This window comes from Pongo abelii, chromosome 16 (assembly GCF_028885655.2).
Source record: "Pongo abelii isolate AG06213 chromosome 16, NHGRI_mPonAbe1-v2.0_pri, whole genome shotgun sequence".
Taxonomy (NCBI): domain Eukaryota; kingdom Metazoa; phylum Chordata; class Mammalia; order Primates; family Hominidae; genus Pongo; species Pongo abelii.
The window spans coordinates 21,319,368-21,458,806 of NC_072001.2; the positions used below are offsets into that span (position 1 = coordinate 21,319,368).

Consider the following 139,439-nt stretch of genomic DNA (forward strand, 5'->3'; position numbering starts at 1 on the left):
TAAATAAATACTAACAGTAATATTTCGATAGACAATTCTTTACACCCAATCTACTTTTATTTGGAAATGGCTTGGAAAAACTACTTTTGGAACTCCTTATCAGCAGCAAAAAGAAGTGTTTGAAATATCTTGTGTGTGTCTGTGTATTTTACTACTCCCTAAGGTTAACCATTTTAAGTATTAAGTAATCTGCCTTGACTGTTCATCGAAAGTCGTGTAGGCTGTTAAGCAGTAGTTGATCATGGATACTTAAACTGAAATGTTATTGCCCCTTCCTAATTTTTCTTTTTCTTTTTAAACAGGTATTGAGTGTTGGTAGATATGAGAGTCCAGTGTTTAGAACTGTGTTGTGTGGCCGGGCGCAGTGGCTCACGCCTGTAATCCCAGCAGTTTGGGAGGCCGAGGTGGGTGGATCCCCTGAGGTCAGGAGTTGGAGACCAGCCTGACCAACATGGTGAGACCCCATCTCTACTAAAAATACAAAATTAGCCAGGGGTGGTGGTGTATGCCTGTAATCCCAGCTACTCGGGAGGCTGAGGCAGGAGAATCGCTTGAACCCAGGAGGCGGAGGTTGCAGTGAGTCAAGATCATGCCATTGCACTCCAGCCTGGGCAATGAGAGCAAAACTGTTTCAAAAAAAAAAGCTGTCGTGGATGATGGGATTGTTATTCATAGTGTAATGTTACATAAGACAGAGCACAGAGAATTGGGTCAAGAATTGGTGTAGTTACTCTTTGGGTTTGTTTCTCTTTAAACATTTCCTTTGATTTAGCTATAATGGTCTGTTTTTGTCATTTTAAGTGGATGGGAGAGGTGAGAGATGAGTACTTTCATATTTCTGAAATCCTGAGATTCAGGCAAAGTTGTTTTAATGATTGTTTTTATATTAGTGTTTATGTATTTAGAGAAACTTTTTGGAGTAAAGGACTTTACCTAATGAAGTTTTTTTCTTAATAATTGTAATTTAATAACTGCTAAACATGAGTTCTAGTGTCTTGATCTAAAACCAGTTTAATGCTGAATTGAGTTCCTGTGATGGGTTAGGCGGATAAACATACAGTGAAGCACCATTTATGTCTTAGAGGGCCTGTTGTTTTGATTTATTAAGTTTAATACACAGTACTTGGCCCTTGTTACACATTTACAATATGATTAGAAAGTCTTTTTTTTTTTTTTTTGAGACACAGTCTTGCTCTGTCGCCCAGGCTGGAGTGCAGTGGCATGGTCTCGGCTCACTGCAAGCTCCGCCTCCCGGGTTCACACCATTCTCCTGCCTCAGCCTCCGGAGTAGCTGGGACTACAGGCGCCTGCCACCATGCCTGGCTAATTTTTTGTGTTTTTAGTAGAGATGGGGTTTCACCGTGTTATCCAGGACGGTCTCGATCTCCCGACCTTGTGATCTGCCTGCCTCGGCCTCCCAAAGTACTGGGGACAGGCGTTAGCCACTGGGTCTGGCCTCTGCTTACCTTATCAAATAAAACAGTTTACAGTAACCTTACAATCAAAACACAGCATCATAGATGGAGACGCAAAGCCCGACGTTGTTATTACTGTTTTTTTATCAGCCGGTACAAGTATTCTAGTGATGGTACTGTGCTGCGTAGCTACCCTGAACACACTACTTTCTCACTGTGTTAAGGGTATGTCATATTTTTACTGTTAAGTACTTATGTGTCAATAAGTGTAAGGAAATGTTTGCCTATCAGTAGCATATAAATTCAGAGGCAGGAATGATGGTAATGCCAAACAACCACAGATATTCCACGTGGGTGGCTGAGATAATGACACTTTTGCTTTCTTACGGTTCACTGTACACAAACTTTGTGTAATGTAGAAAATAAATGTTTTGTAAAATTACCTTCAGGCTATGTGTATAAAAGATGTATATAATACGTAAATGAGTTTGCTGTTTCAACTTGGGTCCCATCCCCAAGATAACTTATTATGCAGATGCAAATATTCCAAAATATGAAAAATTCTGAATCACTTCTGATCCCAAGCATTTCAGATAAGGCATACTTAACCTGTAACTCAAGATGTATTTTACCCGTTTACCTGATCTAGATGCTATATTTTTGTTAGGTATATATTAGCTTTATATGTACAGGTGTCAGTGACTATAAGACCTGGCTTTAAATTTAACCTTTTCCTTAATATTGGATGGGCCACATATATTCTGTTGTATGTGTATATAAGGTAACACAAGTCCTTTTGTCTCCCCCAGTTCCTTTTGCATATGAGAAAACATAAGCCATTTTGTGCCTCTTGCATCTTAAGCCATAGTCTATTTTACTATGTGGTTTCCTATCTGGTTACTTTTGGGAGTACCAGATGGTCTCATAAAAACAGTGGGTTTTCCTGAAACTTTTGGATTAATATTGAACTTGTTTATCATCTTTTAGCTGTGCGGTCAGAGAAGAAACGCCTTAGGAAGCCAAGCAAGTGGCTTTTGGAATATACAGAAGAATATGATCCAATATTTACTCCTAAGAAAAAACAAAAGAAGGTACAGGAGCAGGTGCACAAGGTGTGTTGCAAAATTTCGGCAAACTTTCACTGGTCCTTAGGAAACTGCAATTTTATCTTCAGTGTCATACTTCAGCTTCATGAAACAGTAATTTCCTTAACTGGGATCTTGTTTTTTATTCTCAGCTTCTAGCACAGTACTTAGGATTTAGTGGTTATTCAGGAAATATATAAATGAGTCTACATATTATATTTCTTTATGTATATATTTTTCCCTCTTTGCTTTCAAAGAGTATTTAATGACTTAGGAATATTGTTATGATTTAATCTTAAGTAAAAATATGGGATATAAAGTGAAATATATATAATCTGACCCTAATTTCAAAAATAAATACATCTTATTTGTCTTATTTTTTAATTCAGTTGTTTTAAAATGAAGTGTTTAAAGTAGAGACATTTTGACATTCTACGCCTACATAGGTTAATATGTAGTTAAAAAATGGAACATTTTCCTTTATAATCAATTTAACAGACTTACATCTTATATAAGATCTGTTTATCTGACATCAACTGCCTTTCAGATTTCACCAGTTATCCCCTAACCTTTACCTTTGGATTATTCATACCAGGTCTCAGTCTAGGACTACTCATTGTAACTGGTTGTTATGGTTCTCAAATCCCTTTGAATTCAGAGCAATCTCTTTTTCCTGATCAAGATCATGTCTTTAAGAGAGTGACATGTAAAGTTATCTACTTCTCTATATTTGTGTAATTGCTTCCCCATAGGTGTCACTTAGATTTTCTCTATCTCCTGTTCTCTGTGAAGTGGAAGATAGAACCTATCAGTTTGATAGATTGAAGTTGAACATTTTTAGCTAGACTATACCAGAGATGATAATGTGTAACATATTGCATATGGAGGGTTAAAAAAAGGAATATTTTATTCCCATCAGCCATTCCCTGACAGTTTGTTTTTTCTTTTTTTAAAATGGAGACAGGGTCTTGCCCAAGCTGGAGTGCAGAGATACATGAACACGGTTCACTGCAGCCTTGACCTCCTGGGTTTAAGCAATCCTTCCATCTCAGCCTCCTGAGTAGTTGGGACCGCAGGTGCACACTACCACACCTGGCTAATTTTTAACAACAAGTTTTTTGTAGTGGCAATGTCCCACTGTGTTGCCCTGGCTGGTCTGGAATTCCTGGGCTCCAGTGATCTTTCTTCCTCAGCCTCCCAGAGTGTTGGGGTTACAGGTGTGAGCCACCACGCCCAGCTTCCCTGATGGTTTCTTGAAAATGCCAGTTGAAGATCTTTACCTATATTAATAATTTTATTAGAGGTTACAAAATGCAGACTTTCAGGTTTTATTATTTTCTCTATTTTTATTAAGTGATAGTCTCTTTCATTAACTGGACTCTATTATTGTCCTGAAATACTTGAAAGGCAGAATAAGTGCTTCTTTCTTTCCCATTAATTACCAATTGTAACATTAAGGAGTTCATTAGTAGTTGTTTTAATTGGAGACATTAGAGCAGTCTTTTCCCCTGCCTTTGAATTACTGTTGTGGACTTATCAATATTATAGCTTCAGTGTATCTCAGTCAACTTCATTGTTTTCTTTATTTAATTTTGGTTAAAATATATATATTTATATGTTATATATATGTTATATGTATATGTTATATATATTTATATATGTTATATGTATATGTTATATATATTTATATATGTTATATGTATATGTTATATATATTTGCATGTTATATATGTTATATATATAGATATGTTATATATATTTATATATGTTATATATAGTTATATATATTTGTATATATATGTTATATATATGCTATATATATATATAAATATATATATATAACATTTTATTATTTTATCCCTTTTTTTTTTTTTTTGGAGAGAGAGTCTCGCTCTGTTGCCCAGGCTGCAGTGCAGTGGCATGATCTCGGCTCACTGCAAGCTCCGTCTCCTGGGTTCACACTGTTCTCCTGCCTCAGCCTCCCAAGTAGCTGGGACTACAGGTGCCCACCACCATGCCTGGCTAATTTTTTGCATTTTTAGTAGAGATGGGGTCTCACCATGTTAGCCAGGATAGTCTCCATCTCCTGACCTCGTGATCCGCCCGCCTTGGCCTCCCATAGTGCTCGGATTATAGGCGTGAGCCACAGCGCTGGGCCTGTTTTATCCATTTTTAAGTGTACAGTTCAGTGGCATGAAGCACAGTTACATTGTTGTGCAACCATCTCCACCATCCATCTCAATAATTTTTTTCATCTTTCCAAACTAAAAGTCAATACCCATTAACCAATAACTCCCTTTTCTGCTCAGCCCCTGGCAATTGCCATTCTATGTTCTATCTTAAGAATTTTCTTATTCTGGATACCTCATATACTTGAAATCATATGATATTTGTTCTTTGTGTCTAAGTAATTTCCTTTAGCATACATAATGTCTTCAAGGTTCATCCACTTTTTGTAGCCTTTGTCAGAATTTCATTCCTTTTAAAGGGCGTTATTCTTTTTGACACTTAAATTGCAACAGTTTTGGCCTGTGGACTCTATTTTTATTTTTTGTTCTTAGGTAAGTTCCCGCTGTGAAGAGGAAAGCCTTCTAGCCTGAGGTCGATCTAGTGCTCAGAACAAGCAGGTGGACGAGAATTCTTTGATTTCAACCAAGGAAGAGCCTCCGGTTCTTGAAAGGGAGGTTCCGTTGGCCAAGCATGGTGGCTCAAGCTGGTAATCCCAGCACTTTGGGAGGCTGAGGCAGGTGGATCACGAGGTGAGGAGATTGAGACCATCCTGGCTAACATGGTGAAACCCCGTCTCTACTAAAAATACAAAAAATTAGCCGGGCGTGTTGGCGGGTGCCTGTAGTCCCAACTACCCGGGAGGCTGAGGCAGGAGAATGGCATGAACCTAGGAGACAGAGGTTGCAGTGAGCCGAGATCCTGCGACTGCACTCCAGCCTGGGTGACAGAGCGAGACTCCATCTCAAAAAAAAAAAGGAAGTTCCGTTTTTGGAAGGCCCCTTGGCTCAGTCAGAACTTGGAGGTGGACATGCTGAGTTGCCGCAGCTGACCTTGTCTGTACCTGTGGCTCCGGAAGTCTCTCCACGGCCTGCCCTTGAGTCTGAGGAATTGCTGGTTAAAATGCCAGGTAAGGTGGGGTTGGGGTCTCAGTATTTGAGCAGGTATGATTAGAGGAAGCAGGAGATTTTAGTATGTTTTGATGTAAAGCCAACATAGTATCTATATACAATAAACTACTCCCTTTTGTCCTGGGAAATACTTACAATGATGGCTAATTAGATATAGTTACTAACTATGAATTGTGGCACGCTATCAAGAAGACATATTTTTGATAACTATGCTCCTTGCTCCAGTGTTGCTCTTCATGATTGTTGATCAGCCACTGTGTAAATTACAACCAGGATAACAGGGCTTCAAGAGGGGCACCGCACATTAGTGGAATAAGCACTATGCTTCAAGTGCTGGCTCCACCAGTCCTTGTGTTACTTGGGAAGTTGTTTAGTCTCTGAACTTGTTTCCTCATCTATAAAATGGAGATCATAATGTATTAATGTATGATGTTGTATACCTGACCACATAGTAATTACCAGTTCATTCGAAGTTAATTACCAGTTACTTCTCACTTGATCATTCTTTATATATCACATGGGGAGAGTTGAATCTAAACACATTGTCTCTAATTCACCTTGTAACTATTGAATATTATAGGCAGTCAAGGAATGGGAAGAATCCTCTTTTCTGTACCCCTTTAAATTTTGGATGTAACTTTTTTACATTATCAACAGGAGCTTTTGATGTTGTTCCTTAAAGAAATGATTCCAATTGTGCTTAAACTAGTTGGGTATAATAAAAAAGATTTTTGAAAGAATAGTAAAGATAGTTGTTGTTTCAGTACCTATTATGTGCCAAACTCGATTTATTAAGTCAGCTCTTTTATATAATTCTTGAGTCATCCTATGAATTATCTTTTACCTATTGAATTTTATTTACTTAGGGGCAGAGCAGAAAGTGTAAGTTTGGTCCATTTATGACCATTATTCAAGCTCTTTTTCACTCCTTTTCTCCTTATTTTGTCCTCCCAAAAATCAGTTGTTATAAAGATAGTTCTGTCCCTTTGATTTCTCCCTTAGTTATTTTGTTATTTAAAGTCAACACACACATCCCTCACATTAGTTTGTGCTTGCATTGAGAACTATTTACTTGTTTTGTTTACTAATATTTTATAATCAAATTACCTTCCTGCCTCTTCCCATAAGATGATGGAGAAAACATCAAAAACATTGACATTCATTTTGTGTGGTATACAGATTTTTAAAAAATTAACTTGTGCCCAGTTTCTAAATCATTTAATGTAAAGATACATGCATTTCAGGACTTTATGAAAGTAAATGTCAAAGAAAACCAACTAAGAAACTTCTTGAATCCAAAGATTTAGACCCTGGATTTATGCCCAAGAAGGGGGACCTTGGCCTTTCTAAAAAGGTATGTTATTTTTGTAAGTTCTAAAAGAAATAAACTCAGGAAATGAGGAATTTTAAAAATGACATTTTGAGTAGTAGTTATAACATTGATGTACATACATATAGAAATTAGTGTGTGTGTCAGCAGGCATACATGATCTGAGATTTCCTACAGGAAAGGCTGTTTTGCAGTTGTGTGACCATGTATGTGTATAAACTGGTTTCAGGTGTCCTTTCCAAGTGAAAAAAATGTTTCAATGCTTTTAAGATTAAGTTTGTGTTTGTTATAATTTCTTTTCTGGGTTCAAATCCTCTTACCTGTTTTCTGCTAAACTACTCTCTCAAACATCACTAGTCTATTCTATCCTATTGCCATGTTGTCGTAGCCCTTTTTTTTTTTTTTTTTGAGACAGGGTCTGATTCTGTCACCCAGGCTGGAGTGCGATGGCATAATTTTGGCTCACTGTAATCTCTGCCTCCCAGGCTCCCCAGAGAATTTTTTGTATTTTTTTGGTAGAGACGGGGTATCAATTTTTTTGTGTGATTCATACTTTTTGTGTTTTATTCAAGAAATCTAGTGTGATGGCTCAAGCCTATCATCCCAGGACTCAGGGAACCTGAGGCGGTAGGATTGCTTAAGCTCAGGAGTTTGAGACAAGCCTGGGCAATAAAGGAGACGTTGTCTCTACACAACAAAAAAGAATGCCAAAAAACTCCAGGAAACGGGTGTGGTGTTGTGTGTCTGGTCCCAGCTACTCAGAAGGCTGAAGTGGTAGGATGTCTTGAGCCCTGGAGGTCAAGGCTGCAGTGAGCTATGAGTGCGCTATTGCACTCCACCCTGGGTGACAGAGCAAGACCCTGTCTCGATCAATCGATCAGTTAATGAAATCTCTGTGTACCCCATGGACACAAAGATGTTCTTCCTGTGTTTTCTTTTAGGAGCTTTTTGGTTCTGATTTCACATATAGATGTTTGTTCCATTTTGAATTTTTGAGACGGAGTTTTGTTCTCCCCCATGTTGATGTCCAGTTGTTTTACCACCATTTACCAAAAAATTCCTGATATTGGCTGGGCGCGGTGGTTCACACCTGTAAATCCCAACACTTTGGGAGGCCGAGTCAGGCAGATCACTTGAGGTCAGGAGTTGGAGACTAGCCTGGCCAACATGGTGAACCCCATCTCTACTAATAATACAAAAAATATATATATAGCTAGGTGTCGTGGTGTCTGCCTGTAATCTCAGCTACTCGGGAGGCTGAGACAGGAGAATTGCTGGAACCTGGGAGGCAGAGGTTGTAGTGAGCCGAGGTCACGCCGCTGCACTCCAGCCTAGGTGACAGAGCCAGACTCTCTCTCAAAAAAAAAAAAAAATTCCCTGATATTTATCCTCACCATCTCTCAGACTCCTAATCTCTTTTAAGTATTAATTATGCTTAATAACTCTTTGTCACTGTTGAATTTTTACTTTGGGGGAGAGGGGATTGCCATTAAATTTGGGATCAGAGCAAGAGAAAATCAGAATTATTGGTTATGGCTAGCACCAAACTCTGGAGAAAAGTGCCTTCTTGTCTGTTTGGGAGTCTGTCTTGCCATCTGACCTGGTCTACTTCATTGTTGAAGTCCTGGTTACCCTGAGGTATATTTTGTCATAAGGCTAAAGCCATGATTCAGTTCCATTTTAGTTTACCAGGCACACCACCACCCTGTCTGCAGGTGGATTAATCAGTAACAGAATGAGAGATGATCTGTTCTGGTAGTGCTTTAAGGGTACTCTGGCTGAATGTATATCCACACTAGACTATATATACACAGTAAGTCACTGGCATCTTAGTCACATCCTCTAAGAAGTTCTTTGGTCTTTTTCATTCTAAACAGAACAGTTTGATTTTTATTCATATGGTATGATTCTTGTGTGTGTGCATGGGTGTGGGTGTGTGTGTGTGTGTGTGCTGTTAATTTTTATTTTAATTTATAAAATTGATCAGAATAGAAATGAGAATATTTCCTGCATTATTCTCTGACTGTAGTTTGGGGAGCATTGTAATTATTTTGTTCCACAGTTTTTGGGTAACTGTTAAACAGTGAACTAATTTGTTATCTAAATAAAATGATTGGTATTTAAAAAAAAATACGGAAATGTATTTTGTGGATTTGTCTAGGAGTCTCGTTTTGTTGAATTGGATACCTAACATTTGCCCATTCATTTTACTTCACGTGGTTAGACTTCTGATATATACTGAACATGAGGAGAATTGCAGTCTTATGATTTATTAATATGATAAAATGAGCATTGAGAAATTCACAGCTGTATTTTATTTTGTTTTAGTCCCAAACATTAGGAGCTCTACAGCAAGAATGGCCTTTATTTTTTATTTATTGATTTATTTGAAATGGAGTTTTGCTCTTGTTGCCCAGGCTGGATGCAATGGCGCGATCTTGGCTCACCACAACCTCCGCCTCCCAGGTTCAAGCGATTCTCCTACCCCAGCCTCCCGAGTAGCTGGGATTACAGGGATGTGCCACCATGCCCGGCTAATTTTTTGTATTTTTAGTAAAGATGGGGTTTCTCCATGGTAGTCAGGCTGGTCTCGAACTCCCGACCTCAGGTGATCCACCCGCCTCACCCTCCCAACATGCTGGGATTACAGTCGTGAGCCACCATGCCCGGACAGAAGGGCCTTTATTGTATTGACTTTTTGTGACCACTAAATGTTGTTTTATAGTTATGATGAGGAATATTATCATTCTTGTAGGAAAAGACATTTGCTTGGGTTGAACTAATTCATACAAGTACAAGTATTAGTAGTGGGTGAATCAAATGTTTGGCCCTTGATTAGACTCCTGATGTTGAGTATTTGTTTTGAGTTTTAATGTTGCTTTAATTTGGATTAATCTGAAGTCATTTTAAGTTGGAATGCCATTCAGTATTTCAGAACTGTTTAATGTACAGTTCACCAAGTATACAGGTCTGTGTCAAATCTAATAGCTGTGAATACAATTGTAGGAAGATGGATTATTTTTCTTTTTTTTTTTTTTTTTTTTTTTTTTTTGAGACTTGCTCTGTCTCCCAGGCTGGAGCACAGTGGCGCAATCTTGGCTCAACGCAACCTCCGCTTCCTGGGTTCAAACAATTCTGCCTCAGCCTCCCGAGTAGCTGGGATTACAGGCGTGTGCCACTGCACTTAGCTAGTTTTTGTATTTTTAGTAGAAACGAGGTTTCACCATGTTGGCCATGGTTGGCCAAGCTGGATTCAAACTCCTGACCTCAGATGATCTGCCCCCTCTTGGCCTCCCAAAGTGCTGAGATTACAGGCATGAGCCACCATGCCTGGCCAGGAAGTTGGATTTTAAGTACAGGGTGGAGTGCAATAACATTGAACCTGTGGGTCTCTGGGTACATATCCCTTCTCTTTCTCTACTTCAGTCACAGAAAGCATTGTGTATCTGGTCTATATAGTCTATATGTTGGAAATCTCTGGCCAGTCTTTATTGTGGTGTTCACAGGTCTGTTGGAGTTTTTTTTTGTTGTTGTTGTTTTTTGTTTTTTTGAGATGGAGTCTCTCTCGTTGCCCAGGCTGGAGTGCAATGGTGTGATCTCGGCTCACTGCAACCTCCTCCCTCCGGGTTCAAGCAATTCTCCTGCCTCAGTCTCCCAAGTAGCTGGGATTACAGGCATGTGCCATCATTCCCAGTTAACTTTGTATTTTTAGTAGTGACGGGGTTTCTCCATGTTGGTCAGGCTGGTCTTGAACTCCCAACCTCAGGTGATCCACCCGCCTCAGCCTCCCAAAGTGCTAGGATTACAGATGTGAGCCACTGTGCCTGGTCTGTTGGAGCATTTTTAAATCTGCTTCCTTTTCCCCCTGAAGTTTCTGTTCAACCCCTTACTGTGGTCATGTTGATTTTTTTAATTGCTAAAAGAAGTCAAAAGTGTATATCCATGGCGGCTGATGATTCAGACTTTGGCATATAAGGTAACGGGTTTATTTTTTTCATTCCTCTGTAAATGGTGTTGTTTTCACTTATTTGTAGTGCTTATGAAGCTGGTCACCTGGAGAATGGACTAACTGAATCTTGTGCCACATCTTATTAAAAGATTTTGGTGAAGGTGAGTATTTTTGAGATTTAAAAAATGTAATACAGTAGTGAGTTTGAAGCACTTTGTCCGTTAACCACAAAAATTGTTTCATGTGTAAGCCAGACCAGTGAGGTACAAGTTTTCAAACTGGTTTGCCCAAAATCTGCTTCCTGAAACAGATAAAACATTCATAAATTGAACATCTACTCTACTAGGACTTTTAGTAGGAATGCTACCTGTAATCTCTTGAAAGCATTACAGAGAGTTCGGTTATTATCTATAGTATTCCTGTTTTTTAGAAGAAATGTGAAGATGAACAAGGTAGCAAGATCAGGGAACTAAATCCACATCTGACCAATTTCATGGTCATATTCCTGTCTTCTTATCCACCCCAGGTTTTCTCCATGCCACTCCTGTCTTCCACTCTTCATTTGTCTGCCAATGCCATTTATTGATTAGTGTCATTTTTGAAATATTATTCCAAATTTGAGCACACTGCAGCAGACATGGTGTGCTAGCAAAGAGTATCATGGGAAGATGATATTTCATATGACCTATGATTATTAAATTTTCTAACAAGTAAATCTAGCAATATGTTAGCTTATTTAGCCGTGTGGCAATTGTAATCCCATAGGTTGGTCAATTTGCTTGTAAGATTTAAAAATAGGCAGCTTTCAAAATAATATCAGGTCGATCGATCATGGTGGCCCACAACTGCAATGCCAGCGCTTTGGGAGGCTGAGATAAGAGGATTACTTGAGGCCAGGTGTTCTATCCAGAACAGGCTTGGCACTTAGTGAGACCCTGTCTCTATCTACAATTTAAAAAACATTAGCTAGGGATGGTGGTGTATGTCTGTAGTCACAGATGCTTGTTAAGCTGATGTGGGAGTATCCCTTGGGCCGGAGAGGTTGAGGCTACAGTGAGCTGTTGCTCACACCGGGCACTGTAGCCTGGGCAACAGTAAGAGGCAATGTCTCTTAAGATAATAGTAGTAATAATAATAACATCAGCTCTTTTCCTGTATTTTTATATTTCGTTTTTAAAATAAAACCTACAACATGAACTTTATCCATTATAAATTTTGTGGAAGTGTTCCAGCTTATGAGAATTTCAAACCTTTCTGTTGTGCTCATATTAAGTTGTCTTATAGTGTTAGGCTGTGAGCAGTTTTGATGGCAGAGCTTCTCCAACTCAATCAGGCAGTCAAAAAAAGAGCTCACTGAGGCAGTCTTCAAAACTCCAGCTTTCATATTGTTAACTAGCAGAAATATCCTAGAATGTTTAATGAAATATCTCTTAGATTCCTCTTTGTGTTTCTATAACACAGTTGAAATGTGTTTAATGGAAAGTGCGGGAGGGACTAGAAGAATTTCTTTTTTTTTTTTGGTTTGAGACAGAGTCTGGCTCTGTCGACCAGGCTGCAGTACAGTGGCGTGATCTTGGCTCACTGCAGCCTCCGCCTCCCGGGTTCAAGCGATTCTCCTGCCTCAGCATCCTGAGTAGCTGGGACTACTGGTGTACTCCACCACACCCGCCTAATTTGTTTTGTATTTTTAGTAGAGACAGGGTTTCACCATGTTGGCCAGGATGGTCTCGATCTCCTGACCTCGTGATCCGTCTGCCTCAGCCTCCCAAAGTGATGGGATTACAGGCGTGAGCCACTGTGCCTGGCCTGGTGTTTTAAAGAACTAACTTTTAACTTTGGTTCTTGGAAAAGACTAGTAATACTAGTTTTTTTTTTTTTTTTTTTTTTTTAAGGAAAAGGGTTTAGTCATAGGACTTTGATGACAATTCCTTTTTTTTTTGAGACAGAGTCTCACTCTGTTGCCCAGGTTAGAGTACAGTGGCACTATCTCAGCGCACTGCAACCTCCACCTCCCAGGTTCAAGCCATTCTTGTGCCTCAGCCTCCTAAGTGGTTGGAATTACAGGCGTGCACCACCACACCCAGATAATTTTTTATATTTTTAGTAGAGACAGGGTTTCACCATGTTGCCCAGGCTGGTCTTGAACTCCTGAGCTCGGGCAGTCCACCCACCTTGGCCTCCCAGAGTGCTGGGATTACAGCAGTGAGCCACTGAGCCCAGCAGATGACAATTCTTTATGAAGAAGAAATTGAGTAACCTGTTTAAGACACTCAAGAAAAGAAAATGTGAGTAAAGCATTTTTTGTTCTAGCAAAACCAACTTTTCAGATGAAAAACATGTAAACTTCTCAATGAGCTGTAACTTTGGAAGTATTGTTCTCATGAGCCCTTCCTTAGGAATGGAGTGGAGAAAGATCTTTGGACAACTGGATGACTGTAGATCAACCTGCAACTGATGATGGGCGTGAAACAGTTATTTGTTAAACCTAGACTGCATGAGTGTTAAGGGAGAGAGCATGGCATAGCTATGTGCTTAGATATTGTAGATTATGGTTATAACTGTTATGCAGTGTTTCTTCTGTTAATATCCTCCATCACAATTTTCACTTTTGTATTTTCATTTCTAGAGATTCCATTTGAGTCCTTTTTATATCTTCTGTTTCACTCTTTATAACATTCATGCTTTCCTTCTGTTAGCATAGGGAGCATTTCTGTAAGAGAGGTTTTAATGTCCTTGTCTGTGAATTCCTTAATCTCTGATCACTTCTAGATCCATCTCTGTTGATTGATTCTGTCATTTCTATTGATTGATTGCCCTAGTTATGGGAGCGTGGTTGTATGCCTGCTAATTTTTGATTGAATGCTAGACGTTAATTTTATGTTCTGTGCAGGATTTTGTTTTATTTTTTTAAAGAGCCTTAGTTTTGTTCTGCCATACATGAAAGTTACATGGGGTCAGTTTGATGTTTTCAAAGCTTGATTCTGAGGTTTGTTAGGGCTGATCCACACAGCCTTTACCCTTGGGCTCATTTATCCATATTACGAAGGCAATACTCTTCTCAGGACTCCACCTGATGCTTGGTGTATGAGAAGATCTTTCTGTCCTTCTTTGTGGAAACACAGGCTTTTCCAAGACTGTGCATCATGGTGATGCTGCTTATTACTTTCTAGTGCTTCTTTCCCCAGTATTCTGTAGTTTTCTTAACCTATGCTCAGAGCAGTACTCAGACAGATACTCAAGGGGCCCCTCGACTCATCTCTGGAGCTTGCTGTATTCTTGTCATTTGGCCTACGTATAGCTGATCTGTCTCCTGAGCTCAGCAAGTTCTTTGGGCTCTATTTGGATTCCCCTTTCCTGTGCTGCAGCCTGGAAGCTGCTTCTGGGCAGTGTTTTGCTTCTCTGAGGGATCCCAGCTCTGGGCTTTCTGTTGTCCAGTTTTTGGTAACAGCTTTTTGGTATATTCTGTCCCGTTTTCTAGTTGATTATAGCAAGGAAGTAATTTCTACAAAATTAATCCTTTATAGGTGGAGGAAGCACAGGCCTTCCCAATCTGTTTTTAATCAAATCCATTGAGTTTTAAATTTTATTATTGTATTTTTCTATTCCAGAATTTCCATTTTTAAAAAATATCAACTTTATTGAGGTATAATTATATTAAACACATCCCTTTAAAATGTTTAGTTTGAAATGTTTGACAGTTTCTTTAACTGCCACTTTAGGTACTTTTTTCTAGTTGAAACTTCTGTGTTGGAATTGTTAATATGATCTTTTTTTTTTTTTTTTTTTGAGAAGGAGTCTTGCTCTGTTGCTCAGGCTGAAGTGCAGTGGCACAATCTTGGCTCACTGCAACCTCCACCTCCTGGGTTCAAGTAATTCTCCTGCCTCAGCCTCCTGAGTAGCTGAGACTGCAGGTGCCTGCTACCACACCTGGCTATTTTTTGTATTTTTAGTAGAGATGGGGTTTCACCAGATTGGCCAGGCTGGTCTTGAACTCCTGACCTCATGATTCGCCTGCCTTGGCCTCCCAAAGTGCTGGGATTGCAAGCGTGAACCGTGCCTGGCTGTTAATAGGATCTTTTAATTGCTTGACCCTATTAAAGGTAGTTATTTTAAAAGTGTATTTATAAACCTCGTCCAACCCCATAGATTCCTTAGCTGCCTCTCTGTGTCCCTCTTGGTTGACTCATGCCTGTGAGCTGCCCTTCGGCTCCAGTCTCCGCTGTGATGTCACACAAGAGAGTTGGAGTATGGCTTCCTGACTGCCTACAAGGAGTCAGTGACACAGCCTGGAAGGTGTGGCGAGTGTGGGTGTGAATTCCCTGTGGTATGAACATTCACCACTTTACAAGGAGACATGAGGGAACTGAGTGTTTTTATTCCTCCCTTTTTCTTTCCTCCTTGGACTATTTTATGGTGTAGTTTCTTCTTGCAAACCTTCTGGAAAAGCTACATATGCCTAGTGAATGTGCTGGCTGAACAGTTGGTTGTATTTGCAGCTCATTGAGAAGAGGGGGCACTAACATAGGGGTCAGCACATTTTTTCTGTAAAGCACCAGCTAGTAAATGTTTATGTGGACCATACGTGCTCTTTTATAACAACTCACCTTGGCCATTGTCCTGTGAGAAGCCGCCAAACGTGTGTGTGGCTATATTCCAGGAAAACTTTGTGGATTCCAGAATTTGAATGTCATATAATTTTCATGTGTTGACATATGATTTTTTTTTTTTTCCTGAGAGGGAGTCTTGCTCTGTTGCCAAGGCTGGAGTGCAGTGGCGCGATCTTGGCTCACTGCAACCTCCACCTCCTGGGTTTAAGCAATTCTCCTGCCTCAGACTCCGGAGTAGCTGGGATTACAGGCATGTATCCATGTCCGGCTAATTTTTTTTTTGTATTTTTAGTAGAGACGGGGTTTCACCATGTTGGCTGGGCTGGTCTTGAACTCCTGACCTCATGATCCAGCCATCTCGGCCTCCCAAAGTCTGAGATTACAAGTGTGAGCCACTGTGCTTGGCTGACATACGATTCTTTTGAGTATGTTTCAACCATTGAAAAATATAAAATCACTCTTTTTTAATATATATTTTTCTTTTTTTAGGAAATTAAAGGAAATAAGAATGGCTCCTACATAGAGTAGGCTAAAATCACGCTTAGCTGACTGTGAAGTCATATACCACATACCATTGCTTCATTGATCTTGTCTTGCTTTCCCACTTCCCTCACCCCATTGCCCCGAGCTGGCATCTGCTGAGCAGAGTGTCAACACTTCAGTTCATTCCTCAGGCTATTCTTGCGTGACAGAAGTCTTTATATTTCTGTTTTCAGGATCCACTTTTGGTCTGTCCTATTGACTTCTATTTTTTTTCGTTTTACAATGATGCGGTCTTGTATCTTTGTCATTATTATTTTTGCCTGACTTCCAGATATTGTATATGCAATATTGTAGCAATAAATCGAGGAGCAATATCTTCCTCCAGAGAGGATGTTCTAGGCAATCCTAGGTCACTGCAGTCCTGCTGGAAATTGAGAGAATGCGGAACTGGGCTGGTTTTCTGTGAAGGCTGGTCTACTTCTAACTCGCCCATATTTCTGGTGTGTGGCCCTTTGAGGTTCCAGCTCAGAGCATGGGGTCTTCCAGGCCTCTTTCTCTTGTATGAGGGCCCTGGGAGTCTCTCAGAAGCTCCGTTTTGCTTCTCAGTCTCATCCCTGCTTGCTTAGGTTGTCTGGGCCTCTTTCTTCCTCTCGTGGGTCTTAGGCTATAGGAAGACGTCACTCCCTTGCTGCTTCTCAGATGTCTTCAAATCGACGTACTTAATGTTCCTGTCTGACCTTTCTAATTGTTCCAGGAATCTGTTCTTAACATTTTTTCATATGTTGTCCTGTGTTCAGTAGGTGTTTAGTATTTTTCTGTAGATTTCAGAAAAAAAGCCATATACCTCTACTCATCTGCAAATATTTGAAGATATTACTTTTCTGTCAAATTGTAAGGACATGAAAAAGAAACATTTTCTAACCTATACATTAATCAGATATTCATTTGTTATATTATTCAGTTTTGGATTTTACTGCCTGACTCTATTGTTCTGAAGGCACTTTAATAAATGCCTTAACGGGCCGGATGCGGTGGCTTACGCCTGTAATCCCAGCACTTTGGGAGGCCAAGGCGGGCAGATCACGAGATCAAGAGATCAAGACCATCCTGGCTAACACGGTGAAACCCCAACTCTACTAAAAATACACAAAAAATTAGCCAGGCCTGGTGGCGGGTGCCTGTAGTCCCAGCTACTTGGGAGGCTGAGGCAGGAGAATGGCATGAACCCAGGAGGTGGAGCTTGCAGTGAGCCAAGATGGCACCACTGCACTCCAGCCTGGGCGACAGAGCGAGACTCCGTCTCAAAAAAAAAAAAAAAAAAAAAAATGCCTTAACGGTTTGCTTGCCTAGTCCTGATTGGTATTAAAGTATTGGTGGCCTACATATGGGAGCATGAAGGCTTGCCCTGGCTGCCGTGCTGCAGGTGTGGGTGCGTGTTATGGTGTTGGTAGGAAGCGAATAAGCCTTGGAGTTGGGCCTCTTCCCAAATCCCACCTCTCACAGCCTCAGTGTTGTGTGGCCTTTGGTCAAGTCATTGAACCTCTGAGCTTCAGTTTACTAACTTACAAAAAGTGAGCCTGTTACTGCCTCTTTTGCTGGGGTCTTTTGATGATGAAAGTGCCTTTACTTGGCATGTCATTTCAGAGGTGTGAGATAGGAATGTGAGATTGGAAAAAATTGGAAAAGAGTTCTCAGCCCAAATAACCTAATTAGAAGCATCTGGGATCTGAACCAAAAAAGTCAAAAGTTGAAAACCTACTGGGCACGTTTAGGTAAGTCAGCTACTAATAAAAAGCTAATTGGAGACAGTTGTAGAAATAAATACTCTCATTTTACAAATGGAAAGTCTCATTCTTTTTTTTCTTTTTCTTTCTTTCTTTCTTTTTTTTTTTTTTTTAATGAATAGGGTCTCTGTCACCCAGGTTGGAGTGCTGTGGTGTGATCAGAGTCAAACACCTGGGTGCAGGTGACCCTCCTGCTGTAGACTCCCCAGTAGCTGGGATTATAGGCGTGTGCCATGTACTTGGCTAATTTTTATATTTCTGTAGAGACACGGTCTTACCATGTTGCCCAGGCTGCTCTTGAACTCTTGGACTCAAGCAGTTCTTCTGCCTTGGCCTCCCAAATCTCTGGGATTACGGCGTGAGCCACCACACCCTGCCTGTAGTCCCTGTTCTTATCAGTGCCATGGCTGTCTTCCAGTTGTTCCCAGGCTGCTGCTTCCTCAGTCAGGATCCTGTACTGTGTGTCATCTGGAGAGCTCTTCTCCTGGGCTTCACTTTTGCTTGTTCACAGTCTAACTCTCTGGAGACTTCCTCCAGTGAGGCTTGCTTTATTGCCTTAGTAATGTTCCACCTTTAAGGTGCCCAAATTGTTTTTTGAATGGTGCTTACCATTTATTTTGGTCATCAGTTCCTAGGAGGCTTCCATAGTGCTTGTCCCTCCAGGAGTCCAGTCTCCACCTTCCAAAAAAGAATTCCTTGTCACTCAGAAGGACAAGGTCTGGCCTATCCTCTTCCTTCCCAGGTAATAATTGAAAGGTGGTGGTAATTATTCTTGTTTCCATGTAAACTGGGCTTCCTCCTTGGCTTAGTCTTTAAATGTTTCATCTTTTGGCTTTTTTTTTTTAAATGGTACCTCTGTAACACCAATGTTTCTCAATCTAGGCTGTACCGCAGAACACTGGTGTGTGGATCCCAGCCAGTCTGGGGCGATCTCAGAGTGCTTTCAGGGCTGGGCAGGGGTCTCCCCTCTCTGCTTGGGTGTTGGCATCTTCTCCAGGACATCACCTACAGTCCATTTGTTGACTACTCCCAGATTTGAGTCTCTAGCCCTGAACACTCTGCTAAGATCTGGATCTATATTTACTGAGGGTTGGTGGAGTGGGGAGGAGCTCCATGTTTATGTTCAGTAGTTAGTGCAAATCTTAGTGGTTAAAACAGAACTAATTCTCATTCCTCTTCTGTTCCCTCCCTTATTTTCCCTTTCACATTTGATTTAACTGATGTGATTTGAAATAGTTTCTTTTTAAGTCAGGGTCTCACTCTGTTGCCCAGGCTGGAATGCAGTGGCACCATCACGGCTCACTGCAGCCTTAACCTCCCCAGGCTCAGGTGATCCTCCCACCTCAGTCCCCTGAGTAGTGAGACTACAGGTGCATACCACCACGCCTGGTTAATTTTTGTATTTTTTGTAGAGACTGGGTTTCACCATGTTGCTCCGGCTGGTCTCGAACTCTGGGGCTCAAGCAGTCTGCCCACCTTGGCCTCCCAAAGTGCTGGGATTACAGATGTGAGCCACCGTGCCCTGCCTGAAATAATCTTAAAGACTGTACCTCCCTGTCTTGACTTCGACTCTCATCCTTTCTTTTTTGGACCCTTGGTAATAGCCTTTTTTGTTTTGTTTGAGATGCTGTCTCACTGTGTCACCCAGGCTGGAGTGCAGTGATGGGATCTCTGCTCACTGCAATGTCCGCCTCCCAAGTTCAAGCAATTCCCTTGCCTCAGCCTCCCACGTAGCTGGGACTATAGGCGCATGCCACCACACTCAGCTAATTTTTTGTATTTTTAGTAGAGATGGGGTTTTGTCGTGTTAGCTAGGATGGTCTTGATCTCCTGACCTCATGATCCGTCCGCTTCGGACTCCCAAAGTGCTGGGATTACAGGTGTCAGCCACCGCGCCCAGCCAGTAATAGCTTCTTAATTCATCTTCTCTGTTTCTGTTTTCTGAAACACTTTAAGACGCAGATCAAGTGTCATATTCCCTTGAGTGCCTAAAGATAGTCTGTAACTCCTGCAGCACGGCCCACATGGGGCTGTGAGTTCTGGCCACTGTTAGCCTCTTATCATGTGCACTGTGGTAGGGTTTGGACTGAACCCCAGTGCACGTATTCACTGCCCTCCTCTGAATGAGTAGAAGAGTCAAACCTTTCCATTCACTGGTTAAACTTCAGGGGCCCTGAATGCTTTCGGCTTCCTTTTTAATTTTATTTTTTATATTATTTTTATTTTTTAAATTTAAATTAAAAAATTTTTTTGATAGGGTCTTGCTCTATTGCCCAGGCTGGAGTACAGTGGAGTGATCTCAACTCATTGCAGCCTCTACCTCCTGATCTCAAGCAATTCTCCCACCTCAGCCTTCCAAGTAGCTGGGAGTACACGTGCGCCACCACCCCTGGCTAATTTTTTGTATTTTTGGTAGAGATGGGGTTTTGCCATGTTGCCAGGGCTGGTCTTGTACTCCTGAGCTCAAACAGTTCACCTGCCTTGGCCTCCCAAGTGCTGGGATTACAGGTGTGAGCCACCATGCCCAGCCTTCTGGCTAATTTTACAATTTTTTTGTAGAGACAGGGTCTTGCTATGTTGCCTAGATTGGTTTTGAACTCCTGGGCACAAGTGATTCTCTTGCCTCAGTCTTCCAAGGTGCTGGGATTAGAGATGTGAGTCACTATACCTGGCCAGGGCTCACTTTTTAGGAAGGAGTTTACCTCTCCCCCACCAGCTGATATTTTTACCAAAAGTCATATGTTTTGGTTTCAAGTATGTTTATGGCAGTTATCCTGTTAGTGATGTGAACAGAAAAAATAAGAGTGCTGAGAGAAAGCTGTTCTTTCTACAAAAACTGAAGGATGCTGGCTTGCTTGCTGTCGCTACAGAACAAGTTACCAACCACAAATTTGGCAGCTTGTAACAACAAGCATTTACACTCTCACAGTTTCTGTGGGTCAGGAGTCTGGCCATAGCTTAGTTCTGTCCTCTACTTCAGGTTTCACAGACTGTAGTCAAGATGTTGGCTAGGGCACACTGTCACCTGGAGCTCAGGTCCTCGTTGGTAGAATTGGATCCATTGTGGTTGTGGGACTGAAACCCTGGGCCCTTGGAGGCTGCCCCTCCCTACAGGCAGTTCATTGGCTGCATGCTTCTTCAAATTGGAGACCACCTCTTCAGGACGGTGCAGGGGGATGGAAAAAGGGAGAGGCAAATGGAAATCAAAGAAAAGCATAGTGGTTATATCAGACCAAATAGATTTCAAGACCAAAACTATAAAAGGAGACCAAAAAAGTCATTATGTAATGATAAAGGGGCCAATTCAGCAAGAGGCTGTAACTATTATAAATATATGTGTATATGCACTCAACACTAGATCACCCAGATACATAAAACAAATATTACAGCTAAAGAGAGAGATAGGCCTTAATACATTAATAGACGGAGGCTTCAACACTCCACTTTCAGCATTGGACAGATCATCCAGACAAAATTAACAAAGAAACATCAAACTTAATCTGCACTGTAGACCAAATGGATTTAATAGATATTTCTAGAACGTTTCATCTGATGGCTGCAGAATGTACATTGTTCTCTTTAGCACATGGATCATCCTCGAGGTTAGACCATATGTTAGGCCACAAAATAAGTCATTAAAAATTCAAACCTTGATACTAAAAGCAGACAAAGACACATCAAAGAAAGAATACTACAGGCCAGTGTCTCTGATGAATATTGATGTAAATATCCTCAACAAAATACTAGCAAACCAAATTCAGCAATACATTAGAAAGATCATTTATCGTGACCAAGTGGGGTTTATCCCTGGGGTACAAGGATGGTTCAGCATATGCAAATTAATCGGTGTGATACATCGTGTCAACAGAAGGATAAAAACCATGTGATTATTTCAATTGATGCTGAAAAGGCATTTGATAAAATTCAGCATCCTTTCATGATAAAACCTCTTAAAACTGGTTATGGAAGAAACATATCTCAACATAATAAAAGCCATATATGACAGACGCACAGCTAGTATCATACTGAATGGTGAAAAACTGAAAGCCTTTCCTCTAAGATCTGGAACATGACAAGGATGCTCAGTGTGGCCACCGTTATTCAACATAGTACTGGAAGTTCTTGCTAGAGCAGTCAGACAAGAGAAAGAAATAAAAGGCCTTCACATTGGAAAGGAGGAAGTCAAATTATCCTTGTTTGCAGATGATATGATCTTATATTTGGAAAAACCTAAAGACTCCAGAAGAAAATGATTAGATCTGATAAATTCAGTACAGTTGCAGTATACAAAATCAACATAAAAAATCAGTAGCATTTCTATGTGCCAACAGTAAACAATATGAAAAAGAAATTAGAAAAGTAATCCCATTTACGGTAGCCACACATGAAATTAAATGCCTAGGAAGTAACCAAAGAAGATCATTACAAAGATCTCTGTAATGAAAACTCTAAAACGCTGATGAAAGACATTAAAGAGGACACAAAAAATGGAAAAATATTTCATCTTCATGGATTGGAAGAACCAATATTGTTAAAATGTCCATACTACCCAAAGCAATCTACCAATTCAGTGCAATCCCTAGTGAAATACCAATGACATTCTTCACAGAAACAGAAAAAAAAAAATCCTAAAATTCATGTTGAACCACAAAAAACCCATAATAGCCGAAGCTCTCTTAATTAAAAAGAAACAAACTGGAGGAATCAGATTACCTTAATTCAAATTATACTACAGAGCTATAGTAACCAAAACAGCATAGTACTAGCATAAAAACAAACACATAGACCAACGGAACAGAATAGAGAATCCAGAAACAAATCCGCACACCTACGGTGAACTCATTTTTAACAAAGGTACCAAGAACATACACTGGGGAAAAGACAGACTCTTCAATAAATGGTGCTGGGAAAACTTGATATTCATATGCAGAAGAATGAAGGTAGATTCCTGTCTTTTGCCATATATAAGTTAAAAAAATTATGTTAAGTATCTTCTCTGATCACAATGGACTATAACTAAAAATCAATAGCAAGGAATTTTGGAAACTCCACCAACACATGGGAATTAAACAATATGCTCCTGAATGACCAACAGGTCAGTGAAGAAATTAAGAATGAAATTAAACAATTTCTTGAAACAAATGGCAATGGCAATACAGCATACGAAACCTGTAGGATATAGTGAAAGCAGTACTAAGAGGAAAATGAAAAAAGTAGAAAAACTTCAAATAAATAACCTAATGATACATCTTAAAGAACTAGAAAAGAAGGAGCTAACCAAACCCATAATTAGAAGGACAGAAATAATAAAGATCAGAGCAGAAATAAAATGGAGTTGAAATGAAGAAAATAATACAAAAGATCAGTGAAATGAAAAGTTGGTTTTTCTAAAAGATAAATGAAATTGACAAGCCTTCAGGCAGGCTAAGAGAAAAAGAAGACCCAAATAAATCAGAGGTGAAAAAGTAGGTATTACAACTGATATTGCAGAAATTCAAAGGGTCATTAGAGGCTGTGAACAGCTATATGTCAATAACTTGGAAAACCTGGAAGAAATGCATAAGTTTGCAGGCTGGGCGCGGTGGCTCATGCCTGTAATCACAGCACTTTGGGAGGCTGCGGCGGGTGGATCACTTGAGGTCAGGAGTTCGAGACCAGTCTGGCCGACATGGTGAAACTCCATCTCTACTAAAAATACAAAAATTAACCAGGCATGGTGTTGCATGCCTGTAATTCCAGCCACTTGGAAGGCTGAGGCACGAGAATCACTTGAGCCTGAGAGATGGAGTTTGCAGTGAGCTGAGATCATGTTACTGCACTCCAGCCTGGGTGACAGAGTGAGACTGTGTCTAAAAAAAAAAAAAAAGAAAAAAAGAAATGGATAATTTCACAGGCACATCCAGCCTTCCAAGTTTGAACCATGAAGAAATCCAGAACCTGAACGTAACAGTAACAGGTAGTGAGATTGAAACTGTAATAATAAAGTCTTCCAGCAAAGAAAAGCCCGGGACCCAATAACTTCACTGCTGAATTTTACCAAACATTGAAAGAAGAACTATTACCAATCCTAGTGAAACTATTCTGAAAAATAGAGGAGGAGGGAATACTTCCAAACGTATTCTAAAAGGCCAGTATTACCCTGATATCAAAACCAGACAAAAACATAATCAAAAAAAAGAAAACAGGCCAGTATCCCAGATGAACATTGATGCAGAAATACCCAAGAAAATACCTGCAAACCGAATTCAACAACACATTAAAAGATCATTCATCATGACCAAAGTGGGGTTTATCCCAGGGATGCCAGGATGTTTCACCATATCCAAATCAATCAGTTTGATACATCATATCAGTAGAATGAAGGATAAAAAACCATATGATCATTTAAATTCATGCTGAAAAGGCATTTGATAAAATTCAACATCCTTTCATGATAAAAACTCGAAAAAAACTGGTTATAGAAGGAACACACCTCAACGCAATAAAAGTCATATACAACTGACGCACAGCTAGTATCATACTGAAAGGTGAAAAACTGAAAGCCTTTCCTCTAAGATCCATAACAAGACAAGGATGCCCACTGTCACCACTATTATTCAGTATAATACTGGAAGCCCTTGCTAGAGGAGTCAGATAAGAGACAGAAAGGCCGGGTGCAGTGGCTCACACCTGTAATCCCAGCCCTTTGGGAGGCTGAGGTGAGTGAATCACTTGAGGTCAGGAGTTTGAGACCAGACTGGCCAACATGGTGATATGCTATCTCTACTAAAAATATAAAAATTAGCTAGGCGTGGTGGCGGGTGTCTGTTGTCCCAGCTACTTGGGAGGCTGAGGCAGGGAAATCACTTGAACCCCGGAGGTGGAGATTGCAGTGAGCTGAGATTGTGCCGCTATATTCCAGACTGGGCTACAGAGCAAGACTCCATCTCAGAAAAAAAAAAAAAAAAAAAAAAAAAAGAAGAAATAAAGGGCATCCAAATTGGAAATGAACAAGCCAAGTTATTCTTGTTTGCAGATGATTGTTATAATTGGAAAAACCTAAAAACTCCACTAAAAAATGATTAGAACTGATAAATTCAGTAAAATTGCAGGATACTAAATTAACATACTAAAATCAGTAGCATTTCTCTCTCTCTCTTTTTTTTTTTTTTTGAGATGGAGTCTCACTCTGTGGCCCAGGCTGGAAAGCAATGGCGCAGTCTCGGCTCACTGCAACCTCTGCCTCTTGGGTTCAAGCGATCCTCCTGCCTTAGCCGCCTGAGTAGCTGGGATTACAGGCGCCTGCCATCAGGCCTGGCTAATTTTTGTATTTTTAGTAGAGACGGTTTCACCACATTGGCCAGGCTGCTCTTGAACTCCTGACCTCAGGTGATCTGCCTGCCTCGGCCTCCCAAAGTGCTGGGATTACAGGTATGAGCCACTCTGCCTGGCCAAATCAGTAGCATTTCTATATGTCGACAGTGAACAATATGAAAAATAAATCAAGAAAAATCATTCCATTTATAATAGGTACAAATAAAGGAAAATATGTAGGAATAATCCTAACCCAAGAAGTGAAAAGATCTCTACCACGAAAACTGTAAAACATTGATGCAGAAAATTGAAGGAGACACACAAAAAAGGAAAAGATACTCCGTGTTCATGGATTGGAAGAATCAATATTGTTAAAATGTCTGTACTACCCAAAGCAATCTACACGTTCAATGTAATCCCTTTCAAAATACCAATGACATTCTTCACAGAAATAGAAAAAAAAATCCTGAAATTTACATGGAATCACAAAAGAGACAGAATAGCCAAAGCCATCCTGAGCAAAAAACAAAACTGGAGAAATTGTATTACCTGACTTAAAATTATACTACAATCACTTCCTAGTCTTTTTTGGCTTAGATCAAGTGCAAAGTTTGCTAGAAAGGTATACCAAAACAGCATGGTACTGGTATAAAAACAGACACGTAGACCAATGGAACAGAATAGAGAACCCAGAGACAGATCCATACATCTACAGTGAACTCACCTTTGACAGAGGTGCCCGGAGGATATATGAGGGAAAGGATAGCCTCATTGATAAAGGGTGCTGGGAAAATGGGACACCCATATGCAGAAAAATGAAACTGGACCGCTATCTCTCACCATATACAGAAATCACATCAAAATGGAGTAAAGACTTAAACCTAAGACTTCAGACTATGAAAGTGCTAAAAGAAAACATTGGGGAGGCTCTCCAGGACATTGCACTGGGTAATGATTTCTTGAGCAATACTTCGTAAACACAGGCAACCAGAGCTAAAATGGACAAGTGGGATCACATCGAGTTAAAAAGCTGCACAGCAAAGGAAACAATCAACAAAATGAAGAGACAACCCACAGAATGGGAGAAAATGTTTGCAAACTATCCATCTGACAAGGGATTAATAACCAGAATATATAATTAGCTCAAGCAAGTCTGTAGGAAAAAAATCTAATAATCCAATGAAAATGGGCAAAATATTTGAACAGACATTTCTCAAAAGAAGATATACAAATGACAAACAGGCAATATGAACAGGTGCTGAACATGGTTGATCGTTAGAGAAATGCAAATCAAAACTACAACGAGATATTGTCTCTCCCTAATTAAAATGACTTATATCCAAAAGACAAGAACAAATGCTGGCAAGAATATAGAGAAAAGGGAACCCTTGTGCACAGTTGGTGGGAATGTAAATTAGCACAGCCATTATGGAGATTAGCTTGGAGGTTCCTCAAAAAACTAAAAATAGGACTATCATATGATTCAGCAATCCCACTGCTGGTAGGTATATACCCAGAGGAAAGAATATCAGTATGTTGAAGAAATATGTACACTCTCATGTTTACTGCAGCGCTATTCTCAATAGCCAACATTTGGAAGCAACCTAAGTGTTCCCAGCAGATGAATGGATGAAGAAAATGTGGCATATATACTCAATGGAGTACTATTTAGCCATAAAAAAGAATGGGATACTGTCATTTGCAACAACATGGATAGAACTGGAGGTCATTATGCTAAGTCAGGAACAGAATGTCATGAGCCAGACCCAGAAAAACAAACTTTGCATGTTCTCACTTATTTGTAGGAGCTAAGCAAATGAAAGTAATTGAACTCATGGAGATAGAGTAGAATGATGGTTATCAGAGACTGGGAAGGATAAAGTGGGGGTGAAGTGCAGATGGTTAATGGGTATAAAAATGGAGTTAGATAGGGCTGGGCACAGTGGTTTACACCTGTGATCCCAGCTCTTTGGGAGGCCGAGGCAGGTGGATCATGAGGTCAGGAGACCCAGACCATCCTGGCCAACATGGTGAACCCCATCTCTACCAAAAATACAAAAATTAGCTGGGTGTGGTGGTGTGAGCCTGTAGTCCCAGCTACTCGGGAGGCTGAGGCAGGAGAATCCCTTGAACCCAGAAGGCAAAGGTTGCAGTGAGCCAAGATCGTGCCACTGCACTCCAGCCTAGTGCCAGAACGAGATCCGTCTCAAAAAAAAAAAAAGAGTTAGATAGAATATATAAAATCTAGTACTTGACAGCATTACACGGTGACTACAGTCAATTTATTGTCCATTTAAAAATAACAGTATAATTGGATTATTTGTAATGCAACGGATAAATGCTTTAGGTATTGAGTACTCCATTTACGGTGATGTGATTATTACGCATAGTATGCCTGTGTGAAAATAGCTCATGTAACCCATTTGTATATATACATACAACTAGTGTGTATCCACAGAAGTTAAAAAAAAAAAAAAAAGATGGGCAAACATCTGTGCCTCTTTTGATTAAAAATGGCTTTTTTTTTTTTTTGCCAGACAAGGGAGCTTCTGTCACATACGCAGTTTTCAGAATGGATGCCTTCCCCCAGTGTCTGAAATGCTCCCTTTTCCTGTTGTGGGAAGCCTTTTCTGACTCACAGATGTTAGCAAGCAAAGGCGTTTTTGATTTTGATGCTCACAGATATTATAATTATTATAAATTTAGCCAGGAGTCCCTATCAGTCTTTGAGCAGCTGCTTTTTTTTTTTTTTTTTTGAGATAAAGTCTTGCTCTGTCACCCAGGCTGGAGTGCAGTGGCATAGACTCGGCTCACTGCAACCTCCACCTCCTGGGTTCAGGCTCTTCTCCTGCCTCAGCCTCCTGAGTAGCTGGGATTATGGGCACCTGCCACCATGCCCAACTACTTTTTGTATTTTTAGAAGAGGCAGGGTTTCACCATGTTGGCTAGGTTGGTCTCGAACTCCTGACCTCAAGTGATCTGCCCACCTCAGCCTCCCAAAGTGCTAGGATTATAGGCATGAGCAACCGCACCTGGACATTAACAGCTTTTTCTTTGAGGAAACAAGATATTCCAGGCTCATCTTTGTCTGCCCTAGCCCTTGAATCTATTTATTTTCCCAAGAGCCCTAGCATCTTTTATTGGGAAATGGTTCTGAGAAACCAAAATCTGGGTGCGTGCTGTCCGATTGCCTTTGATTCTAGTCCTTTCAAAAACAGAGTAAGCAAATATATTCAAAAATAAAGTTCATAGCTTTCCAATTTAACTTGTTTTTCAAAATTTCTATGATTTTTTTCCTCTTTTCCACTGGAAACCTTAATTTTTTTTTTTTTGAGATGGAGTCTCACTCTGTTTACCCCGGCTGGAGTGCAGTGACATAATCTCGGCTCACTGAAACCTCTGCCTCCTGGGTTCATGCTAGTCTTCTGCTTCAGCCTCCTGAGTGACTGGGATTACAGGCATGCACCAGCACACCTGGCTAATTTTTTATACTTTTAGTAGAGATGGGGTTTCACCGTGTTGGCCTGGCTGGTCATGAACTCCTGACCTCAAGTAATTTACCTGCCTTGGCCTCCCAAATGCTGGGATTACGGGTGTGAGCCACCATGGCCAGCCTAAAGTCTTAATTTCTAATAACATTTAATACTTTATCATAAACATGTTTTGTTGTATTTACATTGCTTTATTGTGCAACATGAAGTAGTTCTAAAATTGTGACAATATTATCAATACCAATAAATAAAAGATTTTATTTTTCATTATAGTATATTCTATTAATGATATATAGTTCAAAAGTCCCTTGACCTACTTTTCTTTGTATATGCATGGGTTAATTTGCTTGTTGCCAGTTGTAGGTTTTGCTTTTTTATGATTTAATTTTAATTTTTGAGGATGAAAGTCATGTATGTTTCAGAAGTAAAGACTTATAAAGTATACTCACAATGTTGTTGCTTTTTCTGGTCCTGCTGCCTTTGTCCATGTCCCCTCCCCATTTCCCCAAAGGTAGTCATTGGTACTTGCTTTTGGTTTATCTTTTCAGAGCACATGCACGTGTGTGTGTTTGTGTGTCTGTCTTTTTTTTCTTTTTTCTTTTTTTTTTTTGAGACCGAGTCTCGCTCTTGTCACTCAGGCTGATTGCAGTGGCGCGATCTCAGCTCACTGCAACCTATGCCTCCTGGGTTCAAGCGATTCTCTTGCCTCAACTTCCTGAGTAGCTGGGATTACAGGCACCCGCCACCACGCCTAGCTAATTTTTTTATATTTTTAGTTGGGACGGGGTTTCACCATGTTGGCCAGGCTGGTCTCAAATTCCTGATCCCAGGTGATGTGCCCTGTTCAGCCTCCCAAAGTGCTGGGACTACAAGCATAAGCCACCTCGCCCGACCATGTGTCTTTTTTCTTGTATGTTACATAAGAGGTAGCATAGTATTTACACTATTATGCACCTTTTCATTTATATTTCTTGAATGACTTCCATGAAATGTAAAATGATTAAGTCACTAATTCAGTAAATCATTGATTTTATTACCGAATGATTGAATACATAAGGGGGATTGAGATTTTTTTTCCATATCATTCTTTAAAAATTGCAATGTGAGTGTGAGCACTCTGTAAGCTTATCTCGTTTATCATTGCCAGCTTGTATTCTCAAGAAATGGGCTGTGTGGTCTGTGGAATGAAATGGTTAAAGATGGAGAAATTGTATACACTGGAACTGAATCAACCCAGAATGGAGAGCTCCCTCCTAGAAAAGGTAAGGGACTTTAACTAGTGTTTTTTATTTTGTAAAGACCGTTATAAAATGCATTTTATAGAAATTTTGTAATGTGCTATAGGAACAAGAGCTTTGAGCTTAACTCTTTGAAGTTTTGCTTTTTACTTTGGAGATTGTTGTCTAAAATGGTAGTTAATACAAGCTGCCTGGATTTTATTGTTTTATGTGATTTGAAGGCATTTTTATTGCAAAACCATCTTGCTGCATTTGTGGTGTTCTTTGGGGGTGTATTAAACACTTTTTGGAAGCCTTTGGCCTGCAAGGAAATGCCATTGAACGATGTTATTTAGCATTGTAATTTTGAATGCTCAATAATACTATCATTAGGTTGTTCATAACAGTGGCTGTGTTTCAGAGTCCCCATTGAGGTTTAAAAGAAATGGGTGCTTGTATACACCCTAAACTTGTTGAATCTGAAAAGATCCTTGGTTGAGAACCATTGTTGAAGTTTGTTGGTCCCCCTACTTGAGAGTCATCAATGTGGATAAAGCTACCAGTTTAGAAAGTATTTATTCTAAGTTGAAATAGCTCAGTTGGGAGAGCGTTAGACTGAAGAAAGTATTTCTTCTTCTTTTTTTTTTTTTTTGAGATGGAGTCTTGCTCTGTCACCCAGGCTGGAGTGCAGTGGCACGATTTCGGCTCACTTCAAGTTCCGCCTCCCAGGTTCACGCCATTCTCCTGCCTCAGCCTCCTGAGTAGCTGGAACTACAGGCGCCCGCCACCACGCCCGGCTAATTTTTTGTGTATTTTAGTAGAGATGGGGTTTCACTGTATTAGCCAGGATGGTCTCGATCTCCTGACCTCGTGATCCACCCGCCTCAGCCTCCCAAAGTGCTGGGATTACAGGCATGATCCACCGCACCCAGCAAGTATTTCTTCTTCTTTTGTGGAATGAATTGGAATGGTGTCCACTTGAAAATACATGGGGACCAGGTGCGGTGGATCATGCCTGTAATTCTAGCACTTTGGGAAGGCTGAGGTGGGCAGATCATTTGAGGTTGGGAGTTTGAGACAAGCCTGGCCAACATGGTGAAACCCCATCTCTACTACAAAATACAAAAATTAGCCAGGCATAGTGGTGGGCGCCTGTAATCCCAGCTACTTGGGAGGGCAAGGCAGGAGAATTGCTTGAAGCCAGGAGGTGGAGGTTGCAGTGAGCAGAGATTGTGCTACTGCACTCCAGGCTGGGCGACAGAGTGACACTCCATCTCAAAAAAACAAAAACAAAAAACACAAAACAAACCATGGGAAAAAGTATTAGTCTCCCTTTTCAGTTTCAGTGTCAAGCAGAGTTACCCGTGTTTTTTTTTAATTTATTTTTTATATTTGTTTGAAAACATTCATACACACACACACAATAACTGACGTGTACAGTGAGTGGCTGCAGACCCACCTCCATGTTCTGCCACTGTATTTGGCTCCACATCCTGCTGTCTGTCCATCTACTGTTTGTCTCACCTAGCTCCTTAGACACTCATGTATGTAATTGATTCTAGTTCAACTTTGTTTTTGACTTTCAGGTAAAATTTATATATAATGAAACGCATCTATTTTGAGTTTACCATTTCACAAGTTTTGACAAATGTAACCTGTGTAACCCACATCTTTATCATGACTCTTGCTCAGAAAGTTCTCTGGTGTCCTGCCCCTTCTTCCCAGAGGCAATAGCTGCCCTGATGTTTCTCCAGCACTGACAAATTGTGCCTGTTCTAGAACTCCATAAATGGAATCATGTAGTCAGGTTCTTCTGTGTCTGGCTTCTTTCACTCTGCGTAGTGCTTTTGATTTTCATCTTTTTTTTTTTAAACAACATATTGGGTTTATATTTAATATAGCACTTCTCATCAGGAGGTGTTACTCAGTTAATATAAAGTTTTTTTTTTAACATTAAATCTCTTTTCTATGTCAATGTCTGTAGTGTTTTTTTTTCCCTTTAACATTAAGTCTTTTCTCCATTTCAGTGTTAGATACACTGAATACATTTTTCTAAATGATTTTTTTTCTTCCCAGAGATAAATGTTTCCCTTTTTGGCTGACTATTGGATATCTAAATACAGTATTAACTTGGGAGATGACAAAAGTCTAATAAAATACAGAGAACAGACTCAGTGATTTAGGAGGCGGTGATTACAACTGAACAGTGGTGATTTCCTAGGATTCTGGGCAAAATCCATTTATGTACCAATTTGTTCCCATTTCATGGAAACAACTCAGAAAGTAAAACTCTCCTACTTACTAATTCTTGGAAACTTTCAGACACCAAAGCTTACATTTAGTTTCAGTAGCACAAAGGTTTTCGGAGTGAGGTTTCATTCATTAGGCCCTTCAAAGTCACATCTGTTCAGTTTTTTCTTTTGTGCGTATACCCGCAAGCAAGTACAAATGCCTGTAATACTGAGAACCACACCTTTTAACGAGAGAGCAGTTGCATCACTGGCTTCCACTGCCTTGATAACAAGCAGCACCAAAAGCAGTGACATGAGGACTAAGGACAGTTGTGTTGAAACTGAGGTCATGATGTTGGGATCTTGAGGGCTGAATGTTCCAAATAAATGGTATATATATAGAGAATTCTCTCTGACTTGAAATTTTCCCTTTCTGGACCTGTGGATGCTGAGGCTAAGAGTGTCCATATGACAGTGTCTTCCAAGACAGGAATCAGCAACCTTTTTTTTTTTTTATTGTATCAGTAATTCATTCTGTATATTTTTAAAAGTTTTAACCTCTTCTTCCTAGCCCTCCAGTATTTGTTTATAAATTAAAACATTTCCCAAAGTGTTTTCTGTGAAACAATAGTTCTAAAAGGTGCTCTAAGAAAAAAAGCTAAGTACATGGCAAAATCCAAAGTATATGTTTTATTCATTATATTTGATGAATTTTTTTGTTTTTTCCTCTTCAGAGGGAGTCTTGCTCTGTCGCTCAGGCTGGAGTGCAGTGGCATGATTTTGGCTCACTGCAACCACTGCCTCCTGGGTTCAAGCAGTTCTCTGCCTCAGCCTCCTGAGTAGCTAGGATTATAGGCACCCTCCACCATGCCCAGCTAATTGTTGTATTTTTAATAAAGACAGAGTTTCACCATCTTGGTCAGGCTGGTCTTGAACTCCTGACCTCATGATCTGCCCACCTTGGCCTCCCAAAGCGCTGGGATTACAGGCATGAGCCACCATGGATGGCTCACATTTCATGAATTTTTTTGTCCTTTGTTCTTTTAAAAATCATGGTTAGAAAGCAGAGCGTAATTGTTCTTTATGTAGATCCCAACTGATTCGGGGTGTTAGGGAGATGTTTTGACATTCAATAAATGTTTTTGTTTTCCATTATTAAGACTATGAATATTTTATCTTATTTTCTGAGACAGGGTCTCAGAATTTGTCAAATGTGTAAAATTTATAGCCAGATGTAGGGTAGGGGTGGCCTACTTTCTCTAAAGGGCCAGATAGTAAATATTTTAAGGCCTCAATGGACCCTATGGTCTCTGTCATAGCCATGGGACCTTGCAGCTGTAGTGCCAAAGTAGCCACAGACAATACTGCGTCAGCGGGCAGGGGACGTTCATTCTGTAAAGTTTATTTATGGACACAAAAGATGAAGTCCTCAGAATGTTTGCAAGTCACAAAACACTGTTTTCCTTTTGATTGTTTTTCAATTATTAAAAAATATAAAATACGGTGGCCGGGCATGGTGGCTCACACCTGTAATCCCAGCACTTTTAGAGGCCGAGGCAGGTGGATCACCTGAGGTCAGGAGTTCGAGACCAGCCTGGCCAGCATGGTGAAACCCCATCTCTACTAAAAACAAAAAATTAGCCGGGCATGGTGATGCATGCCTGTAATCCCAGCTCCTCGGAGGCTGAGGCACGAGAATCACTTGAACCTGGGAGAATCGCTTGAACCTGGGAGGCAGAGGTTGTGGTGAGCCAAGACTCTGTCTCAAAACAACAACAAAAGTAAAATACTTTCTCTGCTTTCAGACCATACACAAAGAGGCTGTGGGCTGGGTTTGGCCAGTGGGCTGTGGTTAGTGACCACACACACACACACATAGGGCAGAGTGTGGCATTTAGAGCCAGCACCTGTGTTCTCACCTGAGCTGTGTTCCTGGCTGGGTTCTACTCTGTATTCTGTGACATGAGGTGTCTACCTTGGTAAACTGGACGCTGTTTTAGCTTGCATTCCCACTGGCAATCTGTCACGTTTCTGTTGCTCTGTGTCTTTGTTAGCACTTGATGTTATCAGTGTTTTTCAATTGAGCCATTCTAACAAGTCTAGTGGGATCTCATTGCGGTTTTAATTGCACTTCCGTAATGGCTAAGGATGCTGAATATCATGTTCTTTTTTGCCACTCTTGTATCCTCTGTGAAGTTCCTGTTCAGATCTTTTGCACAGAAAAAGCTGTATCATGGAACCAGTAAAATAACCAAGGAGAGGTTGATTAAAGTTCTGTTTATAACCCTAGAAGATTCCTGCCCTAGGGATATGGGATGGCTGAACATAGGACACCGACATTGCACAGATGAAATAGCGGTTTATTAGTCACACATGCTCACAGCCCTGGGGGTGGGGGACACCGCATGCCACATGGGGGCTGCACTTGGGAACAGAGTGAACCACCAGGGGCTGTGGGAGACATATTTTGTAGTAACAGGAGGGTGAGGTGACCTTGCTTCCCATGGGAAGATGTGATTGGCTTGTTTGAATATCTCTGGGCCGGCAGGGATGAGCAGGCTGGGGTCGGGTCTCCATGATAAGGAGGTTGTTTGGCTTTGGGATCTTATACCTGAGAGCAGAGCTCCAGGGAGACCTTGTGGTTAGGCTATTGAGGCCTTCTTGATTTTACCGATCTCAAGGCAGCACATAATATTTGGTCTTAATTTCAGGCCACACAAGACATTCTTCTATATCTACTTTCTGTGGCACTTTTCAAAAGGTTTTGTCCTTAGTGTTTAGCAGCTGATCATGATGTGCCTCGTCATGGCTTCCTTTAGGATATCTTGTGTGGGCTTTGCACAGATTCTTCAATCTGCCTAGGTTTATGTCATTTGCCGAACCTAGGAAGTTTTCAGCCATTAGTTCTTTGGATATTTTTTTCAGCATTCACCTTTTCTCTGCTGTTATTAACGTGTGGGGTCTGTGCTAATTCTAGGTAGTTAGTTTCAAAATTGAATTGCACTGTGGGACACACAGCTGGGTGTCGCAGAGAACTGGAGAATTGCTTGGTGCAAAATTCCATACATTTGGTGTCAGAAATGTTGTAAACAGAGGAACTGTTTCCTTAGAGATTTTTAGATACTCATTATTTGTAATCTGGATGGGATATCATGTTTTTCACCGACTGAGATACATTTTTCTAATTATGTTGTTTAGATGTTTAGTCACAGCCTTCTGTGATGGAAGGTGTTTAGACTTCAAGGTTCAGGTTATTTCTCTCTTCTCTTCGCTTACTATGTAAGGAGTTTTATGACAGTTGTTTTTGACTGAAACTTTACATTCAGTGGCCTAAAGTCATTTTTCTCAGCTTTTCCTTTTTGTCCCAGTGCTCTTGAATTATGCTATCAGTGACAGTGCCCCTGCATAGCAGTGCTTCCCGGTTGGCAGTGGAGTAGGGCCTTGTAAAGAGTTAAAAGATTTTTGAATTGTACTCCTTTTCTACACCCTCCATTTTCCCATGGGTACGCAAGCACTGGGACTCACTGGATAAAAGCAATTGGTGTGAAATTGAAGTAGGTAAATATCAAAAACTAAGTTTCTCAGTTGTGAAATCTACTAGGAAGTTAATGAAATATCATTTTGGAAGACACACTTTAAATAATTTGATATATTGGTTTCTTTTTTTTTTTTTTTTTTTTTTCCAGATGGAGTCTTGCTCTGTTTCCCAGGCTGGAGTGCAGTGGTGCCATCTCAGCTCACTGCAAGCTCTGCCTCCCAGGTTCACGCCATGGTCCTGCCTCAGCCTCCCGTGTAGCTGGAACTATAGGCGTCCACCATCATACCTGGCCATTTTTTTGTATTTTTAGTAGAGACAGGGTTTCATCGTGTTAACCAACATGGTCTCCATCTTCTGACCTCGTGATCCACCCACCTCGGCCTCTTAGAGTGCTGGGATCACAGGCGTAAGCCACCACTCCTGGCCGATATATTGGTTTGTTTATGAAAATTATACTGGATCTGTTACAGGTATGATTGATGTATTTTATTTTTAAGTTGTCAAACATTCAGTTAATGATGTGTGTTGTAACTTTTCGGGGAGGGACATTTGCAGAGACTAATGGTATGGCATTCTGAAAAGCGATTACAGATTAAAAAAATTTTAATTCTGCAGATGATAGTGTCGAATCAAGTGGAACAAAGAAAGAAGATCTGGATGACAAAGAGAAAAAAGATGAAACTCCTGCACCTGTATATAGGGCCAAGTCAATTCTGGAGAGCTGGGTATGGAGTAAGCAACCAGGTAATCTTTGATCAGAGATAGAAATTAGTATAGACATTTTGCCTCCAGATCCTCAGGTGGTTTTAGAAATTGGTTCTCTAATTCTGTAGGAGGAGGTTGATACTGGTATAGTCTTACACATCATTGAAACTGGAAAAGATAGCTATTCTTCTGCTTATGTTTTGGATAATGAGATAAATTATTTCATGCTTCACACACTTGGAGTATGTCATCTACTGTAATATAGTATCTGAATGAACACTTTAAATAAAATACATTTCTGTAAGTTAATTGTATACTTTAAAAATCTCTGAAAAATTTGAGTAGCAAGTCTCAGAAACTTGATTCTAAATATTAAAAATATATCCTTCCTTGGGAGGGAGCGTGTAGTAAACATGTTAAGTGTGATTGTAAGCATACTGTCTTTCTGGAGGTCGCTTTGTTCCTGCATCCACTGCTTTCATTTCAGGGATGTTCATGGAACACCAGGCACGAAAGGGCCAGAAGCATCCCCCTGCAGGACCAGCACTTGGCCCTGGCCATCCTGCTGGAGCTGGCTGTGCAGAGAGGCACGTTGAGGTGAGGGCTGCCGCAGACTGGAAATGCTTTGGGGAAGCACCTCTGTGTCCAAATACCTGTTGCGTTGTGTGCATTTCACTAAATCGTGTGTGACTGCAGCAGATGTGGTGCTCTGTAACCAGAGAACCATGTCCCAGAGCTCGCTCTCTCTTTACCTTTTCTTCTCTTCCTCTTTTATGCTCAGTTTTCTAGCCTGGGAACTGTTCTTTTTTTTTTCTTTCAGTTTTTCTCATTTAATTATTTTTATTCCATGAATTTAAGATCCTAGAAGTTCCATGTAAACGTGCTCTTTGAGCTTCTTAACTGGTCTTTCCTATCAGCAGAAGGCAATGTCTTATGCTAAAGTCTCGGTGTCAATTCAGTGATTTAATTACCACGGCTTTACTTTCATTTCCTTTAATATCCCAAGTATTGCTTCACTTCTATCTAGCTGTTTGCTTTTATTTTTGATCAACCATGAAGAAAAGAAGTTAATCTGTTTTTACAAGGAATAAATATGTTTTCTCCTTTAGCCAAATGTTGTCTGCCATCCTGTTGTTGCTTCAGCTGTGGGACAGCGGGGCACAGGAGACTGACAATGAGCGTTCTGCCCAGGGCACCAGTGCCCCACTTTTGCCCTTGCTGCAAAGGTTCCAGAGCATCATTTGCAGGAAGGATATGCCTCACTCCAACGGCGACATGTACGTGAGTGTCATGATGGAACTTTGTGTGTAGGTGGCACTTGAGTCTACTTATTTTTCACGCAAGACCAGCGTGTGTGTCCGCGGCAGTGTTTTTCTCTGGCATGTGTGTGTTTGGTGGTAACAGCAGCGAGTCAGATTAGACAGGTATAGGAGGTCACTTGTTTGTGGAGAAGACTCGGATCAGTGAGCACCGACTTCCTTGTCAGCACAGAACCAAGCTTGAAACACGCACTTTTAAATCAATACCAGAAAAGAATGACGAAAAGAGCGGCCTGCTTTGTTGGTCCTTCCTATGTACTGGGCTCTGTGAAGGGCATATCACTTGAGCTGTCACTCTGTTTAGTACCAGCTCCCCCCTTAACAGGTGTGGATGCCGAGCTGGGGGAGGAGCAGGCGTGTGGGGCCCTGGGCCTAAACCTCCAGGACTGCTGGTCTTTACAGGTCAAGTACAAGTTGGATTTTGCATCTTTTTGGGAAAGTCTTAGGCATTTCAATATCATGCTTTGGTTTAATTTTTCTATTATTTGGCAGTCTTTAAGCTAATGATAATAGGACTCTTCTGCCTTTAGAAGAATTAGAACTATGATTTAATTTGCAAATGAAAGTCGGCGTTCTCCAGAGTGGGCAATGTTTAGATTAAAATAAAGGTTTTGGTTTTAGATTTCAAGGCCAGCTTGATATGCTGTGCTGGGTTCCCACAGAGGTGCTTCTGCCTTTCTCCAGGGCTCCTAGGCCTGTAGGGTGGTTTGCTCATGTTAGTAATCTGTGTGGATTCAACTTACCTGTGGTATCATAAATGTATACACGCACAGTCAATGTTGTGTACATGTATACCGCAAATTTAGACATTTACACAGTTTATATGCTGCACAAATACATAGCTGTATAGTATAACTGTATCATCAGCATTGTCATTTGATGGGTCAAATGAGTCAATACCAACATATAAAGAGTGGGTAAAGGCTAACTGTGTTACTTTAATTTTTCCCACCATTTCTGAATGTTTGTTTACTTTTCCTTTCTAGCTTTTGTCTGGCCCTCTGAGCCCCAGTGAGAGTTTCCTGAGGTACCTCACCCTTCCACAAGACAACGAGCTTGCCATTGATCTGCAACAAATGGCGGTTTTTGTCACAGCCCTTTTAGACCGTCTGGCTACACCCTGTAGATGCCTTTGCCGTATAGCTCTCCAACATCTCATAAGGTGTGTGTGCAAGAACCCTGTTCTCCATGTGTTTTGTAGCTAGTACCACTTGTAGGTTCTCATCCTGGGCCTGTGTGGAGACTTGCTTTTTCTGATATTGGTAGGGGGAGCTGGCCTGTGGTTTTTAAACATGTTTGCAGTTGAAGGTGTTATCCGTGTTGAGAGTGAATGATGAGCAAGCTGAGGCACACAGGCCTGGGGACCCAACCTGGGGGCCCAGGTTCCAGGTTCAGGTGGCACAGTCCCAAAGAGCTCCCCTTTATCCACAGTCCCAGGCCCTCCCACCTTCTGCAGGGGGTTCCACAGCCTTCTTTATACTCTGAACGTGGGCTGTGTTAGTATGTAATGCTGGTTATAGCAGTGACAGTATAATTATATATTATATCTGTTATGTAATAGTAATGGTAATAGTAGTGATTTGCACGTGTGGAGCACCTGTAGGGTGCAGGCCTGCTGAGGACCTCATGCACGCTGTTGTATCTCATTATGTCAATGAGAAAACTGCTTTTGCTAATGGTAGTGAACTTTGTCAGTGTAGAACAGTAATCCTAGTTTTGAATGCAGATTTTGCTAACATTTTATTTCTAGTATGAAGAGCATTTATTTTGTTTTACAGTCATTAAAAAAAAAAGGAATACAGTCACATGGTTTAAAAATCAAACCTAGGCAGAGACACACTGTCGCTTCCCCGCCCACGCCTTCCACCCATTTCCCACCTGCTGCCTCTGACTTTTCAGTCTCCTCTGTAACCTCCTTGATCTCTGGAATGAGTACGCTAGTGGTAGCATGTTGCATTACTTCTGTTGCTTGTTTTTTTTTTTACTAACCATATATACTGGAGTATTTTATCAGAGTGTCGCTCTTTGTGTTTATAAAGCAGCTTAGTCTTCAGTGTGTGGATGTGTCTTTTATGTATCTTTCTTTAGTGAGTCTCTTATTGGTGGACACTTGGGCTTATTGCCACAGTGTTGCTATACAAATAGTGCTGAGGGTCGGGTGTGGTGGCTCATGCCTGTAATCCCAGCACTTTGGGAGGCCAAGGTGGGTGGATCACCTGAGGTTGGGAGTTTGAGATCAGCCGGGCCAACTTGGAGAAACCCCGTCTCTACTAAAAAATACAAAAGTTAGCGGGTCATGGTGGCACATGCCTGTAATCCCAGCTACTCAGGAGGGTGAGGCAGGAGAATCGCTTGAACCTGGGAGGCAGAGGTTGCAGTGAGCCGAGATCGTGCCACTGCACTCCAGGCTGGGCAACAAGAGTGAAACTCCATCTCAAACAACAACAACAACAACAATAACAAAAAACACAAATAGTTCTGCAAGGCCTGACCTGGAACATGTGTCCTCCATGTGTGCACGCATGTGTGCCTGTGCACATGCACAGGTGGGGATGCATCTAGTGTGGGCTGGTTGTCACCAGATTGCTCCTGTACGTCTTGATTTCTCTCACCACCAATAGGGCTGCTGGCCTCCCAGCCTTGTGTGTGGGCTTTTGGGATTTTGCCTGCTAAGGCAGAAAGTGGTGACTTCGATATAGTTTGAGCGTTTTAAAATATATTAGTATTTAAGGGCCATTTATACTACTTTTTAGTGGGCTCTGTTGAAATGCAATGGAAATGGAAAAATAGCCTGTTCAGTTGCTTCATCATATCTGTTAAATGAGGTAATACGGCGTGGTACGAGATGGGGTTTCACTGTGTTAGCCAGGATGGTCTCGATCTCCTAACTTCATGATCTGCCCGCCTCGGCCTCCCAAAGTGCTGGGATTACAGGTGTGAGCCACCGCACCTGCCTGATTGGATTATTTTAAAGCATAACTCTGTCTTTAAAATATTTTGAGGCATTTTACCTCTTAATGATAAGGATTTAAAAAAAAAAACCCTACAATATCATTATCCTGTTTTATAAGATTAACAGTGATTCCTTAATCTAACATGCAGTCCATGTTACATTTTCCTGGACTATCTCAAAAATGCCTTTTTTAGGTGGTAATTTTGAATTACGACCTGAGCACGTTCTCTGTGTTGGCATTGCTTGACATATGCTTCTAGTCTCTTTCTCCAAACAGCATGGCTCCAGGCCCTCCTCTCCCTGTCTCTGATCATACCGTTTTCTTTTTCAAAGAAGCAGGTTGGTTATTTTGGAGAACTTCACATTTTCTGAATTTGGTTGATTGCTTTCTCTTATTCTAGACCAACATGTTCTTCTGTTAGTTCCATTAATCTGCTGGTTAGATCTAGAGGTTTGGTTGGATTTGAATTCAGGCTCATTAGGGTGGTGTTATGTCTGGAGTCATGCTGCGTGCTTTCTGTTGGCTCAGGAGGCCTGTAGTGCTTGGTGGCTCCCGCTTTAGTTCTGTGAAGCTAGACCAGGGAATTCATGTGTTGCGTGTCCCCTATAAAATCCCCACCAACCTTGCCCTCTGCTGTCTGGTTAGCAGGAGGTACAATCTGTACAGGAAGGACATAGTCTAAGCTTGACTTCTTGAACTGCCACCTCCCTTTAACTATTTTTTGTAATATTGAGTTGGTATCCTAGCACTTGCATAGGTGACCACCACTCAGGTTTTCTTTTTTTGAGTATTTTTATGAACTAATAGACTTTTATTGATTTGGTGTTTCTTTTCTTTTTTAGCTTTTTCCCTCTAATATACACATTTAAAGGCATAAATGCCTTCAAGCATGCATTTAGTTGTATGTCACCAATTTTGATCTGCAGTATTTTGATTATTAATTGAACACATTTTCTAATTTTCATAGTCATTTTTTCTTAGAATTTTGGGTTACTTATGAGTGTATTTTATAATTTTCAAATATGTGGATGAATATTTTTATTTTCTGTATATACAGTCATTTTTATTTTATTTTGAATGAATTTTTGAAAACCTATTTCTAATTTAACTGCATTGTAGTCAGCACACATGCTCTGTAACTTTATTTCTTTGAAATCTGTTGAGATTTGCTCTGTGGCCTGGCATGGCCCGATTTGATACTCATGCTGCCTAGATTTTTTTTTAAAGCATTCTATATTTAATAGAATTTGTATGTGTGGTATTAGTTTCAGAGCTAGATATGTATTTCTCCCATTGTGATTGTGGATTTTTTTATTTCTGCTGTAGTTCTTTCACACAGTTCTTTTCATTTTACCTATTGATTGATCGATGGACTGATTCTGGTTTCTGTATATACAGAGTCATTTTTTACAGGTCAGAACTGTAGAAATAATGAGGAAGTGACACTTATACGCAAAGCTGATTTGGAGAACCATAATAAAGATGGAGGCTTCTGGACTGTGATTGATGGGAAAGTGTATGATATAAAGGACTTCCAGACACAGTCGTTAACAGGAAATAGTATTCTTGGTAAGATTACACTTCTTATTTCCTGGTTAAAAGTTACAGCCTGTATCATTCTAAGCAGAGTATTTGGCTTATAAATGATTTCTTTAGTTTTGTGCCAGCCCCTGCATACTTTAATGTATCGGTGGCTTTGGTGTCTGTCTTATCAACAAATTGAGCACATTTGAAGAATTTCCTTTCATTATGCATTTTTGTTTTAATACTTGGAACTCATTTCAAGTTCTGAGTCGGCCCAGGCAACCCTGGGAGACAGTGGGAGGTCATTATACTCTGGTAACCCTCACTTTTGAGTTAAGCACCTAACTTATTTCCTACTCACTATTTCTCCTATAGCTCTCCAGGCAAGCTGAATTGAACTCATGTTGCTTTTTCCCTTTTTGTTTCAGCTCAGTTTGCAGGGGAAGACCCAGTGGTAGCTTTGGAAGCTGCTTTGCAGTTTGAAGACACCCGGGAATCCATGCACGTGTTTTGTGTTGGCCAATATTTGGAGGTGAGGCTGTATGCCTTGAGTGATGCAGAGGATAGCAGGGGATACCCTCTGTGTGTTTGTGATAGGAATATTTGGATCTAGAAGTACTGATATCTGAGTCTTTTGGGGGGCATTAGAGATAAATATAAAGATCCTTTAGAAGTTTTGTCATAAATGAATTTACATTTATTCTTGTTGAGATCTGTGATGTACTGGTCTTGAAAGATTGTTTTTTAAATGATCAATTGTGAGAAATACAGACAGTGTTCCACAAGAAAAGAGGTTAAACTTTGGTCTTATGTAGAAATTTGGAATGGCTTATTATCTTGAGGTACGTATTTTTTGGGAAGAACTATGTACAAGTGTAATTCTTTACAATAGAAATTTGTCCTTACTATGTATTCACGAACACATAGAATTTATATATTGGGATTAGCTTTCTAGGTATCCACAAGTAATAAAATGTATTAAATGCCATTAGGGCAGGGCTTAAAGCATTTTATGAAGGGGAGAATTAACTTTGCTGTAAATATCTTCTGTGACTGGAAAAGTTGAACTCTTGCTTTTTTCAGATTTTTGTTAGAATAAATTTCATTTCCTCTACATGTGTGGTCACAGTCCGCTAATACTTGTCATCGAATACTTGTCATAGTTTTGTTGCCCAGTGTGTTCTTTGTGCATGTAACAATTCATTATACTTTCTGAAGCGTGGTGTACAGTCACTTTGGAAACTGATTCCTAAGGAATATTGTAGCCAAATCACGTATCTGTGCTTTAGTTTTTCTGCAGTAGGGCTGTGCGGTTGCTGCCTGCTTTATTGGGCATGTGGGTTTATGTGGTATCTGCTGTTACTTGGGCACAGCAGCATCAACTCATTACACTATGGAGAGGCAGAATGCCCAGAGCACCCCTGGGCTTACATGGAGGTACAGCTGCAGGACAGAGCTGTCCTTTTGGTTTTATGTTTTTAATTAATTCTGTTTCCTCAGATTGATGATGGAATTTATTTTTCCAGCCTCACCAAGAAGTTGTCACCATACCAGATCTGGGGAGTCTCTCTTCACCTCTGATACACACAGAGAGGAATGTGGGCCTGCTTCTCGGATTACATGCTTCCTGTTTAGCAATGAGCACACCGCTGTCTCCTGTCAAGATTGAATGTGCCAGTAAGAAAATCTTTGCTTTTTGCTGATCAGCAGATTATTTTTTTTGAACTGTAAGTGCCATTAAGAATGGGAGAGGGCTAGGCACAGTGGTTCATGCCTGTAATCCCAGCACTTTGGGAGGCTGAGGCATGTGGATTGCTTGAGGTCAAGAGTTTGCGACCAGCCTGGCCAATGTGGTGAAACCCCATGTCTACTAAAAATGCAAAAATTAGCTGGGCGTGGTGACAGGTGCCTGTAATCCCAGTTACTCGGGAGGCTGAGGTAGGAGAATTGCTTGAACCCAGGAGACGGAGGTTGCAGTGAGCCGAGATCGCGCCATTGCACTCCAGCCTGGGTGACAAGAGCGAGACTCCATCTCAATAAAAAAAAAAGAGAGGAGGATTCAACACGGTTGATGATGATAAAAATAATAATAATAAGGATAGTGAGACTGAATCAGGTAGAAACAGCTGTGAGTGGCTGTCATTTGCCCTCATGGTCTGTTGCTGCAGAGGAAGCTAAAAAGTGTGCAGGAATGTCTACCCGTCTACCCTGTGGTGTTCTCATGTATTGCAGCCTCTGCCTGATGGGCTCAGCATGGCTTTTTTCTGCCTGCATGCCCAGAAATTGCACAGAATGTGGATCAGCTGTCCTCTCAGGGAACAGCATTCTACTTGAGGACTGCGTTTTTACCAGACCAGGCTCAAGTCAGTTATAGTTCAGGATGGCAGCCTTTGTAACCACCTAAAATAATAAGCTTCTTCCTGTCTCCTAAGATGGGTTTACATTTTCCTTCATGTAGTTGTGCATTTCCCGTCTGTCTGTCTGTCCGTCCGTGTGAGCAGCTTCTGTTGAGCAGTTGCCTGGTGCCGTTGCCATGCGAAGTGTACAGGATGCAGTGATGGATAGGACATGCCTCTGCTTTCTGGTGCCGTTACCATGCGAGGTGTTCAGGATGCAATGATGGATAGGACACGCCTCTGCTTTCTGGTGCCGTTACCATGCGAGGTGTTCAGGATGCAGTGATGGATAGGACATGCCTCTGCCTTCAGCTGCTGCTTGTTGATGAGCCAGCATTCTAAGCAGGTCACGTTACAAGGTGGTGAATGGTGAAATGGAGACGTTCATACATGATTCTGGGAGAAGAAAGGCTTCGCATTGGCAGCAGTCCTGAAATTGTGTGAGGGAGCATTCTGGGCAGAAAACACAGGAGTGTCAAGGGCACTGCTGAGAGGAGCAGGGCTTTCCTGCTGCTTGCGAGAGTGGGTGTGGCAGAGGCTTTCGGGGAAGGAGGATCTTGGTGTCCACACAGCCCCCCTGTTGGGTGGACCTTTGTGCAGTGCTGGGTGCTGGGCTGCCTGTGGTGTCCTGTGAGGTGTCTGCTTCCCTCCCTCCTCCTCAAGGCTCATTGCTTGCCAGAAGATGGGCTTTGTTTAAATTGGCAAGGAGGGCAGGGCTGGCGAGCTCCAGGGCAGAGGGTGCCATGGGCCCTGGCAGGTGGGTCCGATCCACAGGAGGCTCAGAGGCTTATCTTGCAACAGTAAGGAGGGGCTGTCCTGTGCTTAAAGAGAGAGGGCCAGAGAGAGTCGGCATTGGATTAGTGTTTCAGAAGAACGAATGTGGTGGGTTGGGGAATGCTCCTGAGTGCTCTAAAATCTAAATGTCCAGTAAAAGAACACTAAGTGCATGCCCGCTTTGATTGCTTGGATTTGGAGCAGTATTTGATAACACAGATCGTTACTAGAGATCTATAGTGGTGCACTCCCTGAAGTTGCCATAAGCAGTTGTAATTAACATTCTCACTGGCCGATCCCGTGCCTTGCACCACGCACAGGTCTCCTTTCCAGTTCATCGGCCCTCCCATCTCCAAGGATCTATCCTTCATTAAAGATTGTGTGTTTGTTAAATATTTTCTCCTTTTTGTTCCTTTATAAGGGCTCTAGGAATACGTAGCTTACCCTGAGGATGTAATTCTTTGTAGAGACCCTTCAGAGGTGCTGTTCCCTGCCTGGATACTCAGCGTCTAGGTCTTATTCCTCATCTTAGCTCAGTTGTTGCTTCCACAAGTCCCTTACTGACCCTCAGAATAGCGGTGGTCTGTCTTCCAGTCTCCCTGGTACCCCCATAGTCATCCGTTGCACATAGTTTCAGACTCGAAATCCTGTGATTAATTGTGTCAGCAGTGCCCTTTGCTGCCCTCCCTGTTAGAATGTGCAACTCAGTCTTCACGCGGTATATGTGGAACCAGGCAGTTGCAGGCAGAGCACAGGTATCCAGAGAATGTTGGACTGGAACTATGATCCTGAGTTCTGATGCCATGCCTGAGGTGTGTGGAATCACCAGAAAGTGTGTTCACGTAGATAGAGGAATTATAAGTCAAGCTGTGTAAACATGTTAGGTGGAGCTCTTTCATATGAATGATGCTGAATTTCACCTTCTAAATTGAGTGTTTAGTTGAGCATCTTTTTTTTTTTTTTTTAGCATTTATTTTGAGTTGTGCACTTGAGTTTCTGTTTCATGTTTGCATGTGCATTTTCTAGAATGGCTTCAGTCATCCATCTTCTCTGGAGGCCTGCAGACCAGCCAGATCCACTACAGCTACAACGAGGAGAAAGATGAGGACCACTGCAGCTCCCAGTGGGCACACCTGCCAGCAAATCTCGACCCTGCTCCCACAGACGGGCCCTGGGGGACCATTCGCAGGCATTTCTGCCAGCCATTGCAGACAATAACATTCAGGATCACAACGTGAAGGTGAGCTAGGCCTGCCCCCACTGCCACCTCAGTGCTTTTGTTTATCTGGGGACTTTGACATGGGAATACTTATGTGCTCTTTGGTTAACATAGCACAGACTTTGTTTCATGTATTATTTGGAGGGTTTTGAGGTGAGAACCTGATTGTGTTAACATGCTAGCGAGGCTTCAGAAGCATTACTGATTGCAAGTGCACCAGAAGCTTTGGCATGTTTAAAATTTGTGAAGACTCACTGGGTGGCCCTGAAGTTACCTCCAGCTGTTTCTGTTGCAGGACTTTTTGTGTCAAATAGAAAGGTACTGTAGGCAGTGCCATTTGACCACACTGATCATGTTTCCCCCCGAGCATCCCGTGGAAGAGGTCGGTCGCTTGCTGTTATGTTGCCTCTCGAAACATGAAGATTTAGGTAAGGAGCTCAATATCTGTGTACTTTAGCTACACTGCAGATCCCTCGACTAACCTGCAGTACATATTCATTCCTTCCCTGCCCTTCTTTTAAATGTCTTTTTGCAGGTCATGTGGCATTATCTTTAGTTCATGCAGGTGCACTTGGTATTGAGCAAGTAAAGCACAGAACGTTGCCTAAGTCAGTGGTGGATGTTTGTAGAGTTGTCTGCCAAGCAAAATGTTCGCTCATTAAGGTGATAGATTTTAATTCTTTTTATTCTGTGCTTTGCAGACAGTTACTGAAATATTTGTTGTTAAAGTTGTCTTTTCCTGGTTAACTTTGCAGACTCATCAAGAACAGGGCCGTTCTTACAAGGAGGTCTGTGCTCCTGTCATGGAACGTTTGAGATTCCCCTTTAATGAACTGAGACCTGGTGTTTGTAATGACCTCTCTATAATGTCTAAGTTTAAATCGTTAAGTTCTTTGCCCCGTTGGAGGAGGATAGCTCAGAAGATAATTCGAGAATGAAGGAAAAAGAGAGGTAAGAATGTAAAAGGACAGAAGATACTATTAAAGCATGTGCTTCACCCTGCTGCGCTGGACCTGTGATTTCAGAGTGAAGTTTCTCTACTGTTAATTCCATGTGACATTTCTACCTGCTGCCATCATTTTTATGTATAGTTATGATTAAATACAGAAATCTCGCTTATTTTTCCAAGAGGCAGTTTAGGAATTGAGTGTGGTATGATTTGATTACTAGTAAATTGATGTTGAAAATGTAAGTAATCTTTACTAAATTGATGGGAACAAGGAAGTGTTTTTATTTTATTAGTTATCCTGGTAATGAGATATAATGGGAACATTTAAACTTATTGCCATTCTTCTAAAGAAATGTTTTTTGTTTGGAAATATTGAGTATTCTGATACATGGAGAATTATAAAGGGAAGCTAAAAGAGTTACTGACATTTTCCTGGAAGTAGCTGTGTAAGGGTACAGAAAAATCTTTTTGCATTAAATCCAAATTTGAATAAAAATGCTTAGAATTTAGTCACTTGTGATTATAAATAAACTACAGAAATTTCTGATTATATCCTTTTTTTTTTTCTTTGAGACGGAGTCTTGCTCTATCGCCAGGCTGAAGTGCAGTGGAGCGATCTCAGCTCACTGCAACCTCTGCCTCACGGGTTCAAACGATTCCCCTGCCTCAGCCTTCCAAGTAGCTGGGATTACAGGCACGTGCCACCATGCCTGGCTAATTTTTGTATTTTAGTAGAGACGGGGTTTCACCATGTTGGCCAAGATGGTCTTGATCTCCTGACCTCGTGATCTGCCTGCCTTGGCCTCCCAAAGTGCTGGGATTACAGGCGTGAGCCACCGCGCCTGGCCTCTGATCATATTCTTAAGACTTATACTGATTTACTCACAAACCTGCTTATTGAACAGTATTAATTACTGAGTTTCTGATGGGTGTTTTGAACAATAAGCTTATGAAAGACTAAAGTGTTTTAGAAGCCATCCTAATTTGATTGTTCCTGAACAAACCCTACACCATAACAGCCTGTCTGAATCCGAGGGGTGCTCTGGATCAGGAAGTCACAGCAGTCACACTTCTGTGATTCCTTTAACCCAGGCACGCAGGAACTCAGCCCGGGCCCAGGAGACAGGCTGTCTCAGCATGAGGGAGAGAGACTCCACCATTTGCCATCTCATATCCGTGGGTGCTGAGCCCACACTGTCACTCTTAGAGTTTCTTGTGGGTTTATAGATTTATTGTGTGCTGTTTCAAGCTGGTTTTCTTTTTTTTGGAAATTAAGTAACTTGAAAAGATTAAGTGATTAATATTCCTGTTGCTGTGTCAGGGATCCCCGAGCCTTCTCTCAGGCTTGATGATTCACTAAAAGGACCCAGAAGAGCTGTTAAACTCACAGCTGTGTTTTGTTTTTTTTTTTACCGCAAGAATGGTACAGATTAAAATTAGCAAAGGGAAGGGTGAATGGAGGGAAGTCCAGAGGAAACTAGGCCCAAGCTTTGGTGTCTCTCCCCAGTGGCGTCACGTGGATGTGCTTAGCTCTCCCAGCAAGTGTGTCACATCATGTGTGAAGAAATGTTAACCGGGCCAGCGCACCTGAGCCTCGAGTCTAGAGTTTTTGTTGGGGGCCAGTCACATATGCAGGCAGTGCCCATGTGACTGACCTCAATTACTCAGACTCCAGTGCCCCGGTGCAAAAACAAGTGGTCCCTCGCAAGTCACGTCATTAGCATAAACTACCTGGCCAGACCACTGCCACAAGGTCCTGGGTGTCAGGTATACCAAAAAACTTATCAGGCAGGGTGTTCCAAGGGCTCAGAGCTCAGCTCCTAGAAGAAGGACCAATCCTGAAGGGACAGACCTTCCTTGGGAATTTGCAGGGTCTGAGCAACCCCGGCCTGCTATGTTAGCTCTTTACTGCCCAGGTGTATTATCATGTTGCTTATTTTTTATATTATATGCTGAGGAGATTTAGACCAAAAATTTTAAAAGATAAAATATAGGGAGGAAATTCCACATATCACAGTGAATTCAATTGATTCAGTTACACACTAACAGAACCACTGAACTGGACCAGGGTGGACAAGCCAGGAACTGTGGGCCAAATTCCACCTCTTGCTTGCTTTGTGTTGCCCATGGACTAAGACCTTTTTTTTTTTTTCCAGTTTGAAATTGTTTTTTAACAATTAAAAGAAGTATATTATTTTTGACACATGAAAACTACATGAAGCTAAAATTGTAGCACCATAAATAGAGTTTTACGGGAGCACGGCCACACCTATTGCTTTATCTGTGGTTACTTTTTGTGCTGCAGCAGCAGAGTTGAGTATTTGCAACAGACTGCATGGCCTGAAAGACTCAAATGTTCACTCTCTGGCACTTGAGGAAGAGCTTGCTGGCTGCCGGGCTTCCCCTGCTTCGGGGCTTCTCCCCTTGTTGCACTCTCACTTTGTCTTTTTGTTCTGCCAGGGTGATCATTTCACTCTTGTTGTTGAGCATTGCAATTTATAATGTTGTTCAGATGTTTATTTGAATGAAATATTTGTCCTTCATGTACATCTAAGTATTTCTTAATTTAAAATTAATATTTAAGTATATGATTTTTATAGTGAATGATGTTTTAAAACACAGTTCCTAAGAAGCCAGAATCTATAGATGATGAAGAAAAAATTGGAAATGGAGTGATTTAGAAGAAGCTTGCATTTTGCCTCACAGTCCAATAAATGTGGACAAGAGACCCATTGCAATTAAATCACCCAAGGTGCAGTATTTTCTGTGATTCTGAGGTTGGCTGAATAGAATCATAGCACATAGCAAAGGAATCCACAGTCTCGTACCTCTGTACCTGAGCATCCAGAGGGAGGGATGGGCGATTGTTAGAAATATGGCCCCAGTGATGCTTCATGAACTTGACTTATGATGTCTTGGTCAGAGCTGTAGCTGGAGAAGGGTTTCCTTTTATTTTTGGTACTAGATTGTATCATTAATTATTCACCATTCGTTCCTTAAATATATTCTTTGTTCCAGAAACAGTGCTGGGCCCTGTGGCCATTAAAATGAACCATAACTTAACTTTGTATGCCAAGCTAGCCTGTTCCAACATATATTAGTATAGAGATTATAAATTCACTTATATTTATAGCATAGTTTTAAAACCATGTATTAATGACTAAATTTAACATTTTAACCAATTTAAACCTATGAGCATTATTTATATTTTACTTGAATAACTTTTAGAGCACAGTTTAATATTAAATAGGGTAGACAAATGATGAAAATGGTTTTCCTTTGTTAGGACAAATGGCAGCTGCTGTTGAGTACTGTTACAGGTGTTCACAAATACAAGTGGTTGAAGCAGAATGTGCAGGGTCTTTATCCGCAGTCTCCACTCCTCAGTACAATTGCTGAATTTGCCCTTAAGGCGGAACCGGTGGATGTGGAAAAAATGAGAAAGTGTCTACTAAAACAGGTAACATTTGATGAGAAATGCATCTCTGCATTGGGTAATATACATAACACTTAACTGTATGCATTGATATTTTGCAGTTGGAGAGAGCAGAGATTCGCCTGGAAGGGATAGATACAATTTTAAAACTGGTGAGCAAGAATTTCTTACTTCCATCTGTGCAGTATGCGATGTTTTGTGGATGGCAAAGACTTATTCCTGAGGGGATCGATATAGGGTAAAACGTTAGCATATTTTTCTTAATTAAGGAAGCTGCGGCAACAAAATGTTGTTCTGTAACAGTTAGAAGTCTGGCAGTGTCCCGAGTCAAATTCTTTATCTTTATTTGAAAGGGAACCTCTTACTGATTGTTTAAAGGATGTTGATTTGATCCCACCTTTTAATCGGATGCTGCTGGAAGTCACCTTTGGCAAGCTGTATGCTTGGGCTGTTCAGAACATTCGAAATGTTTTGATGGATGCCAGTGCCAAATTTAAAGAGTTTGGTGAGTCAGCAGTTGCATCAATGTTATTTTATAGTTTGCCTTTAATTATATGTTGTGGAAACTTGCAAATGCCAATTTTTGCTTTTGAGAAGACTGTGTTTGTACTTTGTACTTGTATAATCTATGCTGCTGTCAGCTTTCTCAGATTTTAAACAAAACTTTAAAATTTAGCAGGAGACACAATGTTGAAGTACTCTAGTATAACATTTTTACATTTTTACATTTTTATGTGTATCACCACATATCCTAAAGTGTCTGTGTCCTATATTAATATTTATTTCCTGTATAGTTTGAGCATCTACAGAGAGTTGATTGGATTGGTTTTGTGGAGGAAAAGTGAGGCATAACTTTTATATTTGAAATGGAAGGAATGGAATAGGGCACCAGGGTATTCAGAGAGCACCATGCTAAGTCCTATAGACAGATGGAACGACCTGTGCACAGAATACAGGGGGTAGACCCATCGTGCAGCATGACAGAGCTGCCCACTCTGTGGAAACCACTGAAAAATAGTCAGAAGTTTAGAGTAATCACCCGTGCTTTCTGCATTATGTTTATTCTTGTATCCACGCACAAGAAATGTCAGTGGGTGTCAATGCTTATTAGTCAGATGTTTAAAGTAATAGCCCGTGCTTTCTGCGTTACGTTTATTCTTGTATCCATCACAAGAAATGTCAGTGGGTGTCAATGCTTATTAGGTATCCAGCCGGTTCCCCTGCAAACCATCACCAATGAGAACGTGTCAGGACCGAGCCTGGGGACCATCCCGCAAGCCCGCTTCCTCCTGGTGATGCTCAGCATGCTCACCCTGCAGCACGGCACAAACAATGTCGACCTCCTGCTCAATTCCAGCACGCTGGCCCTCGCTCAGACGGCACTGCGCCTGATTGGTAGGTCTGCACCGGCTTGAGAGCCTTTGGGAAAACGTCAAGATTTTGCTTTGATTTCTTTTTTTTTTTTTTTTAAGCTTTTTGTAAATTATGGTAAGACACAAATAGCAGAATGTGTAGCATTTTAACATCGCAATTCAGCGGTATTAAATATATTCACAATTTTCTAGAGTCATCACCACTGTCTAGTTGTAGAACTTTTTCATCACTATAAATGCACCCCATTTAGCCATCAGTCCTGACTCACCCTGCTCTCCAGCCCCTGATAGTCACAAATCTGCTTTCTCTGTCTATAGATTTGCATATCCTGGATATTTCATATAAATGGAATCATACAGTTTGTGGCCTTTGTGTCTGGGTTATTTCATTTGGTATATATCAGTACTTTATTTTTATGGCTGAAAAAGATTTCATTGTATGAATATGTAATAACATTTTGTTTATTCATTTATCTGTTGATGGACATTTGGGTTGGTTTTGCCTTTTGACTTTTGTGAATAGTGCTGCTAGGAACATTTATATACAAATACTTGTTTGAACACTTGTTTCTAGTTCTTTTGATTATACACCTAGGACTGGAATTACAGGGTCATATGGTACAACTGTGTGTAACTTACTAAGAAACTACCAAACTTTTCCACAGTGCCGTATCATTTTTACATTCCCACCACCAGTGGGCAGGATTGCAGGATTCCAGTTTCTCTACTTCACTGCCAACACTATTTTTTGTGGTTTTCTTTTTTTTTTTTTTTGGATTAAGGCCATCCTAGTGGGTGTGAAGTGGTATCTCATTGTGATTTTGATTTGCATTTCACTAATGACGAATGACATTGAGCTTCTTTACATGTTTGTGCTTGTTGGCCATTTGTATATCTTCTTTGGAGAAATGTCTATTCAAGTCCCTTTCTCTATTTTTTATTTTATTTTTTTGAGACGGAGTCTCACTCTGTCGCCCAGGCTGAAGGGCAGTGGCACGATCTCGGCTCACTGCAACCTCTGCCTCCTGGGTTCAAGCGCTTCTCGTGCCTCAGCCTCCCAAGTAGCTGGGATTACAGTCACACACCGCCACACCGGGCTAATTTTCGTATTTTTGGTAGAGATGGGGTTTCGGCTCACTGCAACCTCTGCCTCCTGGGTTCAAGCGCTTCTCCTGCCTCAGCCTCCCAAGTAGCTGGGATTACAGTCACACACCACCACACCGGGCTAATTTTTGTATTTTTGGTAGAGATGGGGTTTCGCCATGTTGGCCGGGCTGGTCTGGAACTCCTGACCTCAGGTGATCTGCCTGCCTTGGCCTCCCAAAGTGCTGGGATAACAGGTGTGAGCCACTGCACCCAGCCCCTTTCTCCTTTTTAAATAGGGTTATTTGTCGTCATCTTCTTGTTGTACCAATAAATGCACTATATAAGTGTGCCAAATATTTAAAGAAGAATTAACACCAGTCCTCAGACTCTTTAAAAATTTCGTGTATACTAGACCTTCACAGATCTGTAGACCTTTATCAGATATATAATTTGAGGGTATTTTCTCCTGTTCTCTGGATTGTATTTCCTTTGATAGAGAAGTTTTTTATTTTGATGAAGTTCAATTTATCTGTTTCTCTTTTGTCGTCTATGCTTTTGATAGATGGAAAAAGCCATTTCCAAATACAAGGTTGATGAAGATTATCCTCATCTCATGTTTTTTTCTGTAAGTTTTATAGTTTTAGCTCTTATATTTAGATCTTTGGTCCATTTTTAGGTAATTTCTTTTACACAGTGTAAGATAAGAGTCCAGCCTTTTTCTTTGGATGATCTGATTGTTTCAATACCACTTGTTGAGGACTGTTCTTTCCCTGAAGTTCTCGGTACCCTTGGCAAAAATCAGTTGGCTGTAGATATTTAGGTTTATTTCTGGACTCTCAATTACATTATCAAATTCTATATGTTGATAATTATGCAGGTACCAGACTGTTTTAAACATTGTAGTTTTGTACTGTTTTAAAATTGAGAAGTGTGTTTTCTTTCTCAAGATTATTTTGGCTACTTTGGGTCCCTTGCATTTTCATATGGACTTCAAGGCTGGCTTTTCCATATCTGCAAAAAAGACCATTGGGATTTTTGCTAGGGATTGAATCTGTAGATTGTTTTGGAGAATAGTGCCATCTTAACAATGTTAACATCCATTCTCTGAATGTGGAATGTCTTTCCATTTATTTCTGTCCTCTTTAATTTCTTTCAGCAATATTTTATTGTTTTACAGTTAGGGTAATAATGGCCTCATGGAATGAACTAGGTAGTGTTCCCATATATTCTATTTTTAGAAGAGTTTGAGGATTGGTGTCAATTCTGCTTTAAATGTTTGGTAGAGTTGACCAGCTAAGCTTTTCTTTGTTGAAAGGTTTGTTGTTGTTTTTTTTTTTTTTTGAGACAGAGTCTCACACTGTTGCTCAGGCTGGACTGCAGTGGTGCGATCTCAGCTCACTGCAAGCTCCGCCTCCCAGGTTCACGCCATTCTCCTGCCTCAGCCTCCCGAGTAGCTGGGACTACAGGCGCCCGCCACAACGCCCAGCTAATTTTTTGTATTTTTAGTAGAGATGGGGTTTCACCGTGTTAGCCAGGATGGTCTTGATCTCCTGACCTCGTGATCCACCTGCCTCGGCCTCCCAAAGTGCTGGGATTACAGGCTTGAGCCACCGTGCCTGGCCTGAAAGATTTTTAATTACCGATTGAGTCTCTTTACTTGTTACAGGTCTATTCAGATTTTCTATTTCTTCTTGAGTCAGTTTGGGTAATGTATGTTTCTAGGAATGTGACCATTTTATCTAGGCTATTTTATTTGTTGGCGTACAGTTGTTCACAGTGTTCTTTTATACTCTTTTTTATTTTTATGTTGGTAGTAGTGTCTCCACTTACATTTCTGATGTTATTTGCATCTTTTCTCTTTTTTTCTTTTTTTTTTTTGAGACGGAGTCTCGCTCTGTTGCCAGGCTGGAGTGCAGTGGCACAGTCTCAGCTCACTGCAACCTCCGCCTCCCGGGTTCAAGTGATTCTCCTGCCTCAGCCTCCCAAGTAGCTGGGATTACAGGTGCCTGCCACCATGCCCGGCTAATTTTTTTGTATTTTTAGTGGAGACGGGGTTTCACCATGTTGACCAGGATGGTCTCGATCTCTTGACCTCGTTATCCGCCCACCTCAGCTTCCTAAAGTTCTGGGATTACAGGTGTGAGCCACCTTGCCTGGCCTCTTTTTTTCTTAATTTACCAAAAGTTTGTCAGATTTTTTGTTCTTGCCAGAAACCAAACTTTTGGTTTTGTAGATTATTTTTCTATTCTCTATTTAATTTTTGGCTGTTCTAATCTCTATCATTTCCTTCTTTCTGCTTTGTATTTTTTTGTTTTTGTTTTTGTCTTTGTTTTGAGACAGGGTCTTACTTTGTCCCTGAGGCTGAAGTACAGTGGCGCAGTCATGGCTCACTGCAGCCTCAACCTCCTGGGCTCAAGTTATCCACCTGCCTCAGCCTCCCAAAAATGCTGGGATTATAGGTGTGAGGCACCACACCTGGCCTAACTTTGGTTTTTATTGTGTTCTTATTGTTCTTCCAGATGTAGAATTATTGATTTGAGATCATCTTTTGTAAATTCAGACTTTTATAGTATAATTGCCCCTTTTAGCCCTGCTTTTGGCGCAGCACAGAAGTTTTGGTATGTTGTGTTTTCATTCATCTCATAGTATTTTCTAATTTCCCTTGTGATTTCTTCTTTGACCCACTGATTGTTTACCGTGTGTTGTTTAATTTTCATATACTTGTGAATTTTCCACTTTTCCTTTTGTTATTAATTTCTCATCATTTCCTTTTGGTTGGAGAGGTAATTTGTATGATTTTAGTCTGTTTAAATTTGAGACTTTGTGGCCTAACATATGGTCTGTTCAGTCTAAGAGAGTGTTCTGTGGTATATTTGAGAAGACTGTGTATTCTGCTCTTTTTGGTGAGATGTTCTGTATATGTCTGTTAGATCTGATTGGTTTATGGTGGTGTTCTTTGGCTAAAACTGAGATGCTGCAGGGCCAGTTGTCAAAGTCACAGTGAAAAAGCAAGGTTTTCCCAAGCTCTTTTAATCACATCAGTCTTAGAGTTCACATTAATCCATTCAAAAATATGTATCAGGCCAGGCTGTAATCCTAGCACTTTGGGAGGCTGAGGTGGGTGGATTGCTTGAGCTCAGGAGTTTGAGACCAACTTGGGCAACATAGCGAAACCCTGTCTCTACAAAAAATATGAAAATTAGCTGGGCATAGTGGTGTGTGCCTATGGTCCCAGCTACCTGGGAGGCTGAGGTGGGAGGATTGCTTGAGCCAGGGAGGCAGAGGTTGCAGTGAGCGGAGATCAAGCCACTGCACTCCAGCCTGGGCTCTAGCCTGGGCGACGGAGTGAAATCCTGTCTTGGGGGCAGGGGGAATCTTTCTATCTGTCTGTCTGTCAGTCTGTCTGTCTCTCTCTCTCTCTGTGTGTGTGTATATATATATATAATTATTTTTTAATTTATATATTTATATGTTGTGTTAAATATATATTTTAATATGTGTATTACAGCTGAAAAGAATCATCTAGTAAGAGTTACATCTCATTTCTTGAGGCCTCATTAACAACGAAAAGTTGCATTTAAAAATTACAAAAGCATATCTCCATCGAGAAATGGCCTTTTTATGTTGTCTTCTTTTTCCCCAGAGGTTCCAATAATGAAAATCACAGCACAAATCATTAAGTATGGGGACTTGTTCTGTTGATAGTATTCATGTGTTTAAATTTCATCTGGCCCACTAGCTGCAAAAAGCAAGGAGGTTGTGTCTCATGAATATCTGTCTATATTTGCAGCTTGCCCTGATCAGGGTATCCTTCTTATCATTTAAGAAATTATAAGCATATAATATTTTATACCAGCGTAATGTATACATCCACATGTAACAGCCACAAAACATAAAGCTATGTAAAATAAAAAATTCCCCCCAGTTTTGGCTGCAAATGTATTCAAGCCCTTAGCAATAAATTCAGTCTTTACAGAGTTAACAGTATAGCTGCCCAGGGGATACTGGGAGATCCACCTGGAATGCAACTCCTGTCCCTTCCTTGGGGCCCCTTCCTGGGGGCCCTAAAGTAGCGGCTAGGCTAAAGGAAAGGCTATTTCCTCCACTAGTTTATCTAAAGTTTTGCTCCAGCCCTGGGAACTGAATATCCTTTTTTTGCTCTCTTGGAAGAGAGAGAAACACAAACTTTTTACATTTTTTGGTCCACCCAAGCCCACCTTTGGGACTGTTTGGATCTTCTCCCCTCCCACCTGGAGGAGAAACTAAAATCAAGGGAGTTAGCAGAACCGCACTCCCACCCCCTCTCAGTTTAGCAAGTGGGAAAAGGGGGGTTAAAAATCTAGCCTACTCTCCTAGGGTTAGCCTCCTATTTTCAAATCCATTGGTAAGTTTTACTTCTCTCAAGTGACAGCAGCTCAGCTTCTGTTTCATGCTATGGATGACTCTGTAGCCACCCAGGGCACCAACTGTCAGGGGTCTCCAGGTTTGATGGTTGGCCAGGAGGACTCACAAGACTCAGCATGTAGTTGTACCCAGGGCTATAGTTTATTACAGTGAAGGGACACAGAGCAAAATCATGAAAAAGGACATGGGTAAAGTCCAGAGGAAAGCAGGTACAAGCTTCCACAGGATCCACACAGGACGAGCTTAACTGCCCTGGCACTGAGCCGTGTCAAGTGCTGTCTGCCGGGAAGCTGGGTAGAGACTCCAGGCCCAGGGTTTCCATCGGGGCTGATCACACAGGTACCCCCTGCCTGGCACGTACCAAGTTCCAGTACAAGGAAAACAGGTTTCAGCACAGAACACATTGTTTGTACAGACAGTTCAGGCACAGCAAACCACACCTCCCACCTAGGGAGTTGGGGAGTCCTCCTGAGATCCAGACTCCAGCCGAGGGCTAGCCTGCAGCAATCCTGTCTGAGGTTGTATCTCGGGCCAGCTGTTAGCTGTCTTCTGCACAGAACCATGATTAAAGTTTGTTAGTTTCCCACTGTTAGATATTTAGGTAGTTATCTTTGTTTTTCTATTAGTAAAAAATGTGATGAGTATCTTTCTAACTCAGTTATTTTGCTTTTTCAGGGGAGTAACTCCTAGAAGTAGAGAAAGTAGCTTTACTGAGCATTTTAATATCTTTTATATTTTCTTAGCCTATTTATGTATTTCGTTCTTCAGTTTGTCTTCTTTTTATCCTACATCAGTAAAATATTGATAGTATTATATTAATTGATAAAGCATATAGTATGGATTCTTCAAAATTATGATCTTCATTAGTACTTTTTAAATGTTTTGTGTGTATTCAGGGGACATTGCAGCTACTTGTTGGCTCAGCTATTGTTTTTGACGCTCTGTCAGGCCCCAGTTGTGACAATGTTGAGGAAGATATGAATGCTTCTGCTCAAGGTGCTTCTGCCACAGTTTTGGAAGAAACAAGGAAGGAAACGGCTCCTGTGCAGCTCCCTGTTTCAGGGCCAGAACTGGCTGCCATGATGAAGATTGGAACGAGGGTCATGAGAGATGTGGACTGGAAATGGGGTGATCAGGTACTCAGAGATTTGATGGGAACACATTAGCCACACATTAGTTATCTTCTGCACAGGTGTGTATGATATTGGTGGGTGGAAATTGGAATAATCCAGGATGTGTCGGTTGATCGACACAGGTGTTGGTTCCCAAGCAGCTGAAGGGAGTGAACACAAGTAGGGAATCATAAGTAGGGCATCTGAGCAGAATCAAGTCTGGAAAGAGAGGCAGCTCTTTTCAGGAAACTCACTGGCATGAGGCTCAGTTTGATGGGTCACTGGAACAAGAGTGAGAGTGAGCAAGAGAGTAAATCTCATCCTGAAAGTTGGTGTAGTGAAGGCTCTGCGGCAGGAAGCCCAGGTGCTGCCCCTGTGAGCTGATGGCCATGTGCTGCGAAGTGCCCTGAACCCAGTAGTTAGGGATATACTTCATGGGCCTGTGGCCTTGTCTCCATTTTCCCTCATCGCAGGCCTCTTCTAAATCTCTGCCAGGTGCCCCCAGGTGGAAGTCACTTACCACAGCCCTAGCTAAGTTAGGGCAGTGTTCACCTTCCCGTGGTCTGTCTAGCTTTTCTCAGCCATGCTGGTAAGCCCCGGCTTTGTCACAGTCATCTTAGAAATAGCAGTGTCTGGAGACAGCAGCATCCATTCTAGAAACAGCTTTCTCCTGCAGAAGTGAGAGGCAGAGCTTCCCCCTGGAGCCCGGGGGAAACTGAAGCAAAGAGAATGTGGAGGTGCTGGTGCTTGTTTCAGGTTTGTGCTCTTGCAAGGCCTGTGAGGGACTGAGGGGTCAGGACTTGCTGCAAAGCCCTGTCTCTGCATTGACTTAGAGGATCCTCATTGAGATGAGATTTCCCTGACTTCCTTGGTAAAGCAGCATGATCACGTTATTTTATGCCATTTAATTTAAAATGATGCAAGCACACATTTTGTAGGAGAGGTGAAATCTGTTTCTGGGGACAGCCCCTGACAGACAGGGTGGCATATGGCGAAATCTGTGTGGCAGGTCTGCTGGGAGCCATGGAAGGACCAGGGCGGGGCACGCACCCTCCTAACTGATCTCTCCTTTGGCTTTCTCAGGATGGGCCTCCTCCAGGCCTAGGCCGAGTGATTGGTGAGCTGGGAGAGGATGGGTGGATAAGAATCCAGTGGGACACGGACAGCACCAACTCCTACAGGATGGGGAAAGAAGGAAAATATGACCTCAAGGTGGCAGAGCTGCCAGTCGCTGCACAGCCCTCAGCAGAGGACTCGGACACAGAGGACGACTCTGGTGGGTGACTCAGGAAGGCATTTAGTCCAAGGCAGCCCACAAACTGTGCAGGTGCTGGCTGCCACCACTGCCATCTGGGCCTTAGAATGGGATGTCAGGACGCACCTGCAGCTGGCGTTCTGTCCTCGGAGCCTGCAATTTAAGTAAGCTCCCAAGCACCTCCGATGCAGGTGTGTGGAGTGGCTGTGGGATCCAACAATCTGGCTAGAACTGACTTTCTGCATTTTCCTCTCATGTGTGCACCCACCCCTCTTTGAGAATGTGGTGGCCAGGTGGGGGCAGCTGCACCACCAGTGAGTCTCATGTGGTTGGTGCTGAGCCTGCATCTGAGCGAGTGAGCCGAGGCCTGGTGGAATTGCCCTGCAGTCTCGGTCCATCACCTCCTCCTCCAGTGAGAGCCCCCGCCGGAGCACACCCCACCTTCTACCTGCCTTTACCTTTTCTCTGCGGTCCCTGACTCTGAACTCTTCATGTAATGTGGAGTTAGTCAGCACTTTATCACTTCTAGGGAAGCAGAGGTGAGAATTTAGGGGTGCACCAAGAAAGTTAGATCCTATCTGTGGAGATCCAGGTTGTGGGAGGAGGTTTCGTGACATTTCTTAGCTGTTCCTAAAAGACATGTGAAGCTTCACATGGCTGGGCTTGGTAAGACCATCCAAGAGGCTGGGGCTCCCAATATCATTTGTTATTTTGATTTTTTTTTTAGAAGCCGAACAAACTGAAAGGAACATTCACCCCACTGCAATGATGTTTACCAGCACTGTTAACTTACTGCAGTCTCTTTGTCTGTCTGCTGGAGTTCATGCTGAGATCATGCAGAGCGAAGCTGCCAAGACTTTATGTGGACTGCTGCAAATGTTAGTGGAAAGCGGAACGACAGACATGTATGGAATGAGAGATCGAGGGCCCAGGGAGTCTGCGCTAGGGACCGCAAGCTTGTCGTGTCTGGGTGTGCGTGTGGGTGGGTGGGTGTGGATGTGTGTGGATTCATTTCCTGTCACTGCTGTTATAAAGTACTACAAACTTGGGGGCTTACACAGTAGAAATTCTCATGGTTCTGGTGGCTGGAAGGCTGAGATCAAGGGTGGTTCCTTCTGGGGCTGTGAGGGAGAAGCTGCTTCAGGGCTCTGCCCCAGCTTCTGGTGTTTGCTGGTCTCTTTACTGTTCCTTGGCTTGTAGAGGTGACACCCCGATCTCTGCCGTCATCTTCACATGGCATTCTCCGTGTGTGTGAGTCGCCTCCAAATCTCCCCTTTTCATAAGGACGTCATTCAGCCTCATCAAACTGATTACATCTGCAGTGACCTTATTTCCAAACAAGGTCACCTGCCAAGGTATGGTAGGGGTTAAGGCTTCAACATACGAATTTTGCAATTCTGAATTCAACGCCTAACACTGGCTTCAAACAACAAATTTGTTCTCTCAGAGTTCTGGAGACCAGAAGTCCCAAATTCAGGTGCGGGCAGGGCCATGCTCCCTCCACAGGCTCTAGGGGAAGGTCCTTCTTTACTTCGTCCAGCTTCTGGGAGCTCCAGGCTTCCTCGGTGTGGGGACGCATTGTGCCAGTCTCTGCCTGCGTCTTCACATGGCCTCTGCCCCTGTGTTCTGCATGTCCTTTTCTGTCTCTGAAAGGACTCTTTCATTGAGTTTCTTTTGATGTCACCTAAATTCTTACTTTAATGACATCTACAAAGACCTCATTAAATAAGATCATATTCTGAGGTTCCGAATGTATGTGAAGTTGGGGGACAGGCACAGTTTAATCCATAAAGTGTTTGTGTGTGTGGAGAGTAAGTATGAGAAATGTGAGCTGAGGGAGTGGGGTGAGTGTGCCTGTGACTGAGAGTGAGCACATGTGAGTGTGGGTGGGTATGTGGGCGTGCTCCAGTGTGTGTGAGAGCATGCGTGTATTAGTGGTGTGCTGGAGAGTCCGCACATATTGATGAGAGTGAGTGTGTTAGTGGTCGATGGGCAAGTGGCTGAGCGTTTGTGTTGCAAGTGTGACGGTGTGTTTGTAGCATGTGGTTGTGTGGGTGTGTGTATGCGTGCATTTATGTGAGTGGTGTGTATGTCCATGAGAGCGTGTGAGTGGGCAGGTGACTACATTCAGGTGAAGTGGGAGTGAAAGCATCAGTGCATTGAGCCAGTGTGTGTGTGTGAGGGTGAGCACGAGGGGGGCATGAGTGTGAGGGAATTACTGGGTGTGCGAATGAGATGAAGTGTGAGTCAGGCTTGGTGAGTGTGAGGAAGTATGAGTGGGTGGCAGCACAAGTGTGTAAGTGTGCGATTGAGTGCAAGCATTTGTGTAAATGTGTATGAGTGCTTTGTGTCAGTGTGAGCACGAGTGACGTTATTGTGAATGCGTGTGAGTGAATGTGAGCATTTTGCTCATGTCAGTGAGTGGGAGGTTATAACAGTATAGGTGTGAGTGTAAAGTGAGAAAGTGTGTGGGTAAAGGTGTGAGTAGGTGAGTAATCAGTTGTGACTAGTGTTTAGGAGCGTGAGTACATATGTGAGTTTTTGTATGCATTGGGAGGGGTAAGTGTATGTGAGAGTGCATAGGAGTGTGTGTCAGCTTGCATCGTAGGTTGTGTGTGCATACGTGTGACTGGGATTGTGTGTGTGTTAGTGATTGCGACAGTGGTGTGAGTGCACCTGAGAGTGTGAGGATGGGTGTGTGAGTGCCCATGAGTGTGTCTGAATAACTTAGTATGGGTGTGAGTGTGAGGATGCATATGAGGGTGTGAGAGTGTGTGTGTGTGAGCTCATGTGAGTGTGCTGAAGGAAGGCAGGTGTCCTCATAAGCTTGGATAGCTGAGGGCAGGGTGGGGGAGGTGGGAGGGAGAGAAGGTCCTGTGGGGCTGTGGGCGGGGTCCCTCGGGGGGCCCAGCCTCCAAGCCTCAGCCTCCATTCAGGGAGTAGTGGAGTCCTGGAGCCAGGCAGAGCAGAGGTGGGCCCACTGGTGCCAGAATCCAATGGTGTAAACCTAGTGAAAAACTCATTTTGTTAATGCAGATGTATTAAACTTGGATTGGAAACTCTCTACTGAAAATACAAAAAAAGTAAGTGATGCAGATTAAATATAAGTAAGATTGTGGAGATATTTAAAACATGAAATTAAAAATATAATAGATGCATTGTTGCAAAGTACTGCTATTTGAATTATAGATCATTTTCCTATTGCCTAGAAACAATGCATAGCTAAAATTCCCTAACTACTTTTACTACACATCCTTAGGAGGTTTTAAAAATGCCTGTAGTCCCAGCTATTCGGCAGGGCAAGGCAGGAGAAACACTTGATCCCAGGAGTTTTAGAACAGCCTGGGCAACATAGTGAGAGCCCATCTCTAAAAAAAAAAAAAAGAAAAATTCGGAAATGTTTCTTGAACTAACTTAAAAGCTTTCTTCCACTTCTCACTTTGAATTAGTTTGAATTAATTTACAAACTGCAATGTATGTTAAAGGAGCTTATTGTAGAAAATAAAATAAGTTGATAAAAAATAAGGATTTATCTTTAGAGATTTGTCTTTAGGGACTTGTTACCAAGCATGTCTATTTTCCCTCCTGCAGCTTCTCCAAACAGGCTGGTGTACAGGGAGCAACACCAGAGCTGGTGCACGCTGGGGTTTGTGTGGAGCATCGCTCTCATGCCGCAGGTGTGCGGCGCCCTCAGCTCCCCGCAGCAGAACACGCTGCTCATGAAGGTCATGGAAGGGCACGCACCCTTCACTGCTGCCTCGCTGCAGAGACAGGTAATGTGCTGCCAGGCAAAACCAGTTCCCTGAGAGAGGCCTCCATGTACTGAAGTTCCCTGCCCTCAGATTCAGGGGCCTTTATTCAGTAACGAGTGCAGAAAGGGTCTAGAAGTGACAGGGTAGATTTTCTGGAGGCAAGGGGCAGAGGTCCTTGATAATTGGTAAGTTGCTAACCTTTAGTTTACCTGCTTTTCTCTTAAGTGGTAAATCCTGTAACTACTCACTCATCTGCTTCACAGAATCTGTAGTGTAATTGTCTTAAGAATTAAACTAAAAATAATTCTTTTTTAATTAAACACATGCATCTGTAGTGTTGCTTTTTTCTAAAATCCCTGACAATCCTAATCACTAATCAACTTGAGTGTAATTACTTGGCTGTAAAGTAATGAATCTCAAAATTTTCACATGATTACTTGCATTATGAGAACAGAAAATGAGAGGCTGGGCGCAGTGGCTCATGCCTGTAATCCCAGCACTTTGGGAGGCCGAGGCAGGTAGATCATGAGGTCAGGAGTTTGAGACCAGCCTGGCCAACACAGTGAAATCCTGTCTCTACTAAAAATCCAAAAAAAATGAGCCGGGTTTGGTGGTGGGTGCCTGTAATTCCAGCTACTCAGGAAGCTGAAGCAAGGAGAATTGCTTGAACCTGGGAGGTGGAGGTTGTAGTGAGCCGAGACCATGCCACTGCACTCCAGCCCGGGTGATAGCGTGAGACTCTGTCTCAAAAACAAAAGAAAAAGAGAAAATAACAATCTGTAGTTTCCTAATCAGATTTTTTTTTAATGCTTGTCGTTTTAAACTTTCTTTTATCAGATCTTAGCTGTGCATTTGTTGCAAGAAGTCCTTCCGTCATGGGACAAGACCGAAAGGGCGAGGGACATGAAATGCCTCATGGAGAAGCTGTTTGACTTCTTGGGGAGCTTGCTCACTACCTGCTCCTCTGACATGCCGTCTCTGAGAGGTGGGTGGCCATTTCTCTTCCCTGTGCCCTGATGAAGAACGGCGTAGTGCCGTCACTCAGAGGTGGGTGGCTGACTCCCTTCGCTGTGCCCTGGTGAAGAGCGGCATAGTGCCGTCACTCAGAGGTGGGTGGCCGTCTCCCTTCCCTGTGCCCTGGTGAAGAGCGGCACAGTGCCGTCACTCAGAGGTGGGTGGCCGTCTCCCTTCCCTGTGCCCTGATGAAGAACGGCATAGTGCCGTCACTCAGAGGTGGGTGGCTGACTCCCTTCGCTGTGCCCTGGTGAAGAGCAGCGTAGTGCCGTCACTCAGAGGTGGGTGGCCGTCTCCCTTCCCTGTGCCCTGGTGAAGAGCGGCGTAGTGCCGTCACTCAGAAGTGGGTGGCCGTCTCCCTTCCCTGTGCCCTGGTGAAGAGCGGTGCAGCAGCTTCTCCCCTTGTTTCCTCCTCAGAGTCCACGCCGAGGCGGCGCAGGGTGCGCCCTCAGGCCTCGCTGACTGCCACCCACAGCAGCACACTGGTGGAGGAGGTGGTGGCACTGCTGCACACGCTGCACTCCCTGACTCAGTGGAATGGGTTCATCAGCAAGTACATCAACTCCCAGCTCCGCTCCATCACCCACAGCTTTGCGGGAAGGCCTTCAGAAGGGGTGGGTTTGTGGTCTCAGAATTAATTTAGTTGAACGGTAAACCTGTAGGGATTGGGCAGCTCCGTGAGTGTCCCTGGTCGAGCTCGCTGTTTGGTCTGCACTAGGCCCAGTTAGAGGACTACTTCCCCGACTCCAAGAACCCTGAAGTGGGGGGCCTCATGGCGGTCCTGGCCGTGATTGGAGGCATCGATGGTCGCCTGCGCCTGGGTGGCCAAGTTGTGCACGATGAGTTTGGAGAAGGCACCGTGACTCGCATCACCCTGAAGGGCAAAATCACCGTGCAGTTCTCTGACATGCGGACGTGTCGCGTTTGCCCAATGAATCAGCTGAAACCAGTAGGTGAACTTGTGCTCAGTTACTGTATGATAAGGGAAATTGGCTTTTCACTAGAACGGAGCACCAGCATTAGCACTTGAAAGAACTTGATTCTGGTACTTCAAGTTTGCCTTCCAGGAAGCTGTGTGAGCTTGTGCTTCTGTGCTGAGCAGGGCCTGTCTTTAGCAACCTAGAAGGTACCGTGCATCTATGAGGTAGTTCTAATTATTTTAAAATGTGAATTTATGAAGTGTACTTTTTATTGAACAACTCAAGTTTTAAAAAAACTTCAACATGTTTAAACACCTTTAGAAAAACAGCCTTTCTTCATGTAGAAAATGCTTAGTTGTTTTGAGTGACGTGACTTAATGTAGCAGCTACTGTTATCTTAACCTATGAATCAAGGATGCACAGGGAGAAGGAGCCATTTACATTATTTTCATGTAGCCCAAGTGCAAACTTACTATGTATACTTTTTCTTTTTTTTTGAGATGGAGTCTTGCTCTTGTCACCCAGGCTGGAGTGCAATGGCAGGATCTTGTCGGCCCTCTGCAAACTTTGCCTCCCGGGTTCAAGCGATTCTCCTGCCTGAGCCTCCTGAGTAGCTGGGATTACGGTGTGTGCCACCACGCCTGGCTAATTTTGTATTTTTTTCACGTATCCGTAATTCATTGTGTATATTTTAAAAAGTTTTAACCTCTTCTTCCTAGCCCTCCAGTATTTGTTAATAAATTAAAACATTTCCCAAAGTGTTTTTTGTGAAGCAATAATTCTAAAAGATGCTCTAAGAAAAGCTAAGTACATGGAAAAATCCAAAGTATATGTTTTATTTATTACATTTGATGAATTTTCGGTTTGTTTGTTTTTCCTCTCGAGAGGGAGTCTTGCTCTGTCGCTCAGGCTGGAGTGCAGTGGCCTGATCTTGGCTTACTGCAACCTCCGCCTCCCGGGTTCAAGCAGTTCTCTGTCTTAGCCTCCTGAGTAGCTAGGATTACAGGTGCCCTCCACCACGCCCAGCTAATTTTTGTATTTTTAGCAGAGACGGAGTTTCAACATATTGGCCAGGCTGGTCTTGAACTCCTGACCTCATGATCTGCCTGCCACGGCCTCCCAAAGTGTTGGGATTACAGGCGTGAGCCTCCGCACCCGGCCCACATTTGATGAATATTTTTGTTCTTTAAAATTGTGGTTAGAAAGCAGAGCATAATTGTTCTTTATGTAGATCACAACTGATTGGGGTTTTTAGGGAGATTTTTTGGCATTCAGTAAATGTTTTTATTTTCCATTATTAAGACTATGAATATTTTATTTTATTTTCTGAGACAGGGTCTTGCTCTGTTGCCCAGGCTGGAGTACAGTGGCATGATCTTGGCTCACTGCAGCCTCTGCCTCCCGGGTTCAAGCAATTCTCCTGCCTCATCCTCTCGAGCTGCTGGAATTACAGGTGGTTGCCACCACACCGGGCCAATTTTTGTATTTTTAGTAGAGTTGGAGTTTCACCATGTCGGCCAAGCTGGTCTGAAACTCCTGACCTCAACTGATCCGCCCGCCTTGGCCTCCCAGCGTGCTGGGATTGTAGGTGTGAGCCACTGCACCTGGCCCATTTTCACTTTTCATTAGCTGCTTTTTCCCCCCATTTATTTCGAGAGCAAGGGAGGCGCAGGAGGGAGCACCAGCAAGAGAGAGTGGAGCGAGACAGAGCCACGGTCCTGTGTAACTGAATCACAGAAGTGACCACACTCCATCGTTCTTGCCCTATTCTGCTCATCAGAAGCAGGTCATTAAGTCCAGCCCACACTCAGGGAGCGGGAGCTGTAGGCATACTTGGAGGTATGCAGGCTTGGTTCTAAACCAACACAATAAAGCAAGTGTCTTCACAAAGCAAGTAACACAAATTTCTTGGTTTCCCAGTGGATATAAAAGTATGTGTATACTATAGTCTATTAAGTCACATCTTCAGGCTCCACTTCTAATTCTAGTTCTCTTGCTGTTTCCACCACATCTGAGGTCACTTCTTCCACTCGTCTTGAACCCCTCAAGGTCATCCATGAGGGTTGGAATCCACTTCTTCCAAATCCCTGTTAATGTTGATATTTTCACCTCCTCCCATGAATCACAAATGTACTTAATGGCATTTATAATGGTGATGGCTTTCCAGAAGGTTTTCAATTTAGTTTGTCCACATCCATTAGAAGAATCACTGTCTATGGCAGCTATAGCCTTATGAAATGTATGTCTTTGTTTTTTTTCTCTTTTTTTGAGACGGAGTCTCACTCTGTCACCCAGGCTGGAGTACAGTGGCGTGATCTCTGCTCACTACAAGCTCTGCCTCCCAGGTTCATGCCATTCTTCTGCCTCAGCCTCTCAAGTAGCTGGGACTACAGGTGTCCGCCACCACGTCTGGCTAATTTTTTGTATTTTTTAGTAGAGACTGAAATGTATTTCTTAAATAACAAGATTTGAAAGTTGAAATTACTCTTTGATCCATGCAGCTGCAGAAAAGATGATGTGTTAGCAGGCAGGAAAACAACTTTAATCTCTGTACATGGTCATCAGAGCTCTTGGGTGACCAGGTACATTGTCAATGAGCAGTAATATTTTGAAAGAAATCTTTTTTTCTGAGCAGTAGGCCTCAATAGTGGGCTTAAAATATTCAGTGAAGCATGCTGTAAACAAATGTGCTGACTTCCATCCAGGTTTGTTCTATTTCTGGAGCACAGTCAGAGTGGAGTTAACATAATTCTTAAGGGCCCTAAGATTTTCAGAATGGTCAATGAGCATTGACTTCAACGAGTTCAACTAATAGAGTCACCAGCTTCATTAGCCCCTAACAAAAGATTTGAAGCTTTGAAGGCAAACATTGACTTCTCTCTAGCTATGAAAGTCCTAGCTGGCGTCTTCTTCCGATAGATGGTTGTTCCATCTACATTGAAAGCCTGTTGTTTAGTGTAGCCACCTTCATCACTGATCTTGGCTAGATCTTCTGCGTAACTTGCTGCAGCTTCTACATCAGCACTTGCTACTTTCCCTCGCACTTTTATGTTATGAAGATGGCATCTTTCCTTAAACCTCAGGAACCAATCTCTGCTACCTTCAGACTCCTTCTGCAGCTGTCTCACCTCTCTTAGCCTTCGTGGAATTGAAGAGTTAGAGCCTTGCTCTGGATTAGGCTTTGGCTTAAGGGAATGTTGTGTCAGTTTTGATCTTCTGTCTATGCTGGTCAAACATTCTCTATTATCAGCAATAAGACTGTTTTGCATTCTTATCATTTGTGTGTTTACTAGAGTTGCACTTAATTGCGCTTCAAGAACTTTTTCTTGGGTAACTGGTGCAAGAGGCCTAGCTTTCAGCCTGTCTTGGCTTTCAACATGCCCTCCTCACTAATCTTAATCATTTCTAGCTTTCGACTTAAGTGAGAAATACGCAACTCTTCCTTTCACTTGAGCTCTTAGAGGCTACTGTAGAGTTATTAAGTGGCCTAATTTCAATAAGTTGTGTCTCAGGGACACAATAGGGAGGTCTGAGGAGAGGGAGAGTGATGGGAGAACGCTGGTTGGCGGAGCAATCAGAATATACACAACATTTATCATTTAAGTTCACCGTCTTCTATGGGTGTGGTTTTTGATGCCTCAAAACAAGTACAACAGTAACATCAAACATTACTGATCACAGATCATCATAACAGATAAAATAATAATGAAAAAGTTTAAAATATTGCAAGAATTATCAAAACGTGACATGGAGACAGTAAGTCAGCACATGCTGGTGGAAAAATGGCGCTGATAGACTTGATCAGTGTAGGGTTGACACAGACCTTCGGTTTATAAAAAACAGTATCTGCGAGGTACAGTAAAGCAAGGCACAGTCAAATGGGGTGTGCCTGTGTACAGGAGCATGCATATTTGGAAGCAGGGGTCATTGTGAACCGTGTCAGAGGCGGACTGCTAGCACAGGTGTCAAAGTGGTCTAGCCTCATAAAAAGGTTTGAGGGCCAGGTGCCTTGACTCACGCCTGTGATCCCAGCACTTGGGGAGGCAGAGGCAGGCGGATCAAGAGGCCAGGAGATTGAGACCAGCCTGGCTAACACGGTGAAACCCAATCTCCACTAAAAATACAAAAAATTAGCCAGGCGTGGTGGCGGGCGTCTGTAGTCCCAGCTGCTCAGGAGGCTGAGGCAGGAGAATGGTGTGAACCCGGGAGGTGGAGCTTGCAGTGAGCCGAGATCATGCCACTGCACTCCAGCCTGGATGACAGAGTGAGACTCCGTCTCAAAAAAAAAAAAGTTTGAAATATAGCCCCTCTTTGACAATTCTCAGGAGAATTCTGTTTCTTTTCATTGTTTCTCTGGTTATTTTAACATAGGTACTTAAAAACCTAAAGTTAATTAGTATTTCTCCCCTCCTCCCAATCAGTGACCCCTTGTTACCCAGTGTTTGGGTTCTAACCTGTTCCCCTCTGCCGTAGACATTATTGTTGTTGTTTTGGTGCTTTTATATGGACCGTGGGTTTTTTTTGGAGTTAGCCAAATGTTGCATATCTTTGCTTACTATCATTTCTTACCATCATTTGTTACTTCTCAGATCTTATAAAATCATTTCCTTCTTCTTTAGCATATCTTTCTCAATTTACTTTAGTGAAATTCTTTCCTTGGTTAATTCTGATTGTTTGTTTCAAAATATCTTTATTTTGTCCTTTTTCTAGGGTGGGGTTGGTAAGCACTTTCTGTAAAGGGCACAATAGTATTTTCAGCTTTGGGCCATATGGTCTCTGTTGCAACTACAAAAGCAGCCCTGGACATATTATAAATGAGTGGGTGTGGCTGTGTTCCCATAAAACTTCATTTACAGAAACAAATGATGGGCCTGATTTGGCCCATGGGCCATAATTTGCCAACTCCTGTTGTAGTTATGAATTCTCAGGGACAAGCCTCTGTCTCCCTGTCAGTGCTGAGGCTGAGAAAGGCAGCTTTCTGTGGTGTTCTTCTTATTCACAGGCACTGAGGGGTAACCCCTGGAGCCCCACTTTCTACAGGAAGTCCTTGGAGGCACGCTGCATTACCCTGCACCCTGTGCACCCCAGAGCCTCACACCCTCCCCACCAGAAGCTGGCTTTAGGGGTGGGGTTTGTTTATCCACCTGAGTTTGGGTTTCACTTCCTGCGTTGGCCCTTGTGGCTTCCTTACATTATGTCAGTGCAGCAGCACCTTTGAAAGATGTCTAAAACAGCATGGAACAGCATTTAAGTTTTTATCAGGAGGGATGTTTGCCTTCATTTGGAAAATGGCAGTCTGACTGTGTGTGTGTTTTTTAAATTAATCATGTTTTTTTAAAAATTAATCATAGATGTTTTGTGTCCTAAAACATTCCCACTTAGATGGAAAAATAAAAGCGTTTTTTCCTGTGTGGTTCATATGCTGCCCTGCTGAAATATTAAAATGTATTTGTGTTCTTTTATGGGTATGTTTTTGTGGCTGTTATTGTCAGATTTGCATATAGTAGATAATTAAATTGTTTTTTGCTTTTCTTGGTGTTAATTGTAGTTGGTATTCTACACAAAAATGGAAGAGCTTCCAGGGAGACTTTATTTTCACAATATGTTTTCTGAATTTGGAATTTCTAATAGTCATGTTTTTATTTCATTTCTAGAACTTTGATAGAGCATGTATAAAGGCATAAACATTCCTGTGATTTTTAACTTTACATTTTATTTCTATGTGGTAAAAATGTCTAAAGCATGGATTAGGTTTATGAATTACTAAATTTAGGGGATATGGAGATTAAAAACTGATGTTATTATTGCTTTTTCTTTTCTTCGCTGTATGCCACGGGGTATGCTGCAGGTGGCAGACTAGGCATTGGAGGGACAGAGTCGGTGTCTACCCCAACATTGCTTGAATCCATTCAGCATGTGTTTATTAAGAAAGTAGCTATAAACTCGGAAGGAAAGCACTGCCTTGCCCTGTCTTCAGAAGGAGAAGTTTACTCTTGGGGTGAGGCAGAAGATGGGAAGTTGGGGCATGGCAACAGAAGGTATGATGTGAAAAAATTATTTCAACATTCTATTTGTCTTTGTTTTTGTTTGTTTTAATGCTGCTACAATCTATTGGTGCTTTGTTTTTCAAGGCAACATTTAAAATAATCTGCTCAAACTAAATAATGTTAATGACTCATTTGGCAGAAATAGTTTTATGTTGCAATATGAAGGCTTACCCATATGACTCCTCTGTTGAGAGGAAAAAAAAGTCACCTCTGTGTTTTTGATGACAAGTACTAAGTAAGTGTTTTTTTGTCCTTCTCCCTTAAATTATCCACTGAATCACATTTGGCATTTTGTGTAACACTCATGATAGTAAAACTGCAAATACAGAGGAAACGGCAGGGGTGAGGAAGAAAGAACACACACTCAACACCATTTTTTAAACAAACGAACCAAACTCACAAGTATTAAAAAATTAATGGGAACTACCAGCCAGATTGGAGTAACAGGGGCCTTCCTATGCTAGGAATAACTAAAACACCATATAAAATGTATTAAACCGGTCCGGCATGGTGGCTCACGCCTGTAATCCCAGCACTTTGAGAAGCTGAGGTGGGCAGATTGCTTGAACTCAGGAGTTCAAAACCAGCCTGGGCAACATGACAAAACCCCATCTCTATGAAAAATAGAAAACCAATTAGCCAGATGTGGTGGTGCACACCTGAAGTCCCAGCTACTCGGGAGGTAGAGGTTGCAGTGAGCTGAGATTATGCCACTGCACTCCAGCCTGGGTGACAGAGTGAGATCCTGTCATATGAAATAATGAAATGAAATAAATGAAATGAAATGTGACCTGAGATTGTGCCACTGCACTCCAGCCTGGGTGACAGAGTGAGATCCTGTCATATGAAATGAAATTGAAATTAAATGAAATGAAATAATGATGAAATGAAATGTGAGCTGAGATTGTGCCACTGCATTCCAGCCTGGGTGACAGAGTGAGATCCTGTCATATGAAATGACATAAAATGAATGAAATGAAGAAATGAAATAATGAAATGATATGTGAACTGAGATGGTGCCACTGCACTCCAGCCTGGGTGGCAGAGTGAGATCCTGTTGAAAGAAATGAAATAAATGAAATGAAATGAAATGATGAAATGAAAGAAATGAAATTAAATGAATGAAATGATGAAATGAAATGTGAGCTGAGATTGTGCCACTGCACTCCAGCCTGGGTGGCAGAGTGAGATCCTGTCGAAAGAAATGAAATAAATGAAATGAAATGAAATGAAATGATGAAATGAAATGAATGAAATGAAATGTGAGCTGAGATTGTGCCACTGCACTCCAGCCAGGGTGACAGAGTGAGATCCTGAGTGAGATACTGTCATATGACATGAAAGAAATGAAATGAAATGAAATAATGAAATGAGATGAAATATGAATGAAGAAATGAGATGAAATATGAAGAAATGAAATGATGAAATGAAATATGAGCTGAGATTGTGCCACTGCACTCCAGCCTGGGTGACAGAGTGAGATCCTGTCATATGAAATAATGAAATGAAATGAAATAAATGATGAAATGTGAGCTGAGATTGTGCCACTGCACTCCAGTCTGGGTGACAGAGTGAGATCCTGAGTGAGATACTGTCATATGAAATGAAAGAAATGAAATGAAATAATGAAATGAAATAAATGAAATGAAATGATGAAATGAAATGTGAGCTGAGATTGTGCCACTGCACTCCAGTCTGGGTGACAGAGTGAGATCCTGTCATATGAAATAATGAAATGAAATAATGAAATGAAATGAATAAATGAAATGATGGAATGAATTGTGAGCTGAGATTGTGCCACTGCACTCCAATCTGGGTGACAGAGTGAGATCCTGTCATATGAAATAATGAAATGAAATGAAACAAAATGAAATGAAATGAAGTGAAATGAAATGAAATAAATGATGAAATGTGAACTGAGATTGTGCCACTGTACTCCAGCCTGGGTGACAGAGTGAGATCCTGAGTGAGATCCTGTCATATGAAATGAAATGAAATAAATGAATGAAGAAATGAAATGATGAAATGTGAAGTGAGATTGTGCCACTGCACTCCAGACTGGGTGACAGAGTGAGATCCTGTCGAAAGAAATGAAATGAAATAATGAAATGAAATTGAAATGAAATGAAATGAAATGATGAAATGGTCCCAAAGCCACTGAATATCAGGCAACAAAATACAGTGTTCCGTGAGTCATGGGAAACAAGGAGAGTGCGAAGGGATGATGGTTAATGGTACAAAAATATAGTTAGATAGAAGGAATAAGATCAAGTATGATACCACAACAGGTGACTATAGCCAACAATAACTTATTGTACATTTTAAAGTAACTAAATTATAATTGGATTGTTTGTAACACAGGAAAGGATAAATGCTTGAGGTGATGGATAACCCATTTACCCTGATATGATTACTACACATTGTATGCCTGAATCAAAATGTTTCATATACTCTATAAATATATACATCTACTAAGTACCCACAAAAATTAAAAATTAAAAAATTTTTAAATGAAAAATAAAAAAAAACAAGGCAAGTTCTAAAAATTGCCCAATGGATTTCCTGTAGACAGTTTCCAGACTGTGACACAGGAAGGAGAACACCAGGCAGATCCTGGCAGACTCCCTTACTATAGAGGAGACAGAACTGGAAGTCCAGGGAGGCCAAGACATACAGAGTCTACAGAGTACCAGAGCGGAGAGAGCTGCACAGAGAGGACTGCGGAGACCTGCAGAGCCTAATATGGCACTCACAGCTGTGAGGTTGAGGAACAGACCACCCAAAGGGATGACAAGGAATAGTCCCGAGAGCTCACACAGCAGGGAGATGGAGCCTGCTCCCAAAACCTCAATTTACAGGGCAATGATTAAAGTACTAAGAATGATGTTACCCAGTATTGGTGAAAAATTAGCGACAGACGAATTGTTGCTCTCATCCCAGCAACAAAGCTTAAAAGCAAGACCCGAAAGGATTAAACTACTTATAAGTAACTTATCACAGAGATCAAAGCTCAAGAATATATATATATATATTTTAATTTTTGTATTTCATTATACTTTGTTTTAGGGTACATGTGCACAACGTGCGGGTTTGTTACATATGTATACATGTGCCATGTTGGTGTGCTACACGCATTAACTCGTCATTTAATGTTAGGTATATCTCCTAATGCTATCCCTCCCCCCTCCCCCAACCCCACAACAGTCCCCGGTGTGTGATGTTCCCCTTCCTGTGTCCATGTGTTCTCATTGTTCAATTCCCACCTGTGAGTGAGAACATGCGGTGTTTGGTTTTTTGTCCTTGCAATAGTTTGCTGAGAATGATTGTTTCCAGCTTCATCTATGTCCCTACAAAGGACATGAACTCATCATTTTTTATGGCTGCATAGTATTCCATGGTGTATATGTGCCACATTTTCTTAATCCAGTCTATCATTGTTGGACATTTGGGTTGGTTCCAAGTCTTTGCTATTGTGAATAGTGCCGCAATAAACATACGTGTGCATGTGTCTTTATAGCAGCATGTTTTATAATCCTTTGGGTATATACCTAGTAATGGGATGGCTGGGACAAATGGTATTTCTAGCTCTAGATCCCTGAGGAGTCGCCACACTGACTTCCACAGTGGTTGAACTAGTTTACAGTCCCACCAACAGTGTAAAAGTGTTCCTATTTCTCCACATCCTTTCTAGCACCTGTTGTTTCCTGACTTTTTAATGATTGCCATTCTAACTGGTGTGAGATGGTATCTCATTGTGGTTTTGATTTGCATTGCTCTGATGACCAGTGATGATGAGCATTTTTTCATGTGTCTTTTGGCTGCATAAATGTCTTCTTTTAAGAAGTGTCTGTTCATATCCTTTGCCCACTTGTTGATGGGGTTGTTTGTTTTTTTCTTGTAAATTTGTTTGAGTTCATTGTAGATTCTGGGTATTAGCCCTTTGTCAGATGAGTAGATTGCAAAAATTTTCTCCCATTCTGTAGGTTGCGTGTTCACTCTGATGGTAGTTTTTTTTGCTGTGCAGAAGCTCTTTAGTTTAATTAGATCCCATTTGTCAATTTTGGCTTTTGTTGCCATTGCTTTTGGTGTTTTAGACATGAAGTCCTTGCCCATGCCTATGTCCTGAATGGTATTGCCTAGGTTTTATTCTAGGGTTTTTATGGTTTTAGGTCTAACATTTAAGTCTTTAATTAATCTTGAATTAATTTTTGTATAAGGTGTAAGGAAGGGATCCAGTTTCAGCTTTCTACATATGGTTAGCCAGTTTTCCCAGCACCATTTATTAAATAGGGAATCATTTCCCCATTTCTTGTTTTTGTCAGGTTTCTCAAAGATCAGATAGTTGTAGATATGTGGCATTATTTCTGAGGGCTCTGTTCTGTTCCCTTGGTCTATACCTCTGTTTTGGTATCAGTACCATGCTGTTTTGGTTACTGTAGTCTTGTAGTATAGTTTGAAGTCAGGTAGCGTGATGCCTCCAGCTTGATTCTTTTTGGCTTAGGATTGACTTGGCAATGCAGGCTCTTTTTTGGTTCCATATGAACTTGAAAGTAGTTTTTTCCAATTCTGTGAAGAAAGTCATTGGTAGCTTGATGGGGATGGCATTGAATCTATAAATTACCTTGGGCAGTGTGGCCATTTTCACGATATTGATTCTTCCTACCCATGAGCAAGGAATGTTCTTCCATTTATTTGTATCTTTTATTTCATTGAGCAATGGTTTGTAGTTCTCCTTGAAGAGGTCCTTCACGTCCCTTGTAAGTTGGATTCCTAGGTATTTTATTCTCTTTGAAGCAACTGTGAATGGGAGTTCACTCATGATTTGGCTCTCTGTTTGTCTGTTTTGTCTGTTATTGGTGTATAAGAATGCTTGTGATTTTTGCACATTGATTTTGTATCCTGAGACTTTGCTGAAGTTGCCTATCAGCTTAAGGAGATTCTGGGCTGAGACAATGGGGTTTTCTAGATATACAGTCATGTCATCTGCAAACAGGGACAATTTGACTTCCTCTTTTCCTAATTGAATACCCTGTATTTCCTTCTCCTGCCTGATTGCCCTGGCCAGAACTTCCAACACTATGTTGAATAGGAGTGGTGAGAGAGGGCATCCCTGTCTTGTGCCAATTTTCAAAGGGAATGCTCCCAGTTTTTGCCCATTCAGTATGATATTGGCTGTGGGTTTGTCATAGATAGCTATTATTTTGAGATACGTCCCATCAATACCTAATTTATTGAGAGTTTTTAGCATGAAGGGTTATTGAGTTTTGTCAGTAGGCCTTTCCTGCATCTATTGAGATAATCATGTGGTTTTTGTCTTTGGTTCTGTTTATATGCTGGATTACATTTATTGATTTGCATATGTTGAACCAGCCTTGCATCCCTGGGATGAAGCCCACTTGATCATGGTGGATAAGCTTTTTGATGTGTTGCTGGATTCGGTTTGCCAGTATTTTATTGAGGATTTTTGCATCGATGTTCATCAGGGATATTGGTCTAAAATTATCTTTTTTTGTTGTGTCTCTGCCAGGCTTTGGTATGAGGATGATGCTGGCCTCATAAAATGAGTTAGGGAGGATTCCCTCTTTTTCTATTGATTGGAATAGTTTCAGAAGGAATGGTCCCAGCTCCTCTTTGTACCTCTGGTAGAATTTGGCTGTGAATCCATCTGGTCCTGGACTTTTTTTGGTTGGTAAGCTATTAATTATTGCCTGAATTTCAGAGCCTGTTATTGGTCTATTCAGAGATTCAACTTCTTCCTGGTTGAGTCTTGGAAGGGTGTATATGTCCAGGAATTTATCCATTTCTTCTAGATTTTCTAGTTTATTTGCATAGAGGTGTTTATAGTATTCTCTGATGGTAGTTTGTATTTCTGTGGGATAGGTGGTGATATTCCCTTTATCATTTTCTATTGCATCTATTTGATTCTTCTCTCTTTTCTTCTTTATTAGTCTTGCTAGTGGTCTATGAATTTTGTTGATGTTTTTAAAAAACCAGCTCCTGGCTTCACTGATTTTTTGAAGGATTTTTTGTGTCTGTATTTCCTTCAGTTCTGCTCTGATCTTAGTTATTTCTTGCCTTCTGCTAGCTTTTGAATGTGTTTGCTCTTGCTTCTCCAGTTCTTTTAATTGTGATGTTAGGGTGTCAATTTTAGATCTTTCCTGCTTTCTCTTGTGGGCATTTAGTGCTATAAACTTCCCTCTACACACTGCTTTGAATGTGCAGAATGGACATCCACACCAAAACCCCATCTGGACGTCACCATCATCAAAGACCAAAGGTAGATAAAACCACAAAGATGGGGGAAAAGCAGAGCAGAAAACCTGGAAACTCTAAAATCAGAGTGCCTCTCCTCCTCCAAAGGGACGCAGCTCCTCACCAGCAATAGAACAAAGCTGGACAGAGAATGATTTTGACGAGTTGAGAGAAGCAGGGTTCAGATGATCAAACTACTCCGAGCTAAAGGAGGAAGTTGAACCCACAGCAAAGAAGTTAAAAACCTCAAAAAAAAAAATTAGACGAATGGCTAACTAGAATAACCAATGCCAGATAAGTCCTTAAAGGACCTGATGGAGCTGAAAACCATGGCACGAGAACTACGTGATGAATGCACAAGCCTCAGTAGCCGATTCGATCAACTGGAAGAAAGGGTATCAGTGATGGAAGATCAAATGAATGAAATGAAGCAAGAAGAGAAGTTTAGAGAAAAAAGAATAAAAAGAAACGAACAAAGAAATATGGGACTATGTGAAAAGACCAAATCTATGTCTGATTGGTGTACCTGAAAGTGATGGGGAGAATGGAACCAAGTTGGAAAACACTCTGCAGGATATTATCCAGGAGAACTTCCCCAATCTAGCAAGGCAGGCCAACATTCAGATTCAGGAAATACAGAGAATGCCACAAAGATACTCCTCGAGAAGAGCAACTCCAAGACACATAATTGTCAGATTCACCAAAGTTGAAATGAAGGACAAAATGTTAAGGGCAGCCAGAGACAAATGTCAGCTTACCCACAAAGGGAAGCCCATCAGACTAACAGCGGATCTCTTGGCAGAAACTCTACAAGCCAGAAGAGGGTGGGGGCCAATATTCAACAATCTTAAAGAAAAGAATTTTCAACCCAGAATTTCATATCCAGCCAAACTAAGCTTCATAAGTGAAGGAGAAATAAAACACTTTACAGACAAGCAAATGCTGAGAGATTTTGTCACCACCAGGCCTGCCCTAAAAGAGCTCCTGAAGGAAGCACTAAACATGGAAAGGAACAGTCGGTACCAGCCACTGCAAAAACATGCCAAATTGTAAAGACCATCGAGGCTAGGAAGAAACTGCATCAACTAACGAGCAAAATAACCAGCTAACATCATAATGACAGGATCAAATTCACACATAACAATATTAACCATAAATGTAAATGGGCTAAATGCTCCAATTAAAAGACACAGACTGGCAAATTGGATAAAGACTCAAGACCCATCAGTGTGCTGTAGTCAGGAAACCGAGCTCACGTGCAGAGACACATATAGGCTCAAAATAAAGGGATTGAGGAAGATCTACCAAGCAAATGGAAAACAAAAAAAGGCAGGGGTTGCAATCCTAGTCTCTGATAAAACAGACTTTAAACCAACAAAGATCAAAAGAGACAAAGAAGGCCATTAAATAATGGTAAAGGGATCAATTCAACAAGAAGAGCTAACTATCCTAAATATATATGCACCCAATATAGGAGCACCCAGATGCATAAAGCAAGTCCTTAGAGACCTACAAAGAGACTTAGACTCCCACACAATAATAATGGGAGACTTTAACACCCCACTGTCAACATTAGACAGATTAACAAGACAAAGTTAACAAGGATATCCAGGAACTGAACTCAGCTCTGCACCAAGCGGACCTAATAGACATCTACAGAACTCTCCACCCCAAATCAACAGAATATACATTCTTTTCAGCACCACACCACACCTATTCCAAAATTGACCACACAGTTGGAAGTAAAGCACTCCTCAGCAAATGTAAAAGAACAGAAATTATAACCAGCTGTCTCTCAGACCACAGTGCAATCGAACTAGAACTCAGGATTAAGAAACTCACTCAAAACTGCTCAATTACATGGAAACCGAACAACCTACTTCTGAATGACTACTGGGTACATAATGAAATGAAGGCGGAAATAATGATGTTCTTTGAAACCAATGAGAACAAAGACACAACATACCAGAATCTCTGGGACACATTCAAAGCAGTGTGTAGAAGGATATTTTTATGAATACAAACATGAACCACCCAATAAGGTAAATTCCACAATTTCCTGCATCCAATAAAAAATTACCAAGCTTGCAAGGGGGGAGCAGGAAAATACAACTTACACGAGGAGAAAAATCTTCAGTTGCAACTGACTCAGAAATGGTATCAGTGGTAGAATTACTAGACAAGAACTTTATTAAAATAGTTATTTTAACCATATGCCGTATCTTCAAGAAGCTAGAAGAGAATTTGAATGTGTTAGGTAAAGCCTAGAAGATATTTAAATGCCCAAATCAAAGTTCTAAAGATGAAAAATACATGGGATGGGATTAATGGCAGATTAGACATTGCAGGAAAAAGAGATCAGTGAACTTGAAGACATAATGAAAGAAACTATCCAGAATGAAACAGAAAGAAGACTGTACAAATGAACAGAACATCAGAGAGGTGAGCTGTAGGACAACCTCAGATGTCCTAATATATGCATAATCGGAGCCACCAAAGGAGGGGAACCTGGGGGGTTTTGAAGAAATAATGGCTAAAAAATTTCCAAATTTGTTGAAAACAATAAATCCACGATTCAAGATGTTTAAAAAACCCTAAGCAAAAGAAACATGAAGAAAACTATACTAAGGTGAATGGATCAAGACCAGAGATAAAGAGAAAAATATTTTAAAAGCAGATGGGGTGAGGGCGAGGGTGAGGGCGGGGGCAGGGGCGAGGGCGAGGGTGGGGGCGAGGGCAGGGGTGGGGGTACTAAACATGTTCCATACAGGAAGAAAGATAAGCATAGATACAGATGTCTTTTAGGAATCAATGCAAGCTAGAAGACAGTGGATTTTCTATAAGGAAAAATTATTGTCGACATATTTTTTTTTACCCAGCAGAAATATTTTTTCAAGAATGAAATTGAAATAGAGTTGTTTAGATAAACAAAAACTGAAAGAACTCATTACCACGGACCTGCACAACCAAAACCTTAAAAGAATATCTTTAAATAGAAGGAAAATTATACCAGATGGAATCATCAGTCTATCAAAGGCATGAAGAAACATTAATGTCGTGACGTTTTTCCTAGATCTTTGAAAGAGATAATTGAATATTTCAAGGACATAATACAAATAAATTAGGGTGTTTAAAACCTACACAGAAGTTAATTGTAACACAAAGACTGGGGGAGGAAGTGGAAGTAGACTTGTGAAGTTCTTATACAGGTGTAGCATATGACTTCAGAATAGACTGTGATAAGTTAGAGATGTCATCTACACACCCCCAAAACAATCACTAAAATAACCCAAGAGTTTTATCTGATGAACCAACAAAAGTTGAAGTGAAGTCATAAAACATAATCAGTTCATCCAGAAGAAAGCAAGAGGAAAATGACAACAAAGAACAAATAAATAGCAAGATACAGATTTAAACCTAACACACACACACACACACACACACACACATTTTTTAGAGCTGGGGTCTTCTTTTGTCACCCTGGCTGGAGTGCAGTGGCATGATCATGACTCACTGCAGCCTCAAATTCATGAAAACTGGTAATTCCAGGTCTAAGAAGCTCAGTGAGCCTTATGCAGAAGAAGCAAAGTAAAATCACACCAAGGTACATCATAATCAGACTGCCAAAAAAAAAATGTAAACTTTCAGGAGAAATAGGATGAAATAAGAAAGAATGCATTGTCGCAGTGTTTTGATATTCAAACACATTTCTACACAACAAAAGGAACCTTAGAATTACAAATGATGGCAAAACTCAGTAAATGTAAATTAATGATTTGTACATTCTATCATTACTAATACTGTAAGTAAACACCAAAAAAGCACATAAGGTTTGAAATAAGAACTGTCCCTCACTTCCAACAACAAAAAATCATGAATATCTGTAAGATGTTACAGTGCTTTTCCTTTCCAATCACACTGCATGTGAGTAAAATCTGCTCATGTGGTAGGAAGACTATAATACCTAATACCAACACTACCACCACCACACACAAATCCCTCAGAGAGAAAATGACTGAAGCTTCCCCAGAGATCATTGAAAAATTCAGAGTGAAGCAAAGAAAAATGTAAAACATTATAGCAACTCAAGTACATATATAATATCAATCCTTTTATTTAAATTATGGAACATTTCAAAGATAAAGTAGGGTGATTTTTTAAAATCCATTTCACGTTATCAAATCTTAATATTTGAACTTGTAAGCCCAAATTCTTTTTAAGAAACAATGAATTAGACACAGCTGAAGCTTCTGTTCTAGCTCTCTCCAATCCCACGGCCCTCCCTCTAGCCTCAGAAGCAATCATGCTCTGGCTCTGGTGGGTTACCACCACAGATATTTTTTACTACATAATCATGTATCCATAAGAAATATAAAGATTTATATTTTTAAACAATTGTATTTTACTTATCCAGACAAGAAGTGTATCTTTAGACCACTAAACAAAATAATTTACAGTATTAATAATATCTATATCCACATGCTAATGAATATAAGAAAACAATACATATATGGTGACAACTCTTTTTTTTTTTGGTGATGGAGTCTTGCTCTGTCACCCAGGCTGGAGTGTAGTGGTGCAATCTGAGCTCACTGCAACCTCCGCCTCCCAGGTTCAAGTGATTATCCTGCCTCAGTCTACCAAGTAGCTGGGATTACAGGTGTGCACCACCACACCCAGCTAATTTTTGTATTTTTAGTAGAAGTGAGGTTTCACCATGTTGGCCAGGTTGGTCTCAAACTCCTGACCTCAGGTGATCCACCCACCTCAGCCTCCCAAAGTGCTAGGATTACAGGTGTGAGCCATCGCACCCAGCTGATAACTCTTTTTTTAAAAAAACATTGAAACAACATAAATATGGAAATGAACTACTCACGTATGTTACTATATTGTGCATATCCTTCTGCAGCTTTTTTTCAAAGTTTTCTTTATGAGATTTACCTATGTTAATTCTTTTCAATCTAGTATGTTCATTTTTAATTGCTGTATAATATTCCACCACATGGATGTGAGTTTAATTATCCAATCTCTTGTTGGTTAACTTACATTCTGCATCGTCTTATGTTACTGCATATGTGTGATAACTGTGATAAAGTTTTTCCAAATTTCTTTGTACACATGTATTTTTTGGCTGAGGTATGTGCGTCTTCAACTTCAATAGAGAGTATAAAATTGCACTCCACTTTACCTAGCTGAGTTTCCACTGGCCCATATCTCTGCCAGCAATTCTGTCAGACTTACATTTTCACCAATCTGAAGATGATAGAACATTCATTTTAACTTTCATTTATCCACTAGTTTCTATTCAATTATCTTTTCCCGTGTTTACTGATCGTTCCAATTTCTTCCTCTGTAAAGTAACTCTTCACATCCTATGCCCATTTTGTCTTAAGTTTTCCTTTTCATTACTAGGCTATTTTTCATATCCTGGATACTAATCATTAAGAAAAGTTTCCCTACAACAAGATCACAAAGACAGGTAAATTTTCTTTTAAATTTTTTGCAAGATTTCCTTTTCATATTTTAGTCTAATAATGTCAGAAAAGAAGGCCTAACACTCAAATGTCAGTTAAAAACTAGCTGAGTAAAAATGTGGTACGGCTGGGTGTGGTGGCTCACGCCTGTAATCCCAGCACTTTGGGAGGCCGAGGCAGGCGGATCACGAGGTCAGGAGATGGAGACCATCCTGGCTAACATGGTGAAACCCCGTCTCTACTAAAAATACAAAAAATTAGCTGGGCGTGGTGGCGGGCGCCTGTAGTCCCAGCTACTCAGGAGGCTGAGGCAGGAGAACGGTGTGAACCTGGGGGTGGAGCTTGCAGTGAGCCGAGATCGCGCCACTGCACTCCAGCCTGGGAGACAGAGCAAGATTCCGTCTCAAAAAAAAAAAAAAAAAAGTGGTACATCCACACTACAAAGTACTAATTTAAAAAAAAATGAAGAATATTTCTATAAACAGATACGAAGTGATCTCTGAGATAAGTTTAAAAAGGTGCAAAATGGGCCGGTGCAGTGGCTCACACCTGTAATTCCCAACACTTTGAAAACACTTTGGGAGGCTGAGGCAGGTGGATCGCCTGAGCCCAAGAGCTCAGCCTGGGCAGCATGGCAAAACCCAGTCACTACCAAAAATACAAAAAAAATAGCTGGGTGTGGTGGCACACACCTGTGGTTCCAGCTACCCTGGAGGCTGAGGTGGGAAGACAGCTTGAGTCTACGAGGCAGAGGTTTCAGTGAGCCAAGATCACACCACTGTACTCCAGCCTCAGTGACAGAGTGAGACCCCACCCCAGGTCAAAAAATAAATAAAGTGCACAATGGTGTATGCTGTCTTTTGTCTAAGGGAGGGAGAAAATATTCCTGCCTCAGCCTCCCGAGTGGCTGGGATTGCAGGCGTGAGCAACCATGCCTGGCTAATTGTGTGTGTGTATGTATATATGTGTATATGTATATATACATATATATATATATATTTTTTTGGTGGAGATGGGGTTTCTCCATGTTCATCAGGCTGGTCTCAAACTCTCGACCTCAGGTTATCCACACACCTCGGCCTCTCAGGGTGCTAGGATGGGAACAAGAATTAAAAGAAATTTAAAAATGTGTAAGCAAAAACTCAGTTATATGTAAAAAAAAAAAAAACCCAATTCCTCCTTAGAAAGGGAAAGAGCTGGAGTCCTTTAAAAAAACGACCTGTTTTTCTATGGCTAGTGAGCCTTATCTCTCCTCCCTTCCCAGGCATTATAAAAACCCTAATTCCCTAGCTGTGCAACTGCAGGGTCACTAAACAAATAAACTCAAGTCACAAAACATATTTTTCCTAAAAAAGGAAAAAATAATATAATGCATGATTCAGTTAAACAACTATCTTTGTTTCTCGCTTCTATAATATGCTTCCCCCTGCACAGATCTACCCCCTCCCCACAAAAGGCTTAAAAGATAACTCTTTGTTCAGAACTCAGTGCTTTAAATGTTAATCCGACTGGGCCGATGCACCTAAATAATTAATAACCTCCTAAACCCCATCAGTCTCTCTAATTCCTTAAAAATCCCACTACAGGATTGCAGGCGTGAGCCACCGTGCCCGGCCTAATTTATTAATCAGAAAGGAACAGATTGGCCTAGTGTGGCGGCTCACACTTGTGATCCAGGACTTTGTACCGCTGAGCATGGCGGATCACTTGAGCCTAGGAGTTCTAGACCGGCCTGGGCAACATGGTGAAACCCAGTTTTTTTTTTGAGACAGAGTTTCGCTCTTGTTGCCCAGGCTGGAGTGCAGTGGTGCGGTCTGGACTCCCCACAACCTGTCTCCTGGGTTTGGGTGGTTTTCCTGCCTCAGCCTCCTGAGTGGCTGGGATTGCAGGCATGAGCCACCATGCCCAGCTGATTTTTTTTTTTTGGTACAGAAGGGCTTTCTCCCTGTTGTTCAGGCTGGTCTCAAACTCCCGAACTCAGGTTATCCACCTGCCTTGATCTCTGGAGGTGCTGGAATTGCAGGCATGAGCCAGCATGCATGGCCCAATTTATTTTATTTATTTTTTTGTTTTGAGATGGAGTCTCACTCTGTCACCCAGGCTGGAGTGCAGTGGCACTGTCTTGGCTCACTGCAACCTCTGCCTCCCAGGTTCAAGCAATTCTCCTGCCTCAGCCTCCTGGGTAGCTGGGATTACAGGTGTCTACCGCCACACCCGGCCAATTTTTTTGTATTTTTATTAGAGATGGTGTTTCATCATATTGGCCAGGCTGGTCTCCACCTCCTGACCTCAGGTGAGCCACCCACCTCAGCCTCCCAAAGTGCTGGGATTACAGGCGTGATCGGCCTGGCGTGGTGGCTCCACTTTTGATCCCAGGACTTTGGACGGCCGAGCGTGGAGAGTCGCTTGAGCCTAGAAGTTCCAGACCAAACATGGGCAACATGGTGAAACCTGGTCTCTCTTTTTTTTTTTTTTTGAGACGGAGTTTCACTCTTGTTGCCCAGGCTGGAGTGCAGTGGCATGGTCTCGGCTCGCCACGGCCTCCACCTCCCAGGTTTGGGTGTTTCTCCTGCCTCAGCTTCCCAAGTGTCTGGGATTGCAGGCATGAGCCACCATGCCCGGCTCATTTTGTAATTTTTTTTTTTTTGTGCAGACGGGGTTTCTCCATGTTTGTCGAGCTGGTCTCAAACTCCCGGCCTCAGGTAATCTGCCCGCCTCGGCATCCCCGGGTGCTGGGATTGCAGGTGTGAGCCACCATGCCAGGCCTGATTTATTAATCAGAAAGGAATAGATTGGCCTGGCGTGGTGGCTGACGCTTGTGATCACAGGACTTTGGATGGCCTAGCCCAGCGGATTGCTTGAGCCCTAGGAGTTCCAGACCGGCCTGGGCAAAATGGTGAAACCCAGTGTCTTTTTTTTTTTTTTTTTTTTTTCTTGAGGCAGAATTTCGCTCTTGCTGCCCAGGCTGGAGTGCAGTGATGAGGTCTCAGCTCCCCGAGGCCTCCGCCTCCTGGGTTTGGGTGGTTCTCCTGCCTCAGCCTACCAGGTGGCTGAGATTGCAGGCATGAGTCACAATGCTCGGCTAATTTTGTAATTTTTTTGGGGGGGGGCGAGGGGGTTTCTCCCTGTTGGTCAGGCTGGTCTCAAACTCCCGACCTCAGGTTATCCGCCCGCCTTGGCTTCCGGGGCTGCTGGGATTGCAGGCGTGAGCCAGCGCGCAAAGCCCAATTTATTAATCAGAAAAGAATAGATCGGCCTGGCGTGGTGGCTCACGCTTGTGATCCCAGGACTTTGGACGGCCAAGCGCGGCGGATCGCTTGAGCCTAGGAGTTCCAGACGGGCCTGGGCAACATGGTGAAACCCGGTCTCTTTTTTTTTTTTTTTTTTTGAGGCGGAGTTTTGCTCTTGTTGCCAGGCTGAAGTGCAGCGGCCTGGTCTGGGCTCCCCCAGTGTCCGCCTCCGGGTTTGGGTGGTTCTCCAGCCTCAGGCTCCTGAGTGGCTGGGATTGCAGGCATGGGCCACCATGCCCGGCTAATTTTTAATTTTTTTTGGGGGGGGGTCGGTTACAGATGGGGTTTCTTCCTGTTGGTTAGGCCGGTCTCAAACTCCCGACCTCAGGTTATCCGCCCATCTCGGCCTCCCGGGGTGCTCAGATTGCAGGCGTGAGCCACCGCGCCCGGCCCACTTTATTAATCAGAAAGGAATAGATAGTCCTGGCATGGTGGCTCACGCTTCTTATTCCAGGAATTTGGATGGCCAAGCGCGGCAGATCGCTGGAGCTAGGAGTTTCAGACCATCCTGGGCAACATGGTGAAACCTGGTCAATTTTTTTTTCTTTTTTTTTTTTTTTTTTTGAGGCGGAGTTTCGCTCTTGTTGCCGGGCTGAAGTGCGGTGGCGCAGCCTCGGCTCCCCGCGGCCTCCGCCTCCGGGTTTGGGTGGTTCTGCCTCAGCCTCCTGAGTGGCTAGGATTGCAGGCCTAAGCCACCAAGCCCGGCTCATTTTGAATTTTTTTTTTGGGGGGAGGGTACAGACGGGGTTTCTCCCTGTTGGTTAGGCTGGTCTCAAACCCCGGACCTCAGTTTATCTGTCCGCCTCGGCCTCCCGGGGTGCTGGGATTGCAGGCGTGAGCCACCGCACCAGGCCCAATTTATTAATCAGAAAGGAATAGATGGGCCTGGCGTGGTGGCTCACGCTTGTGAGCCCAAGAATTTGGACGGCCAAGCGCAACAGATCGCTTGAGCCTAGGAGTTCCAGGCCAGCCTGGGCAACATGGTGAAACCCGGCCACTTTTTTTTTTTGTTCTTGAGGCGGAGATTCGCTCTTGTTGCCCAGGCTGGAGTGCAGCGGCGAGGTCTGGGCTCCCCGAGGCCTCCGCCTCCCGCGTTTGGATGGTTCTCCTGCCTCAGCCTCCCGAGTGGCTGGGATTACAGGCATGAGCCACCGTGCCCGGCTCATTTTGTATTTTTTTTTTTTTCGGTGGAGATGGGGTTTCTCCATTTTCGTCAGGCTGGTCTCAAACTCCCGACCTCGGGTTATCTGCCCGCCTAGGCCTCTGGGAGTGCTGGGATTTCATGGATGAGCCAGCTCGCAAGGACCAATTTATCAATCAGAAAGGAATAGATCGGCCTCGCGTGGTGGCTCACGCTTGTGATCCCAGGACTTTGGACGGCCCAGCGCGGGGAATCGCTTGAGCCTAGGAGTTCCAGGCTGGCCGGGGCAACATGGTGAAACCCGGTCTTTTTTTTTTTTTTTTTTTTTTTTTTGAGGCGGAGTTTCGCCCTTGTTACCTGGCTGGAGTGCAATGGCGCGGTCTCGGCTCCCTGTGGCCTCCACCTCCGGGTTTGGGTGGTTCTCCTACCTCAGCCTCCCGAGTGGCTGGGATTACAGGCATGAGCCACCATGCCCAGCTCATTTTGTATTTTTGTTTTTTTTTTGTTGTTACTGTTTTGGTGTAGACGGGGTTTCTCCATGTTTGTCGGGCTGGTCTCAAACTCCCGACCTCAGGTGATCCGCCCGCCTCAGCCTCCCAGGGTGCTGGGATTGCAGGCGTGAGCCACCGCGCCCGGCCCAATTTATTAATCAGAAAGGAATAGATCGGCCTGGTGTGGTGGCTTACGCTTGTGATCCCAGAACTTTGGACGGCTCAGTGTGGCAGATTGCTTGAGTCTAGGAGTTCCAGACCGGCTCGGGCAACATGGTGGAACCCGGTCTTTTTTTTTTTTTTTTTCCTTTTTCTTTCTTTTTTTTTTTTGGAGGCGGGGTTTCGCTCTTGTTGCCCAGGCTGGAGGGCAGTGACTGGTCTCAGCTACCCACGGCCTCCGCCTCCGGGTTTGGGTGGTTCTCCTGCCTCAGCCTCCCGAATGGCTGGGATTACAGGCATGATCCACCATGGCTGACTAATTTTGTATTTGTTTTGTTTTGTTTTGTTTTTGGTACAGATGGGGTTTCTCCCTGTTGGTTAGGCTGGTCTGAAACTCTCGACCTCAGGTGATCCGCCCGCCTCAGCCTCCCGGAGTGCTGGGATTGCAGGTGTGAGCCACTGCGACCAGCCCACTTTATTTATCAGAAAGGAATAGATCGACCTGGAGTGGTGGCTCACGCTTGTGATCCCAGGACTTTGGATGGCTGAGCGTGGGGGATCTCATGAGCCTTGGAGTTCCAGACTGGCCTGGGCAACATCATGAAACCCGGTCACTTTTTTTTTTTTTTTTGGAGGCGGAGTTTCACTCTTGTTGCCCAGGCTGGAGGGCAGTGGTGCGGTCTCGGCTCCCCACGGCCTCCATCTCCAGGATTTGGGTGGTTCTCCTGCCTCAGCCTAGGAAGTGGCTGAGATTGCAGGCATGAGCCACCATGCCCGGCTAATTTTGTTATTTTTTTTTTTTTTTTTTTTTTTTTTTTTTTTTTTTTTGGTACAGACAGGGTTTCTCCCTGTTGGTCAGGCTGCTCAAAAACTCCCGACCTTAGGTTATGCTGCAGCCTTGAATTCCTGGGCTCAAGCAATCCTCCTATCTCCACCTCTTGAATAGCTAGGACTACAGGTTCGTGCTACCACACCCAGCTAATTTATTTTTATTTTTTGTAGAGGTTGGGGCTTGCTGTGTTGCCCAGGCTAGTCTCAAACTCCTGGCCTCAAGCAGTCCTCCTATCTCAGTCTTCCAAAGCACTGGAATTATAGGTGTGAGCCACCGCACCCCAGCTGCCAAATATGTTAATAATCACATCAAACATAAATGATTCAAACAGCCCAGTTAAAAGTCAGAAGTTGTTAGAATGGATATGAGAGCAAGATCAAACCATACACTGCCTTCAGGGGTCCTACTTTAAATACAAACAAATAAATAGGCTAAAAGCAAAAGGACAGGGAGGTACATACCATGCTAATGTGCATCAAAAGAAAGCTGGAATGCCTGTGTTAATGTCATACAAAGTAGAATTCATAGCAAACAATACTGACAGGGACTAAAAGAATAGTATCCAGACAATGCAGGTGATAGTTCATCAAGACGACATAATGTCTTAAACCTTTGCACCCTTCATTATAGATCTTCCAGATACATGAAACTAAAATAAAACTTCATGGAGAAATAGACAAATCCACAGTTGTAACTAGAGATTTGAATACCCCTCCTCCAATAATTGATAGAACAACTACGTTTAAAAAATTGATATAAGATTTGAACAACTGTATCAACTAACTTGACCTAATTCACATTTTTTTAGAACACTGGACAGATTTTACATTCTTTTCAAGTGCATGAGGAATACCTACCAATATAGATCATGATTTGGACCATAAAACAAATCTTACGCATCAGAAGGATTCAAATTTTGTAAAATATATTCTCTGTCCACAGGGAAATTAAATTAGAAATTAATAACAGATCCCTAGAAAATCCCCAGTATGTGGAAAGTAAAACATTTCCAAATACAATGGATCAAAGAATGAATCAGAAATAAATTACAAATAATTTTGAAGAGTGAAAAAGAAAACTGTGTACCAAAATGTGTGGGATCCGGCAAAGGCAGACCTTAGAAGGAAAATTATGGCATGAAATGCCTATTTTAAAAATGAAAAATGGTCTCAGAACTATGACCTTAGTGTCCATCTTAGAAAACAATAAGAAGGACAGATACAAACCAAAGTAAACAGAAGAAACGGAGGGAGTAAGAAAGAGCAGAGGAGAATCCATAACATAGAAAACGGAAAAACAATAGAGAAAAAGCAAAGGAAATAAAAACCGGTTCTTTGAGAAGATCAATATAATTGTTAAAATCTCTATCTAGACTGGTCAAGAAAAAAAAGATTACAAATTATAAAAATATTAGGCATAGAGGAGTTTTTGTCACCCCAGAGTATACAGATATTAGAAAGTAAGTATAATGAACAACTTAATGCTGACACATTTGACTTTTTAGATGAAATGGACAAGTTCCTCAAAGGACATACTCTTAGCGATGTGTCTAAGAAATTGAATTTCCTGGAAACCAATCTCCAGGACCAGATGTGGTGATTTCTAACAGACATGTAGCTAACAGATAATACCAATTCTACACAAACTTTTTCAGAAAATTGGAGGAGGGAATTCCCATTTTTTTGAGGATAGCTTTACTGATAGCAAAGACTGTCTCAAGAAAAAAAAAGATTTTTAATATATATATTCAAGAATATGTGAAACAGTATTTTTTCAAGTTTCCATTGAAAAATTTAAAAATAGATGATATAAAACCTCAATATATTTTTTAAAATAAAAACCACACAGGTCACATTACCTACTCAAAGTTTAATTACATTAGAAATTAAGACAAAGTTGAAACAGGAGAACCAGCACCCATAGTATCACCCTCCTCAGAGTATTTAAAAATAGATTCCTTTAAAACTATTTCTTTTTTTACAGGAATAAAATCTAATCAATTATTAGAAAGATAATCTCAAACTGAACTCAAAAGAAGACGCAAATCGTCTTCAAAGTCAGTAAGGGTGCTATAAATGCTTCTTGTACTTTGAAACTCTCTGACTTTCCATTCTACTCTCAGTTGTAGAAAACTCCCTGATTGTTAAGTTTTTGTGTGATTAGATTAGGTTTACCCAGATACTCTCCCTGTCTTAAGGCTGACGGATTATTAGCCTTAGTGACATCTGCAAGACTCCTTTGCCGTGTGAAGTATCAGCAGAGTAACAGGAGGAAATGAAGGTCATAGGGGCTTAGAATTCTTCCTGCTACAACTTCTATTCACTTATTTTGAGTCCTCAGAGTTTAATGAGCTCCTACTATGTTCTAGGTCCTTGCAATAGGAGTACAGCAGTGAACAAGACAAACATGGTTCTGGTCCTTGGAGTAGAAAGTAAATGCTGAAAATTTAATAAATGGGTGGGTAGATAGATAGATGTATGAAGGTCTAAATGCACACTCAGAAAACAGCAGGAGAAGACTGAGACTCAATATTATTGAATATGTTTTCAAGGCCCATGTATCGTCTTGAATGAAAATGTTGCTCAATTTCTGATGAGACTAATTCATCAATATCTGTTATCATTGACTGATGACCTCACATAATAAAAGATCTTGACTTGAGTGTATGTTAATAATCAACATAATGGGTAATGTATCAAGAGAGTATATGGAAAGTAATAAAAAGATATAAATTAAAATCTTGAAAATTTTTGTGCTAAAAATGTTAAAATATTTTATGTTAAAAATTTATATATTTATTTCAATTTTTAGATGCTTCATCTGTTACAGGCCATCATGATTTAAATTTAAAAAATGAGAAACATTTTGTTTAGAGAATAAAATATAAAGTGTTAATAAATTGATTTTTCTGTTTATTATTTCTGCGAACTTTTGTCCACCACAACCTATTTTAAAAAGTTACTATAGGCTGGTTGCAGTGGCTCACGCCTGTAAACCGAGCACTCTGGGAGGTCAAGGCAGGTAGATCACCTGAGGTCAGGAGTTCCAGACCAGCCTGGCCAGCATGGCAAAACCCCGTCTCTACTACAAACACAAAAATTAGCCCAGTGTGGTGGCGGGCACCTGTGATCCCAGCTACTGGAGAGACTGAGGCAGGAGAATTGCTTGAACCCAGGAGGCAGAGGTTGCAGTGAGCTGAGATCATGCCACTACACTCCAGCCTGGGCAACAAGATCCAAACTCCATCTCAAACAAACAAACAAACAAACAAAAACAACCCACACAAACACAAAAAGTTACTATAATTGTATCTCTTTTGACTATAGCCTGGAAGAAATCACTTTTTCCCCAACTTAAGGAAGTGGAGACTTTCTCTATCCAAGCTTTGAGTATACATATATAAAAAGAAATTTTCATTTTCTTGAAACTGACTTGATGAAAAGGCATGTGGTGTTCCCAAAAAATGTCTGATGAGTGAGAATATTAAAATGACTAAACTCATGGGACATATTTAATTTAATATTTAAACTTTATAAATAAAAAATAGTTAAGCATTTAACTCAAGAATTTCAAAATGGTACAGCAAAGCATACAAGCAAAATTAAAATGAATACTAATTACATATTAAAAGGCAATAAATTATAAACAAAAACAGTAACAATTTATAAACATACACAAGTTCATTCTTTAACAAATAACCCATAATACAGAAAAATACAGCAAATGTGATAAAGCAAAAACAGAAAATATAAAATTTAAAGTGAAAAAAACAAAAACATGCAGCAATTGTTTTAAAGACAAAAAATACTATCTTAGAAAATTAAATATGTTTCACTAAAATAAACAGGTACTGCTTAAATGAATCTTAATTTTAACAATAGTAAATAGGTTGCATGTATCAATTTTTGCAAGAAAAGTAAAACGTTATTTTAAAAATTTTTATTAAAGTCCCTATAACCAGTGTTTTTAATAAGCATCTGTTTAAAAAACCTTGTAAAATGGACCCCAAACTACGAAATACGGATAAAGTTATAAAAAGTGGTTTCCTTTCAGTTCATTTTACAAAGCAAATACAACTATTACCAACTCTTGATGAAGTGAACATAAAAAGAATAAAATTACTAAACAGTGTCTCTTATAAACATAGTTAAAATATTCTTAAAAGAAAAAGGAACTGAATTCCACACTTACTAAGAAATCACCCACCCCAGTGATTTGGCATACAAAGATTTAATACTAGGAAATATATATTAATATAAGGCAACACAACAATAAAGCTGTTTATTTATATTGTACATTTACTGCTACAGACTAAATGTTTATATCCCTCTCAAATTCGCATGTTGAAATGCTAACCGCCAATTGAGGGTTTTTGAAGGTGGGGCTTTTGGGAAGTAATTAAGTCGTGAGAGAGGAGCCCTCATTAATGGGTTTAGCACCCTTCTAAAGCAGCCCCCTGGAACTCCCTTGCTCCTTCCCCAACTGAGGTTATAGAGAAAGGGCAGCCTTCTTTGAACACAGCTTTTTCCCAGACACCAAACCGACTAGTACCTTGGTGAACTGTGAGAAATTCCTTTCTGTTGTTTATAAGCCACCAAGTCTATGGTATTCGGGTACAGCAGCCCAATTTCAGATATTTATTTAATGATATTTAACATGCGTGACTGATAAAATTTAACAAAGTAGTTATAGATATGTCCTTACCATGACTAAAAATAACTATCTTAAACTGATGCATATTTTTATTATCTAATCTAGTTCTAGCCAAAGGCATAAGATAAAAACACAAATAAGAAACCACCATGGCACACGTATACCTATATAACAAACCTGCATGTTCCACGCGTGTATCCCAGAACTGAAAATCATATGTAAAAAAAGAATTATTTATATAGAAAAAGCAAATGATAATATTTTTTCAAAAACTGATAATTATAGTAAGTTCTGTGTGACATGTGCCTGATATGTGTGATATGTGTCTGATGTGATATGTGTGATATGAAAAACACTAAGGGGGTATGTGCTTTTGAGGATTCACATGCCCCTAAATCTTTGTTAGAATTAAAATATCACATTAAACCTCTCTTTCTTTTAATGTCCATGATTTCTTTTATATGTTTTAGTAAGTGACACAGAGGAAAATACTGAGCAGACACCATTTCTAAATGGGTAAACTGCCCTGAACTGCCACTTTACTCTCTTTTCTACAGCAGATGTGGAAGATTAGAGTTCAGGCAAACATGTCATGTAAGTTGTGAAGATTCCCTTTTTCCACTGGGACAGCAGTAGAACTGAAGGGAAATCAGATAACAGCTACCTCAGCAGGAGAGCCTCAATGATGATACTTTTACCTCAACAGTGGAAGCTGGTAGTTTCCAAAAATAGAGCTAAAAAGTGAATCAATTTTTAAAGCACATAGAAAGTCACATGCAAATGTCATTATTACAGAAAAGCTATAAACCAATCACAGTAAATGAGTGAATTTAGAAATTAAATTTTAATATGAAAGGTTCATGTTGTCAAAACTGACTATATTAGTCCATCTCAATGCTATAAAGGAATACCTGAGACAGGGTAATTTATAAAGAAAAGAGGAGTATTTGGCTGATGGTTTGCAGGCTGTACAAACATGGCACCAGTATCTGCTCAGCTTCGGCTGAGGCCCAGGAAGCTGACAATCATGGCTTAAGGCAAAGGTGGAGCTGGCGTATTACATGGGGTGAGAGGGAGCAAGGGAGATGCCAGGCTCTTTTAAACAACAATATCTCTTGTGAATTCATAGAGCAAGAACTCACTCATTACCAGGAGGGCAGCACAAAACCATTCATGGGGATCCACCCTTGGGAAACAAACACCTTGTACTAGGCCCACCTCCAACACTGGAGGTTGCATTTCAACATGAGATTTGGAGGGGACAAAACATCCAAACCATATCACTAACAGAAAGTTATTGTTTAAATTTCTGTATTCAGTCCCTTGGCCTTTTTGAGAAATGCCATTCATTTCAGCCATCAAGCAAATTATTATTTGAGACATTTACACCTCTTCATCGTTTAAAAGTTTCAGAAGCATGAATTTAAAAAGTATTCATTGTAAATTTGAGGCTAGTCAAATTGATGTGGCATCTAAGTAGCACGGGGATGGGATGAGGAGACAAAGTCACGAGGGGAGGTAGGAAGAAACAGAAAAAGAGAAATAGGAAGAGAGAAAAAGAAATGAGGAGACAGTATAAGAAAAATAAAGAAGAAAGAGGAAAAGAAAAATGGTTTAAATCAGGGGCAAATGTCATCTGATGTTTTACCATTGGGCCATAGGGTATTTGAAGTTTCGGAAAATTCCTAAGTTATTAAAAAATGTGACTTTAGTGTAGTGAAGTTATAACTTGTAAGAAAACAAGAACTGATTTCTTTTAAGAGAGCCTGCTTGGCCGGGCACTGTGGCTCATGCCTATAATCCCAGTACTTTGGGAGGCCGAGGCGGGTGGATCACGAGGTCCGGAGATCGAGACCATCCTGGCTAACACGTTGAAACCCCGTCTCTACTAAAAATACAAAAAATTAGCCGGGCATGGTGGCGGGCACCTGTAGTCCCAGCTACTCGGGAGACTGAGGCAGGAGAATGGCGTGAACCCTGGAGGCGGAGTTTGCAGTGAGCAGAAATCGTTCCACTGCACTCCAGCCTGGGGAACAAAGCAAGACTCCGTCTCAAAAAATAAAAAAATAAAAAAGAGGAACTTCTTAAAGATGCTGTTGTCTTTCTTATTCTTCCTTTAGCTCTTTTTCACCTCTCCACTGATACAGATTTTTATACCAAATAGCTGGCATTAGCTAAACCAATGTCTGGGAGAACTGATCCTCACGAAAGTCATAATTTATTATTTTTTAAATTCATGGTATTTACTTGTAAAAGAAATATATTTCTATTTAAGAGAAAGTAGAAAACAAAGGAGAACAGAAACAACTTTGTTTTCTTTTTTTTTTTTGAGACAGAGTCTCGCTCTGTCGCCCAGGCTGGAGTGCAGTGGCGCGATCTGGGCTCGCTGCAAGCTCCGCCTCCCGGGTTCATGCCATTCTCCTGCCTCAGCCTCCGGAGTAGCTGGGACTAGAGGTGCCCGACCCCATGCCCAGCTAATTTTCTTGTATTTTTAGTAGAGATGGGGTTTCACCTTGTTAGCCAGGATGGTCTCGATCTCCTGACCTCGTGATCCGCCCGCCTCAGCCTCCCAAAGTGCTGGGATTACAGGCTTAAGCCACCGCGCCCGGCTGAAAAAACTGTTTAAAATTTGTTTGGGGATCTCCCATATTTGCCAAAGTAATCCCACAAAAACAATTAACATTTGACTTTGAAAATTAAGACAAAAAATACAATGATGAATATTTTCTTGTAAAAGCAAAGACAGTAAAAATATTCAGATTTAAAATAAGCCTGAGAAAAAGCACGATTTCCTTGAGCTTACCTAAGTAAACCTTAATTTACGTGTGAATGTATCAATAACTAGCAAAAGTAAAAGTCATTATGAAATCCTCCAAATCTTTCAAAGTAAAGTACTATCTTACATTCAAGCATTGAGTTTGCCCATAACATTACTTAAGCTCAACCTTTTCCTCAATCTTCAAAACTCTGGCATGTAACTACACACAAATTTCAATAGGGGACAGAATCTCCTTTTATCATTAATTCTACCAAACATCAACTTCATAAGAATTAGAATCCAGTGTAATAAGAATGAACTAAATATAATCATTGATATAAATTTATAGGTGTTCAGACATAACCTTTAGACATATTTGTCAGTGTACATGTAAACAATACTCAATAACTTCTTTAATAGACTTCCCCAGAGAAATAGAACCAGTTGGATGTAGGTATATAACTCAGTTATATATTTCGTCAGCTTCCTTTTTATGTAATAGAAACTAACTACATCTAATGATGAATTTTTTTCATTCATTAATCTTTAAAAGGGGAGAGAGAAATCCAGGCTGGGTTTGTGCCATTTTTGTTCCCTCACAGTTATCTCCTTGCTGCATGATTTTTCCTCTCAGATATTAACCAGAAGGAGTGGTTAGCCTGACTATAGCTCTAGATGAGCAACACAGGCTCTGGATAATGAGGATGCATGGGCTTTAATCAGTCCCAGCAGGAGGTCTTGGCTTAGACAACTACATAGCTGATGGTATCCCTATAGGGAAAAAAAACATATATATATATGATTTTGTAGTAGCAGGACAGATTCAGTTTCAGACATTTGTTCAACAAATGTTGGTGTTCAACATACATTAGTGTTTTGCACTAGGTACTATGTACTAAAAGTATAGTAAGGAATAAAAATATGTAGGGGAATAAACAAAAACAAAACAAAGAAACAGATAAAATTCCTATTACCCTTTAGGAAAAGCAACATAAAATAAAGTAACAGAATCTAGAAATAGAGAATAACAAGATAGAAGCCTTGTATATACCACCATTATCAACCTGTCAAAATAAGCATTGTCAGTAATGAGACAAACTGAAATCATGTACCAGCTGATAGGATGCAATGAAAAAAACACAGCATCAATTCTGTGATATTCTTTCCAAAATTCATTGCCTGACTCTAGTCACAAGGAAACCTCAGAAAACCTAAAGGGAGCCATTCAAAAAAGAAGCAAGGGAAAAGGAAAAAGTAAGGGAAAGGGGAAAGGAGAAGGAAGGGGAGGGGGAAGGGAAGGGGAGAGGGAAGAGAAAAAAGAAGGGGAAAGCGAAGGAGAAAGGAAAGGAGAAAAGGAAGGAGAGGCAAAGCAAAGGAAAAAAAGAAAGAAAATATGGGCCAGAAATCTTGCTCAAGTTAGGTTTAAAGATCTATTCTTGATACAAGGACATTAAAAAGACATGACAATGAAAGGCAATGCATGATGCGGAACTTGATCCTTTTGCAATGAAACATTATTGGGACTATTGGTGAAATTTTTTTTTTTTTTGAGACGGAGTCTCCCTCTGTCCCCCAGGCGGTAGTGCAGTGGGGCGATCTGGGCTCACTGCAAGCTCCGCCTCCTGGGTTCATGCCATTCTCCTGCCTCAGCCTCCCGAGTAGCTGGGACTACAGGCACCCGCCACTACACCCGGCTAATTTTTTTTTTTTTTTTTGTATTTTTAGTAGAGACGGTGTTTCACCGTGTTAGCCAGGATGGTCTTGATTGCCTGACCTCGTGATCCATCCCCCTCGGCCTCCCAAAGTGCTGGGATTACAGGTGTGAACCACTGTGCCCGGCTGACTATTGGTGAAATTTTAATGGGGGCTTGAAAATCAGATGTAGCAATATATTAATATCAATTTTCTGGTTTTGTTAGTTGTACTGTGCATGTATTGTGTGTTTGTGGGGGGGGCACACACATATTACTGTAATAGATTTGTAATATATAGAATTATATATATGTATATACATATATAGACACAATTGTGTTTGTAGAAAATATATATGAAAACAGGGTTTTTCAACTTTGGCACTATCGCTTTTGACATTTGGGCCATATAACTCTTTGTTGTGGGCATTTCCTGTGAATTGTAGGATGTTTAGCGACTTGGTTTGCCTTTAATAACTAAACGACAGTAGCATCTTCCTCACACCTTTCCCCAGGCGAACAACTAAACATATCTTCAGATATTATCAGATGTTTCCTGGAGGGCAAATCTCCTCCTGGTTGAGAATCACTCTACTAAAGTATTTGGAGATGACAGAGCATCAGGTTCGTTTCTATATATTACTAAAGTATCTTTCAAAGTTGAAGGTAAAATTAAGACATTTTCAGAAAAATTAAATGGGCTAATTTGTCACCAGCAAATCTGTACTACAAAACATGCTATCAGAGTTTTTGGCCTGAAGGGAAATAACATCAAATCTAAACTTCAAATTAGAGGAAATGAAAAGCATAGAAATGATAAGTATATAAGTAACAAGAAATGCTTTTTTTAATCTGTCAGTTTCATTGAAGGAAACTGACTATTTAAATTGAAAAAGATATCATTTTATTGTGGGGTTTATGACGTGCATAGAAAAACTTACACTAAAAAAATCACAAAAGACAGAGGAATAAAGGAAATGTTACTGTCATCAGTTTTTGTTGTTGTTGTTGTTTTGGGTTTTTTAAATAGACTTTATTTTTAGGGCAGCTGTAAGTTCACAGCAAAATTGAAAGAAAGAGACAAAGATTTCTCATACATCATCGTGTCCACACAGGCACAGCCTGACCCCTTGCTGTCATTCTCCTCTGGAGTGGCACATAACTTACCGCTGATGAACCTGCATTGGCACATCCTTATCACCAAGGTCCATAGTTTAGATTAGGGTCCACGCTTGCTGTCATACATTCTATGAGTTTGGGCAGATTCATATACCATTATAGTATCATGCAGAATAGTTTTCTGCCCTAAAAGTGCAAATGAATAGGATAGGTGGAGCACAGATCACTTTTTAGGAAAATGTTGCCTTGTTTTGATTTGACAAAGTGGACAACACTATCAATCACTGGAGAGAATGTAAAAATAGAAAAAGGATGTCATCAGTTTTTTACATTATATATGAAGTTGTAAAAAATTACCTCTAAGTAAAATTTAGATTAAGTATAAATTGATGATTATTGTAATACAAATAACTCAATACAAAAGCATTGCAACTAACTCATCTATGCAATTTAAAATGAATACTTAAAATACAATTAAACAAAAATATAAGAAGAGAAGAAAGAGATTGTACAGTTTTTAAAAGTGGCAACACGTTTCATTTAACATATTTATGAACTAAATTATCCAATTACAAGGTAGAGATTGTCATATTAGACAAAAGAACAAGACCCAACTAATGTTGTCTACCAGAGACATATATTAAACATAAAGACACACATAGGTGAAAAGTAAACCTATAAGAAAAGATAAACCATATACACAGCAAGCATTAGGAAGCTTGTGTGGCTATATTAGCAAAATGCAATGTAGACTGGAAAAGAGGGTGCATTATAAGAGAAAATGGGGGCATTTCATAATCACAAAATAACCAATTCATCAGAGGACAATAATATCAGGAATTGTCCTCTGATGAATTGGTTATTTCATAATTATGAAATGCCCCCATTTCAGAATTATGAAAGGGACACCAACTTAATAATAAAGCCTCATAATTCATGAAGGAAAAAGCAGAATTGAAGGGAGAAATGGATAAATGACAGTAATAATTAAAGATTTTAACATCCCTCTGCTCATCACTGATAGAACAGTAAGACAAACCATTCGTATGGCTATAGAACATTTCAACTTCATTATAAATCACCTTGAGCTTATTGACATTTATAAAAACTACACTTAAAATGCTGAATATACATTGTTTTCTCGTGTATTGAAAGCATCACCAACATAGGCCAAATGCTGAATCAAAGAGTAAGTTTAAATGAATTTAAGTTTTAGATTTTATAGAATATATTCTCTGATCACAATAAAATTTAATTTGAAATTGATGACATAAGAGTTACCTAGGAAACCCCCAAATAGTTGTAAATAACATGAAACACTATTTAACTAACTCATAGTTCATAAAAGAAATCAAAAGATAATTTAGAAAAAATATAAGGAAAACAGTATATTGAATAAACATCTGCACCTAGATGTTTATTGCAGCACTATTCACAGTAGCCAAGATATGGAATCAACCTAAGGATCCAACAACAGATGAATGGTTAAAGAAAATGTGGTATATAGGCCGGGCACGGTGGCTCACACCTGCAATCCCAGCACTTTGGAAGGCCGAGATGGGCAGATCACTGGAGGTCAGGGGTTCAAGACTAGCCTGGCCAACATGGTGAAACCCCATCTCTACTACAAATATAAAAATTAGCTGGGCATGGTGGCACCTCCCCAGCTACTCGGGAGGCTGAGGTGGAAGAATCACTTGAATCCGGGAGGGAGAGGTTACAGTGAGCCAAGATCACACCATTGCACTCCAGAGCAAGACTCCATCTCAAGGAGGGGAGGGGAGGGGAGGGGAGGGGAGGGGAGGGGAGGAGAGGGAAAAAGGAGGAGAGGGAAATAGTACACAATGAAGTACTATTCGGCCATAAAAGACAAGGAAATCCTGTCCTTCACAGCAACATGCATAGAAATGGAGGGTATTATGTGAGTGAAAGTTAAACATCACAGCTTCTCACTCATATGTGGAAGCTAAAATATTTTGATCTTATAGAAGTTAAAACAGAGGATGCTAGAGGCTGGAAAGTATAAGAGGAAGAGAGGGATAGGAAGAGATTTGTTAAAAGATTCAAAATTAAAGCTAGATAGGAGGAATAAGTTCTAATGCTCCAGACCACTATGGTATGACAATAGTTAACAATAATATATTATATAGTTTCAAACAGTTAGCAAAGGATATTGAGTGTTCCCAAAACAAAGAAATGGTAAATGTTTGCAATGATGGATATGCTAATTACCATCACCTCATCAGGGTAATTCAATATATACACTATGTGTATTGAAACATCACTATGTACCCATAAATATGCACAATTATTATGTGCCAATTAAAAAAATAAAATAAAACAAAATGTTGATAATAACAGCTACATATTTGTGGTGTAGAGTTAAATTGAGAGGGTAATTTATTACTTTAAATTCTTGTATTGGAAAAATACATAGGTTTAAAAGTCAATGAAAAAATAAACAAAACATGATTTGAAAAAAATAAAATAACAGAGGTAATGAAAGAAATAAATGAAATTGAAAGTAAATAGTAAATTCACAAAGTGAAAATTCCTTTGGAAAGATCAATAAAGTTGTTACATACTAGTAAGACTAAGAAAAAAGGACTGATAAAAGAAGAAATATCATTACAGAACCTCTATATTTAAATGATAATAACTATTATGGACAATTCCATACCCACGAATTTGGCAGCTGAAAGTTCTTTAAAGAGACAAATTACCAAAGGTTAAGAACAAATTCATAATGTGAATATTTCTGTATCTATATGTATCTATATATTCTAGGTTTTCTAATTTCTGGCGTATGTTTGCTCATAGTAGCCTCTAATGATCCTTACAATTTCAACAAAGAAATTAAGAAGAAATTGAAAAATTTATTGAAGCAAATGAAAATGGCAACACAACATACCAAAACCTATGGGATACAGCAAAAAGCAGTAGTAAGAGGGAAATTTATACCTATAATTTCCAAGATCAAAAAAGTAAAAAACCTCAAATAAACAACCTGATGATACATCTTTTTTTAAAGTTCACTATAAATTTTAATCTATGATATAAAGTATTACCTAAAGATATAATTGAACATCATGCATCAGAAAATAAAACATAACAATGAAATGCAATTTTGTAAATACCTCCATGGCACAAGGATTATTTTCCTCAGATTCAACCTTGTAATTGTGTTTTGTTTGCTTTCTGAAAATCACACTTTATAAAGAACACAAGTAGAGCTTGTTAAAATGATTGTCACAGATGTACCGTTTACTAATTCAGAAAACACTACGTTCATTCATTCAATTTTATTCATTAATTATGAAGAATAAAATATAATATTCCATGCTTATCATGAAATAGCGGTTTCTTCTTCCAGTCTAATCAGGGAACTAATAAATGCTTAGTTCATGGCAAAACTTCCATTTGATTTACATTGACTTAATTACTTCTTAGGGTCTAGCCTCATCAATGGAGAAAAAGCAATTTTTCCTGAGGCAACAGCACATTAACAGCACTGAATACAAAATATGGCAAATTCAATGGTTATCAGCACTGCTTTAGGAATTTTGAGACTGTAAATAAAACTATAACCGTAAATAAAAGAAAAGGGCTTATTAATATCTTTTCAGAAGAGTGATACATTTTTCTTGTTATTCTGTTGAATAGCAAGGACTTCCAAACTTAAATGTCTTAAGGCTGAAAATTAGTTATATTCCTCAGATTTTAGCCTTATTAATGAAATTCCAAAAGTATCATAAGATTCAATTTGTTTTGAAATTATGTTTGTAACAGATTTTTTTTCAAAATACATGCCTTCAAACAACTTATATGCAAAAATCATTCATTCTCAATAATACCTAGCAGTTCACCCCTTGCTTCCCAGAAGTACTCATACACACATGTGAATTTAATAGGTTTTCCTGTTCAAAAAATAAGCTTCTGCCCTTTTAAAAACTTATCAGGTTTTCTTGTGCCAGAATGTTGAAAATTGCACATATTCAAACATAGTTCCCATAGGAACACGTAGTCTTCAACTCTTACACCTTTGAAGACACAGGAGACGGGCAATATAAATGTTCTCTTCTTTCCAGCTGATGTTAGTTAGGTTTGCTTCATGAGATTATCGGAATAAAGGGTTAAATTTTCATTTTCCATTACTCTATCTAGTAAAATTAGACTTAAAGTAGGTAGACTATTACCAGAAGAATTACACAGTGACTGGTAAACTGGCCTAAAATAATCAGGCTTTTTATTTATACTTCCATTTTTTAAGTTGTCATTTGACAATAGCTTCCATCTTTAACAGCAGGCAAAAGAAAATGAGATGCCATGCTATATTAATTAAAATATTCCACAATAAAACAAAATACAAAACCTGAAAATAACTTCAGTGCTATAAACATTTAAAAAGTTACAATTATTAAAACTCTGAATAAAAAGATCTTGAGAACAGGTACATTTCAAAGCAATATTTTACGCACTTTGGAAAAAATAGGTATTTTTCAAATAACTTGATATATGGTTTACATATTTCATACAGTCTCTGAAGTTTTTTTTTCTGCAACACTGTTTTGCATTAAAGTCTCTCATGTTGTCTACCAGATGGGTTCCTGTCTCACTGTCCCAATCTTGGATCTCAGCCACACTGGGTTTAGCTGACGGATGTCATGGCCATCAAGACTGATAGTTCCAGAAGCAGGGTCCTACAACCTCAGCAGGAGCGAAAGCACTGTTGATTTGCCAGAACCACTTGGGCCACCGCCAGAACCAGTGCGGTGATAGATCCTGACGGAATGGAAAGGCTGAAATCCTGAAATATGGGCGCCTCTGGGCAAGCGGGATCGCCAAAATGCACGTTCTTAAACTTCAAAGCACCCTGGAAGGTTTTCTCATTTAAGATAACCCTCCCCCCTCGTTAAAAGGCAGGTTGAGCTCTCTCTCCAGGAGCTCCCAGAGGCGCCCCCCGGCACCCAGTCCTTTCATCAACTCCAAGTAAAAAGATCTCAGAACTCCAATGCTTATTCCAACCCAGAAGGCATACATTAGGAAGGAAGAGAGTTCACACCCATGGTCATGTGGGCACTGCCCATCAGCAGCCTCCCTTTTTACAGGACAGAAAGCACAATCAGGTTTCCGGCAGCCTAGTTGCTCCAAAGAATCCAGCCCGAGCGAATGCCTCTTTCTTTGTTAACTGTATCACATGGTCCACTTTGCTGGCGTATTTCTCTATTTCAGTCATTTCTTTTCCAAAACCTCCAACAGTTCTTACATTTCCAGTACATTCCTCAGCTAGCTGAGTGGCTTGTGCCCGGGAATCCTGGGTGACTTTGTTCAGTTTCAGCAGATATCGTTCATAAATTACATCAATGATTGACACTGGAGGCACCACGCTCAAAACAAAGGTGGCCAGATTAGGTGAGACAAAAAACATCCATACTGATGCCTACAGAAGCCCGGCCCCGGCCCCGGCCCTGGCCCTGAGCCCATCTGAGAGGTTTTCAGTCACTGAGCGCCCCAGGAGTGCAGTCTGATGAGAGGCGGTTAATCAATTCTCCTGTGCGAGTCTTGTGAAAGAAAGCAACCTCCTGCCCCAGAATGGAGGCGAATAATGAAGTTCTCGGCCTCTTCACAACGCGCTGACCTGAAGTTTGCATGAGGGAGACACGAATGGCATTGGCGGCAGCACCACACAGAAACACGCCACTGAGGCCAAGGCAGAGGCGGGTCAGGTTGTCGCTGTAGTCTACACAGTGGGGTTGGTATAGATGACATCCATGATCTTCCCCAGGAAGAAAGGGGCAGACATGGAGATAACAGTGGACATCGCGAGAAATCCAACCGCAGCTGCCAGCCTCGGGCGCTCAGGGTACGCCAGCCCCAGGAGCTTCCGGGCTCCGAGAGTCCAGGCGCCGCAGGTCGTAGCCGCCCATCCTTCCCGGAGGCGCCGCCGGCCTGCGCCGCCAGGCCTCATCCCCGCCCAGGCAGTGTCGGTGGGAGCGCCCAGGAACCCGGTGCGTGGGAGCCGAGGAGCGCCCGGCCAGGCAAGAGCCCCGCACCTGCAGCAGCCAGGCGCCCGAGCCCACAACCCCAGGAGCCGCGCGAGGCCCGCGCCGCCCCCTGAGCCGCCCAGACCCCCGCCCCGGCAGCTTCCCTCCAGCGGCGCGTGGCTTCTCCAGCACCGCGCGGCTCCAGTGCCCCAGAGCAGCACCGGCCCCGCGCCCCATGGCGGCGCCAGCCTCAGGGCAGTGAACGGCGAGATGGACGCGGGGCGCGGCTGGCCGGGCTGCACGCAGGCTACCGGCAGGAGCCGCCCTGGCTCTGCTGGGCCTGAGGCGCCGATACATCTTAAAGAACTAGAAAAGCAAGAGTAAACCAGACCCAAAATAAGTATAGAAGAAAGGAAAGAATAAAGATAAGTGCAGAAATTAATGAAATTGAAATGAAAACATACAAAATATGAACAAAATGAAAAGTGCGTTTTTTAAAAAAGATAAACCAAACCACTAACCTGTAGCCACACTAAAAAAAACAAACAAACAACAACAAAAAAAACCTAAATAAAATCAGAGATGAAAATGGGGACAACATTATCATTGATACTGTAGAAATTCTAAGGATCATTAGAGGCTAGTATGAGCAACTACAGACCAATAAATTAGAAAATCTAGAATAAATGGATACTTTCCTAGACACATACAACCTAGCAAGAATGAACCATGAAGAAATCCAAAACCTGAAAAGACCAATAAGTAGTGAGATGGAAACAAAATTTTCCCAGGAAAGGCCGGGCGCGGTGGCTCACGCCTGTAATCCCAGCACTTTGGGAGGGCCAGGCGGGCAGATCACGAGGTCCGGAGATGGAGACCATCCTGACTAACATGGTCAAACCCTGTATCTACTAAAAAATACAAAACAAAACAAAACAAAAAAATTAGCCGGGCGTGGTGGCGGGCGCCTCTAGTCCCAGCTACTCAGGAGGCTGAGGCAGGAGAATGGCGTGAACCCGGGAGGCGGAGCTTGCAGTGAGCTGAGATCGCGCCACTGCACTCCAGCCTGGGCGACAGAGCGAGATTCCCTCTCAAAAAAAAAATAAATAAATAAAATAAAGTTTCCCGGGAAAGAAAAGCCCAAGACCCGACGGCTTTACTCCTGAATTTTACCAAATATTTTTAAAAGAACTAATACCAATCCTACTCAAATTACTGTGAAAAATAGAGGAGGAGGGACTATTTCCAAACTCATTCTACAAGGACAGTGTTACTCTGATACCAAAACCAAAGACACATAAATAAAAAACAACAGGCCAATATCCCTGGTGAACATTGATGCAAAAATGTTCGGCAACATGCTAGCAAACTGCATTCAACAACACATTAAAAAGATCATTCATCATGTCCAAGTGGGATTTATCCCAGGGACGCAAGGATGGTTAAACATATGCAAATCATTATCATCATCTCACATCAAATCACATCATATCAATAGAATGAAGCACAAAAACTGTATGATAATTTCAATTGATGCTAAAAAAGCATTTGATAAAATTCCACACCCCTACATGATCCAAGCCTTGAAAAAACTGTATGGAAGGAACACACCTCAACATAATGAAAGCATATAGAACAGACACTCAGTTTCATACTAAATGGGGGGAAACTGAAAGCTTTTCCTCTAAGACCTGGAACAAGAAAAGGATGCCCACTTTCATCACTGCTATTCAACATAGTACTAGAAGTCCTAAGCAAGTCCTAGTTAGAGCAATCAGTCAAAAGAAAGAAATAAGGGGACACGCAAATTGGAAATAAAGTAATCAAATTACCATCGTTTGAAAAATTAGTAAAGACATTACCAAAAACAATAATAAGCCTCCATAACTTATAAACACAGATGCAAAATTTAAAAATACATATTAGCAAATCAATTCTAGTAATATATAAGAAATATATAATGATTAACTGTGGTTTACTGTGATAATAAAAAGTTATTTTAACACCCAAAAATTAAGCAATGTATTTGAACTGATCAATAGCATTAAAAAGACAGTTCCATATAGTGATCTGAATAGATGTACAAAATTCTACTGACAAAATTATATAAGTATTCTTGATAAAACGTCAGAGTAGATCAAGAATAGAGGCAAACCTTTTCTTATATTGGAGAGGAGCATCTACATAATCATACATCAAATGTCATACTTAATGACTATATATTGAATGTGTTCTTCCTAACATTGGGAACAAGGCAAGTATGTATGCCCCTGTAACTTTTATTTAACGTTGTACTGAGGTTTGAGCCAGTAATAAAAAAGCAACAAAAAAGAATGAAATACAAAATTTGGTAGAAAAAAAAACAGCCATAGAAATCTTTATGCACAGACAACACAATCACTTATGTATAAAATCATAAGAAATTTATAAAACAAGACATAAGACCAATGTGAAAATAAATTATATTTCTTTTAAAATTGTACTTGCTAACATTAAAACATAATAAAATGTATACAATAATACTACCCTGAAAACTACTAAGCATTTCTGAGAAAAATTATATATGACCTAAACCCATGTTCATAAATTAGAAGACTCAATCATGTTAAGATGCCAATTTTCAATTTGGTTATTAGATTAAATTTCAATCAAAATCCCATCTGCTGTTTGGAAAAAACTGATAGGTTGTTTTTAAAAATGTATATAGAAATGCATAAGACTTATAATAGAAAGATAAAAACCATAATGAAGCATGAATTGGGAGAAATTATTATTCCTGGTTGAATACTTGTCAAAAGCTATCCTGAACAAGACAAAGCAACATTGGTGTAAGAGAAAATGAATACACTAGTAGAGAAGAATAGAAATGTACAAATACATATTTGATCATTCAATTTAAACAAAGGCACCAAGGCAATTCAAATTGGAAAGAAAAATCTTTCTAACAAATGATGGAACCACTTCCTAAGTCAAAAAAAAAAAAAAAAACCTTAAGCCCTACATCATAATGCATAAATTAATTTCAGGTATATAATAGATTTAGGTGTATAGTCTAAAGCTATAAAGATTCTGATATAAAGCATAGGAGAAAATCTGCCCCATCTTCAAGAAAAAAATATTTCTTAGGACATAGAGAACAAAAATTTATATTCACAAGGTGTCTTTACAAATGAAAAAGAAATAATCATAAATATTAAGAAAATAAAAGAGCAAGCTACAGACTAGAATAAGATATTCAAAAATATATACCTGAAAAAGAGCTTGACTACTAAAGAAATCCTACACATCAATAAGAAAAAGATATCCTAATGTCTAACTTGAACAGATGCTTCAAAAAAAGATATACAAATGGCCAAGATGCACATGAAAATACACCTAACATCTTTAATTGTGTGTAAATACAAATTGAAACCACAAAGAGTTACTAATTGTGGAATGCAAAAAAATGACAACACTAAATGATGAACATATGGTGAACAACTCAACCTCTCATAATTTGCTGATGGAAGACTACAATAAAATACACACTTTTGAAAACTAATCCAGTTTCTTACAAAGTTAAACATAAAAATATTTCATATTTATCAATTTCACTCCTAGGCCTTTACACAAGATCAATTGAATGACCACAAAAAGACTTTTTACATACCTGTTTATAGCAGTATTACTGAAGATAGTAGAAACTTTGAAAAAAATCAAATATTCATCCAAAAAAATCCAGATTTTTAAAAAATGTGTATATCTACACAATGGAATACTACTTAGCAATGAAAACAATGAACAATGGAACTTAACAATGAAAATAATGAGATACCAATACACACAACATGAAAGGACCTCAAGAATATATATTAAACAATAATAGTGAGACACAAAATATACAAAGTCCAAGAACAGACAAAAGTAATACATGGATATAGACTTCAGAAATCACGTTGCCTATTGGAGCTGGGAAATGACTGAAAGTGGACAAAGGGAACTTTCTAGCAAGTAGAAATATTGCATATCCTGATTTAGGTTTTGGCTACATGAATTTATATATATTTGTCATTGAAATATATCTAAAATCTATGCATTCATATACAATTTCCCTCAATACATAATACATAAAAAAACTAAAATTGAAAACTCAGTACTAGACTGAATGACCAAGAAAATCATAATGTTTAAGGTATAGGTCATGCCGGCATCAGAGATCTAGAAGTAGCGGAATTGACGTCATCAGAGTTAAGGCATTTTGAAATACCATGAAACTTGACAACTATATCATGAAAAACCAGCCTGCTTTCTATTTCTTATGTCCTGGCAGTAACTTGTTTGGTTGCATTAATCAAGGATTTGATTCTACATGTTAATTTCATATTATTAGAGAATATTGCCAATTTTGCTTCTCATTCACATTTCCATTTAGAACTTCACTATTTTTTCACAGTAGGAAAGTACAATGCTTCGTATAAAATAGGCATTAGGACTAATTTTCCATAACTCTGTAATGGCAGGAAAAGATGACTCATTTTATATGCATGTTTGAATGTAGATTGCCATGGTTGTAATAGCTAGTGGGAAAGTACACATTTTACAGATATTTTAAGGTAGATTAAACAAAATTTCATTGCTTAGATATGACTATTCTCTTAAGAGCTGAAAAGCCAATGAAATTTGAAGTTGTACCTGTTCTATAATTTCATTCCATGGTTACTAGGAGCTAGTTAGAAAAGCATGTTAAAACTCACCGGTATAGAAGATAAAGTCTGTCAACATCTAGTAGCTATTGTCTTTATCAAATTTCACCGTGGCATTTTCCAAAATTTAGACTATAAAGTTTGAAAACAGGATTAAAAAATTTAAATAAGGCTGGGCGCGGTGGCTCACGCTTGTAATCCCAGCACTTTGGGAGGCCAAGGCGGGCGGATCACGAGGTCAAGAGAGCGAGACCATCCTGGCTAACATGGTGAAACCCCGTCTCTACTAAAAATACAAAAAAATTAGGCATGGTGGCGGGCGCCTATAGTCCCAGGTACTTGGGAGAATGACGTGAACCCCGGAGGCAGAGCTGGCAGTGAGCCGAGATCGCGCCACTGCACTCTAGCCTGGGTGACAGAGTGAGACTTCTCAAAAAAAAAAAAAAAAAAATCAAATGAGTATCTTTTAAAAATAGTAACAGAGATGCTTCAATTTAATTACCATCAATTTGTATATGCAATGAGATTGCTATTTAATACATTTATTCACATTTCCAGGCAACATAAAATAGTTAACATCTTAGGGAATAGAAAAAAAATCAAATGTGACTTGAAAGTGCCGAATTCTCATTTTAACCATCATAAGTCTAGAAACTAAACTCCTATTTTTTAAACAAATGTTGAAAACATGTCTATTAACAGTATAAATTTGAGGGTTAGATTTCACATATATTTTTTAAAAGTGAAAATAAGCAATTGAAATATTTCAGTTGTTTTTTAAAAATGAATTTAATTTCTAGTGTGATTGGATGAGGGAGTACTTGCTTATTTTTGCCTTTCTTGGTTGAAATGTTCAGTATCTTTTAAAAATCAAAACAATGGAGCTCATGGAAATAGAGAATGGAAGGATAGTTACCAGAGGACAGGAAGGGTGGTTTGGGGAGGGGAAAGAGGAGAGGAAGTGGGAATGGTTAACGGGTACAAAAAAAATAAAAATTAGAAAGAATGAATAAGACAGACCAGGCGTGGTGGCTCACACTTGTAATCCCAGCACTTTTGGGAGGCTGAGGCGGGCGGAACACAAGTCAGGAGATGGCGACCATCCTGGCTAACACGATGAAACATTGTCTGTACTAAATACACACACAAAAAAATTAGCCTGGGACCTGTAGTTCCAGCTACTGGGGAGGCTGAGGAAGGAGAATGGCGTGAACCCCGGAGGCGGAGCTGGCAGTGAGCCGAGATCGCGCCACTGCACTCTAGCCTGGACGACAGAGTGAGACTCCTTCTCAAAAAAAAAAAAAAAAAATTCAAATGAGGATCTTTTAAAAATAGTAACAGAGATGCTTCAATTTAATTACCATCAATTGGTATATGCAATGAGATTGCTATTTAATACATTTACTCACATTTCCAGGTAAAATAAAATAGTTAACATCTTAGAGAATAGAAAAAAATCAAGTGTGACTTGAAAGTGCCGAATTCTCATTTTAACCACCATATGTTAAGTCCAGAAACTTAACTCATATTTTTAAACAAATGTTGAAAACATGTCTATTAACAGTATAAATTTGCGGGTTAGATTTCACATATATATTTTAAAAGTGAAAATAAGCAATAAAAATATTTCAGTTGTTTATTAAAAATGAATTTAATTTCTAGTGTGATTGGATGAGGGAGTACTTGCTTATTTTTGCCTTTCTTGGTTGAAACGTTCAGTATCTTTTAAAATCAAAACAATGGAACTCATGGAAATAGAGAATGGAAGGATAGTTACTAGAGGACAGGAAGGGTAGTCTGGGGAGGGGGAAGAAGAGAGGAAATGGAAATGGTTAATGGGTACAAAAAAAAAAAAAAAACACAACTAGAAAGAATGAATAAGACAGGCCGGGCGCCACGGCTCACGCCTGTAATCCCAGCACTTTGGGAGGCTGAGGCAGGCGGATCACAAGGTCAGGAGATTGAGACCATCCTGGCTAACAGGGTGAAACTCCGTCTCTACTAAAAATACAAAAATAAATTAGCTGGGTGTGGTGGTGGGCCCCTGTAGTCCTAGCTACTTGGGAGGCTGAGGCAGGAGAATGGCGTGAACCCTGGAGGCGGAGCTTGCAATGAGCCGAGATCACGCCACTGCACTCCAGCCTGGGCGAAAGAGTGAGACTCCGTCTCGGAAAAAAAAAAAAAAAAGAATAAGACCTATTATAGTATTTGATAGCTCAGCAGGGGGACTAGAGCCAATCGTTCAATTGTATATTTTAAAATAACTAAGAGTTTAATTGGATTGTTTGTAACACAAATGATAAATGCTTGAGGGGATGTAGACCCAATTTCCCATGATGTGATTATTACCTATTGCATGCTTGTGCCAAAATATCTCATATACCCCATAAATATATATACCTATCATGCACCCACAGAAACTAAAAATAGAAAAGGAAGAAATTTTCAATATCTTTATTTGTTCCGAAAAAGCTAAAATGTATTGTTGTGATTGCAGAACTCTCCATACTATAAGTATTTATAGAATAATTGGTTATAGCACCTCTTTTTTTCCTGCTTGCTCATAGAACGTTGCTACCAATTCCAAGCTCAAACCATGAAGGGCTTGGAAAGCCACGGAGTAAGTGCATGAATAAACCTTCTAGGCCGGAGGCGGTGGTTCACACCTGCAATCCCAGCACCTTGGGAGGCCGAGGCAGCCGGATCACAAAGTCAGGAGATGGAGACAATCCTGGCTAACACAGGGAAACCCAGTCTCTACTAAAAATACAAAAATTAGCTGGGGGTGGTGGCGGGCGCCTGTAGTCCCAGCTACTCGGGAGGCTGAGGCAGGAGAATCGCTTGAACCCAGGAGGCGGAGCTTGCAGTGAGCCGAGATAGCGCCATTGCAGTCCAGCCTGGGCAACAGAGTGAGACTCTGTCTCAAAAAATAATAAATAAATAAATAAATAAGCCTTCTAACAGCAGAAATTTCAGGAAAAAAATAACCATAGTGAACTTGGAAGACTTAAGGAAAGCTATTTATGTTACTCTGAGGAATACAAATCAATAAAAGCCGATGGCTGAAAGGTTCTCATTGGCTGGAACATACTGGTAGCACAGTAATTTCAAAACCCAATGTAGGGTTTGCCAACCACACCACATTTTCTGATTGTATCCAATAAAACGTTATGACCTAGAAACGGTTATCTCTAGTGTAAATTTCTTGAATGACTTTATTTTTTATTCTAACAGGACTAAGCTGATATCAGGGCATTTTAAATAAGGTTTCAAAGAAGGGTAAAATGCTTTTAAGTTAAATATTTCAAAGTCAGCTTCATGAATGTTGATGTTGGAAAGCACACTCATCATTCAGAGGTGTGAGGAATATACAGACAATAACTTGATTACCTTTCTAGAAGTTTGTTAAATTTTCCATTTTGAGAATGCCAACCAATCATCTGTTAATTCTTTAGCCGCATCTAAACCAATGAAAGCTGTTGTAAATCTCTCCATGCTGCAATGCCAGTGTAAAGTCTTCTTGTGTCTTGGTATAAGGGCAGAGTAATCACTTTTCTAAGATGTACCTTAATTTTCCATGCTGATTTAAAAAGTTACCCTTCTCTAAATGCTGCTGATCAGTGTATCTGCCACGTCAACTATGATATTTTAAATGAAAAAAGAAATAAAATTCTTCCAGCATAAAGTCTCATCCACATCAAGCATTATACCCCCAGATGAGAAAGAGAAACCCCAAAAGAATAACTTGAAAAGTTAGAGACTGAGTATCAAAGTTCTTAAAGACAACTTTTAGCTTAATATCAACTTATTATTTCTATAATTTTAAAAAAATTCCATTAATTTACCAATCGTTACATTGCTCAGTCCATGAAAACACTTGTACTTACCATTCTGACCGTATACAAGGGTGAAAACTCTTAATGAAAAGTTGCATATATAGATGAATAATACTAATAAACTACCACTCTAGAATGTAAACTACACAACGGCAGAGGCTTCAGTTGTTTGGTTCAGTGCTGTTGTTCTGAAGACTAGAATGGTGCTTGTCCTAGAGTAGGTACTCAGCAAATGTTTCATAATGAAAATATCTGAAATGAAGCTCTCCAAGTTCTGCATTATCTCATAAAAGTATAGGCATGCCCCACATAACAATGTTTGGCTAACGACGGATCACATATACCACAGTGGGTCCCTTAAAGTTATACTGGAACTGAAAAATTCCTATTGCTTGTTGAGGTCCTAGCTGCAGTATCATTACAGCTCAAACATTATTCACATGTTTATGGTGAGGCTGATGTAAATAAACCTAAAAAGAGAAGACGAACTCCCAAGAAAATACACAGTGATAGGTGCAACTTTTGCAGAGCTCAACAAGCTCCATAAAAAGTTTTAAAACATGGACACCAACAGCAACAGATTTTCCTTAATAGAGAGAAATGTTCATGATGCATGATTTGCTTATAAGCAAATCTATAAGGAGAGAAAAAAACAATAAGTAAACCACCATGGACATATTTCTAAAAAAGCGACACCTGGGATCTCCAGGAAGTATTTGGAAAGAAGGTCCTGTTATCATGGGAGATGAAAGCTCCGTACATGTCATTGGCCCTGATGACTTTTCAATGGAATAAGATGTGGAAGTGAAAGACAGTGATATTGACGATCCTGACCGTGTGTCCGCCTAGGCTACTGTGTGTGTTTGAGTCCTAGTTTTTAACAAAATAATATAAAAATATAAACAAAAAATAATTTTTTAAAATTAGAAAAAAGCTTTAAAGTAAGAATATAAAGGACAATTAAAACAATCAATGTTGGTAAAGTAAAAATGTCACAGTGAGCTAAAGTTAATTTTTTACGTAAGAAAGAAAACGTTTTCTAAATTTAGTGTAGCCTAAGTGTACAGTGTTTATAAAGTCTACAGTGGTGTACAGTAATGTCTTCGGTCTTCAAATTCACTCACTACTTACTGACTCACCTAGAGCAACTTCCAGTCCTGAAAGCTCCGCTCATGGGAAGTTCCCTATGTGGGTGTATTTTCTCTTTACCTTTTGGATTTTATTTTTACTGTATTTTTCCATGTTTAGGTCTGTTTACATACACAAATACCTATCATCCTGCTACAATTGCCTACAGTATTCAGTACCTCTGGGGCACTGGCTGTATCTCATCTCTAAATGAGATGTGTTCAAAACGTTTTTTTCTGCCAGAAACAATATTTACCTCCATGTACTTGTCAGGTGTCAGCTCAGACCTCACCTGATTGCTCAAGCCTTGATTATAGGCCCTTTTATGTCCATTTGTAATGCCTTCCATATTCTTTATCATCATATCACATCTTGTTTGTAAATTCACTTATGAATATCCTGCAGAAGGCTCAACTCCAAAGGGGCAGTTATGTGTCTAGCTTCTATTTCCCGGACTCTATATTTCTTCAATGTATAAAAAATTACTATTCATCATCCCATGAAATTGTTAATAGTTAATAAGGATAGAGCCCCAAACACAAATAAATACCAGGAAATGCAAAAAACACAAAACAATTTTTTTCTTGTGTAGATCAATGGTGGAATCTAAAATACAACAATCACACTTTTTTCTATATATCTAGAGACATATCTAACAAATGAAGCTTGAAAAGTCACAAAGGAAAAGCACTGGCATTCGTGTGAGGTTAGACTTCTTAAAATAGACCTTTGAACAAAAAGGAAGAGGATCAAGTTCTATAAAACATAGATGAGAATATTTGAAGCACTTCATGAAAATATGACATAATGTAATCTAGAGACAACCCTAAAAGTTTGAAATACAATAGAAAAGGGAAGATCAGACTTCTTTTCAACTAGTATAGGATACATGTCTTTTATTACATATAAGTGTTGCAGAGGGCAGCATTAAATCCCTTTAGTGGGTTTATCAACCTTGATATTATTGACAGTTTGAACCAGAAAACTCTTTCTTGTGACAACCAGAAATGACTCCAGACATTAGCAAATGTCACCTGAGGGGTAAATTAGCCCCGGGTTGTTCTATAGGTTTCAGGCAGATTTGGCAAAAAGCATGGATGTCAGAAATATAGTGATGGTTTTATTGTAAATTTGATGATACTAATTATCATCAATTAATGATATTATCATTGGTTATTGAAGGTTAAGCATCGCTAACCTTTGAAGGTGAGAGAGTCATGGTATCTCAATCAAACACTAGTGTTGTAACTTTCTTTCTTTCTTTCTTTTTTTTTTTTTTTTAAGACACAGCCTCGCTCTGTCACCAGGCTGGAGTGCAGTGGCATGATCTTGGCTCACTGCAACCTCCACCTCCCAGGTTCAAGCCATTCTCCTGCCTCAGCCTCCCAAGTAGCTGGGATTACAGGCATCTACCACCAGGTCCAACTAATTTCTGTATTTTTAGTAGAAACAGGGTTTCACCATGTTGGCCAGGATGGTCTCAATCTCCTGACCTCGTGATCTGCCTGCCTTGGCCTCCCAAAGTGCTGGGATTACAGGCATGAGCCACCGCGCCCGGCCTATAGTGTTGTAACTTTCAAACATTATTGATCCAAAAAACCTCCGTTGAAAGATACAAGTAATCAGCATTTAAAAGATTATAATTAAGTGCCAGTTTCATATACTGGATGGGAGAATAAAGAAATCTCAATGCCTGACTCATCTTCACCTCTACTCTGTGAGACAGCGAGCAATATCCTTTACAATATTTTCCCTCACTTTTCTCATCTTTACACTGAAGTTGTGAATTATTTCTTAGTCCCATAATAGCTCTAATATTCCATGATCATATGACATCATTTTGTGTATATCAAAGTTAGTAAAATAAAAATAACCACTCTCTTCTGATACATGCATCGTAATGTACCACAACTGATATTAAGCATAAAAAGATTTGTATAGATTATGTAGTTTTTGGAGGTTTCCCTCGATCAAAAGCTCAATAGCCATTTGAAGGTACCTGAAGTTCTATTAGAAACTCGCATTTCTTTGAGTTAAAGCAACTCTTTTCAATCTGTGTTGTATGGATACTCAAGAGCATACATTAAAGGGCAGTAAGCCTGCAAGGCTCTAAAGCTCCAATAATTCAAACAGAATACACAAGCTTTAATGATGTTATTTACTGAGGTGTGGCCAAAAAAACCTCTGAATATAGAATTTGGCTAGATATAAAAAAAGACTGCAAGGTATAAAATATATTTTTAAATGTGCATAGAGCTATTAAACCATGTGTGGTTTATAGGCAATGGATGGAAATTCACTCATTTTTCTTTCCAAGGCAGCCTTCTGAGGAAGGACGGTGCCTCTATAGAGCAGTGTCTGGGATAAACAAGCCTGGAAATTCAGACACAAAGCCCTGGTAATTCTGAGTGTAGGGATATATGTCATGTCATCATACTAAAAGGGCAGGGAGCAGTGTGCAAAAATTACATGGTTTTGAAACAGGCATGTATGTGGAAACCCAGCAGAAGCCAATGCATTCTTTACTACATCAGAAAAAGAGCCATAGGTTTGCAGCACATAGGTAGAAGGAAGGAGTTGCAGAGCTACTAGGATAAGCTAAAGGGGCTGACCACCTCCTTTCAATAAGCCAAAACTATTTTTTCCATGGCAGTTGTAGATCTGCCCTCTCACCTCTAAAAACAGTTCACATTTAAGGATTCTGGGATTCAAGATGATAAATAAAATATCAGCAATCTATATTATTAAGTTGTAGAATTAACCATACTGCATGCAATATATTTTCAGGAATATCTGATTTTCTTAAAGTTACTCATTATACAAAGCTAAAGTTGTCCTAACTTGTAAATTATTGCATAACAATTGACTTTCAAGTCCATAGAACTCCTAATGAATCAATCATCAGAATGTCCCTGGTTCAGAAGCAAGATGATGTTATTCAGAATCTATTGGAAAGCTTTGCTACTATGGTTTAAGAGATTAATTCAAATATTGTATTTCCCAAATATAGTTAACAATAGATATACCTCACTTACGAAAGAAGCTGAATCACTTTAAAACATCCTCTTTTCTACCCTCTTCTTTCTTCCCTTCTGCTTTCTCTTTCTCCTCCATTTCCACTTTCTGGTCTTCTAACTCTTACAGGCCCACCTCCCCCAGAAAACCATCCTTTAGGCTGGAGCCCCTCCCAGGCCTATTCCCATAGGTATGTCTCTCCCACTGCATTTACTGCAACTCTCCCTCACTACTATAGGCTTCTGTGGACAGGATTAAGCCCACTTACATTTTAAATTCCTAGTTTCTACTACTAGTTTTTGATGTGCAATAGCATCCAATAAATATTATTTCAATCAATAATTAAATAAACAAACTGTTGGCCAGATTTATCCAACATACGAACTGAGAAGACACAGTACAGCCTCGTGCTTTCTTCCTAATAGAGTAGAGCAAGTTATGTTTTCAAGGTGAGAATAAGGGACAAAATTGGCATTCACATGAAAACTGGCATTCAAATGCATGGTCTGGAATTAGTTCCAATTAATAATTATGATTTGTGTATGAAAAGTTTAGGACTGAAAAGAAGGAGCCCATTCCATCACTGTGAACTCATTTCATCACTTTCCAAAGAACAGAAAATTACATGGCATGATTACATAATAACAGCCAAGGGCCACATCAATACCTCACTATTAAAAGTATTTTGCTCAACTAAAATGATGTTTTCCAAAGCAATGGAGAGTACAGCACTCAAGGCTGTATTTTCTACTATAAGACTATGAAGAATATTCTTCAAAAATTAGATTTATGGTCACTATAAGATATGTATTTTGAAAATAAAATGAGTTAAAATTTCCTGTCAAAATACCTCTTACTTTAGAAACTAATCTCAGAGATCATTTAACCAGGAGATGTAATTTCTGATTATACAACCAAAAAGGATAAGGAAAGTTTTGTTTTATTATTCTATTTCTAAATAATCCTGTATCTCTTTCCTGTAATATTTACTAAATATATATTTTAACCAGGGATGAGGTTTCTCATTATTCTTTTGATATTAATTACTTCTTATTCTTAGGTTAGAAATTTGGAACCAAAGTAGAAATATTACCTCAAATCTTATGGAAAAAGAACATTTCTCCCCTCTAAATCAGAAATGTAACACTCAGCAGCTGAGAGGAAGTAAACCATGCCTAATTCTATGTCGTTGCTCTTTGACAGAATTTGTTTTTCAATCAAACTCTATGATGTACTTACAGTAAAGGCCATAATTTATCTAATCTGTGTGTATATAAACATATATACACATATACATAATTATAATAAAGGTACATACAGAAACCTATTTAATGGCCATCCTTAAAGGAGTCTTTCAAAACTCACTACATCTAGTAATTATTACTAATCATCAATGATGTTTTCACACCCATTTCAGTTGCACAAAATTATAGTAAAGCATACATTCTCTCTCTGAACTTAATCTTCACTCCAACAATCTAATTTTTTCCCATTAATATTATCCATTTTCCCAAAACCTCTTCAATTCCCATAAACATTGAGAACTGTTATCTCACCCTAGAGTAACTTCAACATTTTCTATAGAGGATTTGAGATGAGATTGGCCAATTTGATGAAAGGAAATGGGAGAATGCTTGAAGGAGAAATAACCATTGACAATACTTGCAGAGGTATCCAAGTAGGTAGAAATTACACTGAGTTCCTCCTTCCTTTTGTCTTCGTAAAGAGCCATTCAAAAGCCAATGATGGAGAAGCCTACTCATACTACTAATTACTTCTCTCGGTGAACTTGCACTTCACAAAAGATCTAGGTGCCTAAAGCTGCTCAGCTTATTATAAAGGTATACTTGATCATCAACTTCAGTTTACATGCTTACATCAATTCTAAGGAAATACTAAGTTACTAATCCATGACCAATAAAAGAATGAAAATTTCAGTAAAACCCTTACGTGCAACTCAAAATTGTTACACTGGGAGAATCAGGTTAAACTAGATTTAATATGTTACTATGATGGTATATTAGATGCTGTTTTTTTCTTCAACATAAAGCATGCAATTTAGGATTATATGTTAATTGAAAAGTTGTAAAATGAATATGACTGTATATTAGAACCTGGTGTGTTTGTCTGATTTAGTAGGTCACATGGGCGTGCCAGGGTATAAAGTAGCTGACATGTCAAGTGTCTTACAGCCATATAGGTACGTTTCAGATCATGTAGAGGGAGCCCCACAATGCCTTCTGCAAAAAAGGGTTTCCCATATGTACATTTAATTTGCATAGATTTCACTATATGCCTTTCTGCCAAAAGGAAAGATAATGGGATAGGGATGATGTAAATGATGATGGTTAAAGCCCCAGTTAAAGTATTAACTATGATCCAATTTTAAGCGTGATCTAATAATCCCCTATGAGGTACCTACTATTATCTCTATTTTACTGATGAGAAAACGAAAGCTAAGATAATTTAAAGAACTGTTTTCAAATCATGCAGTAAGTGACAAATCTTAAATTTTAACCAAGTTTTATCTCTTTAGGAATGATGATGACACTTAAAAGGGTTATTATTAGGTTAAGTTAGAAAATACAGGAAAGGCACTCAGACATGGTAATACTGTTTAACATTTTTATTACTGCTTTGTACACTGTTGAGGGAATGGTTCTTTTCTTCTTTAACTCTCGTGCTGGAACAAAGTTGGGGAAGAAGGGCCAAAAGCCCTTGTCTGTGCCTTCCTGGTTATGGCAAACTATATTTACTCATTAAGGTTAAGTGACTAAACAACTGTTGATTATAGTTAATAAGACTGTATTGTATACTTCAAACTTGCTAAGAGAGCAGATCTTAAGTGTTCTTAACAACAACAAAAAGGTACATATGTGAGGTGGTAGATTTGTTAGTTAACTTGATTATAGTAGTCATTTCACAATGGAAATACATATGTGTATCAAGCCATTAAGCAGTAAATGTTACATATGTAGTTTTGTCAATTATATTTTAATAAGGATAGAAAAAGATTAAACAACTAAAAAAAACTTACTGATTTTTAGGTTAAAGGCAAATCTAACAGTTGTGTGTCAAGATGTGACACTAAGAAGCCAATAAATTAAAAAGTTGCACTATATTTAAAACAAAAATACAAACAGAATCTCAGAGTTCAAAAATTAAAGGCATTAATTGTGATAGTATAAAAGAGGAATCCATAAGCTTATTACTAGCATTCTTTTGTTGTGGAGGATCACAGTGTAGTAATTATTAGAGCTACCCTAAAATGATAATTCCATATTTTGCTAGGTTATATGAATAAGTCCTGTGTTTTTCAAATCTTCTCCCCAGAAATATTTAATTACAACTCTTTTCAATATTAAAAGACGTGGGTTTCCAGAAAATTACAGTTTATTTTTTTCTTACTCAAATTAATTTAAAAATGCACACAACAAAATTAGCCGGGCATGGTGGCAGGTGCCTGTAATCCCAACTACTAAGGAGGCAGAGGCAGGAGAATCGCTTGAACCCCTGAGGTGGAGGTTGCAATGAGCCAAGATAGCACCACTGCACTCCAGCCAGGGTGACAGAGTGAGTGAGACTCTGTCTAAAAAAACAAAAACAAAAACAAAGCAAAACAAAACAAAAACCACACACCATCAAAGGTTATTCCAAAAGAGAGGTGATGGTTAAATTTCCAGGACTTTTTGATTCACTTCTGCACCCTTCAGTGGATGATCACCTTTGAATGCAGAGAACTGCCTCCTGAGGTTTATATTCCCACTCACTGGCCACTCCAGAGTTTGTCCATAGCCAATGCCTACTTGCCATAGGGTTCTACAGCCCAGGCCTTTAGCTCAAGAGAAAACTCAGGTGCAATTCACACTCTAGAGGCCCCACTGGAATCAGTTTGAACCTCATCTCCATCTGAGCCTGCTCCTCTGCCTGTCTTGATTCCCGAGTAACATTAGAAGTTTCTGCAGAGAGCACACATGCGCAAGAATTCCAATCTCAGCTTCCAGGGAATCAAAGCTAAAAACAAACTCATGATGATCTGCTTTTCAAATCCGTCAACCTCTTTTCAATCTCCATCCTTCTTCGACTTTATGTAATTTCCAAATTTGTTGATGACCGCTGCTTTTCCTTAAACTCTATTCTTACAAAATCTCTAAAATAAGATTTTCATATCATTTTCCATAAATCCCTTTCATTCTTTCTCACTGCACTTTACTGGAGCATCTGTTTCATTCTCTTATCCTTTACCTCCTATCCTGGTAAAATCTCATCTACCATGAGGCTTCATATCAGATAAATGCCAAACCCTCAAATGTATATTATTTTCCCCTGCCTAAAACAGTATTTTTCACAGACCTAATCATCATCCTGTGTTCTTTATCTGTTAAAGGCATCACTATCTCTGAAGCCACTGAACCTCGAAGACTTCGTGTTCACATTCATCTTTAATCCTTCATATGCTCCCTTATTTGTTACACCAGTTAGTGATCAAGCCATGGCAACAGGAGCTACATTTTACCTTGGCAGCTGTTTCCCCCTTTCCTTTAACATTGCATCAGGAAAGCTTATGCTTCCCTAGAAACATTTCATACACCTCCAAATGTATCTCCCTTCCTCCAATCTGCTGGGCCAGCCACCTACTCTTCATCCAGCCACTACAGTTTTTTTCCAAAAGATGTCTTCTGGCACTGTGACCCCCCTTTTTAAGAGCTTTGCAGTTATACACATTTACTGTAAGTAATTTCTCAGTTGTTTTAAAGCAGTATCCGAAGACTATTACAAGGTGTGGGAAATCTTATTTTTCCTCTCATTTTGCCAAGCTTCCCAAGACCGCAGAGAATACTAGTTTATTTGCCATTCCATACATATATCACGCCTTTGTATATTTCAGTGTCTGTGTTCATGTTTCTCCCTCTTCCTGTAGTGTCCCTGACCCTTCACCTACCAAACTCAACTCCTTTTGTGGCTAAATTCCAGTGACTCACTTTTCATGTGGTATTTCACCCAACATATTCTCCCTCCCTCATGAATCTGTAATACATGCTTATATCTCCATTATGAAAGTTTAATATTTTGGCTAATTTCTAATTTTGTGTGTATATTTGTCTTTCTTAGAGCGGTGACTATAAATAGTTAGAAACATGAAGATCGTTAATCAAGTTTTATGTTTCTTCTGGTGTGTAGCACAGAGCTTTGCACAAAATTGTTGCTTAGCAAAAGTTTGGAATGCAATTCTAAAATTATGACTTGCTACTTAGTCAATTAACAGTCATGACTATGGCAGGTTATTCAAATAACCACTTAAAAATAGGAAAAAAGGAGATAATTAGATGCTAAAAGTAAAATTGAAATACTGCCAATTAAAATCACATGGCTAGTAACAAAAAAGACAATTCATACTCTTAAACTACTTTCATTTTAGGGTATTAAGAGGATTCCGATTATCTGGATAATAAAATAAATTAAAATGTATCCTGAAAGATAATTCAACTGTAAAGAGCATATCTCATTTTCAATATTTGCCTCAGATTAGATGTTTTGAAAATCTTAAGCAACACGCATAAAACTAAAATGTAGGCAGTTACCGAGAATATAAATTAAACATTCTTAAGCATCAAGTTTGCCCTATGAGTTTCCTTTAAAATATCAGTGTTCAATATTGGAGAAGCATCATTCAAATTATAGAATTTTTAAGAATTTAAGGACAACATATTTTTAATGATAACCTTTTGAAGTAAAACATTTCATTCTTTCACTCTTTACCTCTCCTTTATTTTTTATGCCATCAATCAGATAAATGTCAAACGAATTGCCTTGTTTCTAAATATATGTTCCCATTCCTTTGCTCTAAACCCAAATATTTATGAACTAGAAAAGAAACCCTTCTTTAATGGTAGAACATGGTTTGATTCTGTAGGACTCGAGAGATGCATGGCATGGACAAAAATCAAAGAAAGTGTCAAAATTCCTGTACTACAATAAGGTCGTGTCTATGCAGACATGGTGAAGAGGTAGCATTGAAATTCAAACTTACTTCAAAATAGTTTATCTTCCCTGGCACAAACTGAAACTTTTATGATGCTGTGGAGAGTATGAATCATGACTAAGTCCAGTTGACTAAAATATCTTGAAAACACAGTAGCTCTTGACACATTAAATAGAACCTCAAACTGCCCATATGTTCCAAGACTCACTGAAATAGTTTGTCAGTTGTACTCGTGTTTGTTCTATTGAGATAGCCCACTCGCTTTCTTTCCCTTCTTCCTCCCATCTTTCTTATTTCCTTCATTTTTCCTCTCTTCCTTTTTTCAGTTGGCTTTCTAAGCTACTCTAAATTACCAATATAAATCCAATGCCTTCTTATTTATTTGCAAAGAGCAAATACCATTCGTGTTATTCAGTGGCCACCTTGTGAAAGCTGACTGCTCCTACAGTGATTGAATTTCTTTTTTTAAATTTAATTTAGTTTTATTTATATATATATTTTATTATTATACTTTAAGTTCTAGGGTACATGTGCACAACGTGTAGGTTACATATGTATACATGTGTCATGTTGGTGTGCTGCACCCATTAACTCGTTATGTATATCTCCTAATGCTATCCCTCCCCCCTCCCCCCACCCCACAACAGGCCCCAGTGTGTGATGTTCCCCACCCTGTGTCCAAGTGTTCTCATTGTTCAATTCCCACCTATGAGTGAGAACATGCGGTGTTTGGTTTTTTGTCCTTGTGATAGTTTGCTGAGAATGATGGTTTCCAGCTTCATCCATGTCCCTACAAAGGATTTCTATCTGTAATCATCAAGCGGGGCAACAGAACTAAGAAGATATAAACAGCATTTAGCACAGTATACTACTTTGAAAAACAGATGAATTTTTTATGTAAAATGCTACTGAAGCACTCACTTAAACTTAACCATTCAATTTTCTACCTCGAGCCCCAAAGCCCTCTTTGCTGCCTAAGATATTTTTCTTTATCTAGCATGCCTGATGTTGCAGGTCTCTTTCTCACTCCTTATTCTGCAAGACATGCTCAGATTCTCTTTCCATTCAATTTATGACATAATTCATTGAATGCTACAGCCTACTTGAGGATTTTTAAGAAATATTTTCTTTTTTTTTTCGAGACAGAGTCCCGCTCTGTCGCCCAGACTGGAGTGCAGTGGCGTGATCTCGGCTCACTGCAAGTTCTGCCTCCCGGGTTCACGCCATTCTCCTGCGGCAGCCTTCCAAATAGCTGGGACTACAGGCGCCCGCCCCCATGCCCAGCTAATTTTTTTTTTTTTTTTTTGTATTTTTTAGTAGAGACGGGGTTTCATCGTGTTAGCCAGGATGGTCTCCATCTCCTAGCCTCGTGATCCGCCCGCTTCGGCCTCCCAAAGTGCTGGGATTACAGGCGTGAGCCACTGCGTCAGGCCAAAAAATGCTATGCTTATTTTCTTATTTGGTTTTCTAAACTAATTAGATTATTTGCAATTCACAATTTCTTGCTTTCACAAAAAGAGTAGATACTGGGAGGCCGGGGGTCTCTACTAAAAATACAAAAAAAAAAAAATTAGCCTGGAGTGGTGGCGGGCACCTGTGGTCCCAGCTACTCGGGAGGCCGAGGCAGGAGAATGGCGTGAACCCAGGAGGAGGAGCTTGCAGTGAGCCGAGATCACGCCATTGCACTCCAGCCTGGGCGACAGAGCCAGACTCCGTCTCAAAAAAAAAAAAAAAAAATAGAAAATAGAGTAGATACTGGGAAAATTTGAATCTGTTCAATGCCTGGCACCTTTTCTAAATATCCCCCATTATATCCAGTATTGGCAAAATTCATCCCTAACCCCCAACTCCTGAGCTGAAAACCATGTGTGAGGATGCTTCCGATACTGAGCATCCTGGCTTCTGCTCTGTCAAAGACCAACCCAGCCTCGGCACCAACCACCTTGTGAAAGAACACAGTTCTGTTCTGCAGATTCTCTTTAGTGAGGTCTGGAGGTTCTCGCTGTCATGCTAAACAAGAGTTTGAGACTTGGCAGCCCAATACATGGCTGCCTCTGTACTGCACCACAGCAGCCGAAATCTTCGCAGCTAGCCAAAAGCTAGTGAAAATGTCAAAGGTACAAAGCTCCTCTCAGAGCTCCAAAGAAGCAAGAGAGCTTTCAGCAGGATCATAACAGGTGCATCAAAGTAATGCCAAGGGGAGAAAAAGGCTTCTTGGACCTAGCAACAAATAAAAATTATAAAAATAAATATGCACACATAAACCCTGTTTTACATTTGTCAAAAAAGCCCCTTTCAATATTCAGCAAGTAACTGCCAAAGATCAAAAGAGACCTGTATAAACTACAAGAGGTGACAAGTATAAGACTTATTTCCAGTTTAAAGAAGATTGAAATGTCTCACTTTGGAATTTCAAGTACTGCAGTACTTCTGTGACACTTGGGGCTTAAACTGCACAAAATGTATTTTTAACGGGCAAAATGTATGTGAGAGACAATGAATATAGACTTCGTGGCCGGGAGCAGTGGCTCACGCCTGTAATCCCAGCAATTTGGGAGGCCGAGGCGGGCAGATCACGAGGTCGAGAGATCGAGACCACCCTGGCCAACATGGTGAAACCCCGTCTCTACTAAAAATACAAAAAAAAAAAAAAAATTAGCTGGGCGTGGTGGCAGGTGCCTGTAATGCCAGCTACTTGGAAGGCTGAGGCAGGAGAATCGCTTGAACCCGGGAGGCGGAGGTTGCAGTGAGCCGAGATCATGCCATTGCACTCCAGCCTGGGGAAAAAGAGTGAAACTCTGTCTCAAAGAAAAAAAAAAAAAAAAAATTTTAAATTTAATGAATGCAGACACGAGTTACTGTTATGTCAATGTTTTCCATTCATTTTCTAAATACTGTTGCGAATGTGAGAACTTTTAGAACATGTGAAATATTTGCCGGCTTCGGCTGGGCACGGTGGCTGACGCCTGTAATCCCAGCACTTTGGGAGGTCAAGGCTGGCGGATCACGAGGTCAGGAGATCGAGACCATCCTGGCTAACATGGTGAAACTCCGTCCCTATTAAAAATACAAAAAATTAGCCGGGCATGGTGGCGGGCACCTGTAGGCCCAGCTACTCGGGAGCCTGAGGCAGGAGAATGGCGTGAACCCGGGAGGCAGAGCTTGCAGTGAGCCGAGATTGTGCCACTGCACTCCAGCCTGGGTGACAGAGGGTGATTCCGTCTCAAAAAAAAAAAAAAAAAAAAAAAAAAAAAAATATATATATATATATATATATATATATATATATATATATAAAAAATACCTCTTGGGTTTTTTCTTTTTTTGGCTATACAAAATCTCTGTGACTCTAAATTAAAAGGAACAAAGAAATAAGAAAGGTGTTCCTCAAAATCTTATTAAGTGATAAAGTATTAAATATTAGGTTAAGATTTCCCTTCATTGGTATTAATTATTTTCCCTTAATGTTTTACTATAACATCTGGTGACATATTGAAAAGTTTATATTGTACAACTAAAGTAATGATTTAAATATGTATACCCTGTATATGGACATAGCATAATTTGTTTAATCATCCATCTACTATTGGACCTTGAAGTTTTCCTACCTTTATTATCCTGAGAGACACATCATTGTTATTTCAAAAGATTTTTACTCTATTTTATTATTTTCCTGTGTTAAGCCAAGGTCTTCAAGAAATTAAATTATACCAGCTTTACTCTGGTAACTAAATTGATTAATTCATTCAGCGAAAAGAGAGAGTTCTCTTATACAGACTATATAATTGAAGAGTTTATGGAAAGAACACTGTCTTTGCATGCAGATTGGACTTTAAGTTCAACCATTCCCTGGCACTATAACATTAGGTATTATTACCTAATATTCAAATATTGTGCCCTAATCTGTAAAATAAGAGATAAAGTAATATCTCTTTGACTTGTAGGAAGTATTAAATAATACAACCTATGTAATTATCTAATAAGAATTCTAGAACATAATAAACAAGGCATCATAGTCCTTTTCTATCCTACCAAAGGTAAGAAAAATGACATCTTAGGGCCTGGTCATCTTATATAACACACTTGCAACTCCAGGTTTAGTATTCTGGTATTACAGCAGTTAATTTTCTGAAACTAAATTGTTTTCCTATTTTCGGAATTGTCTCCAAACTTCTCTCAGTTTCAGTGTTAGAAAAATATGATTTCCTCCCCTTGGAATAGAATCACTTAAGATAATTTTATACCACACCCATTAAATGTTGTTTTTTAATTGCACAGAATTCCCTGAGAAACATCTGAATCCCTGAATCTTAGATTTCACACCATAACCTTCCCTAAAGGCTCATTAGCATATGCATCCAAAAAAGAATGAACTATTTCCTAATACCCATTTCTTAACTGATTATTATTTCAAAAAGTCAATTTTCATTTTACCTTTTATGTCACATATTCATGAGAATTTTTCACATATATATTTAAAATTTTGTAGAGTATATTCAGTATATGTTTCAACATGTCTTTGGGCCATATGTATTTTGTGCTAAAGTTTCTCTTTATAAAAAAAAACAAAGCAGGAGATAAGAGTTTTGTGGTGGGAAATGGATTCAATTATTATGTTCTAAGGGAGATTAAAGAGAAAAATAAATTTTCCTGTTAATTCTGTGACAAACAAAAGTAAGCAATATAGCTGAGAAATTCATCCAAGCTGATAGTTGATTATATGTATAATTTTTCTCTAACAGAGCCACAACAATTGAGACAATTATAGTTTCACCAAGTCAAATGTCAGCCAGAGGACTTACAGTTTTTACACTTGGCAAGGCAAAGCAAAGAAAATGTGAAGAATCCTCATTTACTTGTTAGCCAAACTTAGTGTCAAAAAAAAAAAAGAACTATTCATCATTGGTTGTCAATCACAGGGTAGTTCTCTGTCACTGGAAACTTCTGCAGACAGGATAATTGCTATGATTAAATGCAGTGTATTTAAAATATTTCAGTAGCGGTTAAAGTAACTGTTGAATACTGATGGTATAATATCAAATCAAAAGTGCAAAACTGTCCACTAATTATCCAGAGTATAAAATATCTGATGCTGTGTAAGTATAATGCCAAAGCACATTCACAGGTACAGAAATTGATGAGGGTTGAATCATGCTTTTTGGAAATATAGTAAAGAAGATAATCCTTTTTCTACCTTAAAAAAATAAATTTTAGACCTTGTCCTTCAAGGTATACAGTTTGTATTGTTGACAATTAGCTCTGATTGTATAATGTACTCTAGCTGTTGCTTTCAATTTATTTATCTATACTTCTGATTATTCCTCTAACACAAAGATACTGAGGGCTTTCTCTGTGTCAGGCAACAGCTGCAAAGCTAAGTCTTGGAATACAGAGATGTGAAACAATGCTAGCACTGGCTCAGAAATACTTTATTGCCTCGTGAAATTTTTAGCTTAGTCCTATTCCCACAAACGTTTCTATGTGAGTGGTGGGGATTGGGGGGTACCTCACTCTCCTCCAGGGACAGGCCATGTCCTAAGCAGTAGTTTGAAGGCATCACTTTGGAGAATTTAGGTCTGGAGACTCTGTAGAAATCAGCGAGGTTTCAAAGGATCATTATTACATTGCAAAGTCTCATAGGCAGGAGTGGAAAAGAAGTAATATGTTGTATTTCCTCTTTTGTAGTGTGAGTTAGTTGATCTAAATGTTCATTGTGTTTTCTCTATCTTTGAATTATGTGTAACAATGTAGATAGTAAAAAGCTGTCAAGAGGCCATGAGATTTCAAATAAACAGGTAAGATCATACTCTTACCAGGAAATTGTAAAGGAACTAATTAGAGTCCACATGTTCAGTGTCAGTTCAAAGACACAGAGAGATAGGTGCTCAACAGATGGAATATGTTAGAACCCATAAAAATGACCAAAATGGGATGGCACAAAATCAGCAGAGCTATAATCAATAACCAACGAATTGGGACTCTCTTCTGTCTTTCCCACTGTATTTGGGTCTTCATAGGTTATTCAATCATGTTTGAAGTGATGAAAAACCACTATTCATTCTCAAGGCAAAATAATTATATATGCTTTTGGGAAGAAGGAGGATAAGGGGAGGTTTCTAAACTTTTACAATGGGCCACGCTACCTGTAGTATACAAATCATCTAAAATTAATTTTTTTCCTAGAAAGACAGATCTTAAATCAGCTAGAAGTTAATGTGGTTCATCAGAGCTGTATACTCTTAAATTCAGATTTTCTGAATCCATCTCACATTATCCTAGTCCCACAAGATAACTGCAAAAATGTCTCATTGCCAAATACATTCAACAGTGAACTATACAGTTGCCTCCAAGAAATTCACTGCATATTGGTCTGTTCATTACATTAAGAAATCTTGTGGTTAAAAACAAACAAAAAATGTACTTAGTATCTTTTAAAATATAGCATCTACAAGATTATTTAAAACTTACTTTCCTTGTTGTCTCTCTGAATATCTCTCAAAAGAACTGTTGGAAAATATTGCTTAACATGATTGATCTTCCATTTGATTGATCTGCATTTTACACCCATGCCTATTTTGTGTAGATGATCAATTCATTTGTCAAGAGTGCTTTTATAATTATGCATTGAAATACACAAGATTGTCATCCCTCAAAAATGCTACTATTATCACCCATAATTAAGTCTACCAAATTTACACTAGAAAACAAACACAGGGAGAACAATGGGTAGTTGTTAGATCATTTAGCAATCAGAGGTAAAAATTAGTAGCAGAAACAAAATTATTGTCATTTCTCAAATTATTTTTCAAAAGACAATGTTGCCTTATTAACTAATATTTGATTGGGGATATTTACAACCATTAATCTAGAAAAGAAATTCTTCTACTGCAATGCACCTCCTCTACCTACGTGTGTGAATGAGTGTCTGTCCATTTTCTTTATTTAAAGTTCCAAGTTACTTATTCATTCATTAGGTAATCTTTTCACATGGAACAAAATTTTTGTGGTAATTTATGATAGTTGAAAAAAAAGATTTGGGTTGATTATAACCCTATTTAGATATTTCTGCCTGCATCTATATCATATCAAAAAAAGTAGGGCCGGGCCCGGCAGTTCACGCCTGTAATCCAGGCATTTTGGGAGGCCGAGGCCGGTGGATCACGAGGTCAGGAGATGGAGACCATCCTGGCTAACAAGCTGAAACCCCCTCTCTACTAAAAGTACAAAACATTAGCCGGGCGTGGTGGCGCACGCCTGTAATCCCAGCTACTCGGGAGGCTGAGGCGAGAGAATGGCGTGAACCCGGGAGGCGGAGCTTGCAAGGAGCCGAGATGGTGCCACTGCACTCCACCCTGGGCGAGAGAGACTCCGTCTCAAAAAAAAGAATAAAAATAAAAATAAAAATAAAAAAGTAAAATCTGTTGATTCTCACAACTTACTAGCCAAATGTTAGATGCTGGTTGAAAATGAAGATACCTGGGTTAGTTCCCAAAAACTGTGATTAATTTTGTTGGGAGTAAGAGCTAGAAGTCTATTCTCAAAAAATGGTAGTGAATCTGATATTAGTTGGTGTGGGAAGCAGGCTTAGAGAAATATCGATCTATTGCAAAAAGCGCACTTCTCTTTGGACACCTGAAAAAAAGAGCATGCATTAAATGCATTAAAACTCTATCAAGAATGCTTCAATAAAATGCTTCCAAAAATATATTGATATAGCAAATAAGATTTTGGTAATTTTCAGGGTAATGCTGATAATGTTTTTAAATAAATGAGTTCATTTGTTTTGGCTTTTCCTTCTCCCCGTTTCTCGCTAAATATTGCAGATCTGCCACCTTTTGAAAAATAGATGACACTTCCATTTCCCACTCCCACTAATATACTTACAGCTCCTCTTTAGTGAAAATTCTAATGTTCTTGTGCTCCAACAGAAAGGAAAAACACAGTAGCACTTTATTACTTAATCTTGGAGAAGTTACTCACCTTGTCTGAAATTTATTTCGTGTCCTGTAAAATTGTGCTAATACAGTACAGTGTTATATTAAGGATCAAATTTAAAAATGCACGTGAAAGGTCTTTCAAAAATAAAGAGGTGTGTAAGATGTGAGGCATTACCCCCCGCCATGCATTCATTTGAATGATGCCATTTAAGAATGTTTTTTGGCTGGGGGCAGTGGCTCACTCCTGTAATCCCTGCACTTTGGGAGACCAAGGAGGGTGGATCACGAGGTCAGGAGATAGAGACCATCCTGGCTAACACGGTGAAACGCCGTCTCTACTAAAAACACAAAAAATTAGCCAGGCATGGTGCCGGGCGCCTGTAGTCCCAGCTACTCAGGAGGCTGAAGCAGGAGAATGGCATGAACCCGGGAGGCGGAGCTTGCAGTGAGCAGAGATTGTGCCACTGCCCTCCAGCCTGGGCGACAGAGCCAGATTCCATCTCAAAAAAGAAAAAAAAAATGTTTTTTGGCCGGGCGTGATGGCTCATGCCTGTAATCCCAGCGCTTTGTGGGAGGACGAGGCAGATGGGTCACGAAGTCAGGAGATGGAGACCATCCTGGCTAACACGGTGAAACCCTGCCGCTACTAAAAATACAGAAAAATTAGCCGGGCGTGGTGGCGGGCGCCTGTAGTCCCAGCTACTCCGGAGGCTGAGGCAGGAGAATGGCCTGAACCTGGCAGGCAGAGCTTGCAGTGAGGCGAGATCGCGCCACTGCTGTCCAGCCTGGGCGACAGAGCGAGACTCCATCTCAAAAAAAAAATTAGCCGGGTGTCGTGGCGGGCGCCTGTAGTCCCAGCTACTGGTGGGGGCTGAGGCAGGAGAAAAGCGTGAACCTGGGAGGTGGAGCTTGCAGTGAGCCGAGATCGTGCCACTACACTCCAGCCTGGGCGACAGAGGGAGACTCTGTCCTGTTTTCTAAAAATAATTATTTATAACATATAGTTTACCTCCAGTTGGACATTTCCTCTGCATATGTGCATATATTTACAAAATTGAGCTTCCCAAAATCTGTAGTTTTCATTCTTTTTCAATATCATGAGTACTCAGACCGCTGGAAAATCCTCATATACCATGCTTTAACCATCCATGGCTTTTTAATTGGATCTCAGTCTTTTTGTTACTTGATTTCTTTGCTTATTTCATGACCTCCATGTATCTGCATTAAGGGAAATTATAAAACCAAAACCTAGAATGACATATTGGGACATTATATATTAAAGATTTATGGCTTTATTCAGTGGGCACTGAGAAATCCAATCCTGTTTTTTAAGCTGTAAAATGAGGCAGCAGATTGATCCAAAGATGAGAAAATGAATGGAAGAGGCCATTTTGAAGATGGTCACAGTAGTCTAGGTGGAGATGGGTATTGAAAGCATTAATTAGAATAATAATAAAGAGAATCAAATGTAAAGCAAAGTTTGGAGAAACATTGAAAGAGTCAAGTAGATTAAGATCAAGGGAATGATAAAACATGTAGAGGGAAAGTGGAGACAGATGCCTTTCTCTAATTATGTTCTCCATTTCTGACCTTCATTTCTATTCCTGTTCTCTCTTTTTGTAATATCGTTTTTCGATCATCTCTGTTTATTGAAATCTACACTTTAAGTGCCAGGGTACATGTGCAGGATGTGCAGATTTGTTACAAAGGTAAATGTGTGTCATGGTGGTTTTCTGCACCTATCAACCCATCACCTAGGTATTCAGCCCAGCATGCATTAGCTATTTCCCTGATGCTCTCCCTCCCCACGCACTCCCTGCACCAGCAGGCCCCAGTGTGTGTTGTTTCCCTCCCCATGTTCTCTGCCCTGGGTGATAGAGCGAGATTCCATCTCAAAAAAAAAAAAAAAAAAAATAGGTTGTATTTTCAGTGTCTACCACCATCACTCACTGTCCCTAGAGGATTTAGGCACAGTTGGGCTGCGGATTATACTTTGAAAAATTCTGGACTAAGTTGCTGATTGAATTTTATCTTTTATTACAGCATCTCTCCCCAATTGCCTTGGCCCACTAGTGAACAACTACTAGATTTAGATTTGTACGTTTCTTCCAACCCATCTCTTTTGAAGGTTTATTATAGGGTTATGTACCCATTCACAGCTTAGTACCTATAAATGGAGAGGATTCTCTGAAGATAACCTCCGTTTATCACCTCTAACCTCTTATTCTTGGGTTGTGACCATTTTGCTTACTCAGGGATTCCTCAGCCTTTTAAAAAAGTGCTCTAAAGCATAAATTAAAGTAAAAAGCATTTTTAATGATATTCAGGTATCCATTAACTATTTGGACTTAACAATCCTGAAATTCTATAACTCAATGAAATGCACTTTTATAATGTCATACATCTATATTTCAATTACCTATTAAGATTTAAATCACAGCAAAACTTCTTTCTCTCAGAGAATGCACAGTGGAAGTTGAGAATTTACCTCTCATTTCTTTCCAGTATTTCTTTCTCCCATTTTGTGTGAGATATTTGTCTTTATAATTTGATATATTATTTTGGTGTTTGCTGCTTAAATATTGCAACTATTATGGGTAACTGAGCTGGTTATTGACATTGCTTGCCACTTATTATAAATAAGAAAATGAAGACAAGTCAAAATGTCAGAACCTGTTAATGATGGGATCGCAGTTATGGTTGGATAGACATCAAGGATGGGAGTAGCTAGCTGCTATTTATTACGACATTGTACCAAGTGTGTTGTTACCTTTCGTTATTTTATTTTTTCTCATTTTATTCTTACTTGAATCATGTAAGTATAATCATTCTAGTGTTACAGAGGAGAAAACAGAATCTCAGAGAGTAACCTGCCTTAACCACACCAATGTAAGTAATAGAGACAGAGCAGAAATCCTGGCTTGCTTGACTCCAGTCTCTGCTTTCCGTGCTACCCTGTGCTGCTATGACGCTTAATTTATTTACTGTATGACAACTCAATCAAAATAGGTTTAGTCCAGTGGAAACTGTATGATACTATGTTGGTGGATGCATGTCATTATACATTTGTCCGAACCCCTAGACTATAAAACACCCAGAATGAACCCTAATGCAAACTATGGACCTCAAGTGACAATGATGTGTCAGTGTGGGTTCATCAATTGTACCAAATATTCCACTCTGTCCAGGGGTGTGGCTAATGGAGGAGGCTATACATGTGTGGGAGCAGGAGCTACATGGGACCTTTTTGTACCTTCCTCTTAATTTTACTGCAACTCTAAAATGGATCTTAAAATATATATATGTATTTCTTCTTCTTCTTTTTTGAGACAGGGTTTCACTCTGTTGCCCAGGCTGGAGGGCAATAGCACAAAATGCAGCAGCAGGATTCTCCTGCCCCAGCCTCCTAAGTAGCTGGGTCTACAGGTATGCACCACCACGCCTGAATAATTTAAAACTTTCTTTGTAGAGATAAGATCTCACTATGTTGCCCAGACTGGTCTCAAACTCCTAGGTAAAATGATCCTCCCACCTCTGCCTCCCAAAGTGTTAAAATTACAGGCGTAAGCCACTGCCCCTGGCCTAAAAAAATTATATATATGTATATATTTATATTATATATATTTGTATGTTTATATATATTTATATATATATATTTTTTTTTTGAGACAGTCTCACTGTGTCACCCAGGCTGGAGTGCAGTGGCATGATCTTGGCTCACTGCATCCTCTGCCTCCTGGGTTCAAGTGATTCTCATGCCTCAGCCTCTCGTGTAGCTGGGATTACAGGCATATGCCACTATGCCCCACTGATTTTTGTATTTTTAGTAGAGACAGAATCATTCCTGATATGGCTCCTAGACCCCAGGAGGTGCTGGCCAAGGGGAGGAGAAAGGAAAGAGCTGATGCTGGCCCCTGCACCTGCCTGGTAACACCATCATTCACTCAATTGAGGCACCGACTGCTCCAGGTAGGTGCTGTAGCATCCTTTTGAGACAGGGTCTTGCTCTGTGTCCCAGACTGGGGTGCAGTGGTGCAATCATAGCTCACCACAGCCTCCAACCCAAGCTCGAGTGAGTCTCTGCCTCAGCTTCCTGAGTAGCTGGGACTACAGGCACATGCCATCATAACTGGCCTTTTTTTTATTTTTACAGATGGGGTCTTACTATGTTGCCCAGGCTGGTCTCAAACTCCTGGCCTCAAGCAATGCTCCCACCATGGCCTCCCACAGTGCTGCGATTATTGATGTGAGCCACCATGTCTGCTTATGGCAGCTATTTTTACTGACCAGAGGTGTTTGTCACTCACCCGAGGTCACAGGGCTGAGATGGGGACACAGGCACACAGCCTACACTCTTAGTTCCTGCTCCTGTCTTTGGAAGATTAGAAATGTCTTATTCTGGCTGGACCAAGGGGTGTGCAAAGGCAGGAGGTAGGGAGATGGGCCACAGAAGCCAATGATCAGAAATGCGCAGAGCTTCAGGCTTTTTTTTTTCTTTCTTTTTCTTTTGAGATGGAGTTTCACTCTTGTCGCCCAGGCTGGCGTGCAATGGCACAATCTCAGCTCACTGCAACCTCCGCCTCCCAGGTTCAAGGGATTCTTCTGCCTCAGCCTCCCAAGTAGCTGGGATTACAGGTGCCTACCACCATGCCTGGGTCATTTCTGTATTGTTAGTAGAGACGGGGTTTCATCATGTTGGCCAGGCTGGTCTCGAACTCCTGACCTCAGGTGATCCACCTGCCTCAGCCTCCCAAAGTGTTAGGACTACAGGGGTGAGCCACTGCACCCAGCTGCTTCAGACTTTTTCTAAAGAGATGACCAACTTGTTTTTCTTGAGCCAGAGCCTCAAACTTAGGGAGGCCCTGTGGGTTTGGTTCTGAGTCTGTCTCCATCTCTGGACTGTGCTCTCTGGGAAGCCACGGCCGTCCTGGCTCATTTTGTGACCTCAGGGGCTGGCAGGTGGCCTGGCATGGCCCAGGCAATCAAGAAAGGTTCTTAAATAAATGAATGACTCAATGAAGGGCAAGAAGGCAACAGGAAGGCCAGTGCTTACCAAGGGGCCAGTCCACAAGAGTGGAGCTGAGGGAAGGCTGGCTTGGCAGGACACTGAGACACTGCGTTGGGAGACTGGGAAGCGGGGAGGGGGAGCAACAAGTGCTATGAGATTGGGAGGCAGGAGACAGGCTCTCCCCTCCCCACTTGTGCAGAGCAAGCCCTCCTGGAACTCTGTCTCTCTGTACTCCTTGGCAGATGCTTTTAATTGACTAGTACATGATATTAACAACTAAACGTTCTAATAATGGAAAGAAGGAAAAGGAGAAACCAAAACGCCATTGATTGCCTGCTCATCACTTGCTGGGCTCTGGGTTAGGCACTTTTATTTATTTATTTATTTTTGAGATGGAGTTTCACTCTTGTCACCCAGGCTGGAGGGCAACAGTATGATTTTGGCTCACTGCAACCTCTGCCTCCCAGGTTCAAGTGGTTCTCTGGCCTCAGCCTCCCGAGTAGCTGGGATTACAGGCACCCACCACCTCACCTGGGTAATCTTTGTATTTTTAGTAGAGATGTAGTTTCATCACGTTGGCCAGGCTGGTCTCGAACTCCCGACCTCAGGTGATCCACCCACCTCGGCCTCCTCAAGTGCTGGGATTACAGGCATGAGCCACTGTGCCCAGCCTGGGTTAAGCACTTACATTCATGACATCATTTAACACACATACCACCTGGCAGGGAGATACCGACATACAGGGTACCTGAGAGGCTATCCCCTGTCCGATTACCAGAATGTGACATAGCCATAATTCCAACCCTATTCCATGTGACTCTGAAGCGTTTAACCAACTCTCAGCTGCCCTCCTTCAGTCAGGGGTCCCCACAGGGCAGAGTGCAACCAAAGTGGGAGTGAGACCATTTTCTGTGGTTCACAGACCAGGGCTTTTTCATTTAGAATACCTATTTATCATATATTTAGATATATACATATATTATATTGTATTGGGGAGAGAGAGAAAGAGAAGGTGGGGGAGAGAGAAAAAGGAGGCAGGGGGAGGGAGAGACAGACGGACACACACCAGGACCTGCACTTTACTTATTTATTTATTTATTTTTGAGATGGAGTCTCGCTGTTGTTGCCCAGGCTAGAGTGCAGTGGCGTGATCTCACCTCACTGCAACCTCTGCCTCCCGGGTTCAAGTGATTCCCCTGCCTCGGCCTCCCAAGTAGGTGGGATTACAGGCGCTCATGACCATGCCTGGCTAATTTTTGTATTTTTAGTAGCGATGGGGTTTCACCATTTTAGCCAGACTGGTCTTGGACTCCTGACCTCAGGTGATCCATCTGCCTTGGCCTCCCAAAGTGTTGAGACTACATGCGTGAGCCACCATGCTCAGCCTTTGTTATTTATTTTCTTGAGACAGGGTCTTGCTCTGTTGCCCAGGCTGGAGTACAGCAGTGCAATCATAGCTCACTACAGGCTTGAGCTCCCGGGCTCAACCAATTCTCCCACTTCAGCCTCCCAAGTAGCTGGGACTATAGGTGCACACCACCATCCCTGGCTAATTTTTTTTAAAAAGTGTTTTATAGAGATCATGTCTCACTATGTTGCCCAGGCTGGTCTTGAACTCCTTGGACTCAAGCAATCCTCCTGCCTTGGCCTCCCAAAGTGCTGGGATTACAGGCTTGAGCCACTGAACTCAGCTATTATACTTTATATATACATATACATAGTTAAACCAAATACAATTGCTGTGATTATAGCTTGAAAACGGTCAGATGATGATTTCATATGGTCCACCATAAGTATTTGTTTATATGTGTGTATTTGTTTGTATTTACAAGGACCTTCTTATTCAGGGGTAACAGTGACAACAAACCTTTATTGAGCATTTACTATAAGCTATACATTGTTCTAAGCATTTTCATACACCAAACACAGCAAAATATTATAACCCCCATTTCAGAGAGGGGAAAATGGAACAATGGCCTCATTTTATGGCAAGTTATCCTGGCTTGTCACTGATGGTGATGAAAAGCCTCCTTTGTAAACAAGTTTACTGTAAGAGGAATGGGGCCGGGGGGTCAGCTGAAAGGAGAGCACGCAGCACCTATGGTGAGGACATGGTGGTGCAGGAGCCTGGGGAGGGACTGCGGTTTGGAATCCCCATACCTGAGGGGCAAGGCAGCAGTGCTTACATACGGGAGCAGAACCCAGCT

The 139,439-nt window shown here is 40.5% G+C and overlaps 1 protein-coding gene and 2 pseudogenes across 1 annotated transcript; 2 read left to right on the top strand and 1 right to left on the bottom strand.

The window, feature by feature from the left end:
* The first annotated feature begins 309 nt into the window (after nucleotides 1–309).
* Nucleotides 310–38,647, top strand: LOC112131786 (E3 ubiquitin-protein ligase HERC2-like). Its single transcript, XM_063716510.1, has 10 exons — nucleotides 310–454; nucleotides 2,403–2,527; nucleotides 5,062–5,259; nucleotides 6,882–6,991; nucleotides 11,002–11,077; nucleotides 29,722–29,836; nucleotides 36,176–36,285; nucleotides 36,753–36,862; nucleotides 37,375–37,542; nucleotides 38,571–38,647. The coding sequence occupies exons 6-10, from the start codon at nucleotides 29,764–29,766 to the stop codon at nucleotides 38,587–38,589; spliced, it is 480 nt and encodes a 159-aa protein (XP_063572580.1). The 5' UTR covers nucleotides 310–454; nucleotides 2,403–2,527; nucleotides 5,062–5,259; nucleotides 6,882–6,991; nucleotides 11,002–11,077; nucleotides 29,722–29,763; the 3' UTR covers nucleotides 38,590–38,647.
* Nucleotides 38,648–41,941: 3,294 nt separating this feature from the next.
* LOC129053843 (putative HERC2-like protein 3) lies at nucleotides 41,942–68,030 on the top strand (annotated as a pseudogene).
* A 35,674-nt stretch (nucleotides 68,031–103,704) lies between these two features.
* Nucleotides 103,705–115,650, bottom strand: LOC129050005 (ATP-binding cassette sub-family B member 10, mitochondrial-like; annotated as a pseudogene).
* Between the last annotated feature and the right edge of the window lie 23,789 nt (nucleotides 115,651–139,439).

Excerpts from the sequence above, each read along its gene's own strand:
- LOC112131786 (XM_063716510.1), top strand. The coding sequence starts at position 29,764 with ATGGTTAAAGATGGAGAAATTGTATACACTGGAACTGAATCAACCCAG. Across the intron at positions 29,837-36,175 it reads AGAGCTCCCTCCTAGAAAAG|ATGATAGTGTCGAATCAAGT; the intron begins GTAAGGGACTTT and ends TTAATTCTGCAG. Across the intron at positions 36,286-36,752 it reads AGTCAATTCTGGAGAGCTGG|GGATGTTCATGGAACACCAG; the intron begins GTATGGAGTAAG and ends CTTTCATTTCAG.